The 144,179-nt window shown below is 33.0% G+C and overlaps 1 non-coding gene across 1 annotated transcript; it reads left to right on the forward strand.

The window, feature by feature from the left end:
- Positions 1 to 45,948: 45,948 nt before the first annotated feature.
- Positions 45,949 to 46,055, forward strand: LOC139846030 (small nucleolar RNA R71). The gene has a single exon (XR_011758777.1). It is a non-coding gene; the product is annotated as a small nucleolar RNA R71 (small nucleolar RNA).
- The last annotated feature ends 98,124 nt before the right edge of the window (positions 46,056 to 144,179 follow it).

A 144,179-nucleotide genomic window follows, 5' to 3' on the forward strand; every position in this document is an offset into this window, starting at 1 on the left:
GACTTCTTCTATTATACCGGGATGATTGACGGTTGGAACGAGCGAATGAACAAGATTCGAAATATGGGATAGTATGTAATCATGACGAGATACTCTAGAAATGAGCGAGAAAATGGTGTTTCGAATAGGTTCGCCGGTAAGTGCTTCAGGTTCATCGTTAAGAGGACAATTTGGTGGATGGAATGGATCACCTTCTTCTTGCCTCCAGAGATTTAGTATATTACGAACCCATCCCCAATTCATCCAAAATAGATGATGGGAAATTGGTTGATCCATTCCGGTGACGCTGTTCTCGGAGCTCGAATGGAAATCCATATCGGCGTAGCTATCGAAGTCGGAGGAATTCGAACTGGATGAAGAATCCATCTTGTATGGTCGGAGAAATGAATTTTTGGTTTGGAATAGATTATAGGAGTTGGGTTTGGTACTCTTCAATACATAATTTACATATGTATATATATAATATCAAAATCCCATGAATTACGGAGAATCTTTGAAATACGTCAGACAATGTCTATAATAACAGATACGCTAGGATATGAATTTTGTCTATACACTATCGATGCACTAAGTGCAGTAAGACGTGTCTAGACTTAAGAATGATAAGCAGGAAGTTCCCTAAGAAAGATAAGTAGATGATTTCCGACTAGGATTGATAAGCAAAACTTTTGACAAGCAGACACGGTCAAAGTCCAGACTCACTTAATGTATCCTAACAACTACTAGTTAGACACACTAATGCAAGGCCTGGTTCGCTAAGACCAACGCTCTGATACCAACTGAAAGGATCCGAAACTAATCATCCGGACATCGTCCATATAGATTAAAAACGAATTACAATAGTTGATAACATCGCGAGGTACTTGACCTCTATATGATACATTTTACAAACGTTGCATTTATTTCTTAAAGGCAATCTATTATTACATCGAGAGTTGACATATTAGCCTAACATTTTATAACAACCAAATGATCTAATCTGCCATTTACATAACAATAGTCTTTAATGAACTTCAATGACTCGAATGCAACGTCCTTGTATCATAGCTTAAATGGTCCCAAACAATATCCTTAATATGAGCTAATGCACAGCGGAAGACTTAATTCGTACCTGAGAATAACATGCTTTAAAACGTCAACATAAAGTTGGTGAGATATATAGGTTTGTTGCTAGCAGCGTTATAACAATGGACCACAAGATTTCGTATATAATCATTTCAATAAAAATATTCTAAGTGGTTGAGCACTTGGTAACCATACTTAACATTTAATCACGTCGCATATTCCCTTTAATATGAAATCTTACTACACCGTACCAAGGTGTAGTCGCAAAACGAAGTACTGTGCAACCGTTGAATACTGGTCGTCCAGTCCGGTTGGGGTTGTCAGGCCCGATAGATCTATCAACAGGATTCGCGTTTACAATACCGCTGTAAATATTAGTTACCAAGCTACAGGGAAGTATGCCAGTGGTACAACTCAACGTAGAATATATTTTTCAGTTACTTGTGTCCATAACGTAAAACATAAAATACATGTATTCTCATCCCGAAATATTTAGAGTTTAAAAGTGGGACTATATACTCACTGTTGTCTTGAAGATATGTAATTTGACTCGGTCTCCGATTGATATCACGAACCTATCCATATATAATATATCAATACCTTTTCTTTTAAAACAACGTCTCATATATATATACTTGTTATACTTTTAATACTTTTAATAATTCCTTAGTCCGTAGTTAGCAGTCCGATGTTAGTAATTCAATTTTAATTGTTCATTTTTAGATGTTTAATATACCCGCAATGAATAAATACAACCCCCAACGAAATAAATAAAACCCCATCGTATATGTATTGGTCGAGATTAATCTTGACCCACGGTACCGGTGTTGTCAAATGACGTATTGCGTACATAAAGTACCGGTGTTGTCAAATGACGTATTGCGTACAAACATGGGATCTTATGATTAATCTTCTCGTGTTGTTTACGGGTGATCCTGAACCATATGAAATTGAATTATGAGTACATATATATAAAATATCATGTTATCTTAGAAATATGTGATTTATATAATTTTTTTCCAATTGATCCCGTAATTGAAATGATCTAGGATAACCAATTTTGTTTCGGTCATAGTTTCTTCGTTACAAATCCGTTTTCGTTGATTCAAATTGCCATCTTCTTGGATCGAGTTCTTCTTTAAGACTATGAACTGTAAATACCTTGGTTTGTATTCAAAATCATACGGCATAGGTGAGACTTTAGTGAAACATATGAAGTTAAACATTTTTGTTACAACAAAATCATTTAATGACCATTTTTCTAAAAATACTTATACTTTGAAAAACCAAGTTTTACCTTGTTAAATTAACATATACATAAGTTATATTACAGGTCTTGAAGTATTTTAAAAGTTAAGTTAGAAGGATCTATTTAGTTTGCAAACAAGTTTGAAAACATTCAAACTATGTTCTTGTTGTTAAACTTTTGTACCACAAAATAAGATAGCTATATATATATGAATCAAATAAGGTTATGAACATAGATTCTACCTCAAGTTCCTTGGATAAGATTGCTGTAAAAGAGGAGTAAGAAGCTAGAATCAAAAGGGTGTTGGAAGTGGATGAAAGATTGGAAGTAAGTTGGTGTTCTTGGAAGGTTTTCTTGAAGTGTTTTTGTATGATTTTCTTATGGTGTTTTAGTATGGTTTTTGAAGCTAGATCTTCTTGAAAACTTTGCTGAATTGATTAAGGGTTTTAAAGCTTCAAAGTATGTGTGTGTTTTGGCTAAAATATTGAAGTAAAATGAAACAAAAATGCTCATGTATTTATACTAAAAAAAACGTGTATAATGGGAGTATATGGACAAAATTTTCAAGTAATCATTTTATGTATCTAGTCCTAATTGCTTCCAAATACAATTACCTAGCCCTAAGGGCATGTACAATGGCTGGTTAGGTGGTGATTTGACATGTATTTACTATTAGTAAATACATATAGAAGCTATGTATGATACGAGTACAAATACTCTAGGTATACGTATAGAATTTTGTGAAAAATGGAATGAGGATTCAAATATAGCTATCTTTTGTGAATACACTTATATGGTTTTATGTATTTAAGTCTTTAAAAGTGATTAAATACATTACTTATACGATATATGTATAAACATTATAGGTTGTAAGTATTTATGTCAAATAACGTTACGTATTGTTATTGTTTTGAAAACTTAAGTTAGTAGTTTCAAAATATACTTATAACTTGTTGTTATTAATACAAAATGAGATATTAAAACATTCTTAGATCATGTTAAATATGTATATATACATATATATACACAAACGTATAATTATCATATATTGTATAGTTCGTGATATCGTCGGTCAAACTAGATGGTCAAACGTTGTGTAAAACTCTTTTCGAAAATATAAGTCTCAACAATTTGGATTGCTTATCATGTTGGTAAGGTTTAATTTATGTAAATATTAATCTTATAAGTATAGAAAGATTGAAAAGGTGCGGGTCAACTTTACGGTTTTTGCTTATCGTGTCGGAACCATATAGAGATTAGAGTTTAAATTTGGTCGGAAATTTCCGGGTCGTTACAACCAACCACCTTCAAACTTCGTAACTCATCTTCTAACTTAATAACCTCATTCCTTGGACAATACTCGGTGATTATCATCGCTTTGAATTCTTCCCATGGAGTATCATAAGCTACATCTCCTCCTACCGCCTTCACATAATTCTTCCACCATGTGAGTGCACTATCTTGTAAAGTACACGATGCAAACTTGGTCATGTCTTTTTCATCACAACCACTGATTTTGAACACCGTCTCCATCTTTTCTATCCATCGGGTTAAACCGATCGGTCCTTCCGTTCCACTGAATGATGAGGGCTTGCAAGCTTGAAACGTCTTGTAGGAGCATCCTACACGAGGATTTGGGTTAACTGCAGCAGCTCTTGCAGCCTCAACCCATAACATTCTGTCGTTCACTCGCTGGTTGATGAGTTCCTCGAGTTCTTGTTCCGTCATTCGATTCAATCGCGCCATTTCCTAATGAAAGAAAATAATTATTCACATGGAATATTATAGATGTAGTGTGTATTTATAGTACATTTATAGCTTGTTAATAATATGAACCAGGTATTATTATAAAAGCCTTTTCTTCTTATTAGCGTTTTATAATTATATCTAGGGTAGTACCTACCCGTTAATGTTCATACTTAATAGCTTAGTACAGAACCAATTACTACAATCTAAATAATACTTAACCATGGAAAATTATTGCATTTCATACTTCGCTATTTTACATATGCTTACATCAAACTTTAAACAAACCACACTAATAATATTATACAAAACATTATGTGATTCCATGGTTTAATACGGCAGCGCATCATTTGGTCTATTTCCCAAAACATTTATGTCCAGGGAATCCCCCAACGCGAATCCTAGCTGTCTCCCTACGTTTTGGCTGAGGTGCCGAAGAACTAGATGCGGGGATAGCACTAATAGGAATAGCGGGGATAGGGGTGGTAGTGTTGAGTGGAATTGGTGCCACTTCATTCTCATTAAACTCGGGATTTGGATTTTCTAATTCATTAGCCTTTCGTTTCTTTCCTAGTTCGAACTCGTCTTTTATAATTTTCTGTATTTCTTCCTCGGGTTCACTTTCCTCCTCGGGTTCACTTTCCTCCTCGGGTTCACTTTCCTCCTCGGGTTCACTTTCCTCCTCGGGTTCACTTTCCGATATTTCTATAGTTGGTTCATCCGGAAATTGTGAGTCTTCCCCAAAAATACCACTTTCGTCATCGGATATGTTAATGACTGAAACACAATCTGAAGGTTCTGATTCGGAGTCGCTGAATGTGATAATAAGTTTCGAGCCCGACATCTATCACACAACAACTAACCCATTAGTACTTACATAATATTTACACATAAATTTTAACCAACAGTGATAAGCAATGGTTTTTTTTTTTTTTAAAATCAGACCCGGTCAAAGTCCAGACTTACTAATGTATCCTAACGACTTATCGGTTAGACACACTAATGCAAACCTGGTTCGCTAAGACCACCGCTCTGATACCACATGTCATAACCCGTCCTTAACCATAAGAACGCGTTAGATAACGTATGATTTCATTGCGAGGTATTGACCTCTATATGAGACATTTTTGAAAGAAAACTGCATATATTATACATTACAAACCATAACCATTATTTTTGTTACAAGCTTAAGACAATAAAAAGAAGATTAACGTTTAGCGATAATCTTCGACTTACAAACTTTACAAATGATGACAACAACACGGTTTCTAGCATATTTTACAATACAACATCTCGGATATGCAGTTTTATTTTTGACACAAACATGCGTACGCAAGATCCTGGTTAGATCCAACATGATGCAGCGGAAGCTTTAGAAATCACCTGAGAATAGACATGTTTTAAAAAGGTCAACATAAAGTTGGTGAGATATAGGTTTAATGCCGGCAGCAATATATATATAGACCACAAGATTTCGTATATAAACAGTTTAATAAAAGTATTCTAAGTGGTTGAGCACTCGGTAACCATACTTAACATTTTCACGTCGCATATTCCCTTTAATATGAAATCTTACTACACCGTACCAAGTGTAGTCACAAAACGAAGTACTGTGCAACCGTTGAATACTGGTCGTCCAGTCCGGTTGGGGTTGTCAGGCCCGATAGATCTATCAACAGGATTCGCGTTTACAATACCGCTGTAAATATTAGTTACCAAGCTACAGGGAAGTATGCCAGTGGTACAACTCAACGTAGAATATATTTTTCAGTTACTTGTGTCCATATCGTAAAACATAAAATACATGTATTCTCATCCCGAAATATTTAGAGTTTAAAAGTGGGACTATATACTCACTTTCGTCTTGAAGATATATATAATTTGACTTGGTCTCTGGTTGATATCACGAACCTATCCATATATAATATATCAATACCTTTTCTTTTTTTAAACAAACGTCACATATATATACTTGTTATACTTTTAATACTTTGAATAATTCCTTAGTCCGTAGTTAGCAGTTCGTTGTTAGTAATTCAATTTTAATGGTTCATTTTTAGATGTTTAATATACCCGCAATGAAATAAATAAAACCCCCAACGAAATAAATAAAACCCCATCGTATATGTATTGGTCGAGATTAATCTTGACCCATGGTACCGGTGTTGTCAAATGACGTGTTGCGTACATAAAGTACCGGTGTTGTGAAATGACGTGTTGCGTACAATCATGGGATCTTATGATTAATCTTCTCGTGTTGCTTACGGGTGATCCTGAACCATATGAAATTGAATTATGAGTACATATATATAAAATATCATGTTATCTTGGAAGTATGTGATTTTATGTAAATTTTTCCAATGAATCCCGAAGTTGAAAATGTCTAGGATAGCCAATTTTGTTTCGGTCATAGTTTCTTCGTTACAAGTCCGTTTTCGTTGATTCAAATTGCCATCTTCTTGGATCGAGTTCTTCTTTAAGACTATGAACTGTAAATACCTTGGTTTGTATTCAAAATCATACGGCATAGGTGAAAGTTTAGTGAAACATATGAAGTTAAACATTTTTGTTACAACAAAATCATTTAATGACCATTTTTCCAAAAATACTTATACTTTGAAAAACCAAGTTTTACCTTGTTAAATTAACATATAAATAAGTTATATTACATGTCTTGAAGTATTTTAAAAGTTAAGTTAGAAGGATCTATTTAGTTTGCAAACAAGTTTGAAAACATTCAAACTATGTTCTTGTTGTTAAACTTTTGTACCACAAAATAAGATAGCTATATATATATGAATCGAATAAGGTTATGAACATAGATTCTACCTCAAGTTCCTTGGATAAGTTTGCTGTAAAAGAGGAGTAAGAAGCTAGAATCAAAAGGGTGATAGAAGTGGATGAAAGATTGGAAGTAAGTTGGTGTTCTTGGAGGGTTTTCTTGAAGTGTTTTTGTATGGTTTTCTTATGGTGTTTTAGTATGGTTTTTGAAGCTAGATCTTCTTGGAAACTTTGCTGAATTGATTAAGGGTTTTAAGGCTTCAAAGTATGTGTGTGTTTTGCTAGAGAATTTGAGATAAAATGAATCAAAATGATGGAGTACTCATACTCCTTAAAAACGTGGGAATGGGGGGACAAGGACAAAAATTTCAAGTTATGATTTCATGTATCTAGCCTTATTTGTGTCCAAGTTCAATTACCTAGCTCTAAGGGCAGTAACAAGAGTAGGTTTGGTGGTGATTTGATGTGTATTTACTATTAGTAAATACGTATAGAAGCTAGGTATGATACGAGTATAAATACTCTAGGTATACGTATAGAAATTTTGTAAAAAATGGAATGAGAATTCAAATATAGTTATCTTTTGTGAATACACTTATATGGTTTTATGTATTTAAGTCTTTAAAAGTGATTAAATACATTACTTATACAATATATGTATAAACATTATATGTCTTAAGTATTTATGTCAAATAACGTTACGTATAGTTATCGTTTTGAAAACTTAAGTTAGTAGTTTCAAAATACACATATAACTTGTTGTTATTAATATAAAATGAGGTATTAAAACATTCTTTAATCATGTTAAATATGTATATATACATATATATACACAAACGTATAATTATCACATATTGTATGGTTCGTGATATCATCGGTCAAACTAGACGGTCAAACGTTGTGTAAAACTCTTTTCGGAAATATCAGTCTCGACAATTTGGATTGCTTATCATGTTGGCAAGGTTTAATTTATGTAAATATTAATCTTATAAGTATAGAATGATCGAAAAAGTGCGGGTCGTTACAAAATGTGTATACATGTAGTGTTTTAATATGTATTTATACACTATTGAAAGACTTCAATACACTTATCAAAATACTTCTACTTAACAAAAATGCTTACAATTACATTCTCGTTCAGTTTCATCAACAATTCTACTCGTATGCACCCGTATTCGTACTCGTACAATACACAGCTTTTAGATGTATGTACTATTGGTATATACACTCCAATGATCAGCTCTTAGCAGCCCATGTGAGTCACCTAACACATGTGGGAACCATCATTTGGCAACTAGCATGAAATATCTCATAAGATTACAAAAATATGAGTAATCATTCATGACTTATTTACATGAAAACAAAATTACATATCCTTTATATCTAATCCATACACCAACGACCAAAAACACCTACAAACACTTTCATTCTTCAATTTTCTTCATCTAATTGAACTCTCTCAAGTTCTATCTTCAAGTTCTAAGTGTTCTTCATAAATTCCAAAAGTTCTAGTTTCATAAAATCAAGAATACTTTCAAGTTTGCTAGCTCACTTCCAATCTTGTAAGGTGATCATCCAACCTCAAGAAATCTTTGTTTCTTACAGTAGGTTATCATTCTAATACAAGGTAATAATCATATTCAAACTTTGGTTCAATTTCTATAACTATAACAATCTTATTTCAAGTGATGATCTTACTTGAACTTGTTTTCGTGTCATGATTTTGCTTCAAGAACTTTGAGCCATCCAAGGATCCATTGAAGCTAGATCCATTTTTCTCTTTTCCAGTAGGTTCATCCAAGGAACTTAAGGTAGTAATGATGTTCATAACATCATTCGATTCATACATATAAAGCTATCTTATTCGAAGGTTTAAACTTGTAATCACTAGAACATAGTTTAGTTAATTCTAAACTTGTTCGCAAACAAAAGTTAATCCTTCTAACTTGACTTTTAAAATCAACTAAACACATGTTCTATATCTATATGATATGCTAACTTAATGATTTAAAACCTGGAAACACGAAAAACACCGTAAAACCGGATTTACGCCGTCGTAGTAACACCGCGGGCTGTTTTGGGTTAGTTAATTAAAAACTATGATAAACTTTGATTTAAAAGTTGTTATTCTGAGAAAATGATTTTTATTATGAACATGAAACTATATCCAAAAATTATGGTTAAACTCAAAGTGGAAGTATGTTTTCTAAAATGGTCATCTAGACGTCGTTCTTTCGACTGAAATGACTACCTTTACAAAAACGACTTGTAACTTATTTTTCCGACTAGAAACCTATACTTTTTTTGTTTAGATTCATAAAATAGAGTTCAATATGAAACCATAGCAATTTGATTCACTCAAAACGGATTTAAAATGAAGAAGTTATGGGTAAAACAAGATTGGATAATTTTTCTCATTTTAGCTACGTGAAAATTGGTAACAAATCTATTCCAACCATAACTTAATCAACTTGTATTATATATTATGTAATCTTGAGATACCATAGACACGTATACAATGTTTCGACCTATCATGTCGACACATCTATATATATTTCGGAACAACCATAGACACTCTATATGTGAATGTTGGAGTTAGCTATACAGGGTTGAGGTTGATTCCAAAATATATATAGTTTGAGTTGTGATCAATACTGAGATACGTATACACTAGGTCGTGGATTGATTCAAGATAATATTTATCGATTTATTTCTGTACATCTAACTGTGGACAACTAGTTGTAGGTTACTAACGAGGACAGCTGACTTAATAAACTTAAAACATCAAAATATATTAAAAGTGTTGTAAATATATTTTGAACATACTTTGATATATATGTATATATTGTTATAGGTTCGTGAATCAACCAGTGGCCAAGTCTTACTTCCCGACGAAGTAAAAATCTGTGAAAGTGAGTTATAGTCCCACTTTTCAAATCTAATATTTTTGGGATGAGAATACATGCAGGTTTTATAAATGATTTACAAAATAGACACAAGTACGTGAAACTACATTCTATGGTTGAATTATCGAAATCGAATATGCCCCTTTTTATTAAGTCTGGTAATCTAAGAATTAGGGAACAGACACCCTAATTGACGCGAATCCTAAAGATAGATCTATTGGGCCTAACAAACCCCATCCAAAGTACCGGATGCTTTAGTACTTCGAAATTTATATCATATCCGAAGGGTGTCCCGGAATGATGGGGATATTCTTATATATGCATCTTGTTATTGTCGGTTACCAGGTGTTCACCATATGAATGATTTTTATCTCTATGTATGGGATGTGTATTGAAATATGAAATCTTGTGGTCTATTGTTACGATTTGATATATATAGGTTAAACCTATAACTCACCAACATTTTTGTTGACGTTTTAAGCATGTTTATTCTCAGGTGATTATTAAGAGCTTCCGCTGTCGCATACTTAAATAAGGACAAGATTTGGAGTCCATGCTTGTATGATATTGTGTAAAAACTGCATTCAAGAAACTTATTTTGTTGTAACATATTTGTATTGTAAACCATTATGTAATGGTCGTGTGTAAACAGGATATTTTAGATTATCATTATTTGATAATCTACGTAAAGCTTTTTAAACCTTTATTGATGAAATAAAGGTTATGGTTTGTTTAAAAATGAATGCAGTCTTTGAAAAACGTCTCATATAGAGGTCAAAACCTCGCAACGAAATCAATTAATATGGAACGTTTTTAATCAATAAGAACGGGACATTTCACGTTGGTCTTAGAGAACCAGAAAATTTGCATTAGTATGTCTTATTGAGTTTGTTAGGATGCATTAGTGAGTCTGGACTTTGACCGTGTTTTTTTAAAAATGATTGCTTAACATTTTTGTTGGAAACTATATATTTTTAACATATGAATATTATGTGATATATTAATCTCTTAACGTGTTTGATATTATGTGATAGATGTCTACCTCTAGAACAAGTCCCATTGACTCACCTAATAATAATGAAGAGTCAAATGTAAATTGGAATGATTCGTGGACTGATTCACAAGTTCCCGAAGAGGAACCGGAAGAAGAGTCGGAACCGGAAGAAGAATCGGAACCGGAAGAAGAATCGGAACCGGAAGAAGAAATAGAACCGGTGGGGGAAATAATAAAACGGTTAAGTAAAAGAAAATTCTCAACCAACCGACCAAGGTTAATTATGGTCAATGGTGTTTCCGCCAAGGAAGCAAAATATTGGGAGGATTACCAATTCTCCGATGAATCGGATTCCGACGAGAATTCCGATGATGTTATAGAAATTACCCCAACTGAATTTAAAAAGGAAAAAGAAAATAATAAGGGAAAGGGCATAAAAATAGAGAAATCTAATTCCAACCCCGATGAACTTTATATGTATCGTCAACCCCCGAAGTCCTTAAGTTGTAACAATGACCCGGGAACCTCTAAACCACCAGGTTTTTCTAAACCAATGTGGACAACGACGGCTCGTATTAGGGGAACATCATATATCCCTAGAAACTTGGCAAAACGAACCAAAACCGAACAAGAAGAAACGAGCGAGTCAGAATAAGATAGTTGCATTCGTGTGGTGTAATATATGTAATATAGTGTGCTTATGCTTTATGATATATGTAAAAATTGCTTGTATTAATAAGTATTTTTTTTATGAATCTAACTCTTGTCTATTTTACAGTATAAAAACACAAAATGGATAGACAACCCAATATTTTAAGAGACCTACCCGGAGACATGATTGATGAAATCTTGTCTAGAGTCGGTCAGAATTCCTCGGCACAACTATTTAAGGCGAGATCAGTTTGTAAGACATTCGAAGAACGTTCCAAGAATGCCTTGGTTTATAAAAGGCTTTCGTTCGAAAGATGGGGGATATCACATTGGGAAACCCATAAGTTACGATGTGTTTACTTTGACGCATATATTGCGGGGAACCCAAATGCTATTTTACGCAACGGGTTAAGAAATTATTTTGACTCAGTATATCCGAATATAGGACTTCGTGATTTAGAAAAAGCGGCTAACATGCAACATAAAGAAGCATGTTATGCTTACTGATTAGTAATGTTCGCTTCTCACCAAAGTGAGAACAAGAACATCGGGCTACAACTATTAAACAAAACGTTTCCACAAGTGACGGAGTCGGTAATTGGGGTAAGAAATGAGGTTTTTAGATTGTTACGGGACTGTTGGACATTACGTAACCCTCGTCCCTTTGATGATGTTATAACACGCTGTCTTATCAACGGCCATAACGGTTATGTTCCACAAGACCAAGGATGGGAAGTAGTCCTAGTAAAACCAGAATGCATGACTTGTTTCTGGACGTATGAATTACGTGTCTTTATTGCCTTTGCTGAACGACTTGTGTACTAGCTAGAATTATCTTCACAACTATCTTGTATCAAAGTTATTGTGTGCTATATTTCCTGCTTTATGTAAAATAAGCAGTATTGTAAGTTTGTAAAATATTGTATAAAAGTTTGAACGCGAAATATTATTATAATCAGTTTTTCATATAGAATTGCAGTAGTTGAATTGTATATTAGCTACTAAGTATGAACTTAACGGGTAGGTACTACCATAATTTAAATTTATAAAACGCTAATATGAAGAAAAAGCTTTTATAAATGAGTTCATATTATGCTACGAAATACTATTAACTACTCTTAATATTCTGTATGATTAACTTGTTCCATTTGACTATTTTGAAGGAAATGGTACCGACTACTCGACACACCGTGAATATGAATGAAGAGGAATTCCGTACTTTTCTAGCTTCAAACATAGCCGCAGTACAGGCTGCGCTACATACCAACAATAACCTTGGATCTGGCAGTACAGGAAATCGTGTAGGATGCACCTACAAAGAATTCACTGCCTGCAAACCTTTGGAATTTGATGGAACCGAAGGACCGATCGGATTGAAATGGTGGACCGAGAAGGTCGAATCGGTGTTTGCCATAAGTAAGTGTACTGAAGAGGACAAAGTGAAGTACGCTACGCATACCTTCACAGGTTCTGCGTTAACATGGTGGAATACCTATCTAGAGCAAGTGGGACAAGATGATGCGTACGCACTACCGTGGTCAGCATTCAAGCACTTGATGAACGAGAAGTACCGTCCCAGAACCGAGGTCAATAAGCTCAAGACAGAACTTAGAGGGTTACGAACCCAAGGATTTGATATTACCACGTACGAAAGACGATTCACAGAATTGTGCCTATTGTGTCCGGGAGCATTCGAAGATGAGGAAGAGAAGATCGACGCGTTTGTGAAAGGATTACCGGAAAGAATCCAAGAAGATATAAGTTCACACGAGCCCGCCTCCATACAACAGGCATGTAGAATGGCTCACAAACTAGTGAACCAGATTGAAGAAAGAATTAAAGAACAGACTGCTGAAGAGGCCAATGTGAAGCAAGTTAAAAGAAAGTGGGAGGAAAACGGTGATAAGAATCACCAATACAACAACAACAGCAATTACAACAATAATCGCAACAATTATCCCAACAATCGCAACATCAATCGCAACTACAACAAACGGCCCAACAACAACAACAACAACAACAACAACAACAACAGCAACTACAACAATCATCCCAACAACAATAATAACCGCAACAACAACAACAATCAGAAGCAGCTATGCCAAAGGTGTGAAAAGTATCACTCGGGGTTCTGCACCAAATTTTGCAACAAGTGTAAAAGAAATGGTCATAGCGCGGTGAAGTGTGAGGTCTACGGACCAGGGGTTAATAGAACGAAAGGAACAAATGGTGTCGGAACGAGTAATGGCGGAGCAAGTAGTGTCAGAGCAAGTTATGCCAAAGTAGTTTGTTATAAATGTGGAAAACCGGGCCACATTATTAGAAATTGCCCGAACCAGGAGAACACGAATGGACAAGGCCGCGGAAGAGTTTTCAATATTAATGCGGCAGAGGCACAGGAAGACCCGGAGCTTGTTACGGGTACGTTTCTTATTGACAATAAATCTGCTTACGTTTTATTTGATTCGGGTGCAGATAGAAGCTATATGAGTAGAGATTTTTGTGCTAAATTAAGTTATCCATTGACGCCTTTGGATAGTAAATTTTTACTCGAATTAACAAATGGTAAATTAATTTCAGCAGATAATATATGTCGGAATCGAGAAATTAAACTGGTTAGCGAAACATTTAAGATTGATTTGATACCAGTAGAGTTAGGGAGTTTTGATGTGATAATCGGTATGGACTGGTTGAAAGAAGTGAAAGCAGAGATCGTTTGTTACAAAAATGCAATTCGCATTATACGAGAAAAAGGAAAACCCTTAATGGTGTATGGAGAAAAGGGCAACACGAAGCTACATATTATTAGTAATTTGAAGGCACAAAAACTAATAAGAAAAGGTTGCTATGCTGTTCTAGCACACGTCGAGAAAGTACAAACTGAAGAAAAGAGCATCAATGATGTTCCCATTGCAAAAGAATTTCCCGATGTATTTCTGAAAGAATTACCGGGATTACCCCCACAGCGATCCGTTGAATTTCAAATAGATCTTGTACCAGGAGCTGCACCAATAGCTCGTGCTCCTTACAGACTCGCACCCAGCGAGATGAAAGAACTGCAAAGCCAATTACAAGAACTTTTAGAGCGTGGTTTCATTTGACCAAGCACATCACCGTGGGGAGCACCTGTTACGTTTGTCAAGAAGAAAGATGGTACATTCAGGTAGTGTATCGACTACCGAGAGTTAAACAAACTTACCATCAAGAACCGCTACCCACTACCGAGAATCGACGACTTATTTGATCAACTACAAGGCTCGTCTGTTTATTCAAAGATTGACTTACGTTCCGGGTATCATCAAATGCGGGTGAAAGAAGATGATATTCCAAAGACTGCTTTCAGAACACGTTACGGTCATTACGAGTTTATGGTCATGCCGTTTGGTTTAACTAATGCACCAGCTGTGTTCATGGACCTTATGAACCGAGTGTGTGGACCATACCTTGACAAGTTTGTCATTGTTTTCATTGATGACATACTTATTTACTCAAAGAATGACCAAGAACACGGTGAACATTTGAGAAAGGTGTTAGAAGTATTGAGGAAGGAAGGATTGTACGCTAAGTTTTCAAAGTGTGCATTTTGGTTGGAAGAAGTTCAATTCCTCGGTCACATAGTGAACAAAGAAGGTATTAAGGTGGATCCGGCAAAGATAGAAACTGTTGAAAAGTGGGAAACCCCGAAAACTCCGAAACACATACGCCAGTTTTTAGGACTAGCTGGTTACTACAGAAGGTTCATCCAAGACTTTTCCAGAATAGCAAAACCCTTGACTGCATTAACGCATAAAGGGAAGAAATTTGAATGGAATGATGAACAAGAGAAAGCGTTTCAGTTATTGAAGAAAAAGCTAACTACGGCACCTATATTGTCATTGCCTGAAGGGAATGATGATTTTGTGATTTATTGTGACGCATCAAAGCAAGGTCTCGGTTGTGTTTTAATGCAACGAACGAAGGTGATTGCTTATGCGTCTAGACAATTGAAGATTCACGAACAAAATTATACGACGCATGGTTTGGAATTAGGCGCGGTTGTTTTTGCATTAAAGACTTGGAGGCACTACTTATATGGGGTCAAAAGTATTATATATACCGACCACAAAAGTCTTCAACACATATTTAATCAGAAACAACTGAATATGAGGCAGCGTAGGTGGATTGAATTATTGAATGATTACGACTTTGAGATTCGTTACCACTCGGGGAAGGCAAATGTGGTAGCCGATGCCTTGAGCAGGAAGGACAGAGAACCTATTCGAGTAAAATCTATGAATATAATGATTCATAATAACCTTACTACTCAAATAAAGGAGGCGCAACAAGGAGTTTTAAAAGAGGGAAATTTAAAAGATGAAATACCCAAAGGATCGGAGAAGCATCTTAATATTCAGGAAGATGGAACCCGGTATAGGGCTGAAAGAATTTGGGTACCAAAATTTGGAGATATGAGAGAAATGGTACTTAGAGAAGCTCATAAAACCAGATACTCAATACATCCTGGAACGGGGAAGATGTACAAGGATCTTAAGAAACATTTTTGGTGGCCATGTATGAAAGCCGATATTGCTAAATATGTAGGAGAATGTTTGACGTGTTCTAAGGTCAAAGCTGAACATCAGAAACCATCAGGTCTACTACAACAACCTGAAATCCCGGAATGGAAATGGGAAAACATTACCATGGATTTCATTACTAAATTGCCAAGGACTGCAAGTGGTTATGATACTATTTGGGTAATAGTTGATCGTCTCACCAAGTCAGCACACTTCCTGCCAATAAGAGAAGATGACAAGATGGAGAAGTTAGCACGACTGTATTTGAAGGAAGTCATCTCCAGACATGGAATACCAATCTCTATTATCTCTGATAGGGATGGTAGATTTATTTCAAGATTCTGGCAGACATTACAGCAAGCATTGGGAACTCGTCTAGACATGAGTACTGCCTATCATCCATAAACTGATGGGCAGAGCGAAAGGACGATACAAACACTTGAAGACATGCTACGAGCTTGTGTTATTGATTTCAGAAACAGTTGGGATCGACATCTACCATTAGCAGAATTTTCCTACAACAACAGCTACCATTCAAGCATTGAGATGGCGCCGTTTGAAGTACTTTATGGTAGAAAGTGCCGGTCTCCGATTTGTTGGAGTGAAGTGGGGGATAGACAGATTATGGGTCCGGAGATTATACAAGAAACTACCGAGAAGATCATCCAAATTCAACAACGGTTGAAAACCGCCCAAAGTCGACAAAAGAGCTACGCTGACATTAAAAGAAAAGATATAGAATTTGAAATTGGAGAGATGGTCATGCTTAAAGTTTCACCTTGGAAAGGCGTTGTTCAATTTGGTAAACGAGGGAAATTAAATCCAAGGTATATTGGACCATTCAAGATTATTGATCGTGTCGGGCCAGTAGCTTACCGACTTGAGTTACCTCAACAACTCGCGACTGTACATAACACTTTCCACGTATCGAATTTGAAGAAATGTTTTGCTAAAGAAGATCTCACTATTCCGTTAGATGAAATCCAAATCAACGAAAAACTCCAATTCATCGAAGAACCCGTCGAAATAATGGACCGTGAGGTTAAAAGACTTAAGCAAAACAAGATACCAATTGTTAAGGTTCGATGGAATGCTCGTAGAGGACCCGAGTTCACCTGGGAGAGTGAAGATCAGATGAAGAAGAAATACCCGCATCTATTTCCAGAAGATTCGTCAACACCTTCAACAGCTTAAAATTTCGGGACGAAATTTATTTAACGGGTAGGTACTGTAGTGACCCGAAATTTTCCATGTTTATATATATTAATTGAGATTGATATTTACATGATTAAATGTTTCCAACATGTTAAGCAATCAAACTTGTTAAGACTTGATTAATTGAAATATGTTTCATATAGACAATTGACCACCCAAGTTGACCGGCGATTCACGAACGTTAAAACTTGTAAAAACGACATGACGATATATATATGGATATACATATGGTTAACATGAGATTATGATAAGTAAGTATCTCCATAAGTATATTAACAATGAGGTATATACATATAAACAAGACTACTAACTTAAGGATTTCGAAACGAGATATATATGTAACGATGACATTTAAATGTATATATATCATATTAAGATATATTAATATATCATAATATCATGATAATATAATAATTTAACATCTTATTAGATATAATAAACAATGGGTTAACAACATTAATTGAGATCGTTAACTTAAAGGTTTCAAAACAACACTTACATGTAACGACTAACGATGACTTAACGACTCAGTTAAAATGTATATACATGTAGTGTATTTAGATGTATTAAAATACTTTTGGAAGACTTCAAGACATATATCAAAACACTCATACTTAACGAAAATGGTTACAGTTACTTTCCCATTCTTTTCTTTCATCAAGAATTCTAGTCGTATTCTTACCCGTATTATACACAGCTTCAAAACGTACTTACTATGGGTATATACCAATAGGAACTAGCATGGGATTCCACTCTTGATTATGTCATGTATGACTAATCAATTTTAACTTCTACCATGAGCTAGTCAACTAACTAGAACTCCTTTTAACCCCACTCACCACTCACCAATTACCACTCATCATTCACTCCATTTCACTTCCAATTCTCTTTCTAATTCTCTCTCAACACACACATACACACTATTATGAACGTATTTTTCCAGTAGTTAATCCTCATCTTCATCAAAAATCACTTCAAGAATCAAGCTATAATCATCATAGGAAGAACACTTCAAAAATCCCTTCAAGTTTACTAATTTACTTCCAAGCTTTCTAATCCATTCCAAGTAATCATCTAAGATCAAGAAACCTTTGTTATATACAGTAGGTTATCTTTCTTATTCAAGGTAATATTCATATTCAAACTTTGATTCAATTTCTATAACTATAAACTATCTTAATTCGAGTAAAAATCTTACTTGAACTTGTTTTTGTGTCATGATCCTACTTCAAGAACTTTCAAGCCATCCAAGATCCTTTGAAGCTAGATCATTTCTTGTCACTTCCAGTAGGTTTACCTACTAAACTTGAGGTAGTAATGATGTTCATAACATCATTCGATTCATATATATAAAACTATCTTATTCGAAGGTTTAAACTCGTAATCACTAGAACATAGTTTAGTTAATTCTAAACTTGTTCGCAAACAAAAGTTAATCCTTCTAACTTGACTTTTAAAATTAACTACACACATGTTCTATATCTATATGATATGCTAACTTAATGATTTAAAACCTGGAAACACGAAAAACACCGTAAAACCGGATTTACGCCGTCGTAGTAACACCGCGGGCTGTTTTGGGTTAGTTAATTAAAAACTATGATAAACTTTGATTTAAAAGTTGTTATTCTGAGAAAATGATTTTTATTATGAACATGAAACTATATCCAAAAATTATGGTTAAACTCAAAGTGGAAGTATGTTTTCTAAAATGGTCATCTAGACGTCGTTCTTTCGACTGAAATGACTACCTTTACAAAAACGACTTGTAACTTATTTTTCCGACTATAAACCTATACTTTTATGTTTAGATTCATAAAATAGAGTTCAATATAAAACCATAGCAATTTGATTCACTCAAAACGGATTTAAAATGAAGAAGTTATGGGTAAAACAAGATTGGATAATTTTTCTCATTTTAGCTACGTGAAAATTGGTAACAAATCTATTCCAACCATAACTTAATCAACTTGTATTGTATATTATGTAATCTTGAGATACCATAGACACGTATACAATGTTTCGACCTATCATGTCGACACATCTATATATATTTCGGAACAACCATAGACACTCTATATGTGAATGTTGGAGTTAGCTATACATGATTGAGGTTGATTCCAAAATATATATAGTTTGAGTTGTGATCAATACTGAGATACGTATACACTGGGTCGTGGATTGATTCAAGATAATATTTATCGATTTATTTCTGTACATCTAACTGTGGACAACTAGTTGTAGGTTACTAACGAGGACAGCTGACTTAATAAACTTAAAACATCAAAATATATTAAAAGTGTTGTAAATATATTTTAAACATACTTTGATATATATGTATATATTGTTATAGGTTCGTGAATCAACCAGTGGCCAAGTCTTACTTCCCGACGAAGTAAAAATCTGTGAAAGTGAGTTATAGTCCCACTTTTAAAATCTAATATTTTTGAGATGAGAATACATGCAGGATTTATAAATGATTTACAAAATAGACACAAGTACGTGAAACTACATTCTATGGTTGAATTATCGAAATCGAATATGCCCCTTTTTATTAAGTCTGGTAATCTAAGAATTAGGGAACAGACACCCTAATTGACGCGAATCCTAAAGATAGATCTATTGGGCCTAACAAACCCCATCCAAAGTACCGGATGCTTTAGTACTTCGAAATTTATATCATATCCGAAGGGTGTCCCGGAATGATGGGGATATTCTTATATATGCATCTTGTTAATGTCGGTTACCAGGTGTTCACCATATGAATGATTTTTATCTTTATGTATGGGATGTGTATTGAAATATGAAATCTTGTGGTCTATTAGTATGATTTGATATATATAGGTTAAACCTATAACTCACCAACATTTTTGTTGACGTTTTAAGCATGTTTATTCTCAGGTGATTATTAAGAGCTTCCGCTGTCGCATACTTAAATAAGGACGAGATTTGGAGTCCATGCTTGTATGATATTGTGTAAAACTGCATTCAAGAAACTCATTTTGTTGTAACATATTTGTATTGTAAACCATTATGTAATGGTCGTGTGTAAACATGATATTTTAGATTATCATTATTTGATAATCTACGTAAAGCTTTTTAAAACCTTTATCTATGAAATAAAGGTTATGGTTTGTTTTAAAAATGAATGCAGTCTTTGAAAAACGTCTCATATAGAGGTCAAAACCTCGCAACGAAATCAATTAATATGGAACGTTTTTAATCAATAAGAACGGGACATTTCACTACGCAACCACCGTTCTTACGGTTGACACCCTATTTGGTTCAGGTGACCTAATGAATTCCGGTGAATTCTTAGGATTTTACGTTCAATGGTAATGAACGCATTGAAAATAGGTTTTCAGAAAACAAATCGGTTTTGATTTGATCAAAATATTTTCTCGTTCAAGCTCGAGTTTAGATATCATCGAATTCCATGAGTTTGTAATTCTCAATCTTTTAAAGTCAATCTCAAGGATTGAGTAATATCAGGCTTAAATGCTAATTTTTAATCTTTTAAGGAAATTATCCTTTCTGGGGATCTGATTCATTAGTCTTAAGCTAATTTGCATGGTGCCCCCATTGTACGAGACAGATCCTCTCATGGTTAGAATAAGTCTGACCACATGGCGACCCTGTTTGATGTTGAGGTCCGTGGATTTTCAGCTGATTTTCGAGAAAACTTTTCAAGGTTTTTCGTAGACTCTACAACTGGTCTGGACGACAACTTCCTGACCTAAATTAAGAAGCGCGTGTCTTTTTCTCGGAAGACTTTACTTCCTTTTACATTCCATTTATATTATAATAAACTGGGTAAAACTGATTAATATCATCCAAAACAAAAGTATCTTCAATTATTTGTACAAAAATATGTGATGTATGTTCTAAATAACTTGGTAATTTTTTCCCACACTTGGATTTTATTTTTCTTTCTTTGCCTTTTTATTCTCTTCTATTCCATTTTAAATGAATTCAAGCGTTTTGGGTTGTTTCTCAATTTATGTCCTTTCCGAGGTAACAATAACTTCGGTGTTAATACATAGTTTTATCGTTCATAAATATGTATAAACATAATTTTGAGTTCATTTAGTTGAAATTTATTTTAAAATTTTTACTAGAAGTAGGTAGTCAGTATATAAGACTAGAGCTGTTCTTTATTATCAGAGTGCACTAGATTCTAATACAACTACTGCGTTACTAGTAAAATTTAACGATGACTATTAAACTAAGTGTATAAATCAAATGTTTTAAAACCCGAAAGAATTTAATACCCGAAAGAATTTAATCCCTTTCCACACTTAAGATCTTGCAATGCCCTCATCTGCAAGAAATCAGTAACAATTTAAATTATTGAGGGTGATTAGCGTAGAAAAATAATTAAATTTTACCAAAGTTTCCAAACATATTGTTGTTTGTTTGAATGATAAATGGTGCACATCATTTGTTCATTCCTGCAGTTGTTATATCACATTTGTTTTTCGTCTTGTCGTCAAAATTAATAGCTTTTGCTGAACTTAATGCCAGTCTTTGAAAGTGCGCTGTTTTACCCTGTTTTGTACATAAGATAAACTACAAACATATATATATATATATATATATATATATATATATATATATATATATATATATATATATATATATATATATATATATTTTTTTTTTTAAAGTTGGGTATATCGCCCCACGTTCAAAAATTTATAAAATCTAATATTTAAAATGTTAGAAAACTATAAAAACTATTACAATACCAAAATAAATATTAAAAGTAGTAACATTACAAATAATAAAATAAATAAAACTAAGAAAATTAGGGTTGATTCTGATTGTACCAGAAGGGGTTCCAAGGTTAGTGGTATATGTTTTGATACGCTTGGAATGGGTCATATGTAGGAAAAGGTGGTTGTGTATCGTCAGTCCATGGAGGAAAATAGGATGGTTCAGTAGGAATGTAGTTCCTACCTTGAGATGCTAAATATGCTTTGATATATTCTTGATGATATTGCCAAGCCTGAAACTCACGTTGCATAGCCTGATTGTATGCACTTTGGGCCATTATTCTTTGTATAACTGTCATTTGGTTTCCTCCACCCGCATTACCTTGCTCCTGATCTCGTTCTACCTGTGGATGCGTGCCATCATATGGTACTGCAGCGTTATGTTGTTTCTTTAAAACCTTTGTACCATGATACACGCGTAGATCAATTCTATCACGAGGTTCTGGTACTGCAACTAATAATCCCCCCTGACTTCTATCCACATTGAGATACTCAGCAATTAAAGTAATGAAAATTCCACCTCCTATTATACTATTATTTCTCATACCCCTTACCATTACCGATAAGTAATAACCCACACAATAAGGTATGTTCACAACGCTCTGTGGGTCTCGAATACACATGAGGTAAAATAGATCATTTTCATTTACCTTTTCTTTATTCCTACCTCGTTGTGTAATCGAGTTTGCTAAAAACCTATGGATCACTCTTAGCTCAGCTTTATTAATATCAGTATAAGAGTAAGATCCCCCACGAAATCGGTTATGGCTAGTCATTCTACTCCATATTCCATTCATATCAAAATTTTCATCAACCCTTCTACCATTAATTATCAACCTTTGACAATCATTAGATACTAATTCCTCAGGCGTATATATACACAAGGCCTGAGCCATATCTAATAGAGACATATGGCGCATCACACCTCCTAACAAAAATCTAATAAAACTCTGATCAGTTAAGCTAGCTACCTGATCATTTATTTCAACAGTACTTAATAATTCCACACACCATTCCCTATATACAGGCCTACGTACAGTGAATAAACGTTCCCAATCATTAAAAGTAGAATTACCATACCTTTGGTAAAGTAATTCCTTGATTCGTTCGGCTAATCCCACTGTTTCTAACGGTTCCCAATCTATCACCCTGGGTACTTCAACATCCTTTGACTGAAGAATGTGTAAGTTCCTATGATATTTTGGATAATCTATCCAATGTCTGTCAAATCTTAAATTAGGGTGTAAATCTGCTTCGTGTATATTTGAATATGAAATGAATTGATGCGGTAGATTTTGTCTGTATTGGTCGTTAATCTCCTGTTCGTCTGCATTCTCAGGAGGAGCATTGTGAGCCTGGGACGCGGATGAAGATTCACCCCTTTCAGTCTGCAAAACACATTAAACACAATTTTTGTGCATCCAAATATGCATTAGTGTTAGCAAAATCATAAATCAAAACAATCATAATGATATATTTGAACAATATTAAACTTATACGCATTTTTCATAATATTAACAATTCTACACTTTTACAAATAAACATATATGAAAATGTATACAATGTTTCTAAGTATTCATCTTCTAAAACATGTCAAAAATAATCATTATAGCAATTAAACAAGTTTCAAATGGCATTCATATCAAATTAATCAAGTTCATGTATTTTAGACTTAAAAAATCCACTTTAATGCTCAAAAATCATGTTTAGAATCAAAGTTTGGATCATTTAGCTACCTAAACATGTTACACTACTTAATTAAGCATGAACTAATAACAAAATTCGGCCATAACCCGTTTATATCAAAAAGTCCCAATTTTGCTCAAGAGCACAAACCCTAGATTGTTAAAAATTTGAAGTTTAAGGCTTCTAATCATGTTAAATAGCATCAATCTAGGTTATACAAGCATAATATACAAACAATTTAAGCACAATTAAGCTAGAATTCATCAAAATTAAATTAGGTAAAATTTTGCTCAAGAACACCATATATCCGAATTAAAGAGTGTATTGTGTAGAAATTTACCGTTCTCCTTGAAAACATTCTGGGTAGGATTCTTCTCATCATGATTTTAGCAAGAAATTTGATGATTAACGGTGCAAAATCGCATTTTTGGGGGTTTTTTGTGTGTGTTTTTCGCAGAAAAAAATGAGAGTGTGTGCTTGGGGACTGGTCTGTCGACCAGTTAACTGGCCTGGAATATTAAAGCTCCGCGACTGCGGATGGGTTACACATAAAGCTCTGCGAGTGCAGTATATATTTATTTAGTTAATTTTTTTTATATAAAACCTTTTACTACTAAAACAATTAATTAATTAATTTTTAATTTTGTTTCTTTTTAGAATTGAGGTCATTTCGGTACGTTCACCTAGTTCGTCCCTCGCCAAAATTTTAAAATTTGTCATTTCAAAGCGATTGATTTAAAAGCAAAGATTTTTGAGTTTTTTTTAATGTTTTTGGCATACTTTTGAAATGTCCCGTTCATATTGATTATAAACGTTCCATATTAATTGATTTCGTCGCGCGGTTTTGACCTCTATATGAGACGTTTTTCAAAGACTGCATTCGATTTTAAAATAAACCATAACCTTTAAAATATTACGACAATTATCAAATAATGATAATCTAAAATATAGCATTTTTCACACGACCATTACATAATGGTTTAAAATAATATTACACATCAACATAAGTCTTCGAATGCAGTTTTTAAACAATATTATACAAGCATGGACTCCAAATCTTGTCCTTAATTTAGTATGCAACAGCGGAAGCTCTTAATAATCTCCTGAGAATAAACATGCTTAAAACGTTAAAAAAATTGTTGGTGAGTTATAGGTTTAACCTACATATTATTAAATCATAATAATAGACCACAAGATTTCATTTTTATAACACATCTCTTATCAGGCATTTCGCAAACTGCATAGAGATAAAAATCATTCATATGTTGAACACCTGGTAACCGACGTTAACTTAATGCATAGAATATCCCCAAAACAGAACCTCTCGTCTGTATAATAATCTCGAAGTACTAAACCATCCATAACCTGAATGGGAGTTGTTAAGCCCAATAGATCTATCTTTAGGATTCGCGTCAATTAGGGGCCATTTCCCTAATTCTTAGGCTACCAGACTTGAAGGGCGATATTTGGTTTAATAATCCAACCATAGAATGTAGTTTTGTGTACTTGTGTCTATTTTGTAAAACATTTATAAAGTTGCATGTATTCTCATCCCAAAATATTAGATTTTAAAAGTGGGACTATAACTCACTTTCACAGATTTTTACTTCGTCGGGAAGTAAGACTTGGCCACTGGTCGATTCACGAACCTGTAACAAATATGTACATATATATCAAAGTATATTCAAAATATATTTACAACATTTCTAATACGTTTTAATGTTTTAAGTTTATTAAGTCAGCTGTCCTCGTTAGTAACCTACAACTAGTTGTCCATAGCTAGATGTACAGAAATAAATTGATATATATTATCTTGACCCAATCCACGACCTAGTGTATACACGTCTCAGGCTAGATCACAACTCAAAGTATATATATTTTTGGAATCAACCTCAACCCTGTATAGCTAACTCCAACATTACTGCATATAGAGTGTCTATGGTTGTTCCAAATAATATATATAGATGGGTCGATATGATATGTCAAAACATTTGCATACGTGTCTATGGTATCCCAAGATTACATAATATATTAGAATACATGTATAATACAATATAAGTTAGCTAGAATATGATTTGTATAGATTTGTTACCAATTTTCACGTAGCTACAATAAGTAAAAATATCCAATCTTGTTTTACCCATAACTTCTTCGTTTTAAATCCGTTTTGAGTGAATCCAATTGCTATGGTTTCATATTGAACTTAAGATTATGAATATATACATAAAAAATATAAGTTTATAGTCGGAAATACAGGTTACAAGTCGTTTTTGTAAAGGTAGTCATTTCAGTCGAAAGAACGACGTCTAGATGACCATTTTGGAAAACATATTTCCATTTTGAGTTTAATCATGATTTTTGGATATAGTTTCATGTTCATAAGAAAAATCATTTTCCCAGAAGAACAACTTTTAAATCAAAGTTTATCATAGTTTTTAATTAACTACCCCAAAACAGCCCGCGGTGTTACTACGACGGCGTATATCCAGTTTTACGGTGTTTTTCGTATTTTCAGGTTTTAAATCATTAAGTTAGCATATCATATAGATATAGAACATGTGTTTAGTTGATTTTAAAAGTCAAGTTATAAGGATTAACTTTTGTTTGCGAACAAGTTTAGAATTAACTAAACTATGTTCTAGTGATTACAAGTTTAAACCTTCGAATAAGGTAGTTTTATATATATGAATCGAATGATGTTATGGACATTATTACTACCTCAGGTTTTGTGGATAAACCCACTGGAAATGAGAAAAATATATCTAGCTTCAAAGGATCCTTGGATGGCTTGAAAGTTCTTGAAGCAGAATCATGACACGAAAACAAGTTCAAGTAAGATTTCCACTCGAAATAAGATTGTTATAGTTATAGAAATTGAATCAAAGTTTGAATATGAGTATTACCTTGTATTAGAAAGATATATTACTGTAAATAAGAAAGATTTCTTGAGGTTGGATGATCACTTTACAAGATTGGAAGTAAGCTAGCAAACTTGGAAGTATTCTTGATTTTATGAAACTAGAACTTATAGAATTTATGAAGAACACTTAGAACTTGAAGATAGAACTTCAGAGAGATCAATTTAATGAATAAAATTGAAGAATGAAAGTTTTTGTAGGTGTTTTTGGTCGTTGGTATATGGATTAGATATAAAGGATGTGTAATTTTGTTTACATGCAAATAAGTCATGAATGATTACTAATATTTTTGTAATTTTATGAGATATTTCATGCTAGTTGCCAAATGATGGTTCCCACATATGTTAGGTGACTCACTTGGGCTGCTAAGAGCTGATCATTGGAGTGTATATACCAATAGTACATACATCTAAAAGTTATGTATTGTACGAGTACGAATACGGGTGCATACGAGTAGAATTGTTGATGAAACTGAACGAGGATGTAATTGTAAGCATTTTTGTTAAGTAGAAGTATTTTGATAAGTGTCTTGAAGTCTTTCAAAAGTGTATAAATACATATTATAACACTACATGTATATACATTTTAACTGAGTCGTTAAGTCTTACATGTAAATGTTGTTTTGAAGCCTTTAGGTTAACGATCATGTTAAGTGTTGTTAACCCATTGTTTATTATATCAAATGAGATGTTAAATTATTACATTATCATGATATTATGATATATTAATATATCTTAATATGATATATATATAATTAAATGTCGTTACAATGATAATCGTTACATATATGTCTCGTTTCGAAATCATTAAGTTAGTAGTCTTGTTTTTACATATGTAGTTCATTGTTAATATACTTAATGATATGTTTACTTATCATAATACCATGTTAACTATATATATATCCATATATATGACATCATATAGTTTTTTACAATTTTTAACGTTCGTGAATTACCGGTCAACTTGGGTGGTCAATTGTCTATGTAAAACCTATTTCAATTAATTAAGTCTTAACAAGTTTGATTGCTTAACATGTTGGAAACACTTAATCATATAAATATCAATTTCATTTTATATATATAAACATGAAAATGTTCGGGTCACTACAACTTTAAATCAATAAGATTAAAAATAATGATAATAAAATTTGTCGCCCCACCCTCGGGTAAAGCAATTTCGGTTAACGACCTAGTCTTCAACTCACGATGAGTTTTAGAAATCATTTTTTTAACTTAATGAAGTAAAGTAAATTTTGTTTTTAAATTTATACCAAACTTAAATTTAGAATGCATAAAATTTCATATAAATATTATTAGTATTTATATACAGTAATTTTACAAACTTTCATTTAAAATATTATAATTATATATTGATTTTAAAAATTTACAATAATAATTTAATATTTATATATTAATTTTAAAGACAAGGTAAAAAAATTAAATTAAAATCTTTTTGGTCTTTTATCCCACTTTAATCAATCAAATATTATCAAAAATATACGTCCCTCTTTTGGGTAAAGTAATTTCGGCTATATTACCTAGTTTTACTCCTGAAGAATTTTTGAAATATTTTGGATTGATTGATTAAAGATATTTATACCTTATGAATAAACGGTAAATATAGCAGTGATGAATTAAATTTTTGTATGATATCAATAATTTCGGTTTATTATACCTAATTTTATTGAATATCAATTTAATACTTTATAACGAACGATTCAGCGTTTATTATCAAAAGGTTAAAAGCAATAAATAAAAATAAAATTAAAACTGTACATACCTACGTATGAGATAGAATTCCTAGAGACCTGCTTTAGTCAACTCATAGGAGAGTCGTTCGATTTGGTTTTCCATTGCTACATAAGCGTAACCACGAATTTTCAATAACTTTTCTTCTAAACATATGAATGGTCCTTCTCTGCATAAAGTAACGAATTCAGAATTGGAATGTGTTTGATTGTTCAAACATTTCCCTTCGTGTGACCATTTTCCGCATTTATGACATCTTTCAAGGTGTCGTGCTCTTATTTTTCTTGTGGATTTTGATTTTCCTTTACCAAAATGTGCCTTATGATGATCTTTCCTGAGTTCTTTCCTCACTTCGTCCATTTTGCCTCTTATGAATGATACCAATTGACTCGGAAAAGTGTTATTATTACGCTTAGTAATCATAACGTGTAGTAGTAGACCATGGTTCAAATCAAAGGAATTCTTTATCTCGTAAAACCTAAAAACACAAAAATTCAGAATGGAGGGAGAAGACTAGTTCTTTAGGGTCTGCTAGGGAAAGACCATTCGGATTCCATTTTTGAGAACTACACGAAAACAGAAAATCTAACTCTAGACAACATTATATTATTTCTTAGAACATTTGAATCTCCCCACACTTAGTTAGTTGTTGTGTTGAAGTTGTGATTAACTTCATTGTCAACTTCCATCGGACCATGAATATAGTGTTTAACTCTGTGACCATTAACTTTAAATTCAATCCCATTTGAATTTATGAACTCTATTGTTCCGTATGGGAAAACTCTTTTGACTATGAATGGTCTAGACCATCTTGATTTCAATTTTTCAGGAAATAGCTTGAATCTCGAATTGAAAAGAAGGACTCTGTCTCCTTCCTTAAATTTTTTTTAACTTCTGATTCTTTTATCATGCCATTTCTTTGTTTTTTCCTTATAGATTAACGAATTTTCATATGCATCATGTCTTAATTCTTCTAATTCGTTTAGTTGACTTAACTGTAAACGGCCAGCTTCAAGCAAATCAAGATTACATGTCTTCAAAGCCCAAAATGCTTTGTGCTCAATTTCTACTGGAAGGTGACATGCTTTTCCGTAAACGAGTTTAAAAGGTGTGGTGTGAATTGGAGTTTTGTAGGCTGTTCTAAAAGCCCAGAGTGCATCCTCCAATTTCATGGACCATTACTTCGGATTTGATCCTACGGTTTTCTCTAGAATACGTTTTAAAGCTCGGTTGGTATTTTCAACTTGTCCACTTGTTTGTGGATGATAAGCGGTTGAGATTTTATGAGTTACTCCATATCTTTTGAGAACTTTCTCAAGTTGATTATTACAGAAATGAGTACCCCGATCACTTATTAAAGCTTTCGGTGTTCCGAACCTAGCAAAAAGACGTTTTAAGAAGTTGACTACAACTCGTGCATCGTTAGTTGGGAGAGCTTGTGCTTCCGCCCATTTAGATACATAATCAATGGCAACGAGAATGTAGAGATTATTATGAGATTTTGAAAATGGACCCATAAAGTCAATACCCCAAACGTCGAATACTTCACATACTTGAATGACGTTTTGTGGCATTTCATCACGTTGACTTATTTTTCCGACCCTTTGACAAGCATTACAGGATTTATAGAGAAGGTGTGAGTCTTTGAAAATTGTAGGCCAATAGAATCCAGCATCGTAGACTTTCCTTGCTGTGAGTTGATGCTCATAATGCCCTCCTGTTGGTCCTGTGTGACAATGGTTTAAGATTTAACTAGCTTCATCTCCGAATACACATCGGCGTATTATTCCATCTGGACAACTTTTGAATAAATGTGAATCTTTCCAGAAATAGTGTTTTATATCACTAAAGAATTTCTTTCGTTTTTGGTACGACAACCCTTTTTCAAGGAGTCCACATACTAAGTAGTTTGCAAAGTTTGCAAACCATGGAATTTCATTATAATCGATCTTCAAAAGATATTCATCAGGAAAGTTGTCTTGTATGGCCGATTCATTTAGAACTTCTAATTCGGGATTTTCAAGACGAGAAAGATGATCAGCGGCGAGATTTTCTGCTCCCTTTTTGTCTCGGATTTCAATATCGAACTCTTGTAAGAGTAAGATCGAACAGATTAATCGTGTTTTGGCATCTTGTTTTGAAAACAAGTATCTAAGAGCAGAATGGTCGGTATAGACCACCGTTTTTGCTAGAACAAGATATGAACGAAATTTGTCAAAAGCAAAGACATAGCAAGGAGTTCTTTTTCAGTAGTTGTGTAATTCGTTTGTGCTCCTTGTAACGTCTTACTAGCGTAATATATAGGTTGAAATTGTTTTTCAATTCTTTGACCTAAAACGGCTCCCATTGCAAAATCACTTGCATCGCTCATGAGTTCAAATCGTAGATTCCAATTTGGAGTTATCATGATCGGCGCATTAGTGAGTTTTTCTTTAAGAATATTAAAAGATTTGATACATTCATTCGAAAAGATGAATGGAACATCTTTTTCTAGAAGTTTATTCATAGGAGTGGCAATTTTAGAAAAATCTTTTATGAACCGTCGGTAAAAACCGGCATGCCCTAGAAAACTCCTAACTCCTCTAACATTGGTGGGATGTGGAAGTTTAGCAATTACATCTACTTTAGCTCTATCCACTTCAATTCCTTCACTTAAAATTTTATGACCAAGAATGATGCCTTCTCTAACCATGAAATGGCATTTCTCCCAATTAAGTACTAGATTTGATTGTTCGCATCTAATAAGCATTCATTCAAGATTAACTAGACATGATTCAAAAGTATCACCGAATACTGAAAAGTCATCCATGAAAACTTCCATGCATTCCTCTATCATGTCGTGAAAAATCGCCATCATGCACCTTTGAAAGGTTGCAGGGGCGTTGCAAAGTCCAAATGGCATGCGTTTGTAAGCAAAAGTACCAAAAGGGCACGTGAAGGTGGTTTTCTCTTGGCCCTCGGGTGCGATTGGAATTTGAAAGTATCCGGAGAAACTGAAAGGACCCGTCCTAATCCATCTGGACGAAGTCCATATCGATTATAAACAAATCACAACAGTTGATTACATCGCAAGGTACTTGACCTCTATATGATACATTTTACAAACACTGCATTCGTTTTTTTTTAAAAGACAAACTTTCATTTCATTGAAAGTTGACGACATGCATATCATTTCATAATACATTTAACTATAATTGACTTAATAATAATCTTGATGAACTCAACGACTCGAATGCAACGTCTTTTAAAATATGCCATAAATGACTCCAAGTAATGTCTCTAATATGAGCTAATGCACAGCGGAAGATTTCTTTCATACCTGAGAATAAACATGCTTTAAAGTGTCAACCAAAAGGTTGGTGAGTTCATTAGTTTAACATAAATAATCATTACATAATTTTAATAGACCACAAGATTTCATATTTCCATTTCTCATAAACATACGTCCCATGCATAGAGACAAAAATATCATTCATATGGACTGAACACCTGGTAACCGACATTCACAATTTTGCATATAAGAATATCCCCATCATTCCGGGATCCTCCTTCGGACATGATATAAATTTCGAAGTACTAAAGCATCCGGTACTTTGGATGGGGCTTGTTGGGCCCAATAGATCTATCTTTAGAGTTCGCGTCAATTAGGGTGTCTGTTCCCTAATTCTTAGATTACCAGACTATATAAAAAGGGGCATATTCGATTTCGATCATTCAACCATATAATGTCATTTTAATTACTTGTGTCTATTTTGTAAAACAGTTATAAAAGTTGCGCATGTATTCTCAGTCTCAAAAATGTAAAGAGAAAAAAAGGATTCAAATGAAACTCACCTAATGTATTTTGTAGTAAAAATACATATGACTATATTGAACAATGCAGGGTTGGCCTCGGATTCACGAACCTATATCATTTGTATAGTTATATCAAAACATACACTCGTAATCGGACAATTTCATATAGTATATTTATATACTTTTAAAAATGATTACCATTTATATAGTTAATATTATATTAAAAATATCTAGTTTGTTTTATAGGAATATTTATAAAAAAAATGTTAGTATGATTAATACATATTTGTATGTAATATTTCTATAAGTATATTTTTTTATATCAATAATAATAAAGATTGTGTTTGATTATAATGATATTATTAATAATAATACTAATAATAACAATTATTATAGTAGTAATAATAATGGTGTCTCTATAAATAGTACTAATAATAATACTCCTAATATTTATCAAAATGATAATTTTTATAAAAATGTTACTTTTAATAATAATGATAATGATAATAATAATAATAATAATAATAATAATAATAATAATAATAATAATAATAATAATAATAATAATAATAATAAAAAGAATAATAATAACAATAAGAATAATAATAATAATAATAGTACTACCTTCAAAAGAATAAGTTTCCAAAATAAATGCCATTGCCTAGGCTTGAACCCGTGATCTCTTGTTCAAACACTCATACCCTTAACCACGGCTCCACCTACATTTTTTTTCTCTACTTTAATACCGAATTAAATCAATATAACCCATATAAGTCTCTGTTCTTCTTCTTTAAAAAAAAATGCCACAGACGAAACTCGAACCCCCGACCTCTAGTTCCCCAAACACATGCCCAACCATTCTTCTACTCGTAACTTTCTGTTTTAATTACTACTTTATTTTCTTTTAATTCGCATTTTCTGTTCTTTAATACCCTCATTTATTAATCACATATCATCATTATCATCATGATCTTATAATCACCATCATGATCATTTATCAACGTAATTATTTTATCATGCTCCATCATGTATCACACATCACCAAAAAAAATATATCCCAATGTCATTATACTAATTTTGTCTGCCACTAAGTTGTAACTAGATCCATTTTCATAACATATGCGTTGTATATTAATATCTAATACATTCCACTTGACCAAACTTTATATAGACCCATCACCTTTATTAAAATTCCATCACCATCTTTTTCTTAACTTTGTGGCATATTTCTGGGTGTGATTCGACCTTAAACAGAAAAAGTTGCAGCAGTAGAAGCAGACCGACATAGCAGCTGCAGTTTCATTTGAATTAAAAGAAAAAGAGGGACATGGGTGCTGCAGCGAGGAATAAATTGCAGGTTCACTATTCCTCATCTCTTCTATTATCATTATCCTTTATAACCGAAAAGAACATCAGTAGTAGCATTAATTGTTCGAGCAGTTTACGGCAAAGGAAGGTTTGAGTGGTTTAGGGTGGCTTTTGAGTGTCGAAATAGGAGACAGGAAACAATAGAGACTGATGGGTCTTGTTGTGGGTTCACGAAGAAACAAGAATAGTAGAGAGAGAGGTATAGGTAGAGAGATATGGTTGTTTGAGGTGACGGTGGTGGTCGATCAAGAAACGAGGGTGGTGTTCGGTGAGTTTGGGTTCATTAAATATAAACGTAGTAGTATCATCATCAAATAGAGAATACGATAGTTTTGGGTTCCTGATGGCTCACGGTTTGAAGTGGGTTGTCGAGCAAAAAAGAAAAACAGAAACAATAGTTGTTTTAAAGTGGGATTGATCAATAAAAGGGAGGTCGAGTGTTTGGCTTGAATTGCATAGTTGTTGTCGATTGTAGATATGGTGACCGAAGGCTGATAATGGTGATGAAAAGGTGATGTTGTTTTGGGTCTTGTGATCGAGACAAACAAGAAGGCAAGTTGTAGTTGTTAATTAGGTGAGATAGAAACATACCTTGAAACAAATACGGATACATGGTCTCGGTTATTGGGTTGCAATAGTGTTGAAGAAGTAGCAATTTAACAGTCACTTGTGGCGGTTTATGGTGTGGTTGGTAATTCAGAAACAGGTACAGTAGGACAGCGAATATATCACGAGGTTTAGTGATGGGTTTGTGTTGGACTGATCGTAAACAGAAACAGCAATGGTGTTAGTAGTTGTCACTCGAACCGTAACAGTAGCGAAACAGCAGGCACAAGTGTTGATAATTGGAGGTGAACCACGATGGTGATGGAGAGTGAATCATAGTGAAAGGTGAAAGTTGTTCCAGCTGAATCATAAAGAATAAGGTGGCGGTTTTAGGTGAAGATTGATGGTGGTCGGTTGTCAAGAAAAGAATAGGAGAAGATGAAGTGTATATGAATATATTTCTCTCTCCATATGGTTCATATGTGTATGTAGATATATCAGTGAAAGTTTAGACCAAGGATCCCCACATGTAATATTAAAAGCATTCATATTTCACTCTTGAACTTAAATTTGATCATGGCACCGACAGTTTACTTATAAATATAAATATAGGAGATTCGATTGTGAGTGAAAACAAAAGCAACAAACAGTAATCTAATTCACGGATATATTTAACGAATTCAGATTAGAATATATAATATAATAGTCAAATGATTCCAAAATTCAAAAAGTGAAAAACAATCATTCAACTTGTTTTATACTTCTCGTGAAAACATGTTTCTTGACAGTTTATATCCTTGTGTGAACCTTGTTTGTTTTACTAATGAGCCTTAACTCAATTGCGTATCACTACGTCTCATTTTATAATAAATTAATATAAAGAAACAATGGAGAGAAATGTTAAAACAAATTTTACTAATAATAATTAAAGGTCACTAACTGGATTATAATGTAAATCAAGTATTACTTAATTTCCTAAGTTATAAAATAAGTGGATTCTTTATAAAATAAAATGCCACCTAATAATCGTATTCGCAACTATTTATATTCAACACATTATATATAAATGCGTTATAATAATAGGTTTTACTATATCGTAAATTATTTCATATAGTTAGTTCTAACAACTAAATCATATAATATTTTATTTACGTATTACAGGTAATTATATCTACATATCTGTTTATAAACAGATGTTCATGATTCGTCGGGAATGGTCAAAGGTTAATTGAACACATGAACATAGTTTTCAAAGTTTTTGAGATTTTAACAATACAGACATTGCTTATCGTGTCGGAAACATATAAAGATTAAGTTTAAATTTGATCAGAAATTTCCGGGTCATCACAGTACCTACCCGTTAAAGAAATTTCGTCCCGAAATTTGATCGAGGTCGTCATGGCTAACAATAAGTATGTTTTCATGACACATATGAATTGATAAATAGAATTTTATCATCGTTAAGTAGTATGGATAAGACAATTCGATTACTCGAAGCATATGAGTGAAGCTATCACAAAAGATCGAGATGAAGAAGTGGAGATTTTTCCATAACTGTTGACGTAGTTGCGATTGAATTCCGGAATTCAAGGGATTTAAAGAAAACCTTCGAAATCTAAAAGATTTGATTCTTCGGCGAGTAAGGAAATTAAGATCTCTATAATTAAATACAGTGATCTGTCTCGATTTCTCTGTCTGGTATTTCCACTATAAATGAACTTCTTTCGTTCCATTATTTTCACCATTCCAATACTTTATTTCTTAGTTCGTACATCCAAAGGATTGTGAATATGCCTAATCCAGTTCTAATCCTTTTTATTTCCTAATTATCATTTCTGTCATTCTTCTTTTCAATCTTCCATCAGAAGAATCTGTTTACTTCTACTATTACCTTGGGATGATACTATTCTTAATTTTAGCGTGTTTTTATGTTGCTATTCGTATATCCACGGTTTGTAGCCTCCGTGTTGTTATTGGGCTTTATATTTTTTTTTCTTATATTTTGGAGTTCTTTGCCTTTTTATTATCTTTTCGATCTCTAGTAAAGCAAGTAACGGTCTAGAATTCATAAGTATGGAACTTCGGATGAACTTAATGTTCTAACAAGAAAGAACGTAATAGCACGATTTGATTTTTCAAATTTATCATCATCACGGAAGATAGAACCATCAAGAATACATTTTCTTGATATGTTCAGAAGTTATGTAGAATGAAAGAGTTATGTAACATGGCGCATGATGATGGTATGATCTACTGTGAATCATCATGTCCCATTAGAACTCAGCATGACTTACTGTAATATAATCACGTTGATCAAGTGTCATTATATTATACTAACTCATGCTTCAGTTCCCAACACTACTTCAAAAGCATTCATATTTTAAATTTGAATTTTTCAGAATATAGAAACCAAAACAGTTTCTTTTTATGAGATAACACAGATAGCGCGGAGAGATAATTAATATCGGACGAGAATATTTATGAAGCTATCTTCAGAAATATTGAGGATATTAATAAAGAAAGATACGATGATATTTTAGAATTTCTAATATCGAAGGATGGTGAAGAAAAATTTGTCCGCAAGAGTTTGGAGTCAGAAGCAAGATATTCGCTAAAGATTTCATCAGAAACAGAATCATCAGGATTCTTAATGTACAAGTTTAGTCCTTGTGATTTGTTCAGAGACTCCTTCGCAGTTTGCTCAATCAATTTTTCAGTTTCAAACTTTTTCTGAGCTTTGCCAACATACAATTCTTCATCATCAACTTTTGGCTGTTGAGGTCGTTTACAGTTTTTTTTGCTTCATTTAACTTTTCAAAATTCAGAGTATTAATTCGCAGAATGGGTGCTTTTCAGAATTTCAGAATGGAAGATCATATTTCTAAGAGATAAATGTTATATGGATACATATAACTGTTGATGTGGAAACGTTGCGAGACTCACAATACAGATTTGATGATTCCCGGTAATTAGTATGACAATTCTTGTTACAAGATGCGGATGAGTACATGATGAGACTTCAATAGATAAATATAGTGATTTGTCGGAGAGATTTAAACCAAGGAGCAACGAGGTTGTTGGTACGTCTGCTGGTAATATGATGGAATATAAAAAGTTCCCCGGTAACAATAAAAGAGCACACATATATATCAAGGTTATAATAAGGTTGTTTCGAACGAAAAATCGAAGTTGACTTGCTGGAGCTGTGACAAAATTGGCTAATTTGTAAAGAGATTGCAAAGTTATTTTCTGTAATAATAACGCTAAAGGAATTTGCACAACTACGCGTTAAACGTTTATTCAGTTTTCGAGAGTTTTCAGGTGCATAACTATACGCATCAATCTTTTATTTCTGTAGATGTAGTGCGGTTGGTTCATCCTCTCGATTGAGGTGTTTTCAAGAATCATGAAAGGTTTGAACGCGGATTGTAATCGTCAAGATACAAATGAGGTTTAAGGTGAAATCAAGTGGCAAACTTGAAGAATTGTTTAGTTTCATATGTTATAGTCAATATTTTAATTCATTTTAATTGTCCAATGTTATTAGTCTACAGTCGATAGTCCACAGTTGACAGTCTAATAATTCATTTTCATATATAATTTAATATATAATATTTGAATTAATTAATACGTATCGTGACCCGTGTACATGTCTCAGACTCGATCACAACTCAAAGTATATATATTATTATAGAATCAACCTCAACCCTGTATAGAGAACTCGATCATTACTGCATATAGAGTGTCTATGGTGATTCCAAATAATATATATAGATGCGTCGATATGATATGTCAAAACCTTGTATACTTGTCCCGATATTTAAAGTGCGTAAAATAAATAGCAGGAATTAAATGACGATAAATAATGTGCGTAAAGTAATTAACAGAAATTAAATGATAATAAATAAAATTGCGAGAATATAAATTGCGGTAAAATAAATTGCGATAATTAAATGGTAATACGGAATTAACAGTTAGCTAGGAACAGTTAGCTAGGATTTTGTTAGCGTGGATTCTTAATAGAATTTCATATTGTTAATTAATCTGTTTCTAATCAATTTTTATTGTGTCCATTATTTCTTCATTATGCCGCTTGTTGGATTCTGATGGGTCAAAATCCAAATATATAATTGGATGAATATGGTTATTCTGTGGTGAACGGCTATGTATATCTGTGGATGTAAGTAGGATAGTAAATGACTATTGAATCAGATTTGAAGAATGTACAGTGTAACTTATTAATGCAAAATCTAAATATTCCTCGGGTATTACCTACCCGTTAAAATATTTTCACCATTAACAGTTTGTACGAAAGAATTTTTAATTATAGTCTTTATGAAAAATATATATACATATATATTTTCTTCAGATGTAATCATGAGTCAATATGATATTAAACTCATTTGATTTACCGTTAGAAGAAGAATATATAATCTCTAAAACATTAGAGATTACATAATTGCCATGTCGAACTAAGATAATTGATGTAGAATGATACGTAGTATGATGATTATAATCGAGGTACGGAATGAGATATTGAGGCGCGTGATGTTAAAACTTGGGTTGTTGGTGGTAATGTTGGTGCCGGTGATGTTGCTGAAGCTGGTACGTTTTGCACCATATTTTCCAAGACTACAATTCGGGCGCGAAGCTCGTTGACTTCTGCTATTAATCCGGGATGATTGGCAGTTGAAACAAGCGGATGAATAAGGTTCAGAATTTGGGACATTATATAATCGTTGTGAGATATCCTGGCAATGAGAGTGAATATGGTGTTTCGTACAGGTTCGCTGGTAAGTGCTTCAGGTTTTCCACCAAGAGGTGAATTCGGTTGGTGGAAGGGATCGCCTTCTACACGTCTCCATTGATTAAGTCGACTACAAACCCATCAGATAAATTGGGGATGTATGATTGGTTGATTCATTCTGGTGACACTGCTTTCGGAGCTTAGGTGAAACTCCATATCGGAATAGCTGTCGGAATCCGAGGAATTCAAACTGGTTGAGGGATTCATCTCGCACGATCAGATGAATGATTTTCGATAAGAAATAGATTATAGGATGTAGGTTAGTAACCTGCAATACATAATTTACATATGCATATATAATACTAAAATTTCATAAATTACGGAGGAATCTACGGAATCTATCAGGCAAAGGTAACAATAACAGATACGTTAAGATATGAATTTTGTCTATACACTATTCATGCAATCATTGCAGTATAATGTGTCTAGACTAAGAATGATAAGCAAATGATTCCCTAAGAATGATAAGCAGGTAATTTTCAACACGAAATGATAAGCAAAACTTTTGACATGCAGACACGGTCGAAGTCCAGACTCACTAATACATCTAAACAACTATTAGTTAGAAACACTAATGTAAGACCTGGTTCACTAAGACCACCGCTCTGATACCAACTGAAAGGACCCGTCCTAATCCATCCGGACAAAGTCCATATCGATTATAAACGAATCACAACAGTTGATTACATCGCGAGGTACTTGACCTCTATATGATACATTTTACAAACATTGCATTCGTTTTTTTTTAAAGACAAACTTTCATTTCATTGAAAGTTGACGACATGCATATCATTTCATAATACATTTAACTATAATTGACTTAATAATAATCTTGATGAACTCAACGACTCGAATGCAACGTCTTTTGAAATATGCCATAAATGACTCCAAGTAATGTCTCTAATATGAGCTAATGCACAGCGGAAGATTTCTTTCATACATGAGAATAAACATGCTTTAAAGTGTCAACCAAAAGGTTGGTGAGTTCATTAGTTTAACATAAATAATCATTACATAATTTTATTAGACCACAAGATTTCATATTTCCATTTCTCATAAACATACGTCCCATGCATAGAGACAAAAATATCATTCATATGGACTGAACACCTGGTAACCGACATTCACAATTTTGCATATAAGAATATCCCCATCATTCCGGGATCCTCCTTCGGACATGATATAAATTTCGAAGTACTAAAGCATCCGGTACTTTGGATGGGGCTTGTTGGGCCCAATAGATCTATCTTTAGAGTTCGCGTCAATTAGGGTGTCTGTTCCCTAACTCTTAGATTACCAGACTATATAAAAAGGGGCATATTCGATTTCGATCATTCAACCATATAATGTCATTTTAATTACTTGTGTCTATTTTGTAAAACAGTTATAAAAGTTGCGCATGTATTCTCAGTCCCAGAAATGTAAAGAGAAAAAAAGGATTCAAATGAAACTCACCTAATGTATTTTATAGTAAAAATACATATGACTATATTGAACAATGCAGGGTTGGCCTCGGATTCACGAACCTATATCATTTGTATAGTTATATCAAAACATACACTCGTAATCGGATAATTTCATATAGTATATTTATATACTTTTAAAAATGATTACCATTTATATAGTTAATATTATATTAAAAATATCTAGTTTGTTTTATAGGAATATTTATAAAAAAAATGTTAGTATGATTAATACATATTTGTATGTAATATTTCTATAAGTATATTTTTTTATATCAATAATAATAAAGATTGTGTTTGATTATAATGATATTATTAATAATAATACTAATAATAACAATTATTATAGTAGTAATAATAATGGTGTCTCTATAAATAGTACTAATAATAATACTCCTAATATTTATCAAAATGATAATTTTTATAAAAATGTTACTTTTAATAATAATAATAATAATAATAATAATAATAATAATAATAATAATAATAATAATAATAATAATAATAATAATAATAATAATAATAATAATAATAATAATAAAAAGAATAAAAAGAATAATAATAACAATAAGAATAATAATAATAATAATAATAGTACGACCTTCAAAAGAATAAGTTTCCAAAATAAATGCCATTGCCTAGGCTTGAACCCGTGATCTCTTGTTCAAACACTCATACCCTTAACCACGGCTCCACCTGCATTTTTTTTTCTCTACTTTAATACCGAATTAAATCAATATAACCCGTATAAGTCTCTGTTCTTCTTCTTTAAAAAAAATGCCACAGACGAAACTCGAACCCCCGACCTCTAGTTCCCCAAACACATGCCCAACCATTCTTCTACTCGTTACTTTCTGTTTTAATTACTACTTTATTTTCTTTTAATTCGCATTTTCTGTTCTTTAATACCCTCATTTATTAATCACATATCATCATTATCATCATGATCTTATAATCACCATCATGATCATTTATCAACGTAATTATTTTATCATGCTCCATCATGTATCACACATCACCAAAAAAAATATATCCCAATGTCATTATACTAATTTTGTCTGCCACTAAGTTGTAACTAGATCCATTTTCATAACATATGCGTTGTATATTAATATCTAATACATTCCACTTGACCAAACTTTGTATAGACCCATCACCTTTATTAAAATTCCATCACCATCTTTTTCTTAACTTTGTGGCATATTTCTGGGTGTGCTTCGACCTTAAATAGAAAAAGTTGCAGCAGTAGAAGCAGACCGACATAGCAGCTGCAGTTTCATTTGAATTAAAAGAAATAGAGGGACATGGGTGCTGCAGCGAGGAATAAATTGCAGGTTCACTATTCCTCATCTCTTCTATTATCATTATCCTTTATAACCGGAAAGAACATCAGTAGTAGCATTAATTATTCGAGCAGTTTACGGCAAAGGAAGGTTTGAGTGGTTTAGGGTGGCTTTTGAGTGTCGAAATAGGAGACAGGAAACAATAGAGACTGATGGGTCTTGTTGTGGGTTCACGAAGAAACAAGAATAGTAGAGAGAGAGGTATAGGTAGAGAGAGATGGTTGTTTGAGGTGACGGTGGTGGTCGATCAAGAAACGAGGGTGGTGTTCGGTGAGTTTGGGTTCATTAAATATAAACGTAGTAGTATCATCATCAAATAGAGAATACGATAGTTTTGGGTTCCTGATGGCTCACGGTTTGAAGTGGGTTGTCGAGCAAAAAAGAAAAACAGAAACAATAGTTGTTTTAAAGTGGGATTGATCAATAAAAGGGAGGTCGAGTGTTTGGCTTGAATTGCATAGTTGTTGTCGATTGTAGATATGGTGACCGAAGGTTGATAATGGTGATGAAAAGGTGATGTTGTTTTGGGTCTTGTGATCGAGACAAACAAGAAGGCAAGTTGTAGTTGTTAATTAGGTGAGATAGAAACATACCTTGAAACAAATACGGATACATGGTCTCGGTAATTGGGTTGCAATAGTGTTGAAGAAGTAGCAATTTAACAGTCACTTGTGGCGGTTTATGGTATGGTTGGTAATTCAGAAACAGGTACAGTAGGACAGCGAATATATCACGAGGTTTAGTGATGGGTTTGTGTTGGACTGATCGTAAACAGAAACAGCAATGGTGTTAGTAGTTGTCACTCGAACTGTAACAGTAGCGAAACAGCAGGCACAAGTGTTGATAATTGGAGGTGAACCACGATGGTGATGGAGAGTGAATCATAGTGAAAGGTTAAAGTTGTTCCAGCTGAATCATAAAGAATAAGGTGGCGGTTTTAGGTGAAGATTGATGGTGGCCGGTTGTCAAGAAAAGAATAGGAGAAGATGAAGTGTATATGAATATATTTTTCTCTCCATATGGTTCATATGTGTATGTAGATATATCAGTGAAAGTTTAGACCTAGGATCCCCACATGTAATATTAAAAGCATTCATATTTCACTCTTGAACTTAAATTTGATCATGGCACCGACAGTTTACTTATAAATATAAATATAGGAGATTCGATTGTGAGTGAAAACAAAAGCAACAAACAGTAATCTAATTCACAGATATATTTAACGAATTCAGATTAGAATATATAATATAATAGTCAAATGATTCCAAAATTCAAAAAGTGAAAAACAATCATTCAACTTGTTTTATACTTCTCGTGAAAACATGTTTCTTGACAGTTTATATCCTTGTGTGAACCTTGTTTGTTTTACTAATGAGCCTTAACTCAATTACGTATCACTACGTCTCATTTTATAATAAATTAATATAAAGAAACAATGGAGAGAAATGTTAAAACAAATTTTACTAATAATAATTAAAGGTCACTAACTGGATTATAATGTAAATCAAGTATTACTTAATTTCGTAAGTTATAAAATAAGTGGATTCTTTATAAAATAAAATGCCACCTAATAATTGTATTCGCAACTATTTATATTCAACACATTATATATAAATGCGTTATAATAATAGGTTTTACTATATCGTAAATTATTTCATATAGTTAGTTCTAACAACTAAATCATATAATATTTTATTTACGTATTACAAGTAATTATATTTACATATCTGTTTATAAACAGATGTTCATGATTCGTCGGGAATGGTCAAAGGTTAATTGAACACATGAACATAGTTTTCAAAGTTTTTGAGATTTTAACAATACAGACTTTGCTTATCGTGTCGGTAACATATAAAGATTAAGTTTAAATTTGATCAGAAATTTCCGGGTCATCACAGAAACTGTCAAGAAAACAATAGTAACTGTTCCCGGCTAACCTTTCCAACATTTGATCAATGAAAGGTAATGGAAAGTGATCTTTTCTGGTGGCGTCATTTAATTTTCTATAATCAATACAAACACACCATCCCGTTATAGTCCTAGTAGAAATAAGCTCATCTTTTTCATTTGTGATGGCAATGATGCTACCCTTCTTAGGTACACATTGAACTGGGCATACCCATGGACTATAAGAAATTGGATAAATTAAACCTGCATCTAGAAGTTTAATAATTTCTTTCTTAACAACATCTTTCATATTATGATTTAGTCTTCGTTGGCGTTGCACATATGTTTTATGATTTTCTTCCATAAGGATTTTATGTGGGCAATACGAAGGACTTATACCTTTAATGTCATGAATCTTCCATGCAATAGCTGGTTTATGAGCTTTTAGCACAGAAATGAGTTGAGATTTTTCATTTTTCGTAAGAGAAGACGAGATTATTACAGGAAATTCAGATTCACCATGTAAATAAGCGTATTCCAAATGGTTAGGAAGTGGTTTTAACTCTAATATCGGTGGTTCTTCTATCGATGATTTATATCGATATCTGTCTTCCTCTTTTAGCATTTGAAGTTCTTCTGTTGTTGGTTCATATTCATTAGTCATAAGTGTAGCTAACATTTCAGCTTCATCAATTGGTTCAGTTCCTTCTCCTAAAGAACATTCTCCTGTTTCTTGTAATTCTGGAAATTCTTGTAACAATTCTGCTTGTAAATCTATGGTTTGAACATAATAACATGTATCATCTGAAGATTGTGGTTGTTGCATGGCTCTATCAACAGAAAAAGTAACACTTTCGTCCTCTATACTTAGGGTTAGTTTCTTACCGAACACGTCTATTATTGCTTTAGCCATGTTTAAGAATGGTCTTCCTAATATAAGAGGAACTCGAGAATCTTCTTCCATATCCAGAATAACAAAGTCTACTGGAAATACTAAAGTACCAACTTTAACTAGCATATTCTCCATTATCCCTCTAGGATATTTTACTGATCGGTCGGCTAGTTGTATGCTTATTCGTGTCGGTTTCAATTCTCCAAGGTCTAGTTTAGTGTATAGTGAATACGACATTAAATTTATACTAGCACCTAAGTCTGCCAATGCTTTTATTGAACTAAGACTACCCAGAAAATATGGAATTGTGAAACTTCCTGGATCTGATAATTTTTCTGGTAGTTTATTCAACAGCACTGCAGAATAATTAGCATTCATTGTAACAGCCGAGAGTTCTTCCATTTTTCTTCTATTTGTGATTAGATCTTTCAAAATTTAGCATATCTTGGCATTCCTGAAATCACATCAATGAAAGGAAGATTGACATTTATTTGTTTAAACATATCCAAGAATTTGGATTGCTCGGCTTCAAGTCTTTCTTTTCTCATTTTACTCGGGTAAGGAAGTGGTGGTTGGTATGGTTTAACATAAGGCTTTGCCTTAACTGTGTTATCTTCATTAACCTTTTCAACTACCGGCTCTGTTTCCTTCTCTTGCTCAGGCTGTGGTGCCTGTGTAGTAGGAATAGAGTCATCAGAAATTACAGGTATTTCAGGTGGTTTAAGTGTAATACTGCTTCTTGTGGTAATGGCTTTAGCTGTTTCATTTCGGGGATTAGCATTTGTATCGCTTGGTAGACTCCCCGATTTTCTTTCACCTATCAACCTTGCTAAGTTACTTACTTCTTGTTCCAGATTTTGTATAGAAGCTTGTTGATTTCTAAATGCTTGAGCATTTTGTTCATTAGTTTGTTTCTGAGATGTGAAAAACTGAGTTTGAGATTCAACTAGCTTCGACATCATATCTTCTAAATTTAGCTTTTTATCATCGGTTTGTGGTAGTTTATTTGGAAAAATAGGTCTTTGCTGATTGTAAGTATTGTTAGATACTTGTTGATTGCTAGGACCTTGTTGGTTGTTGTATGAAACATTTCAGTTATAATTCTGATTTTGATTGTAGTTTGGTCTTGGCGGTTGATAATTATTTTGATAATTATTTCCAGGCCTTTGATTCATGTATGAAACATTCTCTCTTTGTTCCATTGTTTGTTCAATACTGAGACAATCTTTTGTCAAACGTGGTCCTCCACACTGCTCACAACTAATTCGTATTGCATGAATATCTTTAGTCATCTTTTCCATTCGTCTCTCGAAAGCATCTAAATTTGTGGAAATGGAATCAAAGTCATGGCTAGAATCGGCTCTAGCCGCTTTAGATGAACGAAGAATATCTTTTTCCTGGTGCCACTCATGTTAGTGGGAGGTAGTGTTATCAATAATTTTGTGAGCTTCAGTTGCGGTTTTCTTCATAATGGAACCACCAGCTGCTGTGTCGATGTCTTTTCGTGTAGCAACATCACATCCTTGGTAGAATATTTGCACTATTTGATAAGTGTCTAAGCCATGTTGAGGACATCCTCTCAACAACTTTCCGAATCTTGTCCACGCCTCATATAGAGTTTCATTTGGCTTTTGTGTAAACGTAACAATTTCTCCTTGAAGTCTTACGGCTTTAGATGCCGGAAGAATCTTTTAAGAAATTTCTCAACTAAAACATCCCATGTGTCAATCGCTCCTTCAGGTAACGATTCTAACCAATCTTTGGCTTCTCCCTTTAAAGTCCAGGGAAATAACATGAGATAGATCTGTTCATCCTCAACTTATCTGATTTTAAATAGAGTACAAATCCTATTAAAGGTTCGAAGATGTTCGTTTGGATCTTCATTTGGCGTACCACTAAATTGGCATTGATTAGTTACCATGTGTAGGATTTGTCCTTTGATTTCATAATCTGGTGCGTTAATGTCTGGTTGAGTAATTGCATGACCTTGGCCCGTGCGTGTAGCTCTCATTCGATCTTCCATACTAAGAGGTTCCTGATTTTCCATGATTGAATTTATTGAATCTGAATCACTAGAGGATTCTGATTTAACGGTTATTTCCTCGACAATCTCTGATTGTATGATTTGTGGTTCAGGAGGAATGATTAGTGGTTCAGGATCTCTGAATTGTCCCTGAATATTCTACGGGTTCTCAATTGTGAGGTCGGGTTCAAAAAATAGATTATCGGAAATTTGAATTGGAGTACTTGGTCAACTAGATGATGATTCTAAAGAAAAATCAATGGCGATTATATTGGTTAAATGTCTTGATCGGGTTACAGGAGGTGAACGTATGAAAGGTGGTGAACGTTTTGCTCGGTGCATTCACTGAATATCCTATTAGTTATAAAGATAAAAATTATTAAAGTTATCAAATTAATAGACTTTTCTGATTTTGCCCACGTTTCGAATAGCCAATAGATGCAGCAGGTAGCCAGGACCCTTTAAATTGGAAGCCCACAACTCGCCACTAACAAATCCAATTATTACTACGAACCATAAAATTTTGGATGTCTATCAATTTTACCGCTTAAAATAATTTTTCGTCGAAATTTAAAAAAAACTTTGAAAATTCTATGTCCTAAAAACTAGAGCGTAGAAATGAGAAAGAAAAAGCGAGTCGAAAAATAAGAGGTCGAAAAACAAACGTCGAAAAAATAAAAAATCAAAAAATAATAATAAGAAAGTAAAGCGTCGAAACTTAAAAGTCTAAAAACTTAAGACTAAAAAGTTGCGCCTAAAGGTATTAAAACTTAAAAGGAATTCTATATCCAAAACGGCAATAACTTAATTAGGCACTTAAATCTTAAAACGGCGTCGCAAAATTTTAAAGCACCTAAATCTTAATTTAAAGAAAAAGCACTTAAGGGATTTTACGGCAAAGCTTAAAGATCTAGAAATATAAAATAATTACGGCAAAAACTAAGTTTAAAACTAATTACGAACGATAAAAAAAATACAAATTACGAATTAAATGTTTAAAATATACAATTTATAAAAAGAAGCTAAGTTGATAAAAAATATTATTTTTATATTATTATTTTATAAAAATATTATTTTATATATTTAATAATAATATTAAAACTTAATATTAATAAATATAAATTAAAACTAGAATAAACTAATAAATATTATAACTAAACCCTAATTAATAATAATTATTAATTAAAAACCCTAAGCGTAATTAATGTAGTACTAGGTTCAGCTTGTCAGATACTGCTCCGCGACTGCGGATGTTTGTGCCAGAAAAGCTCCGCGACTGCGGAGTTTGCAGACTCAGATTGATTGTAGGTTCAAATTCGGGCAGTTTCAGATATAATTTTTTTTTTAAATTTTTTGTTTTAACTCTATTTCTGATTTTTAATTTATATAAAATATAATTTAAATAAAACTTATATTTTAAAAAATTACTTATTAGTTTTTGAAACCAAAAAAATAAAAACTTTTTAATTTAAATACTTAAAAAACTTTTTTAAATTTCTGTTTTTGTATTTTAATATTTAAAACTTATAAAAATATATTTTTACAAAAATACCTTAAAAACTAATTAATTTTTTTATAGCGTTTCGCTTCGGCGTGATTTTTCCCCGGCAGCGGTACCAAAAATACTTGTTGTGTGTAGAGGTATATACGAAATACTATTATTATTATTACGAAATACTATTAAATACGATACAATTTATACAAGTTATTTATTTATTTATTGAATGGATATACCTAAACCTTGCTACAATACTTATAGGCAGTGTACCTAATCGTAGAGTAGTGTACTTTTTAGTAAGTTCGGTTCGTTCCACAGGGATACAGCTGAGTTTAACGCTATATTTTTCATAACTATATTTGTAATATATATATATATATATATATATATATATATATATATATATATATATATATATATATATATATATATATATATATATATATATATATATATATATATATAAGTAGTATTATTATTATTATAAAAAGGGGGTTTTACCGTTTAGTGATCGGTTTGTCGATTTTAAGTTCTAATGCAAAATATTAATTTAATTTAAAGCGTAAAGTAAATGACGATAAATAAAAATGCGATAAAATAAAAGTACGATAATTAAAAGTGAAATAAAATAAAAGTACGATAAATAAAATGACGATAAATAAAAGTGCGATGAAATATAAAATAAAAGAATTATGCTTATTTAAACTTCCGTAATCATGATGTTTGACGTGTTGATTTTAATTTATTACCAAGGGTTAATTGTCCTTTGTCCTGGATTATTCGATATGTCCATCTGGTTTTGTCCATAATAGTCCATCGGTCATAATTATAAAATGCGAAAGTCTTCGTCAAATTACCCTTATACCCGAAGTCAAATATTCCAACTAATTGGGGACTTAAACTGTAACAACGTCTTAATACTTTGTTTAATGAATACACCAGGTTATCGACTGCGTGTAATCCAAGGTTTTAATACTTTGTTAACAACTACACCAATTACCCTTGAATGTAATCCACCCATGTTTTAATGAGTCCATTGACTATTAATCCATTCCCGTGTCCGGTCAAATGAACAATTATCAGTATTTATAGATATCCCGCCCACCGTACCCAGTCAAGCGTATGTGGTTATATATAAACACGTCAAATTATAAATCTCTATATTAAATCAACGACATATCGTTTAATTAATATAAAGCCCATTAATAGCCCATAGTCCAATTTCCACAAGTGTCAGTCTTTTGTTCAAACCCCAATTATGGTCCAAAGCCCAATAACCCAGTCTTTAATATTTAGTCCAATATCGCGATTACTTCGGCTTAAATAAGCATAATAATAACTTAGCTACGAGAAATTAATTTAAAAAGGTTGAACATAACTTACAATGAGTATTACTCGCGTAGTGTTACACGGACAGAGTTTCGACTTACAAAACCTTAAAACATTCACAACAATAACCCAATTATTATTAAACTTAAATTAAAATTAAAATTATTATAATATATATATATATATATATTTTGTTTACAGAGAAAAGAAGGGAAAATGTGTGTATTACTCGTCGAATTGCATGTCCTTTTATAGTGGGATTTGGGTCCTGGTGTGCTCCGCGACTGCTGAGGTTTTGTGCCTCACAGCTCCGCGACTGTGGAGCTTCCATTTCCAGCTCACACAGATTTTGGCTCCTAGCTTACCGACGTTTATTTATTTAATATATATATATATATATATATATATATATATATATATATATATATATATATATATATATATATATATATATATATATATATATATATATATTTACATAATTAATTATATATTATATTATATTTATGTGCATAGTTGATTTGTAATTTTAGTTCCGTTGAGTCGCACGTTGATAGTTGGTTCATTCTCGGTTCCGGATTATCGAACGCCTTTTTGTATAATTTAATATTTTGTACTTTGCGTTTTGCGGCTTGTACTCTTGTCATTTTAGACGTTTCTCATCAATAAATTGAACCACTTGGATTATAACTTGTACTTTTTAGCTTTTTGGTCGTTTGCGTCTTCAAATCGTCGAATCTGTCTTTTGTCTTCACCTTTTATTATTTAAACGAATATTACTTGAAAATAGAACAATTGCAACTAAAAGCTTGTCTTTCTAGAAGGATTATGCTATGAAATATATGTTCGTTTTTAGCATTATCACTGCAATATACCCTCAAATGGCAAAGAGATTTGCAACTAACCGGTGGAATGATCCAATTCTCGGATAGCCGCCGTTTTATTTCGTACTCGTATAGTGGGAGCGTGCTTGGGATGTGAAGATGGGGTTTGTGAAATTCATATCTATGAGGAGGTCAGTGTACCAGCGAGAAAGTGGAAAGTTGAAAAGGTGGTAGATTTCGAGGTTGTTTTCACTGGAGCCTTGATGAAGAGTCTACGAGGGTGTCCGTAGATTTTTCTGATTGCTGGGAATGAAAATCATAGATAGACGGTGAAATCTTGTACGAGGGTGATCATTGACATATGTGTTCGGGATTGGACATGTCTAGAGTGATCGGTAAGGCGGTGTAGTCTCATGAAGAATCCCACAATTGAAGAGTTGCATACTTCAATTGATCTTCTTGTGTAAGAGGATGGTGGTGCAAGAAACCGAGATGGACCATGATAGTAACTGGAGATCGGGTTGAAGCTTAGCGGTTTTGATGTCGAAAGACTTCCTTCCCTTCAGTGTGGAAGAGACGTGACCTGGATGTTTGATTCCAGCGGTATCAAAAGTCATAGCTGAGAGGAGATCAGGAGTTGCTATGGGTGTGAAAAACATTGACAGTTGAGGTAGTTATTGGTTTCTAGTTCTGACAAGTAGTGTTGAAGACCTTGTATCAAAAGTCTACTCATCCGAAATATGCGTTGCGTGTGCGTGTACCAAATGGAGTTTGGAGGTATAATGGTGGTTTGGCTTTCTTGGATGGAATGGAGATTGATGTTTGGGTTTGTTCAAAATCTTCAAGTGGGAGATTGTTGAGTATTGAAGAGTTTGCTCAAAGTCTTCAAGTGGGAGATTGTTGAAGGTGTGAAGAATTTGATCAAAGGAATAAGTCTTAACTTGGTGAACAAGTCGTAGAGAGCTTGACTTGATGAACAAGTTGTAGGGAGCTTGATTTGGTGAATAAGTCGTAGAGATTTTGTTGCCTTAATTAAATCTTCTAGTAGGAATAGAGTTTGGAGCAAGTAATAGATATCTATGGAATGTGTTTTGTTTGAAGGACAAGTGTAACTTAGTGGACAAGTTTAACTCTTCCTATAAATTGTAACCCCTAGCCTCATTGTAATGTGTGCACGAAAATAATAGTGAAAAATCTATGGTTTGCGCCCGTGGAGTAAACTCTTCTCTGTGTTTTGGAGTTGTGATATAACCACGTTAAATACCAGTGTCGTTTATCTTTTAGTTATCATTATGCTTTAATTATCCGTTTGTCGTTTGTGGGTAAGTGATTCGCATAAATCACTTGTCTTGTTAGGGCCTACCGAATTCCTAACATATTGCACATAATATTAGTAGAGGTGGCAATATGGGTGATATAGGTAACATATTTCGAATTGTGTCATTGTCGGTGCAGGTCCATCTGGATCAGGTCAGTTTGACAATTGCACATTTTCACAAAACTTTAAGGATTTTATACATGTGATTAGCATCATATCAAATACACTATAGTACATACAATGACGGAGAATCTGAACTAGTGATAAATCAATGACATAAACCTTGTAGTGTAGCTCATGTATTAGTGGTCTGCCTCTCTTAGTGAGAGGTCAGGAATTCGACTCCCGTGGGGTGCAACATTGCACACAAGTTTGCCCCTTAACCCTTGAATTCCTCCCAAAGGGTGTCTTCCGCACATCACGTTCCGGGAGCAGTGGGGGAGGGGAGTTTTACCGCTCATGCTCTTGAATTAGGCCGGATTTCTTTCTGAGCAGCATTTGGGGCGGGTTATACAACTATAGGAGAACGGGTGGGTAGTTTTGTCCCCAACTCCTATAACCCTTGGTCACGAATCATCGATGAATCTAATAAAATATTATATGTAGATGTTTTTGTTGTATTATAACCCGATGGAATAGCAATCGCAATCTGAAGTTTTTTACATTGTGAAAATCCAAGATAAATCTTAAATATTTAACATAATTTTACCCTCAACTAAGAATTGTTTGTCAGTTGTATGTTTAAATATTGGTATTTATAACTACTTCATGATTATGCACATATGTTGGTAGTATTAACAATTGAAATAAAAGAATATGATCGGTTTAGTTTACCTTGAATGGATTATAAAAAAAGCTTTACAAGACACCTCTATCTCTCTGTTTATAAAATATTACGGAGTATTACAAATGGCCATTATTTTTGGTAATTAGCTTCTATAAAAAAAGAAATCATAGACTTTTTTTTTGGTTTTGTAGACGTTCAAAATCTGTCTTATATAATCTTCTGTATATTTGACGATGATGAAGGGAATCTTTTTTGATCCAAAAGTCTTCGTATGTTTCTTCTTACTTCTATTTTCTATCAAGTAGTTCTTTATATAAAATATTGGAAATTTTGATTATTGACTATATGGAATATGGATGTTGCTAATGACAAAATTTAGGGTTGTCGTTAGCGAACTTTAAATTGTTGTACATATTGAACTATCATTTTGAAAAAGACTGGTAACCGCCATTTACAATGTTCAATGCATGTTAATGACACCCTAGGCTGTCGTTAGCAAAATCCTAACTATATTCATGTTTTTTCTTACGTAAAAACAGGAATTAAATCAAATCTAGATCGATAAGAATACATGCTCGATTATGTTTTTTTGACAAGATCGAACGATCTCTTTTATGTTCTATTGAACTAAACTCACACCAAAACTAATTACTGATGGGAAAATAAATCACAACAGGCAATCTACAAAGCGAAAACTAACCCGTTTGACAAACATTTTCCCGACTCGTATGAAACCGTGAGGATGCTAACAAATAAGCTATATCAAATCCAACCCAAGTCTTTCCCAATTCAGTAGCAAATCAACTAATAATGAATAATCAAGCACACACAATACACACGAGACTTTTTACGTGGAAAACCTCTCAAAATCGAGAGTAAAAACCACGAGACTCGTAAGCCACTTAAACTTCACTATCATCAATAAGAGAGAAATACAATAATCCTTCTCTAGATCAACTAGAGGTATACAACATCATCATACTCTTGAACTACAACAATCAACAAGTATATGAAACAATTAAAGATAAAAGAGGAATGATTTCACCCAAAAACTGCAGTCTGATCCAGAAGCTATAACTCGAGCTACAGACCTCTTTAGACGAATTCAACGGTTGAAAACCTTGGCACTGATGTCAGGAAGACACAGCCCAAATTTGATGAAGATCCAACGGTTAGATCTCCGGGGATCATCTCTGTTCTGACCTGCTATTTTCAAAAACGGGAATGGAATATCTCACTCTTTTTCTTGATCTCTCTGATCTCTCGTATGACCAAAATAGCTGCACACTTGAAGTTTAAAATGCCGTAGAATGATTGAATAAGTCAACTAGCATCTTGGGCCTATTTTGTTGGGCTTTGGACATTGGGCTATAACTTCCTCATTTTGGAAACCAAATAAAAACCCAACAAATCTCCCCCTTTCCAATTATGAGGAAGGGATCGCCATCCCGGCGATCGAGCAACATACCTTAAGCTTCTCACTTGCTAAAGCCTTTGTGAATATGTCGGAACCATTATTATTGGTATGAACTTTATCAAGTTCAAACAAACCATCTTCAAGACGTTCTCTAATCCAATGATACCGCACATCAATATGTTTTGTCCGCTTATGATACATAGAATTTCTTGCCAAATGAATCGCACTCTCATTATCACAAAGAACCACATATCGTGATTGTTTAAACCCAAGGTCTTGTAGAAACCTTTTCATCCACAATAGTTCTTTGCACGCTTCTGTTGCTGCCATATATTCAGCCTCGGTCGTAGACAATGCAACACACTTTTGTAACCTTGATTGCCATGAAACTGCTCCCCCTACGAAAGTCATCAAATATCCAGAAGTGGATTTCATGTTATCTTTGTTTCCTGCCATATCTGAGTCTGTATAACCTGAAATGTCCCGTTCTTATTAATTAAAAACGTTCCATATTAATTGATTTCGTTGCGAGGTTTTGACCTCTATATGAGAGGTTTTTCAAAGACTGCATTCATTTTAAAACAAACCATAACCTTTATTTCATCAATAAAGGTTTAAAAGCTTTACGTAGATTATCAAATAATGATAATCTAAAATATCCTGTTTACACACGACCATTACATAATGGTTTACAATACAAATATGTTACAACAAAATAAGTTTCTTGAATGCAGTTTTTACACAATATCATACAAGCATGGACTCCAAATCTCTTCCTTATTTAAGTATGCGACAGCGGAAGCTCTTAATAATCACCTGAGAATAAACATGCTTAAAACGTCAACAAAAATGTTGGTGAGTTATAGGTTTAACCTATATATATATCAAATCATAATAATAGACCACAAGATTTCATATTTCAATACACATCCCATACATAGAGATAAAAATCATTCATATGGTGAACACCTGGTAACCGACATTAACAAGATGCATATATAAGAATATCCCCATCATTCCGGGACACCCTTCGGATATGATATAAATTTCGAAGTACTAAAGCATCCGGTACTTTGGATGGGGTTTGTTAAGCCCAATAGATCTATCTTTAGGATTCGCGTCAATTAGGGTGTCTGTTCCCTAATTCTTAGATTACCAGACTTAATAAAAAGGGGCATATTCGATTTCGATAATTCAACCATAGAATGTAGTTTCACGTACTTGTGTCTATTTTGTAAATCATTTATAAAACCTGCATGTATTCTCATCCCAAAAATATTAGATTTTAAAAGTGGGACTATAACTCACTTTCACAGATTTTTACTTCGTCGAGAAGTAAGACTTGGCCACTGTTGATTCACGAACCTATAACAATATATACATATATATCAAAGTATGTTCAAAATATATTTACAACACTTTTAATATATTTTGATGTTTTAAGTTTATTAAGTCAGCTGTCCTCGTTAGTAACCTACAACTAGTTGTCCACAGTTAGATGTACAGAAATAAATCGATAAATATTATCTTGAATCAATCCACGACCCAGTGTATACGTATCTCAGTATTGATCACAACTCAAACTATATATATTTTGGAATCAACCTCAACCCTGTATAGCTAACTCCAACATTCACATATAGAGTGTCTATGGTTGTTCCGAAATATATATAGATGTGTCGACATGATAGGTCGAAACATTGTATACGTGTCTATGGTATCTCAAGATTACATAATATACAATACAAGTTGATTAAGTTATAGTTGGAATAGATTTGTTACCAATTTTCACGTAGCTAAAATGAGAAAAATTATCCAATCTTGTTTTACCCATAACTTCTTCATTTTAAATCCGTTTTGAGTGAATCAAATTGCTATAGTTTCATATTGAACTCTATTTTATGAATATAAACAGAAAAAGTATAGGTTTATAGTCGAAAAAATAAGTTACAAGTCGTTTTTGTAAAGGTAGTCATTTCAGTCGAAAGAACGACGTCTAGATGACCATTTTAGAAAACATACTTCCACTTTGAGTTTAACCATAATTTTTGGATATAGTTTCATGTTCATAATAAAAATCATTTTCTCAGAATAACAACTTTTAAATCAAAGTTTATCATAGTTTTTAATTAACTAACCCAAAACAGCCCGCGGTGTTACTACGACGGCGTAAATCCGGTTTTACGGTGTTTTTCGTGTTTCCAGGTTTTAAATCATTAAGTTAGCATATCATATAGATATAGAACATGTGTTTAGTTGATTTTAAAAGTCAAGTTAGAAGGATTAACTTTTGTTTGCGAACAAGTTTAGAATTAACTAAACTATGTTCTAGTGATTACAAGTTTAAACCTTCGAATAAGATAGCTTTATATGTATGAATCGAATGATGTTATGAACATCATTACTACCTTAATTTCCTTGGATAAACCTACTGGAAAAGAGAAAAATGGATCTAGCTTCAATGGATCCTTGGATGGCTCGAAGTTCTTGAAGCAGAATCATGACACGAAAACAAGTTCAAGTAAGATCATCACTAGAAATAAGATTGTTATAGTTATAGAAATTGAACCAAAGTTTGAATATGATTATTACCTTGTATTAGAATGATAACCTACTGTAAGAAACAAAGATTTCTTGAGGTTGGATGATCACCTTACAAGATTGGAAGTGAGCTAGCAAACTTGAAAGTATTCTTGATTTTATGAAACTAGAACTTTTGGAATTTATGAAGAACACTTAGAACTTGAAGATAGAACTTGAGAGAGATCAATTAGATGAAGAAAATTGAAGAATGAAAGTGTTTGTAGGTGTTTTTGGTAGTTGGTGTATGGATTAGATATAAAGGATATGTAATTTTGTTTTCATGTAAATAAGTCATGAATGATTACTCATATTTTTGTAATTTTATGAGATATTTCATGCTAGTTGCCAAATGATGGTTCCCACATGTGTTAGGTGACTCACATGGGCTGCTAAGAGCTGATCATTGGAGTGTATATACCAATAGTACATACATCTAAAAGCTGTGTATTGTACGAGTACGAATACGGGTGCATACGAGTAGAATTGTTGATGAAACTGAACGAGGATGTAATTGTAAGCATTTTTGTTAAGTAGAAGTATTTTGATAAGTGTATTGAAGTCTTTCAAAAGTGTATAAATACATATTAAAACACTACATGCATATACATTTTAACTGAGTCGTTAAGTCATCGTTAGTCGTTACATGTAAGTGTTGTTTTGAAACCTTTAGGTTAACAATCTTGTTAAATGTTGTTAACCCAATGTTTATAATATCAAATGAGATTTTAAATAATTATATTATCATGATATTATCATGTATTAATATCTCTTAATATGATATATATACATTAAATGTCTTTACAACGATAATCGTTACATATATGTCTCGTTTAAAAATCATTAAGTTAGTAGTCTTGTTTTTACATATGTAGTTCATTGTTAATATATTTAATGATATTTTTACTTATCATAGTATCATGTTAACTATATGTATATCCATATATATGTCATCATATAGTTTTTACAAGTTTTAACGTTCGTGAATCACCGGTCAACTTGGGTGTTCAATTGTCTATATGAAACATATTTCAATTAATCAAGTCTTAACAAGTTTGATTGCTTAACATGTTGAAAACATTTAATCATGTAAATATCAATCTCAATTAATATATATAAACATGGAAAAGTTCGGGTCACTACAGTACCTACCCGATAAATAAATTTCGTCCCGAAATTTTAAGCTGTTGAAGGTGTTGACGAATCTTCTGGAAATAGATGCGGGTATTTCTTCTTCATCTGATCTTCATGCTCCCAGGTGAACTCGGGTCCTCTACGAGCATTCCATTGAACCTTAACAATTGGTATCTTGTTTTGCTTAAGTCTTTTAACCTCACGATCCATTATTTCGACGGGTTCTTCGATGAATTGAAGTTTTTCGTTGATTTGGATTTCATCTAACGGAATAGTGAGATCTTCTTTAGCAAAACATTTCTTCAAATTCGATACGTGGAAAGTGTTATGTATAGCCGCGAGTTGTTGAGGTAACTCAAGTCGGTAAGCTACTGGTCCGACACGATCAATAATCTTGAATGGTCCAATATACCTTGGATTTAATTTCCATCGTTTACCAAATCAAATAACGCCTTTCCAAGGTGCAACTTTAAGCATGACCATCTCTCCAATTTTAAATTCTATATCTTTTCTTTTAATGTCAGCGTAGCTCTTTTGTCGACTTTGGGCGGTTTTCAACCGTTGTTGAATTTGGATGATCTTCTCGGTAGTTTCTTGTATAATCTCCGGACCCGTAATCTGTCTATCCCCCACTTTACTCCAACAAATCGGAGACCTGCACTTTCTACCATAAAGTGCTTCAAACGGCGCCATCTCAATGCTTGAATGGTAGCTGTTGTTGTAGGAAAATTCTGCTAACGGTAGATGTCGATCCCAACTGTTTACGAAATCAATAACACATGCTCGTAGCATGTTTTCAAGCGTTTGTATCATCCTTTCGCTCTGCCCATCAGTTTGTGGATGATAGGCAGTACTCATGTCTAGACGAGTTCCTAATGCTTGCTGTAATGTCTGCCAGAATCTTGAAATAAATCTACCATCCCTATCAGAGATAATAGAGATTGGTATTTCATGTCTGGAGACAACTTCCTTCAAATACAGTCGTGCTAACTTCTCCATCTTGTCATCTTCTCTTATTGGCAGGAAGTGTGCTGATTTGGTGAGACGATCAACTATTACCCAAATAGTATCAAAACCACTTGCAATCTTTGGCAATTTAGTGATGAAATCCATGATAATGTTTTCCCATTTCCATTCCGGGATTTCGGGTTGTTGAAGTAGACCTGATGGTTTCTGATGCTCAGCTTTGACCTTAGAACACGTCAAACATTCTCCTACGTATTTAGAAACATCGGCTTTCATACCCGGCCACCAAAAATGTTTCTTGAGATCCTTGTACATCTTCCCCGTTCCAGGATGTATTGAGTATCTGGTTTTATGAGCTTCTCTAAGTACCATTTCTCGCATATCTCCAAATTTTGGTACCCAAATCCTTTCAGCCCTATACCGGGTTCCGTCTTCCCGAATATTAAGATGCTTCTCCGATCCTTTGGGTATTTCATCCTTTAAATTTCCCTCTTTTAAAACTCCTTGTTGCGCCTCCTTTATTTGAGTAGTAAGGTTATTATGAATCATTATATTCATAGATTTTACTCGAATGGGTTCTCTGTCCTTCCTGCTCAAGGCATCGGCTACCACATTTGCCTTCCCCGGGTGGTAACGAATCTCAAAGTCGTAATCATTCAATAATTCAATCCACCTACGCTGCCTCATATTCAGTTGTTTCTGATTAAATATGTGTTGAAGACTTTTGTGGTCGGTATATATAATACTTTTGACCCCATATAAGTAGTGCCTCCAAGTCTTTAATGCAAAAACAACCGCGCCTAATTCCAAATCATGCGTCGTATAATTTTGTTCGTGAATCTTCAATTGTCTAGACGCATAAGCAATCACCTTCGTTCGTTGCATTAATACACAACCGAGACCTTGCTTTGATGCGTCACAATATATCACAAAATCATCATTCCCTTCAGGCAATGACAATATAGGTGCCGTAGTTAGCTTTTTCTTCAATAACTGAAACGCTTTCTCTTGTTCATCATTCCATTCAAATTTCTTCCCTTTATGCGTTAATACAGTCAAGGGTTTTGCTATTCTGGAAAAGTCTTGGATGAACCTTCTGTAGTAACCAGCTAGTCCTAAAAACTGGCGTATGTGTTTCGGAGTTTTTGGGGTTTCCCACTTTTCAACAGTTTCTATCTTTGCCGGATCCACCTTAATACCTTCTTTGTTCACTATGTGACCGAGGAATTAAACTTCTTCCAACCAAAATGCACACTTTGAAAACTTAGCGTACAATTCTTCCTTCCTCAATACTTCTAACACCTTTCTCAAATGTTCACCATGTTCTTGGTCATTCTTTGAGTAAATAAGTATGTCATCAATGAAAACAATGACAAACTTGTCAAGGTATGGTCCACACACTCGGTTCATAAGGTCCATGAACACAGCTGGTGCATTAGTTAAACCAAATGGCATGACCATAAACTCGTAATGACCGTAACGTGTTCTGAAAGCAGTCTTTGGAATATCACCTTCTTTCACCCGCATTTGATGATACCCGGAACGTAAATCAATCTTTGAATAAACAGACGAGCCTTGTAGTTGATCAAATAAGTCGTCGATTCTCGGTAGTGGGTAGCGGTTCTTAATGGTAAGTTTGTTCAACTCTCGGTAGTAGATACACAACCCGAATGTACCATCTTTCTTCTTGACAAACAAAACAGGAGCTCCCCACGGTGATGTGCTTGGTCGAATGAAACCACGCTCTAAAAGTTCTTGTAATTGGCTTTGCAGTTCTTTCATCTTGCTAGGTGCGAGTCTGTAAGGAGCACGAGCTATTGGTGCAGCTCCTGGTACAAGATCTATTTGAAATTCAACGGATCGATGTGGGGGTACTCCCGGTAATTCTTTCGGAAATACATCGGGAAATTCTTTTGCAATGGGAACATTATTGATGCTCTTTTCTTCAGTTTGTACTTTCTCAACGTGTGCTAGAACCGCATAGCAACCTTTTCTTATTAGTTTTTGTGCCTTCAAATTACTAATAAGATGTAGCTTCGTGTTGCCCTTTTCTCCGTACACCATTAAGGGTTTTTCTTTTTCTCGTATAATGCGAATTGCATTTTTGTAACAAACGATCTCAGCTTTCACTTCTTTCAACCAGTCCATACCGATTATCACATCAAAACTCCCTAACTCTACTGGTATCAAATCAATCTTAAATGTTTCGCTAACCAGTTTAATTTCTCGATTCCGACATATATTATCTGCTGAAATTAATTTACCATTTGCTAATTCGAGTAAAAATTTACTATCCAAAGGCGTCAATGGACAACTTAATTTAGCACAAAATCTCTATTCATATAGCTTCTATCCGCACCCGAATCAAATAAAACGTAAGCAGATTTATTGTCAATAAGAAACGTACCCGTAACAAGCTCCGGGTCTTCCTGTGCCTCTGCCGCATTAATATTGAAAACTCTTCCGCGGCCTTGTCCATTCGTGTTCTCCTGGTTCGGGCAATTTCTAATAATGTGGCCCGGTTTTCCACATTTATAACAAACTACATTGGCATAACTTGCTCTGACACTACTTGCTCCGCCATTACTCGTTCTGACACCATTTGTTCCTTTAGTTCTATTAACCCCTGGTCCGTAGACCTCACACTTCTCCGCGCTATGACCATTTCTTTTACACTTGTTGCAAAATTTGGTGCAGAACCCCGAGTGATACTTTTCACACCTTTGGCATAGCTGCTTCTGATTGTTGTTGTTGTTGCGGTTATTATTGTTGTTGGGATGATTATTGTAGTTGCTGTTGTTGTTGTTGTTGTTGTTGGGCCGTTTGTTGTAGTTGCGATTGATGTTGCGATTGTTGGGATAATTGTTGCGATTATTGTTGTAATTGCTGTTGTTGTTGTTGTATTGGTGATTCTTATCACCGTTTTCCTCCCACTTTCTTTTGACTTGCTTCACATTGGCCTCTTCAGCAGTTTGTTCTTTAATTCTTTCTTCAATATGGTTCACTAGTTTGTGAGCCATTCTACATGCCTGTTGTATGGAGGCGGGCTCGTGTGAACTTATATCTTCTTGGATTCTTTCCGGTAATCCTTTCACAAACGCGTCGATCTTCTCTTCCTCATCTTCGAATGCTCCCGGACACAATAGGCACAATTCTGTGAATCGTCTTTCGTACGTGGTAATATCAAATCCTTGGGTTCGTAACCCTCTAAGTTCTGTCTTGAGCTTATTGACCTCGGTTCTGGGACGGTATTTCTCGTTCATCAAGTGCTTGAATGCTGACCACGGTAGTGCGTACGCATCGTCTTGTCCCACTTGCTCTAGATAGGTATTCCACCATGTTAACGCAGAACTTGTGAAGGTATGCGTAGCGTACTTCACTTTGTCCTCTTCAGTACACTTACTTATGGCAAACACCGATTCGACCTTCTCGGTCCACCGTTTCAATCCGATCGGTCCTTCGGTTCCATCAAATTCCAAAGGTTTGCAGACAGTGAATTCTTTGTAGGTGCATCCTACACGATTTCCTGTACTGCTAGATCCAAGGTTATTGTTGGTATGTAGCGCAGCCTGTACTGCGGCTATGTTTGAAGCTAGAAAAGTACGGAATTCCTCTTCATTCATATTCACGGTGTGTCGAGTAGTCGGTGCCATTTCCTTCAAAATAGTCAAATGGAACAAGTTAATCATATAGAATATTAAGAGTAGTTAATAGTATTTCGTAGCATAATATGAACTCATTTATAAAAGCTTTTTCTTCATATTAGCGTTTTATAAGTTTAAATTCGGGTAGTACCTACCCGTTAAGTTCATACTTAGCAGCTAATATACAATTCAACTACTACAATTCTATATGAAAAACTGATTATAATAATATTTCGCGTTCAAACTTTTACACAATATTTTACAAACTTACAATATCGCTTATTTTACATATAGCATGAAATATAGCACATAATAAATTTTGATACAAGATGGTTGTGAAGATAATTCTAGCTAGTACACAAGTCGTTCAGCAAAGGCAATAAAGACACGTAATTCATACGTCTAGAAACAAGTCATGCATTCTGGTTTTACTAGGATTACTTCCCATCCTTGGTCTTGTGGAACATAACCGTTATGGCCGTTGATAAGACATCGTGTTGTAACGTCGTCAAAGGGACACGGGTTACGTAATGTCCAACAGTCCCGTAACAATCTAAAAACCTCATTTCTTACCCCAATTACCGACTCCGTCACTTGTGGGAACGTTTTGTTTAATAGTTGTAGCCCGATGTTCTTGTTCTCACTTTGGTGAGAAGCGAACATTACTAATCCGTAAGCATAACATGCTTCTTTATGTTGCATGTTAGCCGCTTTTTCTAAATCACGAAGTCCAATATTCGGATATATTGAGTCAAAATAATTTCTTAACCCATTGCGTAAAATAGCATTTGGGTTCCCCGCAATATATGCGTCAAAGTAAACACATCGTAACTTATGGATTTCCCAATGTGATATCCCCCATATTTCGAACGAAAGCCTTTTATAAACCAAGGCATTCTTGAAACGTTCTTCGAATGTCTTACAAACTGATCTCGCCTTAAATAGTTGTGCCGAAGAATTCTGACCGACTCTAGACAAGATTTCATCAATCATGTCTCCGGGTAGGTCTCTTAAAATATTGGGTTGTCTATCCATTTTGTGTTTTTATACTGTAAAATAGACAAGAGTTAGATTCATAAAAAAAAAACTTATTAATACAAGCAATTTTTACATATATCATAAAGCATAAGCACACTATATTACATATATTACACCACACGAATACAACTATCTTATTCCGACTCAATTGTTTCTTCTTCTTCGGTTTTGGTACGTTTTGCCAAGTTTCTAGGGATATATGATGTTCCGCTAATACGAGCCGTTGTTTTCCACGTTGGTTTAGAAAAACCTGGTGGTTTAGAGGTTCCCGGGTCATTGTTACAACTTAAGGACTTCGGGGGTTGACGATACATATAAAGTTCATCGGGGTTGGAATTAGATTTCTCTATTTTTATGCCCTTTCCCTTATTATTTTCTTTTGCCTTTTTAAATTCAGTTGGGGTAATTTCTATAACATCATCGGAATTCTCGTCGGAATCCGATTCATCGGAGAATTGGTAATCCTCCCAATATTTTGCTTCCTTGGCGGAAACACCATTGACCATAATTAACCTTGGTCGGTTGGTTGAGGATTTTTTTTTACTTAACCGTTTTATTATTTCCCCCATCGGTTCTATTTCTTCATCCGGTTCCGATTCTTTTTTCGGTTCCGATTCTTCTTCCGGTTCCGACTCTTCTTCCGGTTCCTCTTCGGGAACTTGTGAATCAGTCCACGAATCATTCCAATTTACATTTGACTCTTCATTATTATTAGGTGAGTCAATGGGACTTGTTCTAGAGGTAGACATCTATCACATAATATCAAACGCGTTAAGAGATTAATATATCACATAATATTCACATGTTAAAAATATATAGTTTTCAACAAAATTTGTTAAGCAATCATTTTTCAAGTAAACACGGTCGAAGTCCAGACTCACTAATGCATCCTAACAAACTCGATAAGACACACTAATGCAAAATTCTGGTTTTCTAAGACCAACGCTCTGATACCAACTGAAATGTCCCGTTCTTATTGATTAAAAACGTTCCATATTAATGGATTTCGTTGCGAGGTTTTGACCTCTATATGAGACATTTTTCAAAGACTGCATTCATTTTAAAACAAACCATAACCTTTATTTCATCAATAAAGGTTTAAAAGCTTTACGTAGATTATCAAATAATGATAATCTAAAATATTCTGTTTACACACGACCATTACATAATGGTTTACAATACAAATATGTTACAACAAAATAAGTTTCTTGAATGCAGTTTTTACACAATATCATACAAGCATGGACTCCAAATCTCGTCCTTATTTAAGTATGCGACAGCGGAAGCTCTTAATAATCACCTGAGAATAAACATGCTTAAAACGTCAACAAAAATGTTGGTGAGTTATAGGTTTAATCTATATATATCAAATCATAATAATAGACCACAAGATTTCATATTTCAATACACATCCCATACATAGAGATAAAAATCATTCATATGGTGAACACCTGGTAACCGACATTAACAAGATGCATATATAAGAATATCCCCATCATTCCGGGACACCCTTCGGATATGATATAAATTTCGAAGTACTAAAGCATCCGGTACTTTGGATGGGGTTTGTTAAGCCCAATAGATCTATCTTTAGGATTCGCGTCAATTAGGGTGTCTGTTCCCTAATTCTTAGATTACCTGACTTAATAAAAAGGGGCATATTCGATTTCGATAATTCAACCATAGAATGTAGTTTCACGTACTTGTGTCTATTTTGTAAATCATTTATAAAACCTGCATGTATTCTCATCCCAAAAATATTAGATTTTAAAAGTGGGACTATAACTCACTTTCACAGATTTTTACTTCGTCGAGAAGTAAGACTTGGCCACTGTTGATTCACGAACCTATAACAATATATACATATATATCAAAGTATGTTCAAAATATATTTACAACACTTTTAATATATTTTGATGTTTTAAGTTTATTAAGTCAGCTGTCCTCGTTAGTAACCTACAACTAGTTGTCCACAGTTAGATGTACAGAAATAAATCGATAAATATTATCTTGAATCAATCCACGACCCAGTGTATACGTATCTCAGTATTGATCACAACTCAAACTATATATATTTTGGAATCAACCTCAACCCTGTATAGCTAACTCCAACATTCACATATAGAGTGTCTATGGTTGTTCCGAAATATATATAGATGTGTCGACATGATAGGTCGAAACATTGTATACGTGTCTATGGTATCTCAAGATTACATAATATACAATACAAGTTGATTAAGTTAGAGTTGGAATAGATTTGTTACCAATTTTCACGTAGCTAAAATGAGAAAAATTATCCAATCTTGTTTTACCCATAACTTCTTCATTTTAAATCCGTTTTGAGTGAATCAAATTGCTATGGTTTCATATTGAACTCTATTTTATGAATCTAAACAGAAAAAGTATAGGTTTATAGTCGGAAAAATAAGTTACAAGTCATTTTTGTAAAGGTAGTCATTTCAGTCGAAAGAACGACGTCTAGATGACCATTTTAGAAAACATACTTCCACTTTGAGTTTAACCATAATTTTTGGATATAGTTTCATGTTCATAATAAAAATCATTTTCTCAGAATAACAACTTTTAAATCAAAGTTTATCATAGTTTTTAATTAACTAACCCAAAACAGCCCGCGGTGTTACTACGACGGCGTAAATCCGGTTTTACGGTGTTTTTCGTGTTTCCAGGTTTTAAATCATTAAGTTAGCATATCATATAGATATAGAACATGTGTTTAGTTGATTTTAAAAGTCAAGTTAGAAGGATTAACTTTCGTTTGCGAACAAGTTTAGAATTAACTAAACTATGTTCTAGTGATTACAAGTTTAAACCTTCGAATAAGATAGCTTTATATGTATGAATCGAATGATGTTATGAACATCATTACTACCTTAATTTCCTTGGATAAACCTACTGGAAAAGAGAAAAATGGATCTAGCTTCAATGGATCCTTGGATGGCTCGAAGTTCTTGAAGCAGAATCATGACACGAAAACAAGTTCAAGTAAGATCATCACTTGAAATAAGATTGTTATAGTTATAGAAATTGAACCAAAGTTTGAATATGATTATTACCTTGTATTAGAATGATAACCTACTGTAAGAAACAAAGATTTCTTGAGGTTGGATGATCACCTTACAAGATTGGAAGTGAGCTAGCAAACTTGAAAGTATTCTTGATTTTATGAAACTAGAACTTTTGGAATTTATGAAGAACACTTAGAACTTGAAGATAGAACTTGAGAGAGATCAATTAGATGAAGAAAATTGAAGAATGAAAGTGTTTGTAGGTGTTTTTGGTCGTTGGTGTATGGATTAGATATAAAGGATATGTAATTTTGTTTTCATGTAAATAAGTCATGAATGATTACTCATATTTTTGTAATTTTATGAGATATTTCATGCTAGTTGCCAAATGATGGTTCCCACATGTGTTAGGTGACTCACATGGGCTGCTAAGAGCTGATCATTGGAGTGTATATACCAATAGTACATACATCTAAAAGCTGTGTATTGTACGAGTACGAATACGGGTGCATACGAGTAGAATTGTTGATGAAACTGAACGAGGATGTAATTGTAAGCATTTTTGTTAAGTAGAAGTATTTTGATAAGTGTATTGAAGTCTTTCAAAAGTGTATAAATACATATTAAAACACTACATGCATATACATTTTAACTGAGTCGTTAAGTCATCGTTTGTCGTTACATGTAAGTGTTGTTTTGAAACCTTTAGGTTAACGATCTTGTTAAATGTTGTTAACCCAATGTTTATAATATCAAATGAGATTTTAAATAATTATATTATCATGATATTATCATGTATTAATATCTCTTAATATGATATATATACATTAAATGTCTTTACAACGATAATCGTTACATATATGTCTCGTTTAAAAATCATTAAGTTAGTAGTCTTGTTTTTACATATGTAGTTCATTGTTAATATACTTAATGATATTTTTACTTATCATAGTATCATGTTAACTATATGTATATCCATATATATGTCATCATATAGTTTTTACAAGTTTTAACGTTCGTGAATCACCGGTCAACTTGGGTGTTCAATTGTCTATATGAAACATATTTCAATTAATCAAGTCTTAACAAGTTTGATTGCTTAACATGTTGAAAACATTTAATCATGTAAATATCAATCTCAATTAATATATATAAACATGGAAAAGTTCGGGTCACTACATAACCAACGAGCACCGGCTCTCCATTTTCAAATGTGATACCCAACTTTGACGTACCTCGTAAGTATCTCATAATCCATTTAATTGCTTCCCAATACTTCTTACTCAGATTTGACATAAACCAACTAACAACACCTACCGCATGAGCTATATCAGGCCTAGTACACACCATAGCATACATCAAGCTACCAACCGCTGAAGCATATGGAACTTTATCCATCTCCTCAACATCCTCCTTTGAACTAGGGCAATCTCTATCTGTTAGCTTAAAGTTGTTAGTAAGAGGGGAACTAACCACTTTAGCATTCTCCATGTTGAATCTACTAAGCACCTTTTCAATGTATTGCTCTTGTGACATATGTAACGTCTTAGCACCTCTATCTCTAGAAATACGAATACCAAGAATCTGTTTTACTGGCCCTAAGTCTTTCATAGCAAAAGACTTGCTCAATTCTCGCTTCAACTGCGCAATTCTTTTAATATTTTTACCAACAATTAACATATCATCAACGTATAACAACAATATGATGAAATTATCATCACCAAACCTCTGAAAGAAGACACAATGATCTGAAGTTGTCTTTTGGTAGCCTTGCTTTCCTATAACTGACTCAAACTTCTTATACCAGTGTCTAGGTGCTTGCTTCAACCCATATAGACTTTTCTGAAGTCTACAAACATAATCTTCTTTACCCTTAACCCGAAAACCTTCAGGTTGCATCATGTAGATTTCCTTATCCAAATCACCGTGAAGAAAAGCAGTCTTGACATCCATCTGTTCAACCTCAAGATCAAGACTAGCAGGTAACCCAAGAACCACTCGAATAGATCCCATCTTCACAACCGGTGAGAAAATCTCATCAAAATCGATACCCTTTTTCTGGCTGAATCCTTTAATGACTAACCTAGCTTTGTACCTTGGTTGTGAAGTAAGCTCATCTGTTTTCACTTTGAATACCCATTTGTTTCTCAAAGCTCTCTTGCCTTTAGGTAACTTCACCAGCTCATAAGTATTGTTCTCATGTAAGGAATTCATCTCATCTTGCATGGCTTCACCCCACTCTTTCTTATGTTCATCTTTCATAGCTTCTGCATAACACTCTGGCTCTCCCCCATCAGTGATTAATACATACTCATCAGCAGAATATCTGACAGAAGGATGACGATCTCGGGTAGACTGCCTAAGTGGGACAAATGGGGGTACATGGAATCTCTACCTGCTCCAGAGCATAATCATCATCAGTACCATGTTCATTATTATGAACATCATCTCCAACATGTTGTGGAGTAACTGGATCTAAATCAACAAGATCAGCACTAGGTTGAGGAACTGAATCTGTCTTATCAACATCTTTTAACATCTGATCTTCTGTCAACACAACATCTCGGCTTCGTACGAGTTTCTTCTGAACTGGATCATATAACCTGTACCCAAAATCATCTTCACCATAACCTAGGAATACACATGGCTTAGTCTTCATATCAAGCTTTGACCTTTCATCTTTGGGAACATGAACAAATGCTTTACATCCAAAGACTCGTAAATGACAGTAAGAAACATCTTTGCCGCTCCAAACCCTGTTAGGTGTGACGACCCAGAAAATTTCGACTAAATTTTAAACCAAACTCTCGATACGATATTATATTTTTGTCACGATAAGAAAAGTCTGTTAGATTGAATCCCAAAATTCTGAACTGCTTTCATAAATGCATTTAACCTCGACCACTTTCGACGATTCACGAATAATTAATTGTAAATAGATACGTGTATATATATATATATATATATATATATATATATATATAATTGGAAATATAATATTAAATATTATATATTGTTGTTATTAAAATTAATTATGTAAAATAAAATAAAAAATATAATATTATGATAATTATTATTTAAAACATATCTATATAAATAAAATATGTTAAATATATATTTTGTGATTTCGACTCTATTTAGTAAACAACAGTAACACTCAATTTCTATTCGATGGATATTAAATAAGTTAAAATATAGTTATTATAGTAATATTATTACTACTTTCATTATTAATGTAACGACCCGGATTTTTCCGCTAATATATTGAAGATTAATATTTACATAATTAAATGTTTCCAACATGTTAAGCAATCAAACTTGTCAAGATATATATATTTGGAATGGATTTTATGCAAATGTTTGACCACCCAGTCTGTCTGACGATTCACGAACATCATAATTTGAAATAATTATATAATGATGTATATATGGATATATATATATATACTTATGATTTGTTAAAATGATATTTAAGTATCTCATTATATATAATAATAATTGATTATATACATAAAATGAGATTACTAACTTAAAGACTTCAAGACTATATACATATATATAACGATTAACGTTGTAATAACTTCTAAATTAAAATGTATGTATATGTATTGTATTAATATGTATTAATACACTTTTGAAAGACTTAATAATATATAGCAATATATTTATACTCAATAAAGATAGCTATACTCATTTTCTCATTCAATTTTATCAAGAATCCTATTCGTATTCATACGGTATTTATACCCGTATAATACCCAGCTTCTATACGTATTTACTATAGGTATATACATACCAAATCATTGATCTTAGCAACCCTCAATCAGTTGTGAGAAATGTATAAACATGATGTAGACTTGTGGGAACCATGGCTTGGAAACTAGTATGACTAAATGCATAAAATTACAAACCATGGAGCCATGTTGTTGTCCCTATTTTGATGCCAACATGTAGGATAAATAACCATCCATTTCATTCCAATTAACTACATCATTTTACCCTCTAAACACATACTCAAACACTCTCTCAAACCTCCATTCAATTCAGCAAGTATTGGTCTCATAATCCAAGTTATAATCATCATAACAAAGCTTGATCAAGAACACTTCAAGAATTCCAAGCCATCAAGGGTATCTTTGAACTCAAGATATTCTCCTTATTTCTCCAACAACTTTACTCATTTGATTTGAGGTTCGTGAATTTGTCAAAAGGCCAAGTCTTATCACCATCTATTCGAAAATCATCACAAGTGAGTTATAGTCCCATTTTTACTATTTAAATTATTTTGGGATGAGAATACATGCAAAATTTATAAATGTTTTACAAAATAAGCACAAGTTCATGGAACTACATTCTACGATTGAATTGTTATACCGGATATCTGTACTTATTATTATTATGCTCGGTAACCTAAGAATTAGTGAAAAACACTAATTGACGCGAATCCTAAAGGTAGATCTACGGGCACCAACCACCCCCATTTTCGAATAGTGGAAATGCTTTAGCACTTCGAAGGGTTCTTGTCATACATTTGAATAGTGGAATGTATGATGCCAGATATCTTAAGCGCTCTATGTTAAGGTCGGTTACCAGGCGACTCATCATATGAATGATTTTTGCAGTTGTAATGATCCTGCGCATTTAATTAAATGAAATCTTGTGGCTTATTAAATGTTATGATTATTATATAGAAATTAAACCTATGACTCACCAACATTTTTGTTGACGTTTTAAGCATGTTTATTCTCAGGTGAATATTAAAAACGCTTCCGCTGTTGTATGCCAACCCAAGGTCAAGATTTGGAGTCGGCATAATTGTTTATATTGTTTAAACTTGCATTCAGAGTATTTGTTGTAATATATTTGATCATATTGTAATGGGTTGTGTAAAAACTTATTTATTTGAGGAGATTGTCTTTGATAGACAATCTAAATTATGTCATTAATGTGATGACCCGGGAATTTCTGACCAAATTTAAACTTAATCTTTATATGAAATTCGACATGATAAGCAAAGTCTGTAAAGCTGAGTCTCAAAAAAAAATTTGAACTGTTATCATATATTAAATTACCTTGTGACTATTTCCAACGATTCACGAACCTTTAATCGCAAATAGAAATATATATATAAATAATTATACATGTAAATATATATATTATAAACTAATTATATTAATGAACTATTATGTAATTACGATATAAAACCTAAACTTGTTAATTAAAAATATTTATTTATAGAAAGTAGATTGAATATGCAAAATTTATCAATGTTAACAAAGTATTAATTGTTATACTCTGAGATTATTTATTACAATATATATATAATTGATATATTTACCTACTTGATAATCAAATCAAAATTATATATATATTAGTTGAAATATATATATATATATATATATATATATATATATATATATATATATATATATATATATATATATATATATATATATATGTATATGTATTTTCCATACATAATTATTATTATATGTATATTGTAATATATATATATATATATATATATATATATATATATATATATATATATATATATATATATATATATATATATATATATATAAGATATGAATATTATGTGTTGAAATTTATAATATCTATTAGGAAATAATATAGTAATTAGATATATAACAACTATATACATAAAACATTATTAATGTATTCATATTTACATATATATAATATATGATATAATAACAAGTTAAAAATATTATAGTTATGACAATTATATTCTTACTACTTTCATTATTATTAAAATCATTATTAATGATATTAACAAATGTTAAATATTAAAATGCTAGTAAATTTAAGATTATGATTATCAAAACAAATACTTAAATATAAATATTAATATAAGAGAGATTAAAATTATTAATTAGTTGTAATTTAAATATTATTGGGTATTATGATTAATATTATTATTATTAATATCATATTATTATTATTTTATTATTATTAATATTATTATTAGTAGTATAAATATATATACACTTGATTTTTTTCAAAAAATTCGAATTTCATACAAATATATATATAAACAGTTATACAAAATATATAAAACAAGTTATATATATATTTAGATAATTGTATATACAAATATTATATAAATACATTTATAAAAACAAAAATTATATAAAATTGGAAATTACGTACGAAGAGGGCCTGAAGTTGTTTCACATAGCCATCATATTATAGATTACTTGTTTTTTTATCCTCAAAATCGAATCAGATTACAGTATCAAAAAAAAGCTGTTATCTATCAAAATCTTCGTTTTAATTTTTTATTCTATTTTTGTACCTGGTGATTTAACTGGTCGACATATTTTTTTTTATAAAACAAGAGACCACTCTGTGATATTGATAAAAATTCGTTCACCTTCTACACCTTCAACACAAATTGTAACAGTCTGTAATCGATTAAACCTGTTAAAACAATTTTTTTTTTAAAAAAACGAGCAATACCCCTGTTCTTGTTTCCATTTTGCCAAACCTCAATTTTGTATTTAATTTCAAAATCGGTAAATGCAATTCTATTAGGAACTTAATACTAAATCTTTCTGCAAAAGTTGAAGTCCCAATTCCTTTTATTGCTAACGAATTTTTGAGTCAAAGTTTCGAAAAATAAAAGTCAAACATTGTTCTTTACTCAAATTCGTGTTAACTGTTTTGTATCAAGGTCAATTGACGAATTAGAAAGTTTCCATGAACGTTTTAGAATATATTTCATGTAGAAATCTTGGTCCAAAATGTTCTCAAATTTGAAATCATTAATTTTTTTTAAGAGTGCTGCGACAGCAGTTTGAATATATATATATATATATATATATATATATATATATATATATATATATATATATATATATATATATATATATATATATATATATATATATATTTTTTGATTTCAATTGATAATAACACTTGATATTGAATTGTTATTATTATTTGGAGAATATAAAAATGGTTGATTCATAGTTTTGATGTTTAAAGATCATGAATGCCGTTTGTAAAATTTAAGAAGAAGAAGATGAAAACAGTAAGCATCGGGTTAAATACAATTGCGTATCTTTTAAAACAGGAAAACAGCAAAACGGTTCAGTGGTCATGGGTGTTTATGATTAAGTGGGAGGTCGCGGTTCGAGCCCTGTCGATGCCAATTTTTTTTAAAATCTTTTTCTTTTGAGGTATAACTTTCATTATTATTATTATTATTATTATTATTATTATTATTATTATTATTATTATTATTATTATTATTATTATTATTATTATTATTATTATTATTATTATTATTATTATTATTATTATTATTATTATTATTATTATTATTATTATTATTATTACTATTATTATTATTATTGTTGTTATTATTGTTGTTATTATTATTATTGTTATTGTTATTGAGTATTAGTGTTATTGTTATTATTATCAATATTGTTATTATTATTATTATTATTAAGTATTAGGAATATTATTGTTATTATTATTATTATTATCATTAGTATTAGTATAAGTATTATTTATATAATTATTATTATTGATTTTACCATTTTAGTATTATTATCATTCTTAAGATTATGATTATCATTATTAAATAATGTTATAACTACAAGTATTATAATTACTAATGTTATTATTACTACTAATATAAGTATTATGATAAAATTTTCATTTATTATGATTATAAATACAAGCATGAATATTATTATTAATATCACTAACAGTTGTATATTTATTATTATTATTATTATGATTAGAATCATTATTATTATCATGAAAATAACACAAGTTATCATCATTCTCATTAATATTAGTATTAATATCACTTTTGTAACTATTAGTATTATTAATCTTATAATTAGGAAAAAGTATTATTTTCGACAATATCAATATTATTATTATTATTATTATTAATTATTATTATTATTATTATTATTAGTATTATCATTACTAATAAAATTATTATTATTATTAATAACTTATTATTAACAAAACTACCATTTTTAACAAATAAATATTAGTTTCGTAAAAGATACTTATTACATTTACTATAATAATATCCCATATAACCTATAAGTTAAGATATGCTTTACATAAATAAAGAATATGTCTCTAGTGAAGTTTAGAATAAATTCTAAATAACCACAAATGTATATAAAGAAAAGATATAACTAATAAATATATATATATATATATATATATATATATATATATATATATATATATATATATATATATGTGTGCGATTACAATTATGTATATTAATGAATATACAAATGATATAGGTTCGTGAATCTGAGGCCAAACCTGCATTGTTCAGTTGTTCAATGTCGTCGTATATATTTTTACTACAAAATACAGTATTGTGAGTTTCATTTACCTTTTTACCCTTTATATTTTTGGGCTGAGAATACATGCGCAATTTTTATAAATGATTTACAAAATAGACACAAGTACGTGAAACTACATTCTATGGTTGAATTATCAAAATCAAATATGCCCCCTTTTATTAAGTCTGGTAATCTAAGAATTAGAGAACAGACACCCTAATTGACGCGAATCCTAAAGATAGATCTATTGGGCCTAACGAACACCATCCAAAGTACCGGATGCTTTAGTACTTCGAATTCGTTTTTATCATGTCCGAAGGATTTCCTGGAATGATAGGGGATATTCTTATATGCATCTTGTTAATGTCGGTTACCAGATGTTCAATCCATATGAATGATATTTTTGTCTCTATGTATGGGACGTATATTTACGAGAAATGAAAATCTTGTGGTCTATTAAAATGTTAGAAATGATTATTTATGTTAAACTTATGAACTCACCAACCTTTTGGTTGACACTTGATGTCAAAGCTAAGGTATACGAAATAGTTTATATTTTACTAGGAAATACTATTAAATACGATACAATTTTACACAAGATATTTATTTATTTAGAGAACGGATATACTTAAACCTTGCTGCAACACTTATAGGCAGTGTACCTAATCGTACAGTAGTTTAGTTTTTAGTAAGTCCGGTTCGTTCCACAGGGAATCTTTTTTTTTTAAACAAAGCTCAACGCTATATTAATTTACTTTTATAAAAATACAAACATATATATAAGTAATATTATTATTATAAAGGGGGGTTTTACCGTTTAATGACCGGTTTGTCGATTTTAAAACTTTAGTCGCAGTTAAAACCTAATGTAAAATATTAAATAAATAAAAGACTTAATTTAAAGCGTAAAATAAATAACGATAATGAAATTGCGAATAATAAAAGTGCGATAAAATAAACTTGCGATAATTAAAAAGGACGATAATTAAAAGTGCAATTAAATAACAATAAATAAAAGTGCGATAATTAGAAGTGCAATTAAATATAAAATAAAGGAAATTAAATATGTAATAAAAGAATTATGCTTATTTAAACTTCCGTAATCATGATGTTTGACGTGTTGATTTTAGTTTTATGCCCATGGGTTAATTGTCCTTTGTCCTGGATTATTTAATATGTCCGTCTGGTTTTTGTCCATAACAGTCCATCAGTCGTAAATATAAAGTGCGAGTGTCCTCGTCAAATTATTCTTATACCCGAAGTTAAATATTCCAACTAATTGGGGATTCGAATTGTAACAAGGTTTTAATACTTTGTTTAATGAATACACCAGGTTATCAACTGCGTGTAAACCAAGGTTTTACTACTTTGTTAGCAATTACACCAATTACCCTTGAATTTAATTTCACCCCTGTTTTAATTATTCTAGTGGCTATTAATCCATTCCCGTGTCCGGTTAAATGAACGATTATTCGTACATATAAATACCCCTCCCATCGTGTCCGATTGAGTGTATATGGTAATTTATAGGGACGCCCAATTGTAAATCTTTATATTAACATTAACAAACTATCATTTAGTTAAACAAATATAAAGCCCATTAATAGCCCATAGTCTAATTTCCACAAGTGTCGTTCTTTTGTCCAAACCCCAATTATGGTACAAAGCCCAATTACCCAATTTTAGTAATTAGCCCAACATCATGATTACTTTGGATTAAATAAGCATAATAATAACTTAGCTACGAGACATTAATGTAAAAAGGTTGAACATAACTTACAATGATTAAAAATAGCGTAGCGTTACACGGACAGAATTTCGACTTACACCCTTACAATATTCGCTAACATACCCTTATTATTAGAATTATAATTAAAATTAAAATTAAAATATAAATTATATATATATATTTTACGTATATATGAGAGAAGAGAGAAAGATAGATATTTTGGTTCACCAAACTGCGAATTTATAGGAGATGTGGCCTGACTTTTCATGCCATGCGATCGCATGGACTTTCTTCTTCCTGGCCATGCGATCGCATGGCCCGCTGGGAGAGCTCACATGTTGCTTGTTTCCTTGTGCCGACGTTTTATAAATAATATAATATATTAAATAATTATAAGAATTATTTAAATATTATATTATATTTATGTGCATAGTTGACTTGTAATTTTTAGTCCGTTGCGTCAAGCATTGAGAGTTGACTCCGGTCCCGGATTTTCGAACGTCCTTGCGTACAATTTTATATTTTGTACTTTGCGTTTTGAATCTTGTACTCTTGTAATTTCGAGACGTTTCTTATCAATAATTGGAACCTCTTTGATTGTCTTTTGTACTTTTGAGCTTTTTGGTCGTTTGCGTCTTCAATTCGTCGAATCTGTCTTTTGTCTTCACCTTTTATTATTTAAACGAATATCACTTGTAAATAGAATAATTGCAACTAAAAGCTTGTCTTTCTTGAGGAATAATGCTATGAAATATATGTTCGTTTTTAGCATTATCAAATATTCCCACACTTGAGCGTTGCTTGTCCTCAAGCAATATCGTCTTGAAATACTAGAATCACTTCTTTATTCTTCACACTTTGTACATCAGTGATTTCTATACGGTGGTATAAACAATGGTAGTAACGATATGGTTTACAGTCCCACATGACTATAAAAATTTAGATCCATTAAGGAAATTGGATCTTTATGAAAACATTTGATCTTTTGAAAATTAAATCTAGTTTTTACCCTAGATAAGTTTTCCGAAATAACCCTTTACCGGTGTTTGCAAAATATTTTTGTGGGTTTGGTGGGTTTCAGATTTGAAAATTTTAGCTCAAAACTTGCGGTTTTGTGTCACCCACTTGCTAACCTTGTATTTGGAAAGCAACACGTCCAGTTTACTTGTCCCGTATATTACCTTTCGATAAACTACCGTCCGGTTGTAAAGGAAAGCGTTGAACAAGCAACTGTTAAGGTAATGTCCCCTGACATGCTTTTAATTATGGTCTATAACGTGTCGGATGCAATTACTATCCTTGGTAGGAGCAATAGTAAAGCTCACCCTTATGATTTTTCGGTCTGGCACAAGGTCCTGTCTTTGACCACTATGCAACCACCGTTCTTACGGTTGACACCCGATTTGGTTCTGGTGACCTAATGAATTCCAGGTGAATTCCTAGGATTTTACGTTCAATGGTAATGAACGCATCGAAAATGGGTTTTCAGAAAACAAATTGGTTTTAATTTGATCAAAATATTTTCTCGGTCAAGCTCGAGTTTAGATATCATCGAATTCCATGAGTTTGTAATTCTCAATCTTTAAGGTCAATCTCTAGGATTGAGTAATATCAGTCTTAAAAGCTGATTTTTAATCTTTAAGGAGATTATCCTTTCTGGGGATCTGATTCATTAGTCTTATCAAGCTAATTTGCATGGTGCCCCCCCATTGTACCAGATAAATCCTTCTCATGGTCAGGATAAATCTGACCACTTGGCGACCCTGTTTAATGCTGAGGTCCGTGGATTTCCTGCTGATTTTAGTGATGACTTTTCTAGATTTTTCGTCAACCTACAGCTGGTCTGGACGACAACTTCTTAACCTAAATCAAGAAGCGCATGTCTTTTTCGGAAGACTTTACTTCCTTTTAATGATGGAATTGATTTATCGTGTAGATCCATCTCTTCTTTTCTTTCATCGGGTAAAATGGTTTAGTTTAGTCCAGAGCAAAAGTATTTTCAGTTATTTGTTACAGATATATGTGACATATGTTTAAGATAACTTGGTAAATTTTCCCACACTTGGCTTTTATTTTCCTTTTTTATCGTCCTCTATTCCATTTTAAATGAATTTCAACATTTTGGTTTGTTTCTCAATTTATGTCCTTTCCGAGGTAACAATAATTTCGGTGTTAACACCTAGTTTTATCGTTCATAAATATGTATAAACATGATTTTGAGTTCATTTAATTGAAAATTTTGAAAAATTTTACTAGAATTGGGTAGTCAGTATATAAGACTAGGGCTGTTCTTTATTATCAGAGAGCACTAGATTCTAATACAACTACTACGTTACTAGTATTTTTAATGGTAACCAAGTGTATAAAGATAAAAATTTAAAAATCCGAAAGAATTTAACCCCTTCCCACACTTAAGATCTTGCAATGCCCTCATTTGCAAGAAATCAGTAACAATTTAAATTATTGAGGGTGATTTGTGTGAAAATGATTAAATTTTACCAAAGTTTCCAAATATATTGGCGTTTGTTTGCTGAATGATAAATGGTGCATAGCATTTGTTCATTTCGTCTGTTGTTACATCACATTTATTTGTCATCTTGTCGTCAAAATTAGTAGCTTTTGCTGAACTTAATGCCAGTCTTTGAAAATGCGCTGTTTTACCCTGTTTTGAACAATCGACAATATACATATATACAAGTATAATCATGCATGGCAATTTGAAATGGGACTTAATATCCCACTTTCAAATTCTAAATATGAAATATTAGTACACAATAATAATAAAATAATAAAAATTACACAAATTTATCCAATAACATAAGTTTAAACATGAAAAAGTCAAAAGATAAAAACATAATAATCATAAAAATAACCAAATGGAACTAAATCAGTCTGGATAGGGGTTCCAGTTCATCTCATCGGGTGGGTTCCATTGTTGGTTATAGGTGTTCTGATAGGCTTGGTTATAGTCATACTGGTTAAAGGGTGGTCGGATATCGGGGCTATGTGGCGGAAAATGAGCAGGTCGAGTAGGTACATAGTTATTTGGTACCTGATATGATAGCTGGCTCATGATTTGGTGCTGATGAACTAACCAGCTATCGTGTTGGCGTCGCCTATAATCCTCGTATACTCGCTCGGAGTTCCACTGCTCATACATACTATGTCTTGCCGCGTTCGTCATTGCTTCCTCATCTATACGAACGTGGACGTCAAGAATAGCATCTCGAAAGACATCCCTAATGTCTTCCGCCTCCTCCATTTCCTCGTCTGAGCCTCTCTCTACCTGAGGATGAGATCCCTCATAGGGTACTGCCTGGTTACGTCTACTTTTCAATACCTTAGCACCCACATAAACTTTCAATCCTAAGGGCTCAACCTGTTCTCTACAAATCTGTAATGGACCCCCTTGGTTCCTATCAACACCTAAATACTCTCCAATGAGAGTAACAAAAATACCTCCTCCTATTATACTCCCGTCCTGCATTCCCTCTACCATTTTAGATAAATAAAAAGCAACACAGTAAGGGATATTGACAAAACTTCTAGGATCCTGAATACACTTTAGGTAGAATAAATCATATAAGGTAATTTTTTCTTTATTATGACCTCTTTGTGTAATCGAGTTGGCCAAAAATCTATGAATAATACGAAGCTCGGCTCTGTCAATATGTGTATAGGAGTGTCCTCCTGCTCGTGTAAAAACATCAAAATGTGACATACGCCTCCAAATGGCGTCAGCGTCAAAGTTACTATCTACCCTTTCACCATAATGAATCAAGTTTGTACAATCGGGTAATAGCAACTCACCAGGAGTATATATCTGTAAGGCCCTGGCCATGTCCAGCATGGACATTCTGTACATCCTACCGCCAAGGATAAACCTAAGAAATCTTCTATCATCTATCCTAACTATATTTGTATCAAGTGATACAGTACTCATCAACTCAACACACCATTCCTTATATACAGGTCTACGAATGGTGAAAAGACGTTCCCAATCTGTAAAAGAAGAACTGCCATACCTTTGAACTAAAAGCTGTCTAACACGGTCAGCTAGATGGACCGTTTCCAAAGGGGCCCAATCAATTACCCTTGGCACCTCTACATTTTTTGTTACCAATTTGAATTTGTTCCTTTGATATGTCTCGTAATCTCTCCATCTTCTATCAAATCTCAGATTAGGATGTAGAGTGTGCTCAGGAATCGTTGGGAATTCTACTGGCGGCCTCATTGGGAATACTATGAATTCATCAACAAACTGTACCGGATCATAATAAGGTATGTGCTGATCAGGCTGTTGTTGTTCCTGTTGTGGTTCTTGTTCGTGTTGCATTTCTGGCTGTGGTTCTTGTGCTGGTGCTGGTCGTCTAGATGATGATGCTCCTGAACCTCCAGTATCGGCTCTCTGTAAAAAAACACATTAAACATAAAAATTGTGCATCCAAATATGCATTAGTGTTAGCAAAATAACAACTTAAAACAATCACTATAACATGTTAAATCAAAATTAAACTTATACACATTTTCACAATTTTTCACAATTCTACACTTTTCAAATAAGCACATATGAAAATGTATACAAAATTCATAAGCATTTAACTCAAATAACATGTCAAAATATTCATTATTAATAATTAAACAAGTCTCAAATGGCAAATATATCAAATTAATCAAGTTCATGAATTTTGGACTTAAAAAGTCCACTTTAATCTCCAAAAATCATGTTTAGGATCATTGTTTGGATTATTTAACTATTTAAACATGTTACACTACTCAATTTAGCAATAATTCATGACAAAAATCGGCCATAACCTGTTTATATCAAAAAGCCCCAAATTGCTCAAGAACACAAACCCTAGATTTCTAAAATTTTTGAAGTTTTTGACTTCAAATCATGTTAAATAGCATCAATCTAGGTTATACATGCATAAAATACTAACAATTTAACACTAATTATACTAGAAATTAACAAAATTGCATTAGGTAAAAAATTGGTAATTATCACAAAAACTAGGAATTTATAGAGTTTAGGAGTGTAATTTTTACCAATTTACTGAAGAATGAGAATCTAGGCATGATTAGAGCAAGAAAAATGACGAATTACGGTGGAAAAATGGCGAAAATTGGTGAATTTTTGGGTGAGTTTCGGGTGTATGTGTGTGTGTTGTGGTGAAGAACAGACTCGCTGAGAGTTTTTGATCTGGCCAGTTTTCCAGCCTCATGCGATCGCATGAGGTTGGTGTGTAAACCCCATGCGATCGCATGGGGTGCCGGCTACAGTGTTTTCAGCTTTTTTTTTTTTTTTTTTTTATATAAAACCTTATGCTTTATAAAACTTATAATTAATTAAATTTTAAAAATTTTGTTTTCCTTTAGGAGCGAGGGCGTTTCGGATCGTTGTCCTAGTCTGTCCCTCGACAAAATTTTAAAATTTGTCAAATCAAAGCGCGGTTTTTAAAAGTAAAGATTTTTGGGTTTTTTTTTTTATGTTTTTGGCATACTTTAATTCAATAAGATTAAAAATAATGATAATAAAAGTTCTCGTCCCTCCCTCGGGTAAAGCAATTTCGGTTCAAAGACCTAGTCTTCAACTTACGACGAATTTTAAAAATCATATTTTTAACTTAATGAGACAAAGTAAATTTTTATTTTTAAATTCACACAACTTAAATATAAAATTCAAAATTAATATTAAAAATTCACACCAAACTTAAAATTTGAAATGCATAAAATTAAAAATTCATATTTTAAAAATTAAAAATTCACACCAAACTTAATTTAAAAATTCAAATATTTACAATTTTAAAAATATTGTTTTTACAAAGTTTACAATATTAATTTAAGATTTAAATATTAATTTTAAAAATATGGTAAAAATAAAATTAAAAATCTTTTTGTCTTTTTATCCCACTTTAATCAATCAAATATTATCAAAAATATGCGCCCCTCTTTTCGGTAAAGTAATTTCGGTTCCAAGACCTAATTTAACTCATGACGAATTTTTGAAATATTTTGGGTTGATTGATTAAAGATATTTATACCTTAAGAATAAACGTTAAATTTCGCAGTGATGTAATAAATTTTTGAATGATATCAATAATTTCGGTCGCCAAACCTAATTTTATTCAATACCAATTTAATACTTTTTAGCGAACAAATTAGCGTTTATTATCAAAAGGTTAAAAATAAAAATAAAAATAAAAATTGTACAGACATACCTGTGAAATAGATTTCTTAGTTATATGATCTATCCCATTCATAAGATAGTCGGTTTAATTGGTTTTCCATGGCTACATAGGCGTAACCTCGAGCATTCAGTGTCTTTTCTTCTAAACATATGAACGGTCCGTCTCTGCATAAAGTAACAAATTCGGTATTTGAATAAGTTTGATTATTTGAACATTTACCTCCATGTGACCATTTTCCGCATTTGTGACATCTTTCTAGGTGTCGTGCTCTTCTTTTCGCTGCGGATTTTGATTTTCCTTTACCAAATTGTAACTTATTATCTTCGCATCTGGATTCTTTTCTAACTCCGTCCATTCTTTCTCTGATTACTGATACTAATTCACTCTGGAGTATGTCATTATTACGTTTAGTAATCAAAGCGTGTAGCATTAGACCATGGTTTAGTTCACAGGCAGTCTTCATTTTGTAAAAACCTAAAAAAAAAATAAAAATTCAGAATGGGGGGAGAAGACTAGTTCTTTAGGGTCTGCTAGGGAAAGACCATTCGGGTTCCATTTTCGAGAACTACACGAAAACAGACAATCTAACTCTAACAGAAATACATATTATCCTTTAAAGACTTGATTCTCCCCACACTTAGTTAGCTGTGGTGTCGAAATTGTGATTAACTTCGTTGTCGACTTCCATCGGACCATGTATGTAATGTTTAACTATGTGACCATTAACTTTAAATTCAATCCCATTTGAATTTATCAATTCTATCGTTCCGTATGGGAAAACTCTTTTGACTATGAATGGTCCAGACCATCTTGATTTCAATTTTCCAGGAAATAGCTTGAATCGTGAATTGAAAAGAAGAACTCTGTCTCCTTCTTTAAATTCTTTTGAACTTCTGATTCTTTTATCATGCCATTTCTTCGTTCTTTCCTTATAGATTAACGAATTTTCGTATGCTTCATGTCTTAATTCTTCTAATTCGTTTAGTTGACTTAATCGTAGACGTCCGGCTTCATGTAAATCAAGATTACATGTTTTCAAAGCCCAAAATGCTTTGTGTTCAATTTCTACTGGAAGATGACATGCTTTTCCATAAACAAGTCTAAAAGGTGTGGTTCCAATTGGAGTTTTGTAGGCTGTTCTAAAAGCCCAGAGTGCATCCTCCAATTTAATGGACCATTCCTTCGGATTTGATCCTACGGTTTTCTCTAGAATACGTTTTAAAGCTCGGTTGGTATTTTCAACTTGTCCACTTGTTTGTGGATGATATGCGGTGGAGATTTTATGAGTTACTCCATATCTTTTAAGAACTTTCTCAAGTTGATTATTACAGAAATGAGTACCCCGATCACTTATTAAAGCTTTCGGTGTTCCAAACCTTGCAAAAAGACGTTTTAAAAAGTTGACTACAACTCGTGCATCGTTAGTTGGGAGAGCTTGTGCTTCCGCCCATTTAGATACATAATCAATGGCTACGAGTATATATAGATTATTACGAGATTTCGAAAATGGACCCATAAAGTCAATACCCCAAATGTCAAATACTTCACATACTTGGATGACATTTTGTGGCATTTCATCACGTTGACTTATTTTTCCGGCCCTTTGACATGCATCACAGGATTTGCAAAGAAGGTGTGCGTCTTTGTAAATTGTAGGCCAATAGAATCCAGCTTCATAAACTTTTCTTGCTGTTAGTTGAGGCCCATAATGCCCTCCTGTTGGTCCTGTGTGACAATGGTTTAAAATTTTACTAGCTTCATCTCCAAATACACATCGGCGTATTATTCCATCGGGACAACTTTTAAACAGATGTGGATCTTCCCAGAAATAGTGTTTTATATCACTGAAGAATTTCTTTCGTCTTTGGTACGATAATCCTTTTTCAAGGAATCCACATACTAAATAGTTTGCATAGTCTGCAAACCATGGGATTTCATTATAATCTATCTTCAATAGATATTCATCAGGAAAGTTGTCTTGTATGGCCGATTCATTTAGAACTTCTAATTCGGGATTTTCAAGACGAGAAAGATGATCAGCGGCGAGATTTTCTGCTCCTCTTTTATCTCGGATTTCAATATCAAACTCTTGTAAGAGTAAGATCCAACGGATTAATCTTGGTTTAGCATCTTGTTTTGAAAATAGGTATCTAAGAGCAGAATGGTCGGTATAGACCACCGTTTTTGCTAGAACGAGATATGATCGAAATTTGTCAAAAGCAAAGACAATAGCAAGGAGTTCTTTTTCAGTAGTTGTATAGTTTGTTTGTGCTCCTTGTAACGTCTTACTAGCATAATATATAGGTTGAAATCGTTTTTCAATCCTTTGTCCTAAAACGGCTCCCATTGCAAAATCACTTGCATCGCACATTAGTTCAAATGGTAGATTCCAATTTGGTGTTATCATGATTGGTGCATTAGTGAGTTTCTCTTTAAGAATATTAAAAGATTTGATACACTCATCTGAAAAGATGAATGGCGCATCCTTTTCTAGGAGTTTATTCATAGGAGTGGCAATTTTAGAAAAATCTTTTATGAAACGTCGGTAAAAACCGGCATGCCCTAGAAAACTCCTAACTCCTCTAACATTGGTGGGATGTGGAAGTTTAGCAATTACATCTACTTTAGCTCTATCCACTTCAATTCCTTCTTTTGAAATTTTATGTCCAAGAACGATGCCTTCTTTAACCATGAAATGGCATTTCTCCCAATTAAGTACTAGATTTGATTTTTCGCATCTAATTAGCATTCGTTCCAGATTAACTAGACATGATTTAAATGTATCACCGAAGACTGAAAAGTCATCCATGAATACTTCCATGCATTCTTCTATCATGTCGTGAAAAATCGCCATCATACACCTTTGAAAGGTTGCAGGGGCGTTACAAAGTCCAAATGGCATGCGTTTGTAAGCAAAAGTACCATAAGGGCACGTGAATGTGGTTTTCTCTTGGTCCTCGGGTGCTATTGGAATTTGAAAATATCCGGAAAATCCATCTAGAAAATAATAGTAACTATTTCCGGCTAGTCTTTCCAACATTTGATCAATGAAAGGTAAGGGAAAGTGATCTTTTCTGGTGGCGTCATTTAATTTTCTATAATCAATACACACACGCCATCCTGTTACAGTCCTAGTAGGAATAAGCTCATTTTTCTCATTTGTAATGACAGTCATGCCACCCTTCTTAGGCACGCATTGAACTGGGCTTACCCATGGACTATCAGAGATTGGATAAATTAAACCTGCATCTAGCAGTTTAATAATCTCTTTCTTAACTACATCTTTCATATTAGGATTTAGTCTTCGTTGGCGTTGCACATACGTTTTATGACCTTCTTCCATAAGGATTTTATGTGTGCAATACGAAGGACTTATTCCTTTAATATCATGAATCTTCCATGCAATGGCTGGTTTATGAGCTTTCAACACAGAAATGAGTTGTGATTTCTCATTTTCAGTAAGAGAAGACGATATTATTACAGGTAATTCAGATTCACCATGTAAATAAGCGTATTCCAAATGGTTTGGAAGTGGTTTTAACTCTAATTTCGGAGGTTCTTCTATCGATGATTTGTATCGATATCTGTCTTCTTCTTTTAGCATTTGAATTTCTTCTGTTGTTGGTTCATATCCATTAGCTATAAGTGTAGCTAACATTTCAGCTTCATCAATTGGTTCATTACCTTCTCCTAAAGAACATTCTCCTGTTCCTTGTAATTCTGGAAATTCTTCTAATAATTCTGCATGTGCATCTATAGTTTGAATATAATAACATGTATCATCTGCAGATTGTGGTTGTTGCATTGCTCTATCAACTGAAAAGGTAACACTCTCATCCTCTATACTTAGGGTCAATTTCTTACCGAACACGTCTATCATTGCTTTAGCCGTGTTTAAGAATGGTCTTCCTAATATGAGAGGAACTTGAGAATCTTCTTCCATGTCCAGAACAACAAAATCTACTGGAAATACTAAAGTACCAACTTTAACTAGCATGTTCTCCATTATCCCTCTAGGATATTTTATTGATCTATCGGCTAGTTGTATGCTTATTCTGGTTGGTTTCAATTCTCCAAGGTCTAGTTTAGTGTATAGTGAATACGGCATTAGATTTATACTAGCACCTAAGTCTGCCAATGCTTCTATTGAACTAAGACTACCCAGAAAACATGGAATTGTGAAACTTCCTGGATCAGATAGTTTTTCTGGTATCTTATTCAACAGCACTGCTGAACAATTAGCATTCATAGTAACAGCCGAGAGTTCTTCCATTTTCTTTCTATTTGAGATTAGATCTTTCAAGAATTTAGCATATCTAGGCATTCCTGAAATCACATCAATGAAAGGAAGATTTACATTTATCTGTTTAAACATATCCAAGAATTTGGATTGCTCGGCTTCAAGTTTCTCTTTCTTCATTTTACTCGGGTAAGGAAGTGGTGGTTGGTATGGTTTAACATAAGGTTTATCCTTAACTGTGTTATCTTCGTTAACCTTTTCAACTACCGGTTCTTTTTCCTTATCTTGATCAGGTTGTGGTTCTTGTGGAGTAGGAATGGCTTCATCAGAAGTTACAGGTATTTCAGGTGGTTTAAGTGTTGTACCACTTCTTGTGGTAATGGCTTTAGCTGTTTCATTCCGGGGGTTAGCATTTGTATCACTAGGTAGACTTCCCGGTTTTCTTTCACCTATTAACCTTGCTAGGTTACTTACTTCTTGTTCCAGATTTTGAATAGAAGCTTGTTGATTTCTAAATGCTTGAGCATTTTGTTCATTGGTTTGTTTTTGAGATGTGAAAAACTGCGTTTGAGTTTCAACTAGCTTCGTCATCATATCTTCTAAATTCGGCTTTTTATCATCGGTTTGTTGTGGTGGTTTGTTTTGAAAATTTGGTCTTTGCTGATTGTAAGTATTATTGGATACTTGTTGATTGCTAGGACCTTGTTGGTTGTTGTATGGAATATTTCTGTTATAATTCTGGTTTTGATTGTAAATCGGTCTTGGCAGTTGATAATTATTCTGATAATTATTTCCAGGCCTTTGGTTTATGTATGAAATATTCTCTCTTTGTTCCATTGTTAATTCAATACTGAGACAATCTTTTGTCAAATGTGGTCCTCCACACTGCTCACAACTAATTCGTATTGAGTGAATATCCTTAGTCATCTTTTCCATTCGTCTCTCCACAGCATCTATCTTTGCGGAAATGGAATCTAAGTCATGGCTAGAATCAGCTCTAGCTACTTTAGATGATCTAATGATATCTTTTTCTTGGTGCCACTCATGTGAGTGGGAAGCAGTGTTATCAATAATTTTGTAAGCATCAGTTTCGGTTTTCTTCATAATAGAACCACCAGCTGCTATATCTATGTCTTTCCTTGTAGTGATGTCGCATCCTTGGTAGAATATTTGTACTATTTGACAGGTGTCTAAACCATGTTGCGGACATCCTCTTAACAACTTTCCATATCTTGTCCATGCCTCATATAGAGTTTCATTTGGCTTCTGTGTAAACGTAACAATTTCTGCTTGAAGTCTTACGGCTTTAGATGCAGGAAAGAATTGTTTAAGAAATTTGTCAACTAAAACATCCCATGTATCAATCGCCCCTTCAGGTAACGATTCCAACCAATCTTTGGCTTCTCCCTTTAAAGTCCAGAGAAATAACATGAGATAAATCTGTTCATCCTCTACTTCTCGGATTTTAAATAGTGTGCAGATCCTATTAAAGGTACGTAGATGTTCATTTGGATCTTCCTTCGGCGCACCACTAAATTGGCATTGATTAGTCACCATGTGTAGAATTTGTCCTTTGATTTCATAATCTGGCGCATTAATGTCTGGATGAGTAATTGCGTGACCTTGGCCAGTGCGTTTAGCTCTCATTTGGTCTTCCATACTTAAAGGTTCCAGATTCTCCATAATTGAATTTGTTGAATCGGAATCACTAGAGGATTCTGATTTAATGGTTCGTTCCTCAACAATCTCTGTTTGAATAATTGGTGGCTCCGGAGGAAAGTTTAATGGTTCAGGATCTACGAACCGTTCCTGAATATTCTCTGGATTCTCAATTGTGAGGTCGGGTTCAAAAAATGGATTATCGGAAATTTGAACTGAAGTACTTGGTTGACTGGATGACGATTCTAAAGAAAAATCAACGGCGGTTATATTTGCTAAATGTCTTGATCTAGTTACAGGTGGTGAACGTACAAAAGGTGGTGAACGTCTTGCTCGGTGCATTCACTGAATATCCTATTAGTTTTAAAAAGGAAAGAAAAATTATAATAAGTTATCCAATTAATAGACTTTTCTGATTTTGCCCACGTTTCGAATAGCCAAAAGATGCAGCAGAGGGGCAGGATTCGTTTGGTCTCAATATAATTGAGGACTTTTTGGCTCCAATAACCCGGTCCACGTACAAATCCAACTATTACTACGAACCAGAAAATTTTGATGTCTATCAATTTAACCACTCAAAATAAATTTTCGTAATTTTAAGAAATTTAGATAAGTAGTAGAATAAAAATCTATGTCCTAAAACTAGAATAGCGAGAAATAAGAAAGAAAAAGAGTTCGTCGAAAAAGGTAGAAAAAAAAAATGGTTGAAAAAAATAAAAGGTGACGGAAAAATAAAAGAAACTTATAAAACTTAAAAATACTTGACTAACCTAACCTTATTACTACAACTAACTTAAAATTATAATCGCAAATTAAAATTACTAATTGGAATGATAATTGATACATAGTAAAAGGTGTCTAAAAATATTAAAGCTTACAGGAAAAACTGAATCCCAAATGGAAATAACTTAAAAAGAAACTAAAACTTAAAAAGGCGTCGCAAAATTCTAGAGTACCTAAATCTTAGTCTAAAGAAAAAGCACTTAAGGGATTTTACGGCAAAGCCAAAAAATCTAGAAGTAAAAATAATTATGCCAAAAACTATGAATTAAAACTAAATATGAGCTAAAAATACAAAAGTTACACTAAAACGATTAAAAAGGGACAAAATATAAAAATATATAAAAAGTTGTAAAAAGTACAATTTTTATAAAAATATTATTTTTATATTATTTATTTTATAAAACTATTAATTTTATAATTTAATGAAAACTAAAATAAAACTAAATATAACAAATTAATAATAATAAAAACTAAACTATTAAAAAAAAAAAAATAATACCCTAATTAGGGTTTTAATTATATAATAATAATAATAATTTCGTAATTATTGCAGCAGGAAGTCAAATCTAGCGTGTCAGATGGGCTCATGCGATCGCATGAGTCCTCAGTTGCCCAGCCATGCGATCGCATGGGGTAGGGTTTCGGGCCAAAAGCTGGGCTGCTACAGTGTTCGGGCCGAATTAATATATATTTATTTATTTTTTTTATTTTTTTTTGTTTTGTTTTTGCTGTATAAAATATATTTATTAATTAAATAAAACTTATATTTTTACAAACTAAAAAAAAAAATGGAAATAAAGAAACTTTATAAAGCTTAAATATTTATCAAACTCCTAAAAAATATTTATATTTTTGTTTTTGTGTTTTTTTTTTTATTTTTGAATATTTAAAACGTATTTTTACAAAAACGAATTTTAATAAAAGTAAACTAAAAATCTTTTTTTTTTATATATATTAGCGTTGCGCTTCCGGCGTTTAAACTTTCCCCGGCAGCGGCCAAAAATACTTGATGTCAAAGCTAAGGTATACGAAATAGTTTATATTTTACTAGGAAATACTATTAAATACGATACAATTTTACACAAGATATTTATTTATTTAGAGAACGGATATACTTAAACCTTGCTGCAACACTTATAGGCAGTGTACCTAATCGTACAGTAGTTTAGTTTTTAGTAAGTCCGGTTCGTTCCACAGGGAATCTTTTTTTTTTAAACAAAGCTCAACGCTATATTAATTTACTTTTATAAAAATACAAACATATATATAAGTAATATTATTATTATAAAGGGGGGTTTTACCGTTTAATGACCGGTTTGTCGATTTTAAAACTTTAGTCGCAGTTAAAACCTAATGTAAAATATTAAATAAATAAAAGACTTAATTTAAAGCGTAAAATAAATAACGATAATGAAATTGCGAATAATAAAAGTGCGATAAAATAAACTTGCGATAATTAAAAAGGACGATAATTAAAAGTGCAATTAAATAACAATAAATAAAAGTGCGATAATTAGAAGTGCAATTAAATATAAAATAAAGGAAATTAAATATGAAATAAAAGAATTATGCTTATTTAAACTTCCGTAATCATGATGTTTGACGTGTTGATTTTAGTTTTATGCCCATGGGTTAATTGTCCTTTGTCCTGGATTATTTAATATGTCCATCTGGTTTTTGTCCATAACAGTCCATCAGTCGTAAATATAAAGTGCGAGTGTCCTCGTCAAATTATTCTTATACCCGAAGTTAAATATTCCAACTAATTGGGGATTCGAATTGTAACAAGGTTTTAATACTTTGTTTAATGAATACACCAGGTTATCAACCGCGTGTAAACCAAGGTTTTACTACTTTGTTAGCAATTACACCAATTACCCTTGAATGTAATTTCACCCCTATTTTAATTATTCTAGTGGCTATTAATCCATTCCCGTGTCTGGTTAAATGAACGATTATTCGTACATATAAATACCCCGCCCATCGTGTCCGATTGAGTGTATATGGTAATTTATAGGGACGCCCAATTGTAAATCTTTATATTAACATTAACAAACTATCATTTAGTTAAACAAATATAAAGCCCATTAATAGCCCATAGTCTAATTTCCACAAGTGTCGTTCTTTTGTCCAAACCCCAATTATGGTACAAAGCCCAATTACCCAATTTTAGTAATTAGCCCAACATCATGATTACTTTGGATTAAATAAGCATAATAATAACTTAGCTACGAGACATTAATGTAAAAAGGTTGAACATAACTTACAATGATTAAAAATAGCGTAGCGTTACACGGACAGAATTTCGACTTACACCCTTACAATATTCGCTAACATACCCTTATTATTAGAATTATAATTAAAATTAAAATTAAAATATAAATTATATATATATATATTTTACGTATATATGAGAGAAGAGAGAAAGATAGATATTTTGGTTCACCAAACTGCGAATTTATAGGAGATGTGGCCTGACTTTTCATGCCATGCGATCGCATGGACTTTCTTCTTCCTGGCCATGCGGTCGCATGGCCAGCTGGGAGAGCTCACATGTTGCTTGTTTCCTTGTGCCGACGTTTTATAAATAATATAATATATTAAATAATTATAAGAATTATTTAAATATTATATTATATTTATGTGCATAGTTGACTTGTAATTTTTAGTCCGTTGCGTCGAGCATTGAGAGTTGACTCCGGTCCCGGTTCCGGATTTTCGAACGTCCTTGCGTACAATTTTATATTTTGTACTTTGCGTTTTGAATCTTGTACTCTTGTAATTTCGAGACGTTTCTTATCAATAATTGGAACCTCTTTGATTGTCTTTTGTACTTTTGAGCTTTTTGGTCGTTTGCGTCTTCAATTCGTCGAATCTGTCTTTTGTCTTCACCTTTTATTATTTAAACGAATATCACTTGTAAATAGAATAATTGCAACTAAAAGCTTGTCTTTCTTGAGGAATAATGCTATGAAATATATGTTCGTTTTTAGCATTATCAACACTTGAAAGCATGTTTATTCTCAGGTACGAAAGAAATCTTTCGCTGTGCATTTGATCATTATAGAGATATTACTTGGAGTCATTCATGGCATATTTCAAAAGACGTTGCATTTGAGTCGTTGAGTTCATCAAGGTTATTATTAAGTCAATTATAGTTAGATATATTATGAAATGGTATGCATGCCGTCAACTTTCGATGTAATGAAAGATTGTCTTTTCAAAAACGAATGCAATGTTTGTAAAATGTATCATATAGAGGTCAAGTACCTCGCGATGTAATCAACTGTTGTGAATCGTTTATAATCGATATGGACTTCGTACAGATGGATTAGGACGGGTCTCTACAGTTGGTATCAGAGCGGTGGTCTTAGTGAACCAGGTCTTGTATTAGTGTGTCTAACTGATAGTTGTTAGGATGCATTAGTGAGTTTGGACTTCGACCGTGTCTGCATGTCAAAAGTTTTGCTTATCTTTTTGTCGGAAATCATCTGCTTATCATCCTTAGGAAATTACCTGCTCATTATTCTTAGTCTAGACATGTCTTACTGCCTCTATTGCATAGACAGTGTATAGATAAATTCATATCTTAGCGTATCTGTTATTGTTACCTTTACCTGACAGCTTCCGTAGATTCTTTCGTAACTTATGAGATTTTAGTATTATATATGCATATGTAAATTATGTATTGCAGGGTACTAATCTATATCCTATAATCTATTTCTTATCGAAAATCCTTCATCTGATAGTACGAGATAAATCCCTCAACCAGTTCGAGTCTCTACGATTCTGATAGCTATTTCGATAGTTATTCTGACATGGATGTTCACCTAAGCTCCGGAAGAAGCGTCACCAGAATGAATCAGCCAATCATCCATCCCCAATTCATCTAATGAGTTCGTAGTTGACTTAATCAATGAAGATGAGAATAAGTCGATCCTTTCCACCAACTGAATTCACCTCTTGGCAAAGAACCTGAAGCACTTACCGGCGAACCTGTTCGAAATACAATTTTCTCTCTCATTTCCAAGGTATCTTGTCATGATTATACACTATCTCGAATTCTATATTTTATTCATCCGCTCATTCTGACCGACAATCATCCCGGAGTAATAACAGAAGCCAACGAGCTTCGGGCCCGAGTTGTAGCTTTGGAAAATATGGTGCAAAATGTACCAGCTTCAGCAACGGCACCAACATCAACAGTACCATTACCACCAAAAACAACATCCGCATCACACGCCTCGACATCACAATCTGTACCTCGAGCATAATCATCAATCTGCGAATCGTTTTACATCATTTATCTTCGTTCAGCATGGCAATTATGTAATCTCTAATGTTTTAGAGATTATATATTCTTGTTTTAACAATAAATCAAATGAGATTAATATCATAATTGACTCATTAAATCCATAATTACATCTGAAGAAAATATATATGTATATATATTTTCATAAAGATTGTAATTGAAAATTCTTTCGTACAAACTGTTAATGGTGAAAATATTTTAACGGGTAGGTAATACCCGAGGAAATATTTAACTTTCATATTAACATGTTATACTGTACATTCTTCGAATCTGATTCAATAGTCATTTACTATCCTACTTACATCCACAAGTATACGTATCCGTTTACTGCAGAATAACCATTTTCCTTCAATTTCATATTTGAATTTTGACGTATCAGAATCCAGCAAGTGGCATAATGCAGAAAACATTGGACAAAATAAAATCTGTTAGAAACAAACAAATTAACTATGAGAAAAATTTTGTTAAGAATCCACGCTAACTGTTCCTAGCTAACTGATTACATTTTATTTATCGCAGTTCATTTATCACAATTTAATTATCGCAATTTTATTTATCGTCATTTAATTTCTGTCATTTACTTTACGCACTTTATTTATCGTCATTTAATTTCTGTTATTTATTTTACGCACTTTAAATATCGGGACACGTATACAAGGTTTTGACATATCATATCGACACATCTGTATATATTATTTGGAATAACCATAGACACTCTATATGCAGTAATGCTGGAGTTAGCTATACAGGGTTGAGGTTGATTCTACAATAATATATATAGTTTGAGTTCTGATCGAGTCTGAGACGTATACGGGTCACGACACGTATTAATTAATTCAAAAATTATATATTAAACTATATATGAATTATTGGACTGTTACTGTAGACTACCGACTGTGGACTATCAAGATTGGACAATTAAAAATGAATTAAAATATTGATTATAACATATGAAACTAAACATTTCTTCAAGTTTGCCACTTGATTTCATCTTAAACCTCATTTGTATCTCGACGATTACAGTCTGCGTTCAAACCTTTTATGATTCCTGAAAACACCTCAATCGAGAGGATGAACCAACCGCACTTCATCTACGGAAGGAAAGATTTATGTATATAGTTATGCACCTGAAAAACACTCGGAAACTGAGTAAACGTTTAACACGTAGCTGTGCTAATTTCTTTAGTGTTATTATTACCCAAAATAACTTTGCAGTTCTTTTTCAAAATAGCCAATTTTGTCACAGCTCCAGCAAGACGACTTCGACTTTTCATTCGAAACAACCTTATTATAATCTTGATATATCTGCGTGCTCTTTTATTGTTACCGGGGAACTTTTTATATTCCACCATATTACCATCAGCGTTTAATCATCTAAAAATATAATTCTCCTGAAACCACCTCAGATTGATAACCGATGATTCAGATATCATAGAATTAAATGCAGAGGAAACAGAAAAATTGTAGATGGTCTAAACGGCCAAAAGTTTGATGATAAAGAAGGGAGTGTTAGGAACGCTCGATAGAAAATTTGGTACTGAAAAACAGATTGAGCAAACCATGAAGGAGACCAAGGCCAAATACAAGGACCATACCATATATTCAAAGAATCCAGGTAATTCTGGATCCGATGAAACCTTCAACGAATATCTTGCTCCGTACTCATGTTAAAATCTTGCGAAAAATCTTTCTTCATCAACCATCGAAATTAGAAATTCCAAAATATCATCATAAATATATTTGATATTTCAGAAGATATTTTCATAAATATTCTCATCTGAAATTATATATCTCTTCATGCTACCTATATTACATCATAAAGGAAACTACTTTAGTTTCTAAATTTCTTTAAAATTCGAGGTTGAATTATGAATGATTTTGAATTAATGTTGGGAACTGAAACATGAGTTAGTATAATATAATGACACTTGATCAACGTTATTATATTAAAGTAAGTCATGACGAGTTTCTAATGGGACGTAATGATTCACAGATCACAACGTCATCATGTGCCATGTTACATAACTCTTTCATTCTACTTAACTCCTGAACAAATAAAGAAAATGTATTTTTGATGGTTCTATCTTCCGTGATGTTGATAAATTTAAAAATCAAATCGTGCTATCACGTTCCTTCCTGCTTAGAACATTATAATTATTTGAAACTCTATATTTACAAATTCTGGACCATTATTCGCTTGACTTGAAGTCGGAAAGAGAAAACAAAAGCAAGAGCTCCAAAATATAAGAGAAAATATAAAGTCCAATAACAACACGAAATTACAAACCGTGTATATCAATGTTTATCGCAACATAAAGACACGGGAGAATTAAAAACACTATAACCCAAGGGCGAAGTAGAAAAAAACAGATTCCTCTGGTGGAAGTTGGAAAAGGAGAATGATTGTTGTGATAGTAAGGATAAGGACAAGGATTAGAACTGGATTAAGCATTTTTACAATCTTTTGGATGTATGAAATAAGAAAGAAAGTATAGGAATGGTGAGAATAATGGAATGGAAAAGTTTAATTTATAATGGGAATATCAGACGGAATAATTGAGGCAGATCACCGTATTTAATTATAGAGATCTTAATTTCCTTATTCGCCGAAAAATCAAATCTTTTAGATTTCAAAGATTTTCTTTAAATCCCTTGAATTCCGGAATTCAACCCTGACTACGTCAAAAGTTAAGATGCACCTCATTTTCTAAATTCAACCAAGGCAACGTCAAAAGTTAAAACGAAACTTCATTTATTCATTTCAAACTTTTGTGATAGCTTCATTCGTGCTCTTCGAATAATCAAATTATTTTATCTGTATTATTCAATAATGATAAAACTCTATTTGTTAGCTCATATTCGTCAGAAAAACATATTTATTGTTAGCCATGACGACCTCACTCAAATTTCGGGACGAAATTTCTTTAACGGGTAGGTACTGTGATGACCCGGGAATTTCCGACCAAATTTAAACTTAATCTTTATATGAAATTCGACATGATAAGTAAAGTCTGTAAAGCTGAGTCTCAAAAAAAATTTTGAACTGTTATCATATATTAAATTACCTTGTGACTATTTCCAACGATTCACGAACCTTTAATCGCAAATAGAAATACATATATAAATAACTATACATGTAAATATATATATTATAAACTAATTATATTAATGAACTATTATGTAATTACGATATAAAACATAAACTTGTTAATTAAAAATATTTATTTATAGAAAGTAGATTGAATATGCAAAATTTATCAATGTTAACAAAGTATTAATTGTTATACTCTGAGATTATTTATTACAATATATATATATATATATATATATATATATATCAATTATATATATATATATATATATATATATATATATATATATATATATATATATATATATATATATATATATATATAATTGATATATTTACCTACTTGATAATCAAATCAAAAATTTATATATATTAGTTGAATATATATATATATATATATATATATATATATATATATATATATATATATATATATATATATATATATATATATATATATATATGTATGTATATGTATTTTCCATACATAATTATTATTATATGTATATTGTAATATATATATAAAAGATATAAATATTATGTGTTGAAATTTATAATATCTATTAGGAAATAATATAGTAATTAGATATATAACAACTATATACATAAAACATTATTAATGTATTCATATTTACATATATATAATATATGATATAATAACAAGTTAAAAATATTATAGTAATGACAATTATATTCTTACTACTTTCATTATTATTAAAATCGTTATTAATGATATTAACAAATGTTAAATATTAAAATGCTAGTAAATTTAAGATTATGATTATCAAAACAAATACTTAAATATAAATATTAATATAAGAGAGATTAAAATTATTAATTAGTTGTAGTTTAAATATTATTGGGTATTATGATTAATATTATTATTATTAATATAATATTATTATTATTTTATTATTAATAATATTATTATTAGTAGTATAAATATATATATACTTGATTTTTTTCAAAAAAATTCAAATTTCATACAAATATATATATAAACAGTTATACAAAATATATAAAACAAGTTATATATATTTAGATAATTATATATACAAATATTATATAAATACATTTATATGAACAAAAATTATATAAAATTGGAAATTACGTACGAAGAGGGCCTGAAGTTGTTTCACATAACCATCATACTATAGATTACTTGTTTTTTTGTCCTCAAAATCGAATCAGATTACAGTATCAAAACAAAAGCTGTTATCTATCAAAATCTTCTTTTTAATTTTTTATTCTATTTTTGTACCTGGTGATTTAACTGGTCGCTATATTTTTTTTATAAAACAAGAGACCACTCTGTGATATTGATAAAAATTCGTTCACCTTCTACACCTTCAACACAAATTATAACAGTCTGTAATCGATTAAACCTGTTAAAACAAATAAAAAAAAAGAGCAATACCCCTGTTCTTGTTTCCATTTTGCTAAACCTCAATTTTGAATTTAATTTCAAAATAGGTAAATGCAGTTCTGTTAGGAACTTAATACTAAATCTTTCTGCAAAAGTTGAAGTCCCAATTCCTTTTATTGCTAACGAATTTTTGAGTCAAAGTTTCAAAAAATAAAATTCAAACATTGTTCTTTACTCAAATTCATGTTAACTATTTTGTATCAAGGTCAATTGACGAATTAGAAAGTTTCCATGAACGTTTTAGAATATATTTCATGTAGAAATCTTGGTCCAAAACGTTCTCAAATTTGAAATTATTAATTTTTTTTAAGAGTGCTACGACAGCAGTTTGAATATTTTTTTTTTTTTGATTTCAATTGATAATAACACTTGATATTGAATTGTTATTATTATTTGGAGAATATAAAAATGGTTGATTCATAGTTTTGATGTTTAAAGATCATGAATGTCGTTTGTAAAATTTAATAAGAAGAAGATGATAACAGTAAGCATCGGGTTAAATACAATTGGGTATCTTTTAAAACAGGAAAACAGCAAAACGGTTCAGTGGTCATGAGTGTTTATGATTAAGTAGGAGGTCGCGGGATCGAGCCCTGCCGATGCCAATTTTTTTTAAAATCTTTTTCTTTTGAGGTATAACTTTCATTATTATTATTATTATTATTATTATTATTATTATTATTATTATTATTATTATTATTATTATTATTATTATTATTATTATTATTATTATTATTATTATTATTATTACTATTATTATTATTGTTGTTATTATTGTTGTTATTATTATTATTGTTATTGTTATTAAGTATTAGTGTTATTGTTATTATTATCAATATTGTTATTATTATTATTAAGTATTAGGAATATTATTGTTATTATTATTATTATCATTAGTATTAGTATAAGTATTATTTATATAATTATTATTATTGATTTTACCATTTTAGTATTATTATCATTCTTAAGATTATGATTATCATTATTAAATAATGTTATAACTACAAGTATTATAATTACTAATGTTATTATTACTACTAATATAAGTATTATGATAAAATTTTCATTTATTATGATTATAAATACAAGCATGAATATTATTATTAATATCACTAACAGTTGTATATTTATTATTATTATTATGATTAGAATCATTATTATTATCATGAAAATAACACAAGTTATCATCATTCTCATTAATATTAGTATTAATATCACTTTTTAACTATTATTATTATTAATCTTATAACTAGGAAAAAGTATTATTTTCGACAATATCAATATTATTATTATTATTATTATTATTATTATTATTATTATTATTATTATTATTATTATTATTATTATTATTATTATTATTATTATTATTAGTATTATCATTACTAATAAAATTATTATTATTATTATTAATAACTTATTATTAACAAAACTACCATTTTTAACAAATAAATATTAGTTTCGTAAAAGATACTTATTACATTTACTATAATAATATCCCATATAACCTATAAGTTAAGATATGATTTACATAAATAAAGAATATGTCTCTAGTGAAGTTTAGAATAAATTCCAAATAACCACAAATGTATATAAAGAAAAAGATATAAATAATAAATTTATATATATATATGTGTGCGATTACAATTATGTATATTAATGAATATACAAATGATATAGGTTCGTGAATCCGAGGCCAACCCTGCATTGTTCAGTTATTCAATGTCGTCATATGTATTTTTACTACAAAATACAGTATTGTGAGTTTCATTTACCTTTTTACCCTTTATATTTTTAGGCTGAGAATACATGCGCAATTTTTATAAATGATTTAAAAAATAGACATAAGTACGTGAAACTACATTCTATGGTTGAATTATCGAAATCGAATATGCCCCCTTTTATTAAGTCTGGTAATCTAACAATTAGGGAACAGACATCCTAATTGACGCGAATCCTAAAGATAGATCTATTGGGCCTAACGAACCCCATCCAAAGTACCGGATGCTTTAGTACTTCGAATTCGTTTTTATCATGTCCGAAGGATTTCCCAGAATGATAGGGGATATTCTTATATGCATCTTGTTAATGTCGGTTACCAGGTGTTCAATCCATATGAATGATATTTTTGCCTCTATGTATGGGACGTATATTTACGAGAAATGAAAATCTTGTGGTCTATTAAAATGATGGAAATGATTATTTATGTTAAACTAATGAACTCACCAACCTTTTGGTTGACACTTGAAAGCAAGTTTATTCTCAGGTACGAAAGAAATCTTCCGCTATGCATTTGCTCATTATAGAGATATTACTTGGAGTCATTCATGGCATATTTCAAAAGACGTTGCATTCGAGTCGTTGAGTTCATCAAGATTATTATTAAGTCAATTATAGTTAGATATATTATGAAATGGTATGCATGCCGTCAACTTTCGATGTAATGAAAGATTGTCTTTTCAAAAACAAATGCAATGTTTGTAAAATGTATCATATAGAGGTCAAGTACCTCGCGATGTAATCAACTGTTGTGAATCATTTATAATCGATATGGACTTCGTTCGGATGGATTAGGACGGGTCTCTACAATTAAGACCTTTATTCAATAATAAAGGTTATGGTTGTTTTTAAAAACGAATGCAAGATTTGAAAAACGTCTCATATAGAGGTCAAAACCTCGCAAAGAAACCAATTAATATGAAACATTTATAATTAATATGAACGGGGCATTTCAGTTGGTATCCGAGCGTTGGTCTTAGAGAATCAGAAAATTTTTCATTAGTGTGTCTAACTAATTTTTGATGCATTAGTGAGTCTGGACTTCGACCGTAATTATTTTAAAAATGATTGTTTAATATAATTGTTATAAACATAAGATTATTAACATATAAATATTATAAGATATATCATTCTCTTAACGTGCCTGCTATTATGTGATAGATGACTTCATCCGATCATATAAGCATCTCTAGTGATTCAGATTTCATTTACTTATCAAGTGATTCGGAGGCTGAGTCAAAGCATACGACTTATGAACCAACGGAAAAGTTAACTTTTGGTGCTACCATTAAAGTGGAAAATTGTTGGGAAAATTGGGAAGATTCACAATTGCCAGTAGAGGTTCCAGAAGAGGATCCAGAAGAAGATCCCGAAGAGGAACCCGAAGAAGAGGATCCTGAAGAAGTTGTGGAAATTACCGAACCACAACGTGATTTGGGAAAATTTTTGGCTATTATACCCAATCCCAAACCCGATGAACCTATTATGACTCAAAATGTTTGTGATTATCCACCTGAACCACCTAAGAGACCAGTTTATAAAATGACCGCTCGTATAACGACTGTTGATTTTGCTCCCAAACAATTAGCCGAAAGAACCAATTTGGAGGAATTGGAAAAAGAACTATCCAAACGAAAATCCAAACGTTTGGCCGAGAAAGAAACAACGTCAACATCTAAGAAATCTCGCCATTCTTGAACCATCGGCAGCTATCCTATATTCCATGCATTGTATAATATGTATTATATTGTGTGTTTAAGTTTGTAAGAAAATCCGCAATGTAATTTTCCTTATGATTGTATAATAATAAGAATAAGCATGGAAGGTTTATTATTATTATTACAACTTATTATTACGTAGTAACGTAATAACTTACCATAATTTTTCATATTAGAATTTTAGTAGTTAATTTGTGTGTTAGCTGCAAGGTATGAACATTATTATAGTTATAAAACGCTAATATGAAGAAAAGGCTTTTATAATAATAAGTTCATATTAAGCTACAAAATACTTTTTGGCTACTTCTAAAATTCTATATGATTAACTAAGTCGGCTATTTTTGAAGGAAATGGCTCCTCCAGCTACTAGACAGCAACAATTGAACACAGAAGAACTTCAAGCTTTCGCTACAAATATGGCTGCAGTGGTGAATGCAATGAACAACAATAACCAATCGGGTTCCAGCAGTGGAGGAAACAATGGCAACCGGGTAGGATGTTCCTATAAAGCTTTTATGGCCTGCAAACCCAATGAGTTTGAAGGAACTGAAGGACCCGTTGGACTAAAGCGGTGGACAGAGAAGGTTGAAGCTGTGTTCGCAATCAGCAACTTCGCAGAAGAGGATAAACTTAAGTATGCCACACATACTTTCAGGGGTACTGCTTTGACATGGTGGAATACCTACATGGATTACGTAGGACAGAATACTGCCTACGCACTTCCATGGTCCGCTTTCAAGCACATGATGACGAAAGCGTACCGTCCCAGAACCGAAATCAACAAGCTCAAGGCAGAGCTTAAAGCACTGACAACCTAAGGGTTAGATGTCACTACCTATGAGTGACGTTTCAATGAACTGGCTTTAATGTGTCCTGGAGCATTTGAGGACGAAGAAGCAAAAATTGAAGCATTCATAAAAGGGTTGCCGGAACGAATCCAAGAGCATGTAGGTGCTAACGACCCTGCAATAATGCAGAAAGCGAGCCGTATAGCTCACAAATTGATAGGCCAAATTACAGGAAGGATAAAGAAAGAAGCGGCCGAGGAGACCATAATGAAACAGGGAAAAAGAAAGTGGGAGGAAAGCAGTGATCAGGGTCACCAGTACAACAACAACAATCAAAACAACAACTACAACAACAATCGCAACCACCCCAACAACAACAATAATCTCAACAACAACCGCAACAATAACTGCAACAACCATCCCAATCATAATAATAACAACAACAATAATCCCAATCACAACAATAACAACAACAAATGACTCAACTGTGACGACCCGGGAATTTCCGACCAAATTTAAACTTAATCTTTTTAGGATTTCAATACGATAAGCAAAGTCTCTAATGTTTAATTTCAAAATCTTTGAACTATGTTAATTTATTCATTTGACCTTGGACTACTCTCGAAGATTCACGAATAATTAGTTGTAAATTAATATGTATATATATGTAAATGTAAGGATGTATAATAATTAGAAACAATGAAACATAATTTAAATTAAATATGTAAAATAAAATACAATCTAATCATTTGAGTTGAAAATGTAAAGTAGTATATGAAATATATGAAGTTTGATTTATACAAGTATTGTTATTAATATTATTGATATTATAATCATTATTTATTTTGTTATTATTATTATTATTATTATTATTATTATTATTAGTTACATTATTATTAATAAAATTAATATTAAATATTAATGTTTATATAATTAATATTATTATGTTTCTTTATATAATTAAAATGCAAATTCAAATATATGTATATAATTGATATATAAAGATATAGATACAGATATATGAATAAATACATATATTTATACGAAATACAAATACACATATATAAAGACATATACAGTATATATATGTATATACATAAATACGGTTTGATACATACAAATATCCAAATAATATGTATTGTGTTATCAATCTCTATGGGCTTTTACAAAAGTCTTCTCCTCCTGTTCCCAATTGATTTTCTGTCTATCAATCTATACTACAAAGCAAACTTGTGATTGAATTAAACTATTGCAATATGTACTAGATCAGATTATATATTATACCACATATAATTTTGTTGAATTAAGAACTGAAAACAAGTAAAACCCAGCTTGATAACTCTGTCCTCATAGCTTTTAAGCAACAACTTTAGCACCTAAAACAATTCCTATCAATTACCCTTGAATGCTTTGATGTTGTTAAACTGCTACGTTTCTCGTTGAGAATAAACCGACCCAAAAACCACCATCATCACCTTACAAACCACTATCAACAACCGTTTGAACCACCACCAAATTCAACTCATCATCACTACCAAACCCACCACCCTGTCGAGCTGATTTTACACTTTTAAACCAAGATAACCGACACCACCTTCATCACCTTCATGGATTCACCATCACTGCTATCAAAACACAACCACAACATCAGTCAACACCTTCTTTCTATCTTCTAATTGAACCCCCTGCAAACACACATATTATTAATATTTCACAGCTGCAATTCAACCTCACCACTACCACGAACCACCATCTCTGAACTGCTGTTAATCGCTTAATGTTTTCTTTATTTACAATCATAATTGTATTAATTGATTGATTATATATATATATATATATATATATATACATATGAACACATACCTGATACATATATTCATGGTCACCCACAACAAAACCACTTGGTTGTTGATCAACACCTCTATCACTCTTGATGTCTTGATCACTACCGTCTACAAACACCATCTTCACGACTCCACCACCTCACCACCACTCTATCATTCAACCATCACTCTTACCCCTATTAACCATCAAACCGTCACCATAACTCAACTTTTTCCATCGGTAAACAACCGGCCACCATTACCATGAACAACCCTTTATTTCCTTTAAATATAGTCGACAGTTTCCTGTCTTTCTAAAAACGTACAACCATCACAACCTCACTCACTCTCTCTCATCCTCTTTCTCTCTCTCTTTGCAAATAAAACACCATTGAAACAACCTTCAACCATCTTAAACCGATGCTATATGTTTCTGATTTGATCACTTATAAATCAACAACACAACAACCACATACTACTACCGTTCAGCTTATGTTTAAGCACACAACCCTCATCTTTATTACCGTTGCAGCTTACGGTGTTGTTTCTGTTTCAATTATAACCAAACCAAATACCCGTTTATCTCACTGCAACTCTTTCTCCGTTACTCCTATTTTTTCTGTTGCAAATAAACCATCCAAACACCATCGTTGCTTGTTATTGTTTATTGTAACTGCTGTATGCTTGCTTCCTGCTTTTATCAAATAACGAGAGGTTGCAAAATAATGTGCTGTTGTTTATTAATTAAATGGTGCTTTACAGTAAAGAGGTGAAGTATAAAGTTCATTGATTTTGTTCGTGGAATCCAGCTGGAACACAACTGATCGAAATCACTTTATTCTTTTTATTAGTCTGCTACTTTTGTTCTTGGGTTTATTAAGTTGGAAAATTTGATTGTGGGTTTGAATTAGCATTTGATGTTGGGCAGCGATCCTTAAATTAGTGTGCTGGGCCGAATTATATAGGTCTAGTAGATGGTGGACTGATTAATTGGGCCGAGGTCTAGCATTTGCTGTTGGGCCAAAGAGTTCAACTATGTCAATGGTTTATAGGAATTAGTTTATAACTCAAGTAAGAAAGATCACAGATGGAGGAGTGGTTTAGAGGTTTTGGGTTTAAACGAGAGGTCATGGGTTCAATCCTGGGCTGTGATATTTCTTTTTTAGGAAGCTTGTTTTCTAAAGGTAGTATTATTATTATTACAATTATTATTATTATTATTAACTTTATTGATATTATTGTTGTTATCATTATTGATAAAAAGATCATTATTAGTAAAAGTATTCTCATTATTATTATTATTATCATTATTATTATTCTCATTCTCATTATTATTATCACTATTATTGATATAATTATAAATAAATATTATTTTGCAAAATACATTACAAGTATATTAATATTACATATTACTAGATTTTTATTATAAAAAAAAATGACATTTAGTAAACTATATATATAATATATTAATTAATATAAATATATATATTATTATCACATATAAACCTTGAAACAAATTTCTATTTTAATATATTATGATAAATATTATATTATTAAATTACTCTAATAAGTATTTACTATGTTAATAAATGTATCATATAAATAAATATTAACTACTTAAAGTATATGGGATAAATATAACTTATTTAGTAATACAATATGTAAATTATTAATATATAAACTTCATAGTTGTTATTATATGTTTTAATATATATAACTGATATAGGTTCGTGAATCCGAGGCCAACCCTGCTTTGTTCAATATAGTCATATGTATTTTTACTACAAAATACATTAGGTGAGTTTTCATTTGCTCCCTTTTTAAATGCTTTTGCAATATATATTTTTGGGCTGAGAATACATGCGCAATTTTTATAAATGTTTTACGAAATAGACACAAGTAATCGAATCTACATTATATGGTTGAATTATCGAAATCGAATATGCCCTTTTTTATTAAGTCTGGTAATCTAAGAATTAGGGAACAGATACCCTAATTGACGCGAATCCTAAAGATAGATCTATCGGGCCCAACAAGCCCCATCCAAAGTACCGGATGCTTTAGTACTTCGAAATTTATATCATGTCCGAAGGAGGATCCCGGAATGATGGGGATATTCTTATATGCATATTGTGAATGTCGGTTACCAGGTGTTCAATCCATATGAATGATAAATTTGTCTCTATGCATGGGACGTATGATTATGAGAAATGGAAGTATGAAATCTTGTGGTCTATTAAAATTATGAAATGATTATTTATGTTAAACTAATGAACTCACCAACCTTTTGGTTGACACTTGAAAGCATATTTATTCTCAGGTATGAAAGAAATCTTCCGCTGTGCATTTGTTCATTTTAGAGACATTATTTGGAGTCATTCATGACATATTTCAAAAGACGTTGCATTCGAGTCGTCGAGTTCATCAAGATTATTATCAAGTCATTTATAGTTTAGATATACTATGAAATGGTATACATGCCGTCAACTTTTGATGTAATGAAAGATTGTCTTTTCAAAAATGAATGCAATGTTTGTAAAATGTACCATATAGAGGTCAAGTACCTCGCGATGTTATCAACTGTTGTGAATCGTTTATAATCGATATGGACTTTGTCCGGATGGATTAGTATGGGTCCTTTCAGTTGTTATCAGAGCGGTGGTCGTAGCGAACCAGGTCTTGCATTAGTGTGCCTAACTAATAGTCGTTAGGATGCATTAGTAAGTCTGGACTTCGACCGTGTCTGCATGTCAAAAGTTTTGCTTATCATTTCGTGTCGAAAATTACCTGCTTATCATTCTTAGGGAATCACTTGCTTATCATTCTTAATCTATACATATCTTGCTGCCTGGACTGCATGAATAATGTATAGACAAAATTCATATCTTAACGTATCTGCTACTTCATATCTTAGCGTATCTATTACTGTAACTTTGCCTGACATATTCCGTAGATTCCTCCGTAACTTATGGGATTTTAGTATTATATATGCATATGTAAATTATGTATTGCAGGGTACTAATCTACATCCTATAATTTATTTCTTATCGAAAATCCTTCATCTGATCGTACGAGATGAATCCCTTAACCAATTCGAGTCCCTTAGATTCCGATAACTATTTCGATAGTTATTCCGACAGCTATTCCGACATAGGGTTTCACTCGAGCTCCGAAAGTAGTGTCACCGAAATGAATCAACCAATCAGCTATCCCCAATTCATCTGATGGTTTCGTAGTCGACTAAATCATTAGAGACAAGAATAAGGTGATCCTTTTCATTGACCGAATTCACCTCTTGGCGATGAACCTGAAGCACTTACCGACGAACCTATTCGAAACACCATTTTCTCTCTCATTTCTAAAGTATCTTGTCACGATTAAATACTATCTCAAATTCTAAACCTTATTCATCCGCTCGTTTCTATCAACAATCATCCCAGAGAAATGAGTCAACGAGCTTCGCGTTCGAGTTGTAGCTTTGGAACATATGGTGCAAAACGTACCAGCTTCAGCAACAGCACCAGCAACATCAATACCATCCACAATCCATGACTCAACATCTCATCCTATACCTCGTGTATAAACATCGTTCTACGTATCGTTCTACATCAATTATCTTCGTTCTTCTTGGCGATTATGTAATCTCTAATGTTTTAGAGATTATGTATTCTAGTTCGGACGTTAAACTAAATGAGATTAATATTATATTATTTCATTAAATCCATAATTACATCTGAAGAAAATATATATATGTAAGTATATTTTCATAAAGATTGTAATTAAAAATTCTTTTGTACAAAGTGTTAATGGTGAAAATATTTTAACGGGTAGGTAATACCCGAGGAATATTTAGATTTCACATTAATAAGTTACACTGTACATTCTTTGAATCTGATTCAACAGTCGTTTACTATCATACTTACAACCATCGATATACGAATCCGTTCACCACAGAATAACCATTTTAATTCAAATTCAATTTCATATTTGGATTTTAACTTACCAGAATTCAACAAGTGGCATAATGAAGAAATAATGGACACAATAAAAATTGATTAGAAACAGACTAATTAACAATATGAAATTTTGTTATGAAACCACGCTAACTGTTCCAGCTAACTGTTCCTAGCTAACTGATTACATTCTATTTACCGCATTTTATTTATCGCAATTTACATTCTCGCAATTTTATTTATTGTCATCTAATTTCTGTTATTTACTTTACGCACTTTATTTATCGTTATTTAATTCCTGTTATTTATTTTACGCACTTTAAATATCGGGACACGTATACAAGGTTTTGACATATCATATCGACGCATCTATATATATTATTTAGAATCACCATAGACACTCTATATGCAGTAATGATCGACTTCTCTATACAGGGTTGAGGTTGATTCTATAATTATATATATACGTTGAGTTGTGATCGAGTCTGAGACGAATACGGGTCATGATACGTATTAATTAATTCGAATATTATATATTAAATTATATATGAAATGTTGAATTGTTAACTGTGGACTATCAGTCGAGGACAACCAACATTGGACAATTAAAATGAATTAAAATATTGATTATAACATATGAAACTAAACAAATCTTCAAGTTTGCCACTTGATTTCACCCTAAAACCTCATTTGTATCTTGACGATTACAATCTGCGTCCAAACCTTTCGTAATTCTTGAAAACACCTCAATCGAGAGAATGAACCAACCGCATTTCATCTACGGAAGAAAAGATTGATGCATATAACTGTTCACCTGAGAAACTCTCGGCAACTGAGTAAACGTTTAAAACGTAGCTATGCTAATTTCTTAGTGTTATTATTACGCAAAATAACTTTGCAATCCCGTTCCAAATTAGTAAATTTTGTCACAGCTCCAGCAAGTCAACTTTGACTTTTCGTTCGAAACAATCTTATTATAACCTTGATTTATATGTGTACTCTTTTATTGTTACCGGGGAACCTTTTATTATATCCCATCATATTACCAGCAGACGTACCAGCAACCTCGTTGCTTCTTGGCTTACATCTCTTTGACAGATCATTATATTTATTCATTGAAACCCTATCATATACTCATCCACATCTTGTAACAAGAACTGCCATACCAATTACCGGGAATCAGCAATCAGTACTTTGAAAACTCACTACATATCTACATCAACAGTTATATGTATGACATTTATCTCTTAGAATTATGATCTCTCATTCTGAAATTCTGAAAAGCACTCAGTCACAAATCAATACTCTGAATGTTAAAACAAAAAAAAAAAAAAAAAAAAAAAACTGAATGAAGCAGCAGAAACCATAGACATCCATAAACGCCTTAATCATCGGAAGTTTGATGATAAAGAATAGTATGTTAGAAAAGCTCAGAAAAGTTGGAACTGGAAAACGGATTGAGCTGACCACGAAGGAGATCAAGGACAAATACAAGGACCATACCATATATTCAAAGAATCCAGGTAATTCTGGATCCGATGAAACCTTCAACGAATATCTTGCTCCGTACTCATGTTAAAATCTTGCGGAAAAATCTTCCTCATCAACCATCGAACCTAGAAATTCCAAAATATCATCATCAATATCTTCGATATTTCTGAGGATATTTTCATAAATATTCTTATCCGAAATTATATACCTCTTCGTGCTTCCTGTGTATCATTATATTGGAAACATTCAATAGAAAATTTAGTACCGAAAAGCGAATTATGCGAAACTATGAAGGAAGCTGTGGACAAATCACAAAGAATAAGTTTGACTTCAAAGAATCCAAATGATTCAATGCCTACTGAAATCTTTAGCGAATACCTTGCTTCCGACTCCAAACTCTTACGGACAAATTTTCTTCACCATCCTTCGATATTAGAAATTCCAAGATATCATCATATCTTTTTTTATAAATATCCACCATATTCCTGAAGATAGTTTCATAACTATTCTTATCTGAAATCATTAATCTCTTCGTGCTATCAGTGTTACATCATATAGAAACTGTTAGTTTCTATATTCTGTAACTTTCAAACTTAAAATATGAATGCTATTGAAGTAATGTTGGGAACTGATGCATGAGTTAGTATAATATAATGACACTTGATCAACGTGATTATATTACAGTAAGTCATGCTGAGTTTCTAATGAAACGTGATGATTCACAGATTTTAACGTCATCATGTGCCAGGTTACATAACTCTTTCATTCTGCTTAACCTCTGAACATATCAAGAAAGTGTATTCTTGACAGTTCTATTCTCAGTGATTTTGATAATTTGACAAATCAAATCGTGTTATTACGTTCTTTCTTGTTTAGAACGTTAAGTTCAATCGAAACTCCATATTTACGAATTCTGGGCCATTACTTAATGTGCTTACTGGATAGAAAAGAAAACAGAGCATAAAGCTTTGAAGTGTGAATGGGGGTATAAGTCGTAGCAAATAGGAGAGAGCATTAGCTGTGGATGACAATAATCATAGAAAACAGAAGCAGGGACATCGAAATATAAGGGAAGATATAAAACCCAATAACAACACAGAAGTACAAACCGTGGATATTAATACGATTAGCAATATAAAGACACAGTATAATTAATAATAGTATCCCCCCAAGGAAATAGTAGAAGTAAACAGATTTTCTGGTGGAAGATTGAAAAGAAGGATGACAGATACATAGATAGGAAAATATCAAGAATCAGAACGGAATGGAGCATTTCCCCAATATTTTAGAAGTAGGAATAGAGGAAGAAAGTATAGGAATGGTGAGAATAATGGAACGGAAGAGCTTAATTTATAATGAAAATATCAGACAGAGTAATCGAGGCAGATCACCGTATTTAATTTTAGAGATCTTAGTTTCCTTACGCACCGAAGAATCAAATCTTTTTGATTTCGAAGATTTTCTATAAATCCCATGAATTCCGGAATTCAACCCGGTTTACGTCAAAAGCTAAGGAAAGATCTTATTTTCTTCAATTCACTCTTTTGCGATAGCTTCAATCATATTCTTAGAATAATCGCATTATTTTATCATTATTATTCAATGATGATAAACCTCTAATTATCAACTCATATTGTTCATGAAAACATTTTTATTGTAAGCCATGACCACCTCACTCAAATTTCGGGACGAAATTTATTTAACGGGTAGGTACTGTGACGACCCGGGAATTTCCGACCAAATTTAAACTTAATCTTTTTAGGATTTCAATACGATAAGCAAAGTCTCTAATGTTTAATTTCAAAATCTTTGAACTATGTTAATTTATTCATTTGACGTTGGACTACTCCCGAAGATTCACGAACAATTAGTTGTAAATTAATATGTATATATATGTAAATGTAAGGATGTATAATAATTAGAAACAATGAAACATAATTTAAATTAAATATGTAAAATAAAATACAATCTAATCATTTGAGTTGAAAATGTAAAGTAGTATATGAAATATATGAAGTTTGATTTATACAAGTATTGTTATTAATATTATTGATATTATAATAATTATTTATTTTGTTATTATTATTATTATTAGTTACATTATTATTAATAAAATTAATATTAAATATTAATGTTTATATAATTAATATTATTATGTTTCTTTATATAATTAAAATGCAAATGCGAATATATGTATATAATTGATATATAAAGATATAGATACAGATATATGAATAAATACATATATTTATACGAAATACAAATACACATATATAAAGACATATACCAGTATATATATGTATATACATAAATACGGTTTGATACATACAAATATCCAAATAATATGTATTGTGTTATCAATCTCTATGGGCTTTTACAAAAGTCTTCTCCTCCTGTTCCCAATTGATTTTCTGTCTATCAATCTATACTACAAAACAAACTTGTGATTGAATTAAACTATTGCAATATGTACTAGATCAGATTATATATTATCCCACATATAATTTTGTTGAATTAAGAACTGAAAACAAGTAAAACCCAGCTTGATAACTCTGTCCTCATAGCTTTTAAGCAATAACTTTAGCACCTAAAACAATTCCTATCAATTACCCTTGAATGCTTTGATGTTGTTAAACTGCTACGTTTCTCGTTGAGAATAAACCGACCCAAAAACCACCATCATCACCTTACAAACCACTATCAACAACAGTTTGAACCACCACCAAATTCAACTCATCATCACTACCAAACCCACCACCCTGTCGAGCTGATTTTACACTTTTAAACCAAGATAACCGACACCACCTTCATCACCTTCATGGATTCACCATCACTGCTATCAAAACACAACCACAACATCAGTCAACACCTTCTTTCTATCTTCTAATTGAACCCCCTGCAAACACATATATTATTAATATTTCACAGCTGCAATTCAACCTCACCACTACCACGAACCACCATCTCTGAACTGCTGTTAATCGCTTAATGTTTTCTTTATTTACAATCATAATTGTATTAATTGATTGATTATATATATATATACATATGAACACATACCTGATACATATATTCATGGTCACCCACAACAAAACCACTTGGTTGTTGATCAACACCTCTATCACTCTTGATGTCTTGATCACTACCGTCTACAAACACCATCTTCACGACTCCACCACCTCACCACCACTCTATCATTCAACCATCACTCTTACCCCTATTAACCATCAAACCGTCACCATAACTCAACTTTTTCCATCGGTAAACAACCGGCCACCATTACCATGAACAACCCTTTATTTCCTTTAAATATAGTCGACAGTTTCCTGTCTTTCTAAAAACGTACAACCATCACAACCTCACTCACTCTCTCTCATCCTCTTTCTCTCTCTCTTCGCAAATAAAACACCATTGAAACAACCTTCAACCATCTTAAACCGATGCTATATGTTTCTGATTTGATCACTTATAAATCAACAACACAACAACCACATACTACTACCGTTCAGCTTATGTTTCAGCACGCAACCCTCATCTTTATTATCGTTGCAGCTTACGGTGTTGTTTCTATTTCAATTATAACCAAACCAAATACCCGTTTGTCTCACTGCAACTCTTTCTCCGTTACTCCTATTTTTTCTGTTGCAAATAAACCATCCAAACACCATCGTTGCTTATTATTGTTTATTGTAACTGCTGTATGCTTGCTTCCTGCTTTTATCAAATAACGAGAGGTTGCAAAATAATGTGCTGTTGTTTATTAATTAAATGGTGCTTTACAGTAAAGAGGTGAAGTATAAAGTTCATTGATTTTGTTCGTGGAATCCAGCTGGAACACAACTGATCGAAATCACTTTATTCTTTTTATTAGTCTGCTACTTTTGTTCTTGGGTTTATTAAGTTGGAAAATTTGATTGTGGGTTTGAATTAGCATTTGATGTTGGGCAGCGATCCTTAAATTAGTGTGCTGGGCCGAATTATATAGGTTTAGTAGATGGTGGACTGATTAATTGGGCCGAGGTCTAGCATTTGCTGTTGGGCCAAAGAGTTCGACTATGTCAATGGTTTATAGGAATTAGTTTATAACTCAAGTAAGAAAGATCACAGATGGAGGAGTGGTTTAGAGGTTTTGGGTTTAAACGAGAGGTCATGGGTTCAATCCTGGGCTGTGATATTTCTTTTTTAGGAAGCTTGTTTTCTAAAGGTAGTATTATTATTATTACAATTATTATTATTATTATTAACTTTATTGATATTATTGTTGTTATCATTATTGATAAAAAGATCATTATTAGTAAAAGTATTCTCATTATTATTATTATTATTATTATCATTATTATTATTCTCATTCTCATTATTATTATCACTATTATTGATATAATTATAAATAAATATTATTTTGCAAAATACATTACAAGTATATTAATATTACATATTACTAGATTTTTATTATAAAAAAATGACATTTAGTAAACTATATATATAATATATTAATTAATATAAATATATATATTATTATCACATATAAACCTTGAAACAAATTTCTATTTTAATATATTATGATAAATATTATATTATTAAATTACTCTAATAAGTATTTACTATGTTAATAAATGTATCATATAAATAAATATTAACTACTTAAAGTATATGGGATAAATATAACTTATTTAGTAATACAATATGTAAATTATTAATATATAAACTTCATAGTTGTTATTATATGTTTTAATATATATAACTGATATAGGTTCGTGAATCCGAGGCCAACCCTGCTTTGTTCAATATAGTCATATGTATTTTTACTACAAAATACATTAGGTGAGTTTTCATTTGCTCCCTTTTTAAATGCTTTTGCAATATATATTTTTGGGCTGAGAATACATGCGCAATTTTTATAAATGTTTTACGAAATAGACACAAGTAATCGAAACTACATTATATGGTTGAATTATCGAAATCGAATATGCCCTTTTTTATTAAGTCTGGTAATCTAAGAATTAGGGAACAGATACCCTAATTGATGCGAATCCTAAAGATAGATCTATCGGGCCCAACAAGCCCCATCCAAAGTACCGGATGCTTTAGTACTTCGAAATTTATATCATGTCCGAAGGAGGATCCCGGAATGATGGGGATATTCTTATATGCATATTGTGAATGTCGGTTACCAGGTGTTCAATCCATATGAATGATAAATTTGTCTCTATGCATGGGACGTATGATTATGAGAAATGGAAGTATGAAATCTTGTGGTCTATTAAAATTATGAAATGATTATTTATGTTAAACTAATGAACTCACCAACCTTTTGGTTGACACTTGAAAGCATGTTTATTCTCAGGTATGAAAGAAATCTTCCGCTGTGCATTTATTCATTTTAGAGACATTATTTGGAGTCATTCATGACATATTTCAAAAGACGTTGCATTCGAGTCGTCGAGTTCATCAAGATTATTATCAAGTCATTTATAGTTTAGATATACTATGAAATGGTATGCATGCCGTCAACTTTCGATGTAATGAAAGATTGTCTTTTCAAAAATGAATGCAATGTTTGTAAAATGTACCATATAGAGGTCAAGTACCTCGCGATGTTATCAACTGTTGTGAATCGTTTATAATCGATATGGACTTTGTCCGGATGGATTAGTATGGGTCCTTTCATCAACAACAATAACCCTAACAACAACAACAACAATAACAACAACAACAACAACAACAACAACAACAACAACAACAACAACAACAACAACAACAACAACAACGACAACGACAACAAAAGGCAAAGAACTATATGCCCCAGGTGTGATACGTTTCATCCGGAATGGTTTTGTAGAGAATTATGTACCAAGTGTAATAGGAATGGCCATATTGCGGCAAAGTGTGAAGTCTACGGACCAAATAGAAACAAAGGAGTAAATAATGCCGGAACAAATAATAACGACATTGTTTGCTATGGATGTGGAAAACCGGGTCATACCATAAACCAGTACAGGAATGGAAATAGGCAAGGCCGTGGGAGAGCCTTCAACATTAATGGGGAGAAAGCACAGGAAGACCCGGAGCTTGTTACGGGTGCGTTTCTTATCAACAATACACCTGCTTATGTTTTATTTGATTCGGGTGCCAATAGAAGTTATATGAGTAGAGAATTTTGTGCCAAATTAAATTGCCCGTTAACGCCTTTGGATAAAAAGTGTATAGTTGAAGTAGCAAACGGTAAACTAATTAAGGTTGATAAAATTTGCCGAAATCAAAAAATTAGTTTAGTTAGCGAAACGTTTGCAATTGATTTAATACCGGTGGAATTGGGAAGCTTCATCGTAATTATTGGAATAGACTGGATGTCCAAGGTGAAAGCCGAAGTTGTTTGTCATGAGAAGGCGATTCGCATTCCGAGAGAAAACGGGTTACCCTTAATGGTGTACGAAGAAAAGGGTAATGCCAAATTAAATCTTATTAGTAGTTTGAAGGCGCGCAAACTAATAAGAAAAGGTTGCTATGACGTACTAGCACACGTCGAGAAGGTTGAAAAAGAAGAAAAGAAAATCGATGACGTTCCCGTTGCAAGAGAATATCGTGAGGTGTTTCCGGACGAATTACCGGGACTACCTCCACACCGATCCGTTGAATTCCAAATAGATCTTGTACCAGGAGCCGCACCAATAGCTCGTGCTCCATATAGACTTGCGCCCACCGAAATGAAAGAATTACAAAGTCAGCTATAAGAATTATTAGAACGTGGTTTTATCCGACCGAGTACGTCACCATGGGGAGCTCCAATTTTGTTTGTTAAAAAGAAAGACAGGTCTTTTCGCATGTGTATCGATTACCGTGAGTTGAACAAAGTAACCATCAAAAACCGATACCCTTTACCCCGAATCGACGATCTATTTGATCAACTCCAAGGTTCGAGCGTATACTCCAAAATCGACTTAAGGTCGGGTTATCATCAACTGAGGGTTAAAGAAGCCGATATACTGAAAACAGCCTTCAGAACTCGTTATGGCCACTACGAATTCATGGTTATGCCATTCGGTTTAACCAATGCACCCGCAGTTTTCATGGACCTCATGCACCGAGTATGTAGTCCATATTTAGATAAGTTTGTTATTTTCTTTATTGATGACATTCTTATCTATTCGAAGAATAACCAAGAACATGAACAACACTTGAGACTTGTGTTAGAGCTGTTAAGAAAAGAACAACTTTATGCTAAGTTCTCTAAATGTGCTTTTTGGTTAAATGAAGTACAATTTCTTGGCCACGTAGTCAGTAGTAATGGAATCAAAGTTGATCCCGCCAAGATTGAAGCCATCAAAAATTGGGAGACCCCGAAAACTCCAATGCAAATACGTCAATTTTTGGGTTTAGACGGTTATTATAGGAGATTTATTCAAGATTTCTCCCGAGTAGCCAAACCTTTAACCACATTGACACATAAGGGGAAGAAGTATGAATGGACTTCCGAACAAGAAGGTGCCTTCCAATTGTTGAAAAAGAAGTTGACTATGACACATATTTTATCGTTACCTGATGGAATGGAAGATTTTGTTATCTACTGCGACGCATCAAGAATGGGTTTTAGGTGTGTTCTTATGCAACGGAAGAAGGTGATTGCATATGCTTCTCGACAACTCAAAATTCATGAACAAAACTACAGTACACACGATCTGGAATTGGGCGCCGTTGTTTTTGCATTAAAGATGTGGAGACATTATCTATATGGGGTCAAGTTCATCATATACACTGACTGTAACGACCCGACCAAAACCGTTATTGACGGCGTCGTTAACTTAGGTCCCGTTGCGTGGTCGTAGTCCCTATATGAGACTCGTTGACCAAAATTATGTCGCGTTCATTTGAAAGGTACAAAGTTTAGTTTAACAAACGGATCGACAATAAGTTTAAGTTTACAAAGTTATAAAGTATGAATGAAATAACTTGGAACATAATTAGTTTGAAACCACAGTTGCTATAAATAGCGTAAGTAAGTAGACAAAAGTTTGAATCCAAAAATGCTATCCCTAGCGTATGCATGCATGGTAGACTCCAATCAAGTAATCAAAGAGTGCGAAAGCATGTAACAAATAGCCATGTGAAAACCTGAGAAAACATAGAAGAATCTGTCAACGCAAAAACGTTGGTGAAATCATAGGTTTAAGTAAGTAAGTGAGTAAAAGTAAAGTAAGTCGAACCAGAAGATTTGCAAAGTTGAATAATAGTACATTCTAAAAGTTAATATTCACGAGCACCCAATTATCAAAGCTTAACATTCCGTCCGTTGCATACCCCATAAATTAGTGCTAGAACAAACACTGATTCTCGAAAATATATTTCATCCGTAGACGGTAGCGAACCGTCAAAGATGAGGGTTGTCAAACCCATATGGCCATATAACATAAGTTCTCGCTTACACCATCTGATGTAACTAATGATAATCGGATTGAGGATTTTCGTTCTAAACTCGTATGTAGAATGTTTGTTTTCCCGTTCTTGTGTTCACTTAGTTCAAAAGAATCGTTTATGTTTTCTCATCCCAAAAGTAAGTTCAAAAGAGTAAAAAGTGGGACTATGATCTCACCTCGAGTGCACGAGTATAAATGTACTTCACAAAGTAAACGTGTGCATGAAAGTTGCTTAGCCTTGACCTAAACAAGTAAGTTATATCAATTAACCGGTTACGACACAAGGTCGGGTGAAATGTGTTCAATTAGTCCTATGGCTCGTTACAACTCGATTAAATATAGCATGTGAATCACGTTGTCAAGTTTCATACAAGAAACAAGTATAAAAGCATGTTAGAATGATTGTATAAAAGTTTGGTTAAGTTTGACTAAAAGTCAAACTTGGTCAAAGTCAAAGTCAACGGGGTCGGGTCGGGTATCCGACAATTTTCCCAAGACGAGAAGTCATATAAGAGCCTAATAGTCAAGTTTCATGTTAAACGGAGTTTTAGTTAAGCGGAAACATTTTTGTGACATTTAAAAGCAAAAGAGAGTGGCCTGGGGCTTTTGCGCGGCGCGCACTGGGTTGCGCGGCGCGCACCCAAGTGTAAATCCTGGTCAGAACTTAACCACGAAGGCAAACATCTGGGATTTCTAATTCTGCGCGGCGCGCGGGTATATGCGCGGCGCGCAATACCTGGGAAACATGCAGTTTGCAGAAAAATGGTCCAAGTCACGAACCAAAACTCAAATTAACATATTTCATGATCCGCAAACAATTAGAACATGTATCTTATATCATCGGAAAGGTATTTTGACAAGGAATACAACTAACCACTTTTCATCAAGCAAAAACATTATTTACAATAACCGAAAACTCGTCAATTGATCAAGAAAGGTTTATTTTCAAAGTTTCAAGTTCGTAAAACGTATTTTATGATTCGGGAATCCAATTTACACATACGATATGCCGTTTTGAAGGTAATGAAGCATACATTACTACTAAACACTAACAATTAACATTTCATGGCATTCAAGCATCAAAAGTTCATGTCAAGAACTATCAAACCCTAGTCAAACATCACAAAATCATTAATCGGGTTTTTGAAGTTTTCTTAATCAACCTACACATCAAAATGTGGCTAATGATACTAGTAACACAATTAAAACATGCACTTTAACAATTAAACAACATTTAATCATCCAAAATCAAAGATTAAGCACACCCATTTCAAAGTTCATACTAGTTACTCTAAATCAAGAAATCGAGCAAACAAAACATATATTCATATTATACACGAGCCATAGACACTAACTAACACAATTTCAAGTCAAAAACACGAATTTAAAGAAAAATTAGAGTTTTAGAAATGTTACCCAAACGAGATGAAGTTGGTATCAAATTGTAGAGGATGAAGAGAGGATTCCAAATATGTAATTTGTTTTGTTGCTAGCTCCCTAAACCGAATTTAGATGATGATTTTGTGTTTGAGGTTTTGAGAGAATAAAAATGGAAGTAATGAAATGGGGAGGTTGAAATGAATGGAGGAGGGTGAAGGTTGACTAGTTGACCTAGTCATCTCTTTGCCCTCTTGGCAAGTTTAGTCCCTCAAGTTTCAAAGCGGGTGCGGGAATTAACCAAACGAATATTTTAAAAACGCTCGTGTAAACGAGTGATGTTATAATTAAATAACGAGAATATTATGAACGTTTGTTAACGGAATCTACGAATATAAATAACGAAAGATATTATTAAAAAAAAAAGACAGTGTTAAAATAATTTTAACGGAAAAACGCGGGATGTTACATTACCTACACCTTAAGAGAAATTTCGTCCCGAAATTTAGTTGGAAGTAGTAGTTGTTGTTTCTTCCTCGAGATCTTGCGTTGTAAATTATACGGATAAGTGAAGGTACGTCCTTGGGCATTTCAACGAACTTCGACGGTCGGGATTTTTACGTTGGATTGAAGTTTGGTTTCACGATTCATGGTTTCAACCGGTCCTCCTAGGAATGAAGTTTAACGTCGATAGTAAGCTTATCGAAAAGGAATGACAAGTTCTTGTTTCGCAAAACACGTCTTTGAGTTGATACATCGAATGTAGGATAAACGGAGACCCAAAATGAGTCGGAAAAGTCTAAACGGCTAGCGACGGGTCCAAAACACCCCAAGAATTTAAAGGATCAAAATATCGCGGATTTAGCTTCCTACGTTTTCCCGAAACGGATTGCACTTTTCCAAGGTGCGACTCTTAACGTGACGCGGTTTCCCACGTGGAATTTGAAATGTTTACGTCGAACATCGGCGTAGCTCTTGGTGATTACGAGTCGCGTAGGGTTTTACCTGAATATGAATAAATTTTCTCGGTTGCTCATGAATAACCTCGGCCCCGGTGAATTGATCATCGTTTACTTGGTTCGACAAAGGAGAATGACGTTTCCGGTCACATGTGGTTTCAAAAGGAGTGACGTTAAAACTCGAATGAAAATCATTGTAGTACGAGGATTCGGTTAAAGAAAAATACTTTTCTCAAGTAAATTTGAAGTTGGTAATACAAACCTGTAATTATGGTTTCGAAGGTTTAAATCGCATGTTTGTTCGGTCCGTCGGGTTGTGGATGGTACGCGGTACTCATGTCTAAACGCGGTCCCGAGGCTTTTTGTAAGGTACTCCAAAATCTAGAAGTGAAACGAGGATCTCGATCCGAAACGAGGTACATCTCTTTAAGGTATATTGAACAAGTTTGCTAGGAATTGAAAACGTTAGCTAGGACAAGTTTCTCAAGAAAATTCGCGTCGCGGAAGATTTATCGGTTTCCAAAAACGTTCGTCGGGGCAAGTTCTTATCGGGTTTTGAAAACGATTGTTAGGACTATCTACCCTCGCGGCGAATACTTGTATGACGTGAAGAGTCGCTCTCCATTGAGAATTTAGAATAAGGACCTCCTGAACCGGAAGTACGAGGGTGATGCAAGAGAAGTTTCCGCCCCGATGTGAGCATAATGAGTAAATTGTAGTTAGTCAATAAGACTGCGCGAGGACGAGCTAGTATACCCGTGTGACATACGGTTGAAGTCGAATGGAATCGGTAATTCATTCGGAAGCATAAATATAATTTGACAATAATTGAAGGTGTGTCCCCGGTATGGTTGTTATAAATATTCTCGGAGTTTTCGGATGTCCAAACCTGAAAAGATGAAGTCATGTACATGGCACATGGTGGTGTTTAGGTTGATCGAGTCTAACCACCATCACGCGTCACTAGAACTTTGGTATGTCTTACCGTAATATAACCACGTTGATCGAGTGTCGTTATATTACGCTAACTCATACCTCCATTCCCACATCACTCTATAGATTCAAGTTCGTGTAATCGCGAAAATCTAAAATGAACAAAATGTAACGACGTCTCAAACGTGACTCGTATTAAATCGAAAGAGTTTCTACAACTCTAAAGAAGCGTTTCCCCGTGGGAAGTGTATAAATGATTGTTCACGTCAATGTGGTTCGAGTCAGACAACATTGTATTTAGGTATGAAAAGAGTAACGAGTCATGATAACAAGTAATACGCAACCGTAGCGATAAATGGTGATGACGATACTCATCTAGAGTAGTGACAGTGACTTTACAATATTCATGGATAGTAAGATGAGACGGAGGAAATAACAACCAAGGAGTCAGAGTTCCCGAACTAAAGTGGCAGGATACGAGTTCGTATAATGAAGGTTGGGTACCATTAAAAAGTTTTCCTAAGAATGATTCAAGTGTAATGCACAAGTAGTCAAGTAAGTGCTATCTATAGCAAATGTATGTCAGAATGCAAATGCTAACTATCCGGTTGTAGTCTAGACTTACTAATGCGTCCTAACGACTCTGTTAGACACACTAATGCATCCTAGTTCTCTACAACCAACGCTCTGATACCACTTGTAACGACCCGACCAAAACCGTTATTGACGGCGTCGTTAACTTAGGTCCCGTTGCGTGGTCGTAGTCCCTATATGAGACTCGTTGACCAAAATTATGTCGCGTTCATTTGAAAGGTACAAAGTTTAGTTTAACAAACGGATCAACAATAAGTTTAAGTTTACAAAGTTATAAAGTATGAATGAAATAACTTGCGACATAATTAGTTTGAAACCACAGTTGCTATAAATAGCGTAAGTAAGTAGACAAAAGTTTGAATCCAAAAATGCTATCCCTAGCGTATGCATGCATGGTAGACTCCAATCAAGTAATCAAAGAGTGCGGAAGCATGTAACAAATAGCCATGTGAAAACCTGAGAAAACATAGAAGAATCTGTCAACGCAAAAACGTTGGTGAAATCATAGGTTTAAGTAAGTAAGTGAGTAAAAGTAAAGTAAGTCGAACCACAAGATTTGCAAAGTTGAATAATAGTACATTCTAAAAGTTAATATTCACGAGCACCCAATTCTCAAAGCTTAACATTTCGTCCATTGCATACCCCATAAATTAGTGCTAGAACAAACACTGATTCTCGAAAATATATTTCATCCGTAGACGGTAGCGAACCGTCAAAGATGAGGGTTGTCAAACCCATATGGCCATATAACATAAGTTCTCGCTTACACCATCTGATGTAACTAATGATAATCGGATTGAGGATTTTCGTTCTAAACTCGTATGTAGAATGTTTGTTTTCCCGTTCTTGTGTTCACTTAGTTCAAAAGAATCGTTTATGTTTTCTCATCCCAAAAGTAAGTTCAAAAGAGTAAAAAGTGGGACTATGATCTCACCTCGAGTGCACGAGTATAAATGTACTTCACAAAGTAAACGTGTGCATGAAAGTTGCTTAGCCTTGACCTAAACAAGTAAGTTATATCAATTAACCGGTTACGACACAAGGTCGGGTGAAATGTGTTCAATTAGTCCTATGGCTCGTTACAACTCGATTAAATATAGCATGTGAATCACGTTGTCAAGTTTCATACAAGAAACAAGTATAAAAGCATGTTAGAATGATTGTATAAAAGTTTGGTTAAGTTTGACTAAAAGTCAAACTTGGTCAAAGTCAAAGTCAACGGGGTCGGGTCGGGTATCCGACAATTTTCCCAAGACGAGAAGTCATATAAGAGCCTAATAGTCAAGTTTCATGTTAAACGGAGTTTTAGTTAAGCGGAAACATTTTTGTGACATTTAAAAGCAAAAGAGAGTGGCCTGGGGCTTTTGCGCGGCGCGCACCCAAGTGTAAATCCTGGTCAGAACTTAACCACGAAGGCAAACATCTGGGATTTCTAATTCTGCACGGCGCGCTGGTATTTGCGCGGCGCGCAATACCTGGGAAACATGCAGTTTGCAGAAAAATGGTCCAAGTCACGAACCAAAACTCAAATTAACATATTTCATGATCCGCAAACAATTAGAACATGTATCTTATATCATCGGAAAGGTATTTTGACAAGGAATACAACTAACCACTTTTCATCAAGCAAAAACATTATTTACAATAACCGAAGACTCGTCAATTGATCAAGAAAGGTTTATTTTCAAAGTTTCAAGTTCGTAAAACGTATTTTATGATTCGGGAATCCAATTTACACATACGATATGCCGTTTTGAAGGTAATGAAGCATACATTACTACTAAACACTAACAATTAACATTTCATGGCATTCAAGCATCAAAAGTTCATGTCAAGAACTATCAAACCCTAGTCAAACATCACAAAATCATTAATCGGGTTTTTGAAGTTTTCTTAATCAACCTACACATCAAAATGTGGCTAATGATACTAGTAACACAATTAAAACATGCACTTTAACAATTAAACAACATTTAATCATCCAAAATCAAAGATTAAGCACACCCATTTCAAAGTTCATACTAGTTACTCTAAATCAACAAATCGAGCAAACAAAACATATATTCATATTATACACGAGCCATAGACACTAACTAACACAATTTCAAGTCAAAAACACGAATTTAAAGAAAAATTAGAGTTTTAGAAATGTTACCCAAACGAGATGAAGTTGGTATCAAATTGTAGAGGATGAAGAGAGGATTCCAAATATGTAATTTGTTTTGTTGCTAGCTCCCTAAACCGAATTTAGATGATGATTTTGTGTTTGAGGTTTTGAGAGAATAAAAATGGAAGTAATGAAATGGGGAGGTTGAAATGAATGGAGGAGGGTGAAGGTTGACTAGTTGACCTAGTCATCTCTTTGCCCTCTTGGCAAGTTTAGTCCCTCAAGTTTCAAAGCGGGTGCGGGAATTAACCAAACGAATATTTTAAAAACGCTCGTGTAAACGAGTGATGTTATAATTAAATAACGAGAATATTATGAACGTTTGTTAACGGAATCTACAAATATAAATAACGAAAGATATTATTAAAAAAAAAAGACAGTGTTAAAATAATTTTAACGAAAAAACGCGGGATGTTACACTGACCACAAAAGTCTCCAACATATTTTAAATCAAAAGCAAGTAAATATGAGGCAGCGTAGGTGGGTTGAGCTGCTAAATGATTATGATTGTGAAATCCATTACCACCCGGGAAAAGCAAATGTGGTAGCCGATGCCTTGAGTCGAAAGGAAAGAGAACCTATTCGAGTAAAAGCTATGAACATGATTATTCATACTAATCTTACTACTCGAATAAAAGAGGCACAACAGGAGGTTTTGAAGGAAGGAATTTTTGGAAGGGAAATACCCAAAGGATTAGAAAAACATATTAATATTCGAGAAGACGGAATCAGGTATTTAGCTAAAAGAATTTGGGTACCAAGGAATGGGGATTTGAGGAAAGTGATACTAGATGAAGCACATAAAATCAGATATTCAATACATCCCGGAGCGGGGAAAATGTACCAAGACCTCAAGAGAAACTTTTGGTGGCCAGGAATGAAGGTCGATATAGCCATATATGTAGGAGCATGTTTGACTTGTTCTAAAGTCAAAGCTGAGCATCAGAAACCATCAGGTCTACTCCAACAACTTGAAATCCCAGAATGGAAATGGGAAAACATTACCATGGATTTCATTGCTAAGTTACCGAGAACCGCAAGTGGTTATAATATGATTTGGGTAATAGTCGATCGTCTTACTAAGTCAGCACACTTTCTGCCAATAAAAGAAGAGGATGGTATAGAGAAATTAGCAAGATTATATCTGAAAGAAGTTGTTTCTAGACATGGTATACCAATCTCTATTATCTCTGATCGTGATAACAGATTTACTTCTAGATTCTGGTAGGCATTACACGAAGCGTTGGGAACTTGTCTAGATTTAAGTACTGTCTATCATCCACAAACTAATGGGCAGAGTGAAAGGACGATTCAGACACTCGAAGACATGCTATGAGCATGTGTTATTGATTTTGGAAGCAGTTGGGATCGACATCTACCATTAGCTGAGTTTTCCTACAACAACAGCTATCATTCTAGTATTGAGGCGGCACCATTTGAGGCACTTTATGGGAGGAAGTGCAGGTCTCCGATTTATTGGAGTGATGTGGGGGAAAAACAGATTACAGGTCCGGAAATTATCCAGGAAACTACCGACAAGGTCATTTAGATTCAGCAATGATTGAAAACAGCCCGGAGTCGGCAAAAGAGCTACGCTAATGTTAGAAGGAAACCTTTAGAGTTTGAGGAGGGTGATATGGTTATGCTTAAGGTATCACCTTGGAAAGGTGTTATTCGTTTTGGAAAGAGAGGAAAATTGAGCCCAAGATACATTGGGCCGTTCAAGATCGAAAAACGCATTGGGCCGGTGGCCTATCGACTTGAACTACCTCCACAATTAGAAAAGATTCACAACACCTTTCATGTTTCGAACTTGAAGAAATGCCTAGCTACCGAAGATCTCATTATCCCTTTAGACGAAATTAAGATTGACGAGAAACTAAATTTCGTCGAAGAACCCGTCAAAATTATGGATCGTGAGGTCAAACGACTCAAATAAAGTAAGATACCAATCGTTAAGGTTCGGTGGAATGCTCGTAGAGGACCTGAATTCACTTGGGAATGAGAAGACCAAATGAAGCTGAAGTACCCACATTTGTTTTCCGATATCGCACGTTAACTAGGTACTATTCTAAATTTCGGGACGAAATTTAGAATAACGGGTGTGTAATGTAACGACCCGGATTTTTCCGCTAATATATTGAAGATTAATATTTACATAATTAAATGTTTCCAACATATTAAGCAATCAAACTTGTCAAGATATATATATTTGGAATGGATTTTATGCAAATGTTTGACCACCCAGTCTGTCTGACGATTCACGAACATCATAATTTGAAATAATTATATAATGATGTATATACGGATATATATATACTTATGATTTGTTAAAATGATATTTAAGTATCTCATTATATATAATAACAATTGGTTATATACATAAAATGAGATTACTAACTTAAAGACTTCAAGACTATATACATATATATAACGATTAACGTTGTAATAACTTCTAAATTAAAATGTATGTATATGTATTGTATTAATATGTATTAATACACTTTTGAAAGACTTAATAATATATATCAATATATTTATACTCAATAAAGATAGCTATACTCATTTTCTCATTCAATTTTATCAAGAATCATATTCGTATTCATACGGTATTTATACCCGTATAATACCCAGCTTCTATACGTATTTACTATGGGTATATACGTACCAAATCATTGATCTTAGCAGCCCTCAATCAGTTGTGAGACATGTATAAACATGATGTAGACTTGTGGGAACCATGGCTTGGAAACTAGTATGACTAAATGCATAAAATTACAAACCATGGAGCCATGTTGTTGTCCCCATTTTGATGCCAACATGTAGGATAAATAACCATCCATTTCATTCCAATTAACTACATCATTTTACCCTCTAAACACATACTCAAACACTCTCTTAAACCTCCATTCAATTCAGCAAGTATTGGTCTCATAATCCAAGTTATAATCATCATAACAAAGCTTGATCAAGAACACTTCAAGAATTCCAAGCCATCAAGGGTATCTTTGAACTCAAGATATTCTCCTTATTTCTCCAGCAACTTTACTCATTTGATTTGAGGTTCGTGAATTTGTCATTACTCGTTTCGACACCATTTGTTCCTTTCGTTCTATTAACCCCTGGTCCGTAGACCTCACACTTCGCCGCGCTATGACCATTTCTTTTACACTTGTTGCAAAATTTGGTGCAGAACCCCGAGTGATACTTTTCACACCTTTGGCATAGCTGCTTCTGATTGTTGTTGTTGTTGAGGTTATTATTGTTGTTGGGATGATTGTTGTAGTTACTGTTGTTGTTGTTGTTATTGTTGTTGTTGTTGTTGGGCCGTTTGTTGTAGTTGCGATTGATGTTGCGATTGTTGGGATAATTGTTGCGATTGCTGTTGTTGTTGTATTGGTGATTCTTATCACCATTTTCCTCCCACTTTCTTTTGACTTGCTTCACATTGGCCTCTTCAGCAGTCTGTTCTTTAATTCTTTCTTCAATCTGGTTCACTAGTTTGTGAGCCATTCTACATGCCTGTTGTATGGAGGCGGGCTCGTGTGAACTTATATCTTCTTGGATTCTTTCCGGTAATCCTTTCACAAACGCGTCGATCTTCTCTTCCTCATCTTCGAATGCTCCCGGACACAATAGGCACAATTCTGTGAATCATCTTTCATACGTGGTAATATCAAATCCTTGGGTTCGTAACCCTCTAAGTTCTGTCTTGAGCTTATTGACCTCGGTTCTGGGACGGTACTTCTCGTTCATCAAGTGCTTGAATGCTGACCACGGTAGTGCGTACGCATCGTCTTGTCCCACTTGCTCTAGATAGGTATTCCACCATGTTAACGCAGAACCTGTGAAGGTATGCGTAGCGTACTTCACTTTGTCCTCTTCAGTACATTTACTTATGGCAAACACCGATTCGACCTTCTCGGTCCACCGTTTCAATCCGATCGGTCCTTCGGTTCCATCAAATTCCAAAGGTTTGCAGGCAGTGAATTCTTTGTAGGTGCATCCTACACGATTTCCTGTACTGCTAGATCCAAGGTTATTGTTGGTATGTAGCGCAGCCTGTACTGCGGCTATGTTTGAAGCTAGAAAAGTACGGAATTCCTCTTCATTCATATTCACTGTGTGTCGAGTAGTCGGTGCCATTTCCTTCAAAATAGTTAAATGGAACAAGTTAATCATACAGAATATTAAGAGTAGTTAATAGTATTTCGTAGCATAATATGAACTCATTTATAAAAGCTTTTTCTTCATATTAGCGTTTTATAAGTTTAAATTCGGGTAGTACCTACCCGTTAAGTTCATACTTAGTAGCTAATATACAATTCAACTACTACAATTCTATATGAAAAACTGATTATAATAATATTTCGCGTTCAAACTTTTATACAATATTTTACAAACTTACAATACCGCTTATTTTACATAAAGCAAGAAATATAGCACACAATAACTTTGATACAGGATAGTTGTGAAGATAATTCTAGCTAGTACACAAGTCGTTCAGCAAAGGCAATAAAGACACGTAATTCATACGTCCAGAAACAAGTCATGCATTCTGGTTTTACTAGGACTACTTCCCATCCTTGGTCTTGTGCAACATAACCGTTATGGCCGTTGATAAGACAGTGTGTTGTAACGTCGTCAAAGGGACGAGGGTTACGTAATGTCCAACAGTCCCGTAACAATCTAAAAACCTCATTTCTTACCCCAATTACCGACTCCGTCACTTGTGGGAACGTTTTGTTTAATAGCTGTAGCCCGATGTTCTTTTTCTCACTTTGGTGAGAAGCGAACATTACTAACCCATAAGCATAGCATGCTTCTTTATGTTGCATGTTAGCCGCTTTTTCTAAATCATGAAGTCCTATATTCGGATACATTGAGTCAAAATAATTTCTTAACCCGTTGCGTAAAATAGCATTTGAGTTCCCCGCAATATATGCATCAAAGTAAACACATCGTAACTTATGGGTTTCCCAATGTGATATCCCCCATCTTTCAAACGAAAGTCTCTTATAAACCAAGACATTCTTGGAACGTTCTTCGAATGTCTTACAAACTGATCTCGCCTTAAATAGTTGTGCCGAGGAATTCTGACCGACTCTAGACAAGATTTCATCAATCATGTCTCCGGGTAGGTCTCTTAAAATATTGGGTTGTCTATCCATTTTGTGTTTTTATACTGTAAAATAGACAAGAGTTAGATTCATAAAAAAAATACTTATTAATACAAGCAATTTTTACATATATCATAAAGCATAAGCACACTATATTACATATATTACACCACATGAATACAACTATCTTATTCCGACTCGCTTGTTTCTTCTTCTTCGGTTTTGGTTCGTTTTGCCAAGTTTCTAGGGATATATGATTTTCCCCTAATACGAGCCGTCGTTATCCACATTGGTTTAGAAAAACCTGGTGGTTTAGAGGTTCCCGGGTCATTGTTACAACTTAAGGACTTCGGGGGTTGACGATACATATAAAGTTCATCGGGGTTGGAATTAGATTTCTCTATTTTTATGCCCTTTCCCTTATTATTTTCTTTTGCCTTTTTAAATTCAGTTGGGGTAATTTCTATAACATCATCGGAATTCTCGTCGGAATCCGATTCATCGAAGAATTGGTAATCCTCCCAATATTTTGCTTCCTTGGCGGAAACACCATTGACCATAATTAACCTTGGTCGGTTGGTTGAGGATTTTCTTTTACTTAACCGTTTTATTATTTCCCCCACCGGTTCTATTTCTTCATCCGGTTCCGATTCTTCTTCCGGTTCCGATTCTTCTTCCGGTTCCGACTCTTCTTCCGGTTCCTCTTCGGGAACTTGTGAATCAGTCCACGAATCATTCCAATTTACATTTGACTCTTCATTATTATTAGGTGAGTCAATGGGACTTGTTCTAGAGGTAGACATCTATCACATAATATCAAACGCGTTAAGAGATTAATATATCACATAATATTCACATGTTAAAAATATATAGTTTCCAACAAAATTTGTTAAGCAATTATTTTTCAAGTAAACACGGTCGAAGTCCAGACTCACTAATGCATCCTAACAAACTCGATAAGACACACTAATGCAAAATTCTGGTTCTCTAAGACCAACGCTCGGATACCAACTGAAATGTCCCGTTCTTATTGATTAAAAACGTTCCATATTAATTGATTTCGTTGCGAGGTTTTGACCTCTATATGAGACGTTTTTCAAAGACTGCATTCATTTTTAAACAAACCATAACCTTTATTTCATCAATAAAGGTTTAAAAAGCTTTACGTAGATTATCAAATAATGATAATCTAAAATATCCTGTTTACACACGACCATTACATAATGGTTTACAATACAAATATGTTACAACAAAATAAGTTTCTTGAATGCAGTTTTTACACAATATCATACAAGCATGGACTCCAAATCTTGTCCTTATTTAAGTATGCGACAGCGGAAGCTCTTAATAATCACCTGAGAATAAACATGCTTAAAACGTCAACAAAAATGTTGGTGAGTTATAGGTTTAACCTATATATATCAAATCGTAACAATAGACCACAAGAGTTCATATTTCAATACACATCCCATACATAGAGATAAAAATCATTCATATGGTGAACACCTGGTAACCGACATTAACAAGATGCATATATATAAGAATATCCCCATCATTCCGGGACACCCTTCGGATATGATATAAATTTCGAAGTACTAAAGCATCCGGTACTTTGGATGGGGTTTGTTAGGCCCAATAGATCTATCTTTAGGATTCGCGTCAATTAGGGTGTCTGTTCCCTAATTCTTAGATTACCAGACTAAATAAAAAGGGGCATATTCGATTTCGATAATTCAACCATAGAATGTAGTTTCACGTACTTGTGTCTATTTTGTAAATCATTTATAAAACCTGCATGTATTCTCGTCCCAAAAATATTAGATTTTAAAAGTGGGACTATAACTCACTTTCACCGATTTTTACTTCGTCGGGAAGTAAGACTTGGCCACTGGTTGATTCACGAACCTATAACAATATATACATATATATCAAAGTATGTTCAAAATATATTTACAACACTTTTAATATATTTTGATGTTTTAAGTTTATTAAGTCAGCTGTCCTCGTTAGTAACCTATAACTAGTTGTCCACAGTTAGATATACAGAAATAAATCGATAAATATTATCTTGAATCAATCCACGACCCAGTGTATACGTATCTCAGTATTGATCACAACTCAAACTATACATATTTTGGAATCAACCTCAACCCTGTATAGCTAACTCCAACATTCACATATAGAGTGTCTATGGTTGTTCCGAAATATATATAGATGTGTCGACATGATAGGTCGAAACATTGTATACGTGTCTATGGTATCTCAAGATTACATAATATACAATACAAGTTGATTAAGTTATGGTTGGAATATATTTGTTACCAATTTTCACGTAGCTAAAATGAGAAAAATTATCCAATCTTGTTTTACCCATAACTTCTTCATTTTAAATCCGTTTTGAGTGAATCAAATTGCTATGGTTTCATATTGAACTCTATTTTATGAATCTAAACAGAAAAAGTATAGGTTTATAGTCGGAAAAATAAGTTACAAGTCGTTTTTGTAAAGGTAGTAATTTCAGTCGAAAGAACGACGTCTAGATGACCATTTTAGAAAACATACTTCCACTTTGAGTTTAACCATAATTTTTGGATATAGTTTCATGTTCATAATAAAAATCATTTTCTCAGAATAACAACTTTTAAATCAAAGTTTATCATAGTTTTTAATTAACTAACCCAAAACAACCCGCGGTGTTACTACGACTGCGTAAATCCGATTTTACGGTGTTTTTCGTGTTTCCAGGTTTTAAATCATTAAGTTAGCATATCATATAGATATATAACATGTGTTTAGTTTATTTTAAAATTCAATTTAGAAGGATTAACTTTTATTTGCGAACAAGTTTAGAATTAACTAAACTATGTTCTAGTGATTACAAGTTTAAACCTTCGAATAAGATAGCTTTATATGTATGAATCGAATGATGTTATGAACATCATTACTACCTTAAGTTCCTTGGATAAACCTACTGGAAAAGAGAAAAATGGATCTAGCTTCAATGGATCCTTGGATGGCTCGAAGTTCTTGAAGCAGAATCATGACACGAAAACAAGTTCAAGTAAGATCATCACTTAAAATAAGATTGTTATAGTTATAGAAATTGAACCAAAGTTTGAATATGATTATTACCTTGTATTATAATGATAACCTACTGTAAGAAACAAAGATTTCTTGAGGTTGGATGATCACCTTACAAGATTGGAAGTGAGCTAGCAAACATGAAAGTATTCTTGATTTTATGAAACTAGAACTTTTGGAATTTATGAAGAACACTTAGAACTTGAAGATAGAACTTGAGAGAGATCAATTAGATGAAGAAAATTGAAGAATGAAAGTTTTGTAGGTGTTTTTGGTCGTTGGTGTATGGATTAGATATAAAGGATATGTTATTTTGTTTTCATGTAAATAAGTCATGAATGATTACTCATATTTTTGTAATTTTATGAGATATTTCATGCTAGTTGCCAAATGATGGTTCCTACATATGTTAGGTGACTCACATGGGCTGCTAAGAGCTGATCATTGGAGTGTATATACCAATAGTACATACATCTAAAAGCTGTGTATTTTACGAGTACGAATACGGGTGCATACGAGTAGAATTGTTGATGAAACTGAACGAGGATGTAATTGTAAGCATTTTTGTTAAGTAGAAGTATTTTGATAAGTGTATTGAAGTCTTTCAAAATTGTATAAATACATATTAAAACACTACATGTATATACATTTTAACTGAGTCGTTAAGTCATCGTTAGTCGTTACATGTAAGTGTTGTTTTGAAACTTTTAGGTTAACGATCTTGTTAAATGTTGTTAGCCCAATGTTTATAATATCAAATGAGATTTTAAATTATTATATTCTCATGATATTATCATGTATGAATATCTCTTAATATGATATATATACATTAAATGTCTTTACAACGATAATCGTTACATATATGTCTCGTTTAAAAATCATTAAGTTAGTAGTCTTGTTTTTACATATGTAGTTCATTGTTAATATACTTAATGATATGTTTACTTATAATAGTATCATGTTAACTATATATATATATCCATATATATGTCATCATATAGTTTTTACAAGTTTTAACGTTCGTGAATCACCGGTTAACTTGGGTGGTCAATTGTCTATATGAAACATATTTCAATTAATCAAGTCTTAACAAGTTTGATTGCTTAACATGTTGGAAACATTTAATCATGTAAATATCAATCTCAATTAATATATATAAACATGGAAAAGTTCGGGTCACTACAGTACCTACCCGTTAAATAAATTTCGTCCCGAAATTTTAAGCTGTTGAAGGTGTTGATGAATCTTCTGGAGATAGATGCGGGTATTTCTTCTTCATCTGATCTTCATGCTCCCAGGTGAACTCGGGTCCTCTACGAGCATTCCATCGAACCTTAACAATTGGTATCTTGTTTTGGTTAAGTCTTTTAACCTCACGATCCATTATTTCGACGGGTTCTTCGATGAATTGAAGTTTTTCGTTGATTTGGATTTCATCTAACGGAATAGTGAGATCTTCTTTAGCAAAACATTTCTTCAAATTCGAGACGTGGAAAGTGTTATGTACAGCCACGAGTTGTTGAGGTAACTCAAGTCGGTAAGCTACTGGTCCGACACGATCAATAATCTTGAATGGTCCAATATACCTTGGATTTAATTTCCCTCGTTTACCAAATCGAACAACGCCTTTCCAAGGTGCAACTTTAAGCATGACCATCTCTCCAATTTCAAATTCTATATCTTTTCTTTTAATGTCAGCGTAGCTCTTTTGTCGACTTTGGGCAGTTTTCAACCGTTGTTGAATTTGGATGATCTTCTCGGTAGTTTCTTGTATAATCTCCGGACCCGTAATCTGTCTATCCCCTACCTCACTCCAACAAATCAGAGACCTGCACTTTCTACCATAAAGTGCTTCAAACGGCGCCATCTCAATTCTTGAATGGTAGCTGTTGTTGTAGGAAAATTCTGCTAACGGTAGATGTCGATCCCAACTGTTTCCGAAATCAATAACACATGCTCGTAGCATGTCTTCAAGAGTTTGTATCATCCTTTCGCTCTGCCAATCAGTTTGTGGATGATAGGAAGTACTCATGTCTAGACGAGTTCCTAATGCTTGCTGTAATGTCTGCCAGAATCTTGAAATAAATCTGCCATCCCTATCAGAGATAATAGAGATTGGTATTCCATGTCTGGAGATGACTTCCTTCAAATACAGTCGTGCTAACTTCTCCATCTTGTCATCTTCTCTTATTGGTAGGAAGTGTGCGGATTTGGTGAGACGATCAACTATTACCCAAATAGTATCAAAACCACTTGCAGTCCTTGGCAATTTAGTGATGAAATCCATGGTAATGTTTTCCCATTTCCATTCCGGGATTTCGGGTTGTTGAAGTAGACCTGATGGTTTCTGATGCTCAGCTTTGACCTTAGAACACGTCAAACATTCTCCTACGTATTTAGCAACATCGGCTTTCATACCCGGCCACCAAAAATGTTTCTTGAGATCCTTGTACATCTTCCCCGTTCCAGGATGTATTGAGTATCTGGTTTTATGAGCTTCTCTAAGTACCATTTCTCTCATATCTCCAAATTTTGGTACCCAAATCCTTTCAGCCCTATACCGGGTTCCGTCTTCCCGAATATTAAGATGCTTCTCCGATCCTTTGGGTATTTCATCCTTTAAATTTCCCTCTTTTAAAACTCCTTGTTGCGCCTCCTTTATTTGAGTAGTAAGGTTATTATGAATCATTATATTCATAGATTTTACTCGAATGGGTTCTCTGTCCTTCCTGCTCAAGGCATCGGCTACCACATTTGCCTTCCCCGGGTGGTAACGAATCTCAAAGTCGTAATCATTCAATAATTCAATTCACCTACGCTGCCTCATATTCAGTTGTTTCTGATTAAATATGTGTTGAAGACTTTTGTGGTCGGTATATATAATACTTTTGACCCCATATAAGTAGTGCCTCCAAGTCTTTAATGCAAAAACAACCGCGCCTAATTCCAAATCATGCGTCGTATAATTTTGTTCGTGAATCTTCAATTGTCTAGACGCATAAGCAATCACCTTCGTTCGTTGCATTAATACACAACCAAGACCTTGCTTTGATGCATCACAATAAATCCCAAAATCATCATTCCCTTCAGGCAATGACAATATAGGTGCCGTAGTTAGCTTTTTCTTCAATAACTGAAACGCTTTCTCTTGTTCATCATTCCATTCAAATTTCTTCCCTTTATGCGTTAATGCAGTCAAGGGTTTTGCTATTCTGGAAAAGTCTTGGATGAACCTTCTGTAGTAACCAGCTAGTCCTAAAAACTGGCGTATGTGTTTCGGAGTTTTCGGGGTTTCCCACTTTTCAACAGTTTCTATCTTTGCCGGATCCACCTTAATACCTTCTTTGTTCACTATGTGACCGAGGAATTGAACTTCTTCCAACCAAAATGCACACTTTGAAAACTTAGCGTACAATTCTTCCTTTCTCAATACTTCTAACACCTTTCTCAAATGTTCACCGTGTTCTTGGTCATTCTTTGAGTAAATAAGTATGTCATCAATGAAAACAATGACAAACTTGTCAAGGTATGGTCCACACACTCGGTTCATAAGGTCCATGAACACAGCTGGTGCATTAGTTAAACCAAACGGCATGACCATAAACTCGTAATGACCATAACGTGTTCTGAAAGCAGTCTTTGGAATATCATCTTCTTTCACCCGCATTTGATGATACCCGGAACGTAAGTCAATCTTTGAATAAACAGACGAGCCTTGTAGTTGATCAAATAAGTCGTCGATTCTCGGTAGTGGGTAGCGGTTCTTGATGGTAAGTTTGTTCAACTCTCGGTAGTCGATACACAACCTGAATGTACCATCTTTCTTCTTGACAAACAAAACAGGAGCTCCCCACGGTGATGTGCTTGGTCGAATGAAACCACGCTCTAAAAGTTCTTGTAATTGGCTTTGCAGTTCTTTCATCTCGCTGGGTGCGAGTCTGTAAGGAGCACGAGCTATTGGTGCAGCTCCTGGTACAAGATCTATTTGAAATTCAACGGATCGATGTGGGGGTAATCCCGGTAATTCTTTCGGAAATACATCGGGAAATTCTTTTGCAATGGGAACATCATTGATGCTCTTTTCTTCAGTTTGTACTTTCTCGACGTGTGCTAGAACAGCATAGCAACCTTTTCTTATTAGTTTTTGTGCCTTCAAATTACTAATAAGATGTAGCTTCGTGTTGCCCTTTTCTCCGTACACCATTAAGGGTTTTCCTTTTTCTCGTATAATGCGAATTGCATTTTTGTAACAAACGATCTCTGCTTTCACTTCTTTCAACCAGTCCATACCGATTATCACATCAAAACTCCCTAACTCTACTGGTATTAAATTAATCTTAAATGTTTCGCTAACCAGTTTAATTTCTCGATTCCGACATATATTATCTGCTGAAATTAATTTACCATTTGCTAATTCGAGTAAAAATTTACTATCCAAAGGCGTCAATAGGCAACTTAATTTAGCACAAAAATCTCTACTCATATAGCTTCTATCCGCACCTGAATCAAATAAAACGTAAGCAGATTTATTGTCAATAAGAAACGTACCCGTAACAAGCTCCGGGTCTTCCTGTGCCTCTGCCGCATTAATATTGAAAACTCTTCCGCGGCCTTGTCCATTCGTGTTCTCCTGGTTCGGGCAATTTCTAATAATGTGGCCCGGTTTTCCACATTTATAACAAACTACATTGGCATAGCTTGCTTCGACACTACTTGCTCCGCCATTACTCGTTCCGACACCATTTGTTCCTTTCGTTCTATTAACCCCTGGTCCGTAGACCTCACACTTCGCCGCGCTATGACCATTTCTTTTACACTTGTTGCAAAATTTGGTGCAGAACCCCGAGTGATACTTTTCACACCTTTGGCATAGCTGCTTCTGATTGTTGTTGTTGTTGCGGTTATTATTGTCGTTGGGATGATTGTTGTAGTTACTGTTGTTGTTGTTGTTGTTGTTGTTGTTGTTGTTGTTGTTGGGCCGTTTGTTGTAGTTGCGATTGATGTTGCGATTGTTGGGATAATTGTTGCGATTGCTGTTGTTGTTGTATTGGTGATTCTTATCACCATTTTCCTCCCACTTTCTTTTGACTTGCTTCACATTGGCCTCTTCAGCAGTCTGTTCTTTAATTCTTTCTTCAATCTGGTTCACTAGTTTGTGAGCCATTCTACATGCCTGTTGTATGGAGGCGGGCTCGTGTGAACTTATATCTTCTTGGATTCTTTCCGGTAATCCTTTCACAAACGCGTCGATCTTCTCTTCCTCATCTTCGAATGCTCCCGGACACAATAGGCACAATTCTGTGAATCATCTTTCATACGTGGTAATATCAAATCCTTGGGTTCGTAACCCTCTAAGTTCTGTCTTGAGCTTATTGACCTCAGTTCTGGGACGGTACTTCTCGTTCATCAAGTGCTTGAATGCTGACCACGGTAGTGCGTACGCATCGTCTTGTCCCACTTGCTCTAGATAGGTATTCCACCATGTTAACGCAGAACCTGTGAAGGTATGCGTAGCGTACTTCACTTTGTCCTCTTCAGTACATTTACTTATGGCAAACACCGATTCGACCTTCTCGGTCCATCGTTTCAATCCGATCGGTCCTTCGGTTCCATCAAATTCCAAAGGTTTGCAGGCAGTGAATTCTTTGTAGGTGCATCCTACACGATTTCCTGTACTGCTAGATCCAAGGTTATTGTTGGTATGTAGCGCAGCCTGTACTGCGGCTATGTTTGAAGCTAGAAAAGTACGGAATTCCTCTTCATTCATATTCACTGTGTGTCGAGTAGTCGGTGCCATTTCCTTCAAAATAGTCAAATGGAACAAGTTAATCATACAGAATATTAAGAGTAGTTAATAGTATTTCGTAGCATAATATGAACTCATTTATAAAAGCTTTTTCTTCATATTAGCGTTTTATAAGTTTAAATTCGGGTAGTACCTACCCGTTAAGTTCATACTTAGTAGCTAATATACAATTCAACTACTACAATTCTATATGAAAAACTGATTATAATAATATTTCGCGTTCAAACTTTTATACAATATTTTACAAACTTACAATACCGCTTATTTTACATAAAGCATGAAATATAGCACACAATAACTTTGATACAGGATAGTTGTGAAGATAATTCTAGCTAGTACACAAGTCGTTCAGCAAAGGCAATAAAGACACGTAATTCATACGTCCAGAAACAAGTCATGCATTCTGGTTTTACTAGGACTACTTCCCATCCTTGGTCTTGTGCAACATAACCGTTATGGCCGTTGATAAGACAGCGTGTTGTAACGTCGTCAAAGGGATGAGGGTTACGTAATGTCCAACAGTCCCGTAACAATCTAAAAACCTCATTTCTTACCCCAATTACCGACTCCGTCACTTGTGGGAACGTTTTGTTTAATAGCTGTAGCCCGATGTTCTTTTTCTCACTTTGGTGAGAAGCGAACATTACTAACCCATAAGCATAGCATGCTTCTTTATGTTGCATGTTAGCCGCTTTTTCTAAATCATGAAGTCCTATATTCGGATACATTGAGTCAAAATAATTTCTTAACCCGTTGCGTAAAATAGCATTTGAGTTCCCCGCAATATATGCATCAAAGTAAACACATTGTAACTTATGGGTTTCCCAATGTGATATCCCCCATCTTTCAAACGAAAGTCTCTTATAAACCAAGACATTCTTGGAACGTTCTTCGAATGTCTTACAAACTGATCTCGCCTTAAATAGTTGTGCCGAGGAATTCTGACCGACTCTAGACAAGATTTCATCAATCATGTCTCCGGGTAGGTCTCTTAAAATATTGGGTTGTCTATCCATTTTGTGTTTTTATACTGTAAAATAGACAAGAGTTAGATTCATAAAAAAAATACTTATTAATACAAGCAATTTTTACATATATCATAAAGCATAAGCACACTATATTACATATATTACACCACATGAATACAACTATCTTATTCCGACTCGCTTGTTTCTTCTTCTTCGGTTTTGGTTCGTTTTGCCAAGTTTCTAGGGATATATGATTTTCCCCTAATACGAGCCGTCGTTATCCACATTGGTTTAGAAAAACCTGGTGGTTTAGAGGTTCCCGGGTCATTGTTACAACTTAAGGACTTCGGGGGTTGATGATACATATAAAGTTCATCGGGGTTGGAATTAGATTTCTCTATTTTTATGCCCTTTCCCTTATTATTTTCTTTTGCCTTTTTAAATTCAGTTGGGGTAATTTCTATAACATCATCGGAATTCTCGTCGGAATCCGATTCATCGAAGAATTGGTAATCCTCCCAATATTTTGCTTCCTTGGCGGAAACACCATTGACCATAATTAACCTTGGTCGGTTGGTTGAGGATTTTCTTTTACTTAACCGTTTTATTATTTCCCCCACCGGTTCTATTTCTTCATCCGGTTCCGATTCTTCTTCCGGTTCCGATTCTTCTTCCGGTTCCGACTCTTCTTCCGGTTCCTCTTCGGGAACTTGTGAATCAGTCCACGAATCATTCCAATTTACATTTGACTCTTCATTATTATTAGGTGAGTCAATGGGACTTGTTCTAGAGGTAGACATCTATCACATAATATCAAACGCGTTAAGAGATTAATATATCACATAATATTCACATGTTAAAAATATATAGTTTCCAACAAAATTTGTTAAGCAATTATTTTTCAAGTAAACACGGTCGAAGTCCAGACTCACTAATGCATCCTAACAAACTCGATAAGACACACTAATGCAAAATTCTGGTTCTCTAAGACCAACGCTCGGATACCAACTGAAATGTCCCGTTCTTATTGATTAAAAACGTTCCATATTAATTGATTTCGTTGCGAGGTTTTGACCTCTATATGAGACGTTTTTCAAAGACTGCATTCATTTTTAAACAAACCATAACCTTTATTTCATCAATAAAGGTTTAAAAAGCTTTACGTAGATTATCAAATAATGATAATCTAAAATATCCTGTTTACACACGACCATTACATAATGGTTTACAATACAAATATGTTACAACAAAATAAGTTTCTTGAATGCAGTTTTTACACAATATCATACAAGCATGGACTCCAAATCTTGTCCTTATTTAAGTATGCGACAGCGGAAGCTCTTAATAATCACCTGAGAATAAACATGCTTAAAACGTCAACAAAAATGTTGGTGAGTTATAGGTTTAACCTATATATATCAAATCGTAACAATAGACCACAAGATTTCATATTTCAATACACATCCCATACATAGAGATAAAAATCATTCATATGGTGAACACCTGGTAACCGACATTAACAAGATGCATATATATAAGAATATCCCCATCATTCCGGGACACCCTTCGGATATGATATAAATTTTGAAGTACTAAAGCATCCGGTACTTTGGATGGGGTTTGTTAGGCCCAATAGATCTATCTTTAGGATTCGCGTCAATTAGGGTGTCTGTTCCCTAATTATTAGATTACCAGACTTAATAAAAAGGGGCATATTCGATTTCGATAATTCAACCATAGAATGTAGTTTCACGTACTTGTGTCTATTTTGTAAATCATTTATAAAACCTGCATGTATTCTCATCCCAAAAATATTAGATTTTAAAAGTGGGACTATAACTCACTTTCACAGATTTTTACTTCGTCGGGAAGTAAGATTTGGCCACTGGTTGATTCACGAACCTATAACAATATATACATATATATCAAAGTATGTTCAAAATATATTTACAACACTTTTAATATATTTTGATGTTTTAAGTTTATTAAGTCAGCTGTCCTCGTTAGTAACCTATAACTAGTTGTCCACAGTTAGATATACAGAAATAAATCGATAAATATTATCTTGAATCAATCCACGACCCAGTGTATACGTATCTCAGTATTGATCACAACTCAAACTATACATATTTTGGAATCAACCTCAACCGTGTATAGCTAACTCCAACATTCACATATATAGTGTCTATGGTTGTTCCGAAATATATATAGATGTGTCGACATGATAGGTCGAAACATTGTATACGTGTCTATGGTATCTCAAGATTACATAATATACAATACAAGTTGATTAAGTTATGGTTGGAATATATTTGTTACCAATTTTCACGTAGCTAAAATGAGAAAAATTATCCAATCTTGTTTTACCCATAACTTCTTCATTTTAAATCCGTTTTGAGTGAATCAAATTGCTATGGTTTCATATTGAACTCTATTTTATGAATCTAAACAGAAAAAGTATAGGTTTATAGTCGGAAAAATAAGTTACAAGTCGTTTTTGTAAAGGTAGTAATTTCAGTCGAAAGAACGACGTCTAGATGACCATTTTAGAAAACATACTTCCACTTTGAGTTTAACCATAATTTTTGGATATAGTTTCATGTTCATAATAAAAATCATTTTCTCAGAATAACAACTTTTAAATCAAAGTTTATCATAGTTTTTAATTAACTAACCCAAAACAGCCCGCGGTGTTACTACGAAGGCGTAAATCCGGTTTTACGGTATTTTTCGTGTTTCCAGGTTTTAAATCATTAAGTTAGCATATCATATAGATATAGAACATGTGTTTAGTTTATTTTAAAAGTCAAGTTAGAAGGATTAACTTTTGTTTGCGAACAAGTTTAGAATTAACTAAACTATGTTCTAGTGATTACAAGTTTAAACCTTCGAATAAGATAACTTTATATGTATGAATCGAATGATGTTATGAACATCATTACTACCTTAAGTTCCTTGGATAAACCTACTAGAAAAGGGAAAAATGGATCTAGCTTCAATGGATTCTTGGATGGCTCGAAGTTCTTGAAGCAGAATCATGACACGAAAACAAGTTCAAGTAAGATCATCACTTAAAATAAGATTGTTATAGTTATAGAAATTGAACCAAAGTTTGAATATGATTATTACCTTGTATTATAATGATAACCTACTGTAAGAAACAAAGATTTCTTGAGGTTGGATGATCACCTTACAAGATTGGAAGTGAGCTAGCAAACTTGAAAGTATTCTTGATTTTATGAAACTAGAACTTTTGGAATTTATGAAGAACACTTAGAACTTGAAGATAGAACTTGAGAGAGATCAATTAGATGAAGAAAATTGAAGAATGAAAGTGTTTGTAGGTGTTTTTGGTCGTTGGTGTATGGATTAGATATAAAGGATATGTTATTTTGTTTTCATGTAAATAAGTCATGAATGATTACTCATATTTTTGTAATTTTATGAGATATTTCATGCTAGTTGCCAAATGATGGTTCCCACATGTGTTAGGTGACTCACATGGGCTGCTAAGAGCTGATCATTGGAGTGTATATACCAATAGTACATACATCTAAAAGCTGTGTATTGTACGAGTACGAATACGGGTGCATACGAGTAGAATTGTTGATGAAACTGAACGAGGATGTAATTGTAAGCATTTTTGTTAAGTAGAAGTATTTTGATAAGTGTATTGAAGTCTTTCAAAAGTGTATAAATACATATTAAAACACTACATGTATATACATTTTAACTGAGTCGTTAAGTCATCGTTAGTCGTTACATGTAAGTGTTGTTTTGAAACTTTTAGGTTAACGATCTTGTTAAATGTTGTTAACCCAATGTTTATAATATCAAATGAGATTTTAAATTATTATATTATCATGATATTATCATGTATTAATATCTCTTAATATGATATATATACATTAAATGTCTTTACAACGATAATCGTTACATATATGTCTCGTTTGAAAATCATTAAGTTAGTAGTCTTGTTTTTACATATGTAGTTCATTGTTAATATACTTAATGATATGTTTACTTATCATAGTATCATGTTAACTATATATATATCCATATATATGTCATCATATAGTTTTTACAAGTTTTAACGTTCGTGAATCACCGGTCAACTTGGGTGGTCAATTGTCTATATGAAACATATTTCAATTAATCAAGTCTTAACAAGTTTGATTGCTTAACATGTTGGAAACATTTAATCATGTAAATATCAATCTCAATTAATATATATAAACATGGAAAAGTTCGGGTCACTACATTTATATTGTTTAAACTTGCATTCGGAGTATTTGTTGTAATATATTTGATCATATTGTAATGGGTTGTGTAAAAACTTATTTATTTGAGGAGATTGTCTTTGATAGACAATCTAAATTATGTCATTAAGACCTTTATTCAATAATAAAGGTTATGGTTGTTTTTAAAAACGAATGCAAGATTTGAAAAACGTCTCATATAGAGGTCAAAACCTCACAAAGAAACCAATTAATATGAAACGTTTATAATTAATATGAACGGGGCATTTCAATTAATATTAATATTATCATATTATTAGTTTTATCATTTTTTTTCTTTTCTTATCATTAGTATCTTTATCAATAATACTATTATTATTATTTCTGTACTTATTAATATTATTAGTATTTTTATTATCATTAATAATATTAACAATATTATTATTATTATTATTAATATGTTTATTAATTATTATTAATATAAATGAAATATAAAGGCATATAATGGTATGAATGCTGTTTCCAACCCCTTCACTTTATTATTTTCTTTTCTGATTCATCCCCACTCATAAGATGCTATCAATCATTTTTTTGTCTATAAGTCGATCGGTTACTACATGATATTAGAAAAAGGATTCAATTACCCAACATCAATATCAATTATAGTCCCAATTCACATCCACTTTAAACAACTTTAAACTGTTTTTGCTTTTGATATTCATTGATCACCAATCATTAGTTACTCCATTTGATTATTTTGAATCTAACATAGAATGAATCCACCACTTCACCTTTTAATCACACACATCCTTCACATGTTTCGTTGAGCACCACCACGGCTACCATCAATAACCACCACAACCCACACCACCCTCTCCAACCATCGACCTTGATCATCCCCTTATAACCATCGGCAACCATCACCTCAACCACCCATCTTCTTCACCATTCCAACCACCATGAACCCACTGTACAACCACAAATCCATTGTCTTTTATTTCTGTTTCTAGCTTGTCCAATATAAGCAATATATCGAACCATTGATGACCACCAACAGTCACGGTTGCTACTACACATGCTATTATGTTTCTATTTTGTTCAGCTCAGTCCAAAACCGCCACCAAAGATGTTAAAACAGCCTGCTATGGTAGCTTGTTCGCTGTTCCAGATCAAACAACCATTTCCTTCACCATTACTTGCTGCACGTTACTTTTTGTTT

This window comes from Rutidosis leptorrhynchoides, chromosome 4, assembly GCF_046630445.1.
Source record: "Rutidosis leptorrhynchoides isolate AG116_Rl617_1_P2 chromosome 4, CSIRO_AGI_Rlap_v1, whole genome shotgun sequence".
Classification (NCBI taxonomy): domain Eukaryota; kingdom Viridiplantae; phylum Streptophyta; class Magnoliopsida; order Asterales; family Asteraceae; genus Rutidosis; species Rutidosis leptorrhynchoides.